Below are 144,179 nucleotides of genomic sequence, written 5' to 3'. Positions count from 1 at the left end.
TCGGCCGAGAAGACGCATGGAAAACAGCATCTTATTGGCCAAGCCGTCGGTGCTGCAGTTGGCCACCACCACCAGCAGCAGCAGCCGGTGAACACGGTTACCGGAACCGCAGCAGCTGCTCTGGGAGGACATCTACTTCATGGACATAAACATCACTAGCTAGCTAGATTTCTTCATTTCTAATTTTCTTGTTTTCGTGTCTTCTTCTTCTTGTGATGTACGTTTGTAACTTCATTTTCTATGGAGGAATGAAACTTAAATAAATTTTGTATTAGTGATAAATTATTATTTTTTATATACTGGTTAACCGTAATTCCGTATAGATAAGTAGATAACAGAATACCTATAAAGTACTATTCTTATATTCAAATTATACATTTAAATGAAAATAGATAAGAGATCAACTAATGATAAATAGTTGATTATTAGAAATTGGCATGGCAGCGCTTTATTGCCGTAAACACTGTGCCGAGGCTGCATGGATGGACCAGCAATGAGAAGTTTTAACGGGCAACGGGGTTAGGAGCTTTAACAAGGATTTTTGTTATATTTTCATTATAATTTTTGTTATTGGTGGCTTATTAATGTTTTATTATCATACACCGTTTATGTACGCAGTGAATAATGTGGGTTCGGTTAATTAATATAAAAAAATTTAAATTGTTTAAAACAACATTCATTCTATCTGTAAAACCTTTATCTTAGGTGGTAAAAAACGAGTCTTACGACTCCGATATTGGTTACGTTCGTTATATTAGTTTAACTCGGGTAAAACCCAAGCATCAAAACCTAAAAAAGAAAATTTGTCAAAACTTAAATACAAAAAGACTTAACACATAAACAAATAAAATGTTTAAAACGATATTTATTCGGTCAGTATAACAAGAGCATTAGTAAACCCGAGTGTTGTAGATCTGGGGCGTTGCAGCGGCGAGTCAACACGAATTCATTTGGTTCAGTTAAGATACCATATAAATATTGATAAAATCAATTCGTTAAACCCCAAAAATTAAAATAATCAACTAAAATGTAAAAAAAATATATATTTAAAACGACGAATCAGTTGATTCGGTCAGTAAAACATGTACAATGATAAAACCCGAGCATTGTCGATCCCGACGTTACGGTGGTGAGTCGGTAAAACTCGGGCGTTGGTAAACCTGAGCGTTGTCGGTCCAGGCATTGTGGCGGTGAGTCGCACTAATTCGGTTGGTTTTGCTTACGTTTGTTACGATACTTGAAGTAAAACAAATTGTTGGTAAAACTTGGACGCTAATAAAATCAAGCGTTGTTGGTCCCGGGTTGCAACTATGAGTCAACCCCTATAACACTTTAATTAATAAATTTAAAAAATGGATCGTTAAGGCGCCACCACCTGGCTCTATAAGGCTTAGGGTGTGTTTGTTTTGGGTCTGAATGGCCCCATTCAGATCTGAAGTCTGATTCGGCCAGATCTCATACTGTTTGGTTCGTTTGAAAAGTCCATCTGAATGGCTAGATAGACATCTGATTCGGTCAGATTATATTTGGAGCTGAATGATAAAGAGGACAATAATACCCTGACCTAATGCAACTATTCCTTCCTCTCCTTGTCTTTTGGCGACCAGCACACCACCACCATCCATTCCTCGCTCGATTCCAAGCACAAACAGGTATGATTTTTTTACCTATTCGATTTCTACTCTTATGGTTCCCCATCCTCTTCGATTTTTGTTTCACGACCTCTAGGGTTCGAACGGCTAGGTTAATCAGTTTATGGTTCGAATGGCTAATTGATGTTTTAACTATTTTATAATATGACAAGGTATTTTGGGTTTATTGTCAGTTATAGTGATACAAATGGTTGTGACCTAAACAAAATCGTGGTTGGGTGTTCTTGGGGTATGAGTTTTTGGTGCACATTTCATTGTAGTTTTTTTTGTTTTGAGTTGGTGGCAGTTGGTGACTTTGGTGTGAGTTTTGGGCTTTCATGTGAAAATATAGGTCTAAATGGTAATAACCTATGATGAAGTGGTTCTAATTCATGTTTTCACTTTGTTCGTGGGTGTTCTTTCCTTTGTGGGTGGATTCATGTCTTATCTGTTTTTTAGGAATTATTTTGTGACCGGAAGCGGCCAATTGACAAGTGTATTGACTGGTTTATTGTTGGCGTTATTGGCAAAAGAATGAGAACTTCACTGATTTGGTGCTGCCCGGTGACGGTGTTAAGCGGTGAACTTGGTTAAAACTTTGGAACATAACAGACAAGCAACTCAATCATGGTGTAGGATTGAAAAGAAATGTGGAGTTGGAGAAGAACAAATTGATCGGATGGATGTATATGATACATAAAATATGGCAGACTTATAAAAGAATAGTATGAAAGAATATAAGATAGACAAAGACTATTGGTGAACATGGCTTTGTGATTTCAAATGAAGCAAAGGGATAAATTAAAATACAAGATGGATGAGGATTTGTGGCTGATGACTGACTGGATGGCTCAACCTAAATAGAAGGCTCCTTTAAATGGTGGTGTGAACATGAATATTGTAACTCACCATCTTCAAGCTTGTATTATTTCTAGAGATTTTGATTTGGTGTTTGTAGGTTTTCATGTGGTTTATGTTTACTTCAGCTCCTTGCTAACTTTCTGTTATACTATAGTTATCATGTTTCGTTTTTTGGTTATCAAATAGTATTTGTGCTGTAAATAGTTTTCATGTATCGTTTTCTGGTTATCAAATGCTTAGACGGGCCATTGGCATAATTGTGATTTACCCTTTGTTTTTTACCACTATATCCTTGTCACAACTCCAACTTAGGCCTAGGAGTGCGACCAATAGTTGGTACCACATTTGTAAATAAATCAGAGTTATTGGTTATTAGCGGAAGTCTTTATAAAACATGTGGATATAAGTTATAAATATTTACATTAAAAAAGATAAGACAAAAGTCTCATTTTAAGTTTACTTGTTTATAAGTTTACAAAACCACCATTTAATTATATTTAAGTTTAAAAATTATCCGAGCCATCGGATTCTTGAGCCCTTCGTCTTCACAAGCTCTATTCTTGATTACCTGCAAAATGTTATAAAATACGTCAGCAACAATTGCTGGTGAACACGCTGACGCAAAAATATTTTCTTTTACTTTATTACTCCTCGAAACTACGCCTGTCTCGGACCATCGTGGCTTAGGAATAACAAAGTTAAAACAATATCATTATAAATTCGAGTCTCTACACTAGGTCACCCTAGCAAAACACCGCAGCGTTTCGACGTACTTAGGTACCATAAATATACACATGGTCAGTCTCACTCGAATGTACTTAGGTTCGGCCCATCGTGGCTGGAGGTCGTGACCAAGCGTGGTGCGATGTGCCCACCGCATTTTACCACATATGTAAGGATCCAGACAAACGTATACTACAGCCTGAGGGCTAGGTTTATACTCTTATTTACAATGTTTTTAGATATACTAAATCTCATGTAAAGTTTTACACATAACACGTCGAATTTGTTTGAAAATAAGCTTTATAAAGTTGGGGGCGTATTCACCTTTTCGCTTTGGGATCGGCTTCAAACACCGTCCGAGGGTCTTTCCCTTGCTTATCTCGCACCAATAGTACGAGTATAACCATTTATTAGTCGGATATACAATCCGGCTTAAGACCTTTAGTCTTTATTTTACCTCGACGAACCTTTAGTTCAATTCTCGTTTACTTGAAAACCTTTAGTTCAAAAGTAATATTTTTAAACCTTTAGTTTATTATAAAAACCCTACGTTTCTTCTTCTTTAAGAAACATATTCTTTTCTTTATTATTTAAGAATACTCATTATACTTAAATAATATTTATAACAAATAATTTATATCACACACACACACAAACATATATATATACATTTATTTTCTTTGTTATTTCTTTTATTCTCGAGGTATTGAATATAATCTCGACTTAGGGTATTAGGCCTTTTATGATAATATTTTATTATATTCATTTATCATTACGCCTAACCTTGTTGGCGTTTTGGAAACCCTATGAGCTTGAGCAGCACTCCAACGCCGCTTGAATACTACACTTGGCACGCACAACGAGACACACCAATCTTCTTTCACGTCGACACGCTTTATGAGGTAGCTTGTCGGGACGTTACTCCAATAATATCTTCTTGATTATGACATCGTCAGGTGGTGGCACGATTATCGGGGTATGGCACGGAAAACGAGGAATCAAGTACGTTTATCAAGGTGGATTGAGGGCACGAACTTCGAGGTGTAGAGAGATGTTAGAGAGAGAGTAATAGGTGTGATTTTGGTGTGAGAATGTGAAAGCCCGGACCTGCTATTTATAGACCTGATTTTGGGTCCCATCGCGTACGCCCGTCGCGTAGCGCGACGTAGGCTTGATGAATCACACACTAGACCTGCCACGTGGCAGGCGTTGTGCCGCGTGGCGACACGTGTTGCCATGTGGTGACACGTGGCGGCAGTCGGTGCCACCGTGTGCCACGTGGCACACGTGTCACAACGTGTCAGGCCACGTCATCGCGATACGCAATGACGTTAGGTTCAACAGCAATCGCGTATCGCTGTTGACTTCTTCCAGAAGCTTTGACCAAGCCCCATCGCGATACGCGATGGGCTCGTCTTTTGTCCCGTCACGTAGCGCGAGAGGACAAGAACGTAGAATTTTCATTTTCAACCTTGGAGTTTGGAATTTGACAGAATTGATCCCTAGACTTTGAAAAGTTGACATTTTTGGCTCGAAATTTCCGTGATGTTACATCCTCCCCACCTTGAAATAAATCTTGTCCTCGAGATTGCTTCATAAGAATAAGTGGGGGTATTTCTTTCTCATTTCCGACTCGAGTTCCCAAGTATACTTGGGTCCTCTTCGCGAGTCCCATTTCACTTTCACGATTTTCAAGGTTCGTCTTTTGAGTTTCTTTAATTTTGAATCTTCTATTTGAATTGGTTTTTCAATAAATTTTAAATTTTCATTTATTTCCACATCTTTTAAGGGCATCGAAAGAGATTCATTGGCTAAACATTTACGCAAATTCGAGATATGGAACACGTCGTGTATCCCTTGCATTTCCTTGGGTAATCGCAAACGATATGCGACGGTACCAATTCGTTCGAGTACCTCAAAGGGTCCAACGAGTCAAGGACTTAACTTTCCTTTTTTGCCGATGCGAACTACGCCTTTCCATGGCGAGACTTTCAAAAGAACTTTATCACCAACATTGAACTCTAACGGCTTATGACGGACATCGGCGTAACTCTTTTGGCGATCCCGTGCCGTCTTAAGTGGTTCACGGATTTGAATAACTATGTCGGTGGTTTCTTGGAATATTTCGGGTCCGGAAAATTGATTCTCTCCAGTTTCAGACCAACAGACGGGAGTTCTACATTTTCGACCATATAACGCCTCGAATAGTGCGGCTTGAATACTTGTATGATAACTATTGTCATACGAAAATTCCATTAGGGGTAAGTGGTCGCCCCAACTTCCACCTAAGTCTATCACACAAGCGCGAAGCATATCTTCCAACGTTTGAATGTCCTTTCGCTTTGCCTATTAGTTTGTGGGTGATAGGCGGTGCTAAGGTGTAATTTGTACCAAGCGCTTGTTGAAAGCTATTCCAAAAATGAGACGTAAAACGACTGTCTCGATCAAAGATTATAGACAGCGGTACTCCATGCAAAGAAACAAAGTTGTTCATATTAATACGTGCTAGTCTATCCATTGAGTACGATTCATTGATGGGTATGAAGTGTGTGGATTTCGTCAATCGATCCACAATAACCCAAATTGCATTATGTTGAGGAGTCGGAGTCGTTTTAGGGAGTTTGGTAATAAAATCCATAGTGATTAACTCCCACTTCCATACGGAAGTTCGGGTTGCTGAAGCAATCCCGAAGGCTTTTGGTGTTCAGCCTTGACTTTCAAACATGTCAAACATTTCGCCACATGCGAAGCGACATCCCTTTTCACCCCATTCCACCAATAGTTTGCTTTTAGGTTATGGTACATTTTGTCACTCCCGGGATGCATCATATACTTGAATTTGTGAGCTTCATTAAAAATTTTCTCACGCAAGCCTCCAACGATTGGTACCCAAATCCTATTACCAAGTCTAAGGATACCATCGTCACCCTTGACTAGCGAGTCAACGGTGCCGTTACGTTTTTCGTCGGAGATTTAGTTTTCATTGATCGCTTGAGTTTGGGCAGATTTGATTTGCTCGAGGAGGTCGATTTGGAGTTCTAGCCTCAACGCTCGAACTCTTTTTAGCTTTTCGTGCTCTTTGCGACTTAAGGCGTCAGCCACGACGTTGGCTTTGCCTTCATGATAAACAATTTCACAATCATAGTCATTGAGGGTCTCCGTCCAGCGTCGTTGGCGCATGTTGAGCTCTTTATGATTAAAGATGTGTTTTAAGCTCTTATGATCATTGTACACGGTAAATCTTACTCCATAGAGATAGTGCCTCTATATCTTAAGTGCAAAGATTATGGCGCCTAACTCTAGATCGTGAGTCGTGTAGTTCTTTTCGTGTAATTTGAGTTGATGAGAGGCGTAAGCAATTACTTTCTTACGTTGCATTAGTACACATCCCAAACCAGAATGGGATGCGTCACTAAAGACAACAAAATCCTCAGTACCTTCTGGCAAGGCCAGTATAGGTACTCGGGTGAGTTTTTGTTTAAGTATATCGAACGCCTCTTGTTGCTTTGTTCCCCATTCATACTTGATATTTTTACGAGTCAAAGAGGTTAGGGGAAAAGCGATTCGTTTTCAATGAATCGACGATAATAGCCGGCCAAACCCAAGAAACTTCGGATCTCGGTTGGCGACTTTGGAGTCTCCCACTTAGATATAGCTTCAATCTTAGCGGGGTCCACTTGAATACCGTTAACGTTGATGATATGCCCAAAAAATTGTACTTCGTGCAACCAAAACTCGCATTTTGAGAATTTAGCGTACAATTTCTCGGTTCTAAGAATTTCGAGCAGAGTTTTAAGATGGACTTCATGATCAGCCTTGGACTTAGAATAAATAAGTATATCTTCGATAAATACAATAACGAATTTATCCAAGTAAGGCTTGAAAATTCGATTCATCATGTCCATGAACGCGGATGGCTCATTAGTAAGTCCGAATGGCATAACAGTGAACTCATAATGTCCATACCTTGTTCGAAAAGCGGTCTTTGGGATATCTTCGGATTGGACCTTGAGTTGGTGATAGCCGGAACGAAGATCGATTTTAGAAAAGAAGCTAGCACCTTGGAGTTGGTAAAAAAGATCATCGATTCGAGGGGGTGGATATCGGTTCTTGATTGTAACTTTGTTTAACGCACGATAATCGATACACATACGCATGGAACCATCCTTCTTTTTGACGAATAGTATCGGCGTTCCCCATGGTGATGAACTTGGTCGTATGAATCCTTTCTCGAGAAGCTCGTCAAGTTGTTTCTTTAATTCTTTCATCTCGGTTAGCGCGAGGCGATACGGAGCTTTGGCGATCGGAGCAGTACCGGGAATAAGATCGATTCTAAACTCTACTTCACGATCGGGAGGAATTCCGGGAAGTTCGTCGGGAAAGACATCGGCATAGTCAGAAACAACATGAACATTATTGATTTCTTTGGGTTTTGATTCTTCGGTGACGTAGGCCATGAATGCTAAGCATCCTTGATTTAAACATTTGTTAGCCCTTATCATAGAGATTAGGCTAACTTGGCCAGCGTCTTTATCCCCTTCAATTCGAATAGTTCGTTTATCCGGGGATTGAAGTTCAATGGTCTTACTGTTGCAGAGGATATGAGCATGGTTGTCGGATAGCCAATCCATACCCAATATAACATCAAAACCCGCAAGAGTCATAGGTAACAATTGAATAGGCAAAACGTAACCGGCTAATAAGATTTTTCCGTTTTCTAAGGCTTCGGAGATTTTAACGATTTCGCCATTAGCGGTCTCGACGCTTAGATTTTTATTAAGTTTGATTAAAGGTTCGTTTAATAGACTACAAAATTTATAATCTATAAAACTTAAATTGACTCCTGAATCAAACAAGACTCTAGCATAGACATTGTTAACAATGAACGTACCGGTAATGGTTTCCGGCATGTCGGCCGCTTTCTTTGTATCCAAGACAAAGACTCTTGCATTTCCCTTCTTGGGCTCATTCTTTTGACCGCTACCTCCCGCACCACCAGTCGCGGGCTTGTTCTTGAGGCATTCAAAGCTAAGATGTCTTATTTCCTTGCAACTGTAGCAAGTCATCTTCTTCTTCCAACAATCGGTCGTGGCGTGGCCGGGTTTGTGACATGATCCACAGAGTCGTGGAGTTAGATGGTATCTACCCCTATGGTATTTCTTACAAATTTTGCATTGTAGGATGCCGGGGTTGAAACCAGACCTTCGTTGGTCAACTCCTTTACCCTTGAAACGGGTATATTCGCCCTTCTTCGGGTCTTGTGTTGTCACGACTCTCTTGTCTTCTTCTTTGTTGCGGATCATTCCGCCCATCAAGTACCCAGCCAACTCCATCACGGAGTCAGCGGTTTGTGCCAAGTGTGACCTCACCATATCACGAATCTCTCGTGGTAGTCCCCAAATATAGCGTGTAACTTTGCTGGATTCAAGAGTAACCAGCTGGGGAACCTGTAACATCCCCAAAAGTTCGATCCAAAAATGGAAAGTTAGTAAAACTAAAGGGGTTTAAAAATAAAAATAAAAATCCCGATTTATCGACCCATCGTGATACGCGATGGGTATAGCCAAAGAGGCCATCGCGATACGCGATGGTCCTTGATGACACATCAACACGTGTCACTCGGAGGTGACACGTGGTAGACGACGCGACACTTGCAGGCCACGTGTCAACATGTGGCAAAGGGTGGTTAAGACGGTGACACGTGTCCGCCACGTGGAGACACGTGACACTCTCTGAGTAACACATGTCATCGCGATACGCGATGACCAAAAAGAAAGGTTCCATCGCGTATTGCGATGGGACCACTTTTCAGCTATAAATAGGAAGGCCATGACACCTTCATTTGCACACCAAAATCTCTCTCTCTCTAGAAACTTTCTCTCTCCACCTTGTTATCCGTGCCACCGACACGACAAATAATAACCTCGTAATCCGCACTGTATACCGACGACACATCGAAGTTCGTAACGACAATCCCGACGACCGGCGCACCTCGTTTTGCGTGCCGACCTCCAAACGCGGAACGACCTCGTAAACCGTGTCAACCCGAGACGACCCAACATTCTTCCTCGAAATACGTGCACGACCCGAAGACACCCGAACGTTGCCTCGATTTGCGTGCTGAGGAGTTGTTGATCAAGATTCTCAAAGTACGTGTAAGCGTCGAAGTGCTGCCCGAGAATCTAGAAAATAATACCCTAAGCAAGGTATGGATTCTGCCCAAATAAAATATTATTATTCCAAAGGATTAGACCCTAGTCGGGGGTATAGCCTAGACCTTGATCAAAGTATAACAACTAAATAAAATTTCCTTATAATTAAGAAATACAAAATAGTCTAAACAAAGATTATAGTAAATATATAGTTTCTTTATGATTGAGAAACTTAAGGTTATAGTTAAGATAGTGTTTCTTTATTTTTAAGAAACACAAGACTTAACAAACAAAGGTTATAGATAAATGACGTTTCTTCTTAAAGAAGAAACATATCATAGACATTTCTTCTTGAAGAAGAAATGTAGCACATGGTTAGCAAATAAAGAGAAGGAATTCATATCAAACATATTTTATTCAAACAAAAGATCAATCAATGTTTAAGCTGTCAAAACCAGACTAAAGGTCTGTAGCCAGATTAAGAGACGATCCGGGTATTTACATAAACCTATTTTATTATAAGTCAATCATACAATCAGTCAATCATTCATTCATTCACAAAGGTTTTCCAACGAGATCACCACATAATTCAGAACAGACAATCACAGGTGAATACGTTAAACCTTTTTCAGTCAAGATAAACGGGTTGTTTTTCTTAAACAAAGACAGTCAAATAAAGATTTATGGGATTACGTGATCCCTATTTTATACAAGATAGAAAATAAAAACAACTCAGACCTAGTACACATGTGTCTGGATCCAAACATAATCAATCTAGTCTATCAGTCAAGGCTACGTGGCCGCAGACTAGAGGTCATAGTAAAAGTTCTCCAATGGGTGTCAACTCCCGGAGAACCGTAATTGTGTGTGTATGGCAGTGGTACAAATCCCAGAAATAATAAACGTTTCTTCTGAGATTGTTTCATTAAAACTATCTTGTCAGTCAAAGAGATTTATATAATATTTTTAGAGTCAACGATTCACCAGCATATCGCTGACGTATTCCCCCCCCCCCCCCCAAATATTACAGGAAATAAAGTTAGCACATGTAGCATGGAATTATAGTCAACTCATGGAGATAGATGCTCGCAAGGTAGAGATGGCTCAATATTTTATTATTAAAATATTGCAAACAATATTTAAACAAAGTTTTTTAAATAAAACAAAGGTTTGAAAATCAAACTCTTGAATATTTATTATTCAAGAAGCTTTATATTAAATTAAATATTTTGTTATATTTTACAAATAAACTAATGTTTTAAAAACATAAATTAATATTTTATTATAAACTAAAGACTTCCGCTAAAACTCTGATATATTTTCAAAGCAGGTACCAACTATTGGTCACACGCCTAGGCCCTAAGTGCGGGTGTAACAGGTTGGTATCAGAGCCATCGATCTTAGCGAATTAGGTATTTAATCATACCTAGGCTTCGATCAGAAATAAGTTTATAATAAACATTAGTATCCAAGTAAGAATATCAAAGAAATAATTGAATGATTAAAAATTTAATACCAATAAAATATAACAAGTACGGATAAGATAGGAGAAACGCGCTCCTATCCCTAATATAACCTCGTACAGATGTCCGATCGTCAATCTAGCGAAGAATCTGTTAAGCTTCGATCCGGAAAAGGGAAAGGCTATATGGGAACATCTTTTCTCCCAATTCCTATATCTAGTGATGACAATTCATACCGAACGGCAATGGCGGAAGATTCAGATTTGTTTGATTCTAATATCCCGCTAGCCCATATTATTCCAAATCGGCACACGTATGGAGACGTATCAAGTAGATCCAAGAAACCAATGGTGGCCAAAGGAAAAGAAATAATAACTTATCCAAAAGAAAATCCTCAGGGACAGGAATATTATTCAACAATGCAAGATCCTTACTTTGCTCATACTAAAGAAATGGATGCTGAGGAAAGGCGAAAAGAAAAAGAGGAAGGAGAAAACATGAAGGGCAACAAGATCAAGAAGCTGATTATTCGATGGAAGAAACAAGGATCGTAGTAGTTGTAAACAAATGTAATTGTAATAAATGTCGTGCAATCTTGTAACAACATAAATAAGAGATATATATTTCCTCGATGTTGATAATATATCTTTTAAAAAGAATTATGTCAAGAAAAGATTGCACAAACTCTCAAGATAATTCTTCCAAGTACAACTGGAAGTAAGAGAGTAATAGCTAGAAAATAAAGGAAAGGTCCAGGTGGACAAAGTCTAAAAGGTGACTAACCTGAAGACAACGTTTGAATAAAACATGACCTAGAAAAAGAGAAGTATAGAAATTCTCATGGTCTATTTGTACACAAGGTATGTACTAACCATTTCAAGAATATACAACGAGAAAATATCGATGTCTCTCAAGAACCCCGGCGACTTTCGTCATTAAAATACTTGGAAATAATATAATTATCATTTCAAACGATTATTTCAAAGCAAAGAATAATTAATTAGATTGTGTCATTACGAGATGAACAATATCAAGAAAGATTAGAAAGAATCCCCTCGAAATGCGATAAGCTTAATTAAACATTTCATAAACGAATCAATCTTTTGCACTAACATCAAATGTCACACATCCGTTGTAAACATTCAATCATTAGTATATAAATAAAGAATTTCTATTCTGTTTACAGAATGTCGAACCAAAACAATCAAGGGAATAATAATGAAGCTTCAACTCATAGAAGCAACAAGGATACGACAAAACCTGCACAGGAGATTCCTGAGTAGTATCTAGTCAAAATCCAAGACATGATTCATAATGCAATGACTCCCTTCATCGATGCAATGAAAGAAGGGTCACACAAACATAAAATAGAACATTCAAATAAATCATCAAGAACTCATCCGTATAAGAAACATTCTCATCATGAAGAAAGTGTTCATAGCTCCAACGCTGAGAGCAAACTCAATCGCAAATTCAAACAACTAGTAATTCAAGGCAGTAGTTTTAAGAACGACAAGGAATTTGGACCAAAAGAATTCTATGGCGATAAAGGTGCCATATCAGCTGTACGATGGCTTGAAGAAATCGAGTCCATTGTTATCATCAGCAATTGTACTGATATTTAAAAGATTCAATACTCCTCACAATTCTTCAAAGGTGAGGCTTTGGAGTGGTGGAATACCCTGATCATGTCAAAGGGTAGAGAAACTATGTACCAACTGAATTGGGAAGAATTCAGAGAACTGGTGTTACGAAAGTTCTCTCCCATGCATGAACTCGATCTTATTCAAACTAAGTTTTTGAACCTCAAGGTGGAAGACACTAATCTCAGAGAATACAATACTAAGTTTCATGAGTATTGTAGATTAGTACCACATTTGGTAATACCCGAATCCAACAAAGTGACCCGCTACATTTGGGGTTTACCTCGGGAAATTAGAGATATGGTAAGATCTCATTTTCCTCAAACCGCTGAATTAGCCATGGAATTAGCCGGTTATCTAATGAATGGTCTTATCAGAAATCAAGAAGAGGATAAGAATGACAAAGGAAAGAGAGAAGAAATCGAGGAAAGGAAAACAAAGAAAGGCAAAGAAAAGGAGGAATGGTCTTTTAAATATACAAGACCAATCTGCCAAAGCTGTGGCAAGAGGTATCACGGGAAATGTTTAAGACCAACAAACTTCCCCAAAGATATTCCATTAATCACATGCAACTTTTGCAATAAACTCGGTCATTCGGAAGACGATTGCAAAAGGAAAACAGTTGTATGTTTTAGTTGGGGAGAAAACAGACACTACAGCTCTGAATGTCCGAATAAGATAAACAACGTTATTGGAAGTGGTGCTAAGAAAGGAAAGGCTAATATGTTAAACATACAAGATGCACCCAACCAAGAATAGAAGTAGACAAGAGTATGCCAACGAAAGTCAAGATCTAAAGGCATTAGAAATAACTAATAGTTTAGTTAGCTCTTGTAAAGTGTTTGTAATCTCGTTTAAATGATCATATAAGGGTATTTAAATCCTTAATGTATATAAAGAAAGATATTAGCATATAAATCGTGTCTTACACAAGAATGCTAATACCTATGAAAAGAGATAGTTAAATTTAGACTATATCATACTTCATCATCTATAGAAAGATGAGTTAAAAACGAAATGGATAAATTAAACTAAGACATAAGAACATGTCTATCATTACTCAAGTATGAATATCTTGAAAGGTATTAAGATGAGTAAGCTAAAAGGATTCGATAGACTGAATCCAAGAAGCAATCTTGTTAACATCAGTAAATGTTAAGAATACAAAAGGTAATGTAAATAGTTAAACACAACTGGCCACTGATTTACAATTACTGATGATATTCTGAACTATTGACTGAATGATATGAGTTAACTACAAATCATAGTTTGCAACTATTCAAATAGTTCAAGTTAAACCCAAACGGCGGATTAGAAAAAGTCTGGTGATAAATCGATAAGCAAGAAATCACTCACCACGAATCTCGAGGACGAGATTCATTCCAATGTGGGGAGGATGTAACATTCCCAAAAGTTCGATCCAAAAATGGCAAGTTAGTAAAACTAAAGGGGTTTTAAAATAAAAATAAAAATCCTGATTTATCGACCCATCGCGATACGCGATGGGTATAGCCAAAGAGGCCATCGCGATACGCGATGGTCCTTGATGACACATCAACACGTGTCACTCGGAGGTGACACGTGGTAGATGACGCGACACGTGGCAGGCCACGTGTCAACACGTGGCAGAGGGTGGTTAAGACGGTAACACGTGTCCGCCACGTGGAAACACATGGCACTCTCTGAGTAACACATGTCATCGCGATACGCGATGACCAAAAAGAAAGGTTCCATCGCGTATCGCGATGGGACCACTTTTCAGCTATAAATAGGAAGGCCATGACACCTTCATTTGCACACCAAAATCTCTCTCTCTCTCTAGAAACTTTGTCTCTCTACCTTGTTTTCCGTGCCACCGACCCGACAAATAATAACCTCGTAATCCGCACCGTATACCGACGACACCTAGAAGTTCGTAACGACAATCCCGACGACCAGCGCACCTCGTTTTGCGTGCCGACCTCGAAACGCGGAACGACCTCGTAAACCGTGTCGACCCGAGACGACCCAACATTCTTCTCGAAGAACCTGCACGACCCGGCGACTCCCGAACGTTGCCTCGATTTGCGTGCTGAGGAATTGTTGATCAAGATTCTCAAAGTACGTGCAAGCGTCGAAGTGCTGCCCGAGAATCTAGAAAATAATAACCTAAGCATGGTATGGATTCTGCCCAAATAAAATATTATTATTCCAAAGGATTAGACCCTAGTTGGGGGTATAGCCTAGACCTTGATCAAAGTATAACAACTAAATAAAATTTCCTTATAATTAAGAAATACAAAATGGTCTAAACAAAGATTATTGTAAATATATAGTTTCTTTATGATTGAGAAACTTAAGGTTATAGTTAAGATAGTGTTTCTTTATTTTTAAGAAACACAAGACTTAACAAACAAAGGTTATAGATAAATAACGTTTCTTCTTAAAGAAGAAACATATCATAGACATTTCTTCTTGAAGAAGAAACGTAGCACATGGTTAGCAAATAAAGAGAAGGAATTCATATCAAACATATTTTATTCAAACAAAAGATCAATCAAGGTTTAAGCTGTCAAAACCAGACTAAAGGTCTGTAGCCGGATTAAGAGACGATCCGGGTATTTACATAAACCTATTTTATTATAGGTCAATCATACAATCAGTCAATCATTCATTCATTCATTCACAAAAGTTTTCAAACAAGATCACCACATCATTCAGAACAAACAATCACAGGTGAATACGTTAAACCTTTTTCAGTCAAGATAAACGGGTTGTTTATCTTAAACAAAGACAGTCAAATAAAGATTTATGGGATTACGTGATCCCTATTTTATACAAGATAGAAAATAAAAACAACTCAGACAGAGTACACATGTGTCTGGATCTAAACATAATCAATCTAGTCTATCAGTCAAGGCTACGTGGCCGCAGACTAGAGGTCATAGTAAAAGTTCTCCAATGGGTGTCAACTCCCGGAGAACCGTAACTGTGTGTGTATGGCAGTGGTACAAATCCCAGAAATAATAGATGTTTCTGCTGAGATTGTTTCATGAAAACTATCTTGTCAGTCAAAGAAAGATTAATAAAATATTTTTAGAGTCAACGATTCACCAGCATATCGCTGACGTATTTTCCCCCCAAATATTACAGGAAATAAAGTTAGCACAGGTAGCATGGAATTATAGCCAACTCATGGAGATAGATGCTCGCAAGGTAGAGATGGCTCAATATTTTATTATTAAAATATTGCAAACAATATTTAAACAAAGTTTTATAAATAAAACAAAGGTTTGAAAATCAAACTCTTAAATATTTATTATTCAAGAAGCTTTATATTAAATTAAATATTTTGTTATATTTTACAAATAAACTAATGTTTTAAAAACATAGGTTAATATTTTATTATAAACTAAAGACTTCCGCTAAAACTCTGATATATTTTCAAAGCATGTAACAACTATTGGTCACACATTTCAATTTGATAAGGATGCGTCTAACCCTTGACAAGGGTTAACTTATAGCCATTCAATTCCATATACTTAGTTCGATCTACCCTCTACGAACCTTTTATGAACCCCGCTTTTTATCAATTATCCTTTCCATTCCCCTTCATTTATCATTTTTATCATTATCCTGCAACCTAAATTGATATGATAATCAATGGATAAATTGGTTGGGCCGAATCGTTGCATAGAAATTGATTTGATTGATCTAAGTTCATACAATTTATTATTTTGATCTAATTTCATACAATTTATTATTTTGATCTAAGTTCATACAATTTATTATTTATTAATATTTTCCTTTGGTCAATCGGCGAATAAAATGAACTGAAAAGGGAAATCATTCTATAGAACATCCTTTTTTTTAATGACATTTAATAATACGTGGTAATACCACAAGATCTTCGTCAAATTACGACTCCGAATAGTGAATATTCGGATTCGATGACCAATCTAAACCGAATATTCAATTTCCCCTTCATGTATGGTTACCTGATGCAATGGAAGGGCCGACTCCTATTTCGGCTCTTATACATGCTGCTACTATGGTAGCTGCGAGAATTTTTCTTTTAGCTCGACTTATGCCTCTTTTCATAGTCATACCCCACATAATGAATTTTATCTCTTTGATAGGGATAATAACAGTTTTTTTCGGAGCTACTTTAGCTCTTGCTCAAAAAGACATTAAGAGGGGTTTAGCATATTCCACAATGTCTCAATTAACTAGAAAAAAATAGAAAGTCATCAACGGAAAGAGAGGGATTCGAACCCTCGGTACGAATAACTCGTACAACGGATTAGCAATCCGCCGCTTTCGTCCACTCAGCCATCTCTCCCAATTGACAAAGATAATTACTATGTTACATTACACATCAAGTAAGGATTAAATTAAGTATTTCTTTCACATTCTTTATCGTTATTATAGATTTAGCAATTCCATTTAGATGCTCAAAAGATCAAAATAGAAAGATAAAAAAAGAAGACCTTCTTGCTTTTATTTTATTCGAAGTGCCTTTTTGGCCTGGCCCGATCAATACCCATTCGGGCCTTTTTTTGTTACAAAAAATTCCCTTCATTTTTTTATTTATAGGCAACATACTCTAAATAGCCAATTTAGTATCCGTGTAACAATTTCCGTTCTGGGGTTTACATATAAGTCTTTTTTTACAGTGAAAGAAGTTGGGAAGAAGTTGTTAATAATAGATTACCTAGAGAAATAGGTAAACGAAATTTTCATCCAAGATTTAATAATTGATCCATTCTCAGCCGCGGTAGAGTCCATCTTGTTGCGATAGGAATGAACAAGAACAAATAAGTTTTAGCTAATGTAATAAAGATACCAATTATTGTTCCAAAAACTCCCCAAGTATGTACGGAATAGAAAGATTCCAACCCCCCATGTAAAGAACTGTTACAAATAATGAAGAAACTAGTAAATTTAAATATGAAGCAACATAAAATAAACCAAATTTGATACCGGAATATTCGGTAGGTCCTAAGTGCGGGTGTGACAGAACCAAACGGCAGTATTCGTGGAATTTTGTGTTGTACTCACGAAGGTTCGTTCCAACAAACTTGTGAGTCAAGAATTTGGTTTGAATTTGGTCCGTCTCGTGCATCAGACAGAATTTTGACATCAACAACTCTTTGAACTCGTTCCAAGTCATGTTGTACATCACCTCCCTTCCTCTACTCAAGAGCAATGTGTTCCACCACTCTAGGGCTTCGCCCTAAAACATGAGGGCAGAATACTAAATCTTTTCTTCATCGGAACACTTGCTCGTAATCACAATCTTCTCCATCTCTTCAAGCCACCTCACGGTTGTGATGGCTCCCTTGTCTCCGTGGAACTCTTTTGGTCCATAATACTTAAAGTCTTTGAACGAACACCCACCAATTTTATGTCTCTTGAATTCTTGACGAACCCCACCATCAGCGTTCTATTCATGCACACTTTCATCCACACGTGAAGGTCTAGAAAGGGGTTTAGAAACGGATTTTGGAGAAGGATTTGCAGAATGTGAATGTTTCGTTTGTCTAGATTGGGATCTAAATTTAGTTTCAACCCTTACACCATCTTTTACGATTCTTTGGATTTGTTTCATGTATTTATCGGGGATTGGTTCTTCTTGTTCTCTCTCGGGGCCTTTCCCCTTTTCTTTCATTTCTTTTTCTTTTTCTTTTCTAGCATTTTCGCTGTTTAAACATATAATTTTATTATACATTCATATATATATATCACAAAGAATATATATATTTATTTCACACATTACATACACACACACACACACACATATATATATATATATATATATATATATATATATATATATATATATATCGATCAAACGATATATATATTGATTATCCTATCTTTATTTCAAGAACGTTTCCACGTCTTGCTACATACATATATCACATAGCATACGTGACTATCTTACACACGACTTCTTCTTCACATCCCTCGTCACCCTTGCCTTAGTCCTTCAAAAATTTTCTCACAACCTTCGTCAACTTGTTGCACCTGTGAAGAAGCCTTTCTCCCATCTTCTTCTTTTTCCTTCCTTCCTCGGCCACCTTCTTCCTCCAATCATCAGTTTCGTGCAGAGCGCGGTCCAAGTGTTCTTCATACGACAGTGGGACTTCGTTTGGGTATCCATATTGTGGAGGTGGGTCACGGTAACCCAATGTCACCATTTCATAGTGATTCCTTGATTCTGGATACGGAACGTCGGTCATGTCAGATGAAAGGTAGAAGAAAGCTTTAGCAGCTCTGTTCTGTTCTCGGATCTCACCAACTTGCTCTTTTTCAGTTGGAATCACACCTTGGAACGATGGAAAGCTTGACGAAGCTTGGTTCTTGAGTTTCTCAAGATATTGAATATACGGATCGACAGAACCGTAGCTCGGGTTTTGGGAAGTGAGTGATCCATCCATTTATGTTGATATCTCATTGGGATTATCGGGATTTTGAAACTTTCATAGGGCATCATTACCCTCATTCTAGGTTTGCGGGTTGACCCTTCACCATTAGTGGGTTGAGAGTTGACTTCATTAACGGTGGAGTTTCCGGTATGCCACCTTCGTTGATCTGAGTGGCACTGCATCCAATCGGAAGACGGGGATCTTGGTTCTTCCTTTATTGTTCGATTTGAGAGTAAGGCATAGGACGGGTGTGGATTTGGTAGGTATCCAGTTGGGTAGTACTGCGGTATTTCTGATGGTTGGTATGTGGGGATATCTGATGGGTGGTACATGGGTACTTTAGAGGGATGGTACATGGGTATTGTTGGTGGATGGTAACTCGAGTGCCTTGGCGGTTCGACACTTTGTTTGGGTGGACTTTCGGGTAAGTTAATTGGACAATGCTCAGTTCCAGGAAAGTATATTGGTTTGGGTCGTTCAACGTATTGGTCTCGGTTGAAGAAAGCCTCGAAATAATCTTCACTCATGACGTCTTTTGGGAATTTGTAGTATTTTCTTGCTCTTCTTGCTTCATGATCGTAATACTCCATTAATTTTTCATAAGACATCTTTGATGGGTGGTTTAGAATGTAGAGAGGGAAAGAAAGGGTTACCAGCCAATCTTATCCCTATTCATATAAACAAGTAAAATATTTTCCTATGCTTGGATCAAAGCTTGGGTATTGTTTTATGATACCCAATTCGCTAAGATCGATGGCTCTGATACCAACCTGTCACACTCCCAACTTAGGCCTAGGAGTGCGACCAATAGTTGGTACCACATTTGCAAATAAATCAGAGTTACGGGTTATTAGCGGAAGTCTTTATAAAACATGTGGATATAAGTTATAAATATTTACATTACAAAAGATGAGACAAAAGTCTCATTTTAAGTTTACTTCTTTATAAGTTTACAAAACCACCATTTAATTATATTTAAGTTTAAAAATTATCTGAGCCATCGGATTCTTAAGCCCTTCGTCTTCACAAGCTCTATTCTTGATTACCTGCAAAATGTTATAAAATACGTCAGCAACAAATGCTGGTGAACACGCTGACGCAAAAATATTTTCTTTTACTTTATTACTCCTCGAGACTACGCCTGCCTCGGCCCATCGTGGCTTAGGAATAACAAAGTTAAAACAATATCATTATAAATTTGAGTCTCTACACTAGGTCACCCCATCAAAACACCGCAGCGTTTCGACGTACTTAGGTACCATAAATATACACATGGTCAGTCTCACTCGAATGTACTTAGGTGCGGCCCATCTTGGCTGGAGGTCATGACCAAGCGTGGTGCGATGTGCCCACCGCATTTTACCACATATGTAAGGATCCAGACAAACGTATACTACAGCCTGAGGGCTAGGTTTATACTCTTATTTACAATGTTTTTAGAGATACTAAATCTCATGTAAAGTTTACACATAACACGTCGAATTTGTTTGAAAATAAGTTTTGTAAAAGTTAGGGGCGTATTCACCTTTTCGCTTTGGGATCGGCTTCAAACACCGTCTGAGGGTCTTTCCCTTGCTTTCCCGCACCTATAGTACGAGTATAACCATTTATTAGTCGGATATAAAATCCGGCTTAAGACCTTTAGTCTTTATTTTACCTCGATGAACCTTTAGTTCAATTCTCGTTTACTTGAAAACCTTTAGTTTAAAAGTAATATTTATAAACCTTTAGTTTATTATAAAAACCATACATTTCTTCTTCTTTAAGAAACGTATTCTTTTCTTTATTATTTAAGAATACTCATTATACTTAAATAATATTTATAACAAAGAATTTATATAACACATATATATATATATACATTTCTTTTCTTTGATATTTCTTTTATTCTCGAGGTATTGAATATAATCTCGACTTAGGGTATTAAGCCTTTTATGATAATATTTTATTATAGTCATTTATCAATACGCCTAACCTTGTTGGCTTTTTGGAAACCCTAAGAGCTTGAGCAGCACTCCAACGCCGCTTGAATACTTCACTTGGCACGCACAACGAGACACACCAATCTTCTTTCACGTCGACACGCTTTACGAGATAACTTGTCAGGACGTCACTCCAATAATATCTTCTTGATTATAACATCGTCGGGTGGTGGCACGATTATCGGGGTATGGCACAGAAAACGAGGAATCGAGTACGTTTATCGAGGTGGATCGAGGGCACGAACTTCGAGGTGTAGAGAGATGTTAGAGAGAGAGTAATAGGTGTGATTTTGGTGTGAGAATGTGAAAGCCAGACCTGCTATTTATAGACCTGATTTTGGGTCCCATCACGCGATGGGTGCCTTGGCTAGCCTGTCGCGTAGCGCGACGTAGGCTTGATGAATCGCACACTAGACCTGCCACGTTACGACACGTGGCAAGCGTTGTGCCGCGTGGCGACACGCGGCAGACGGTGCCACATGGTGACACGTGGCGGCAGACGGTGGCACACGTGTTACAACGTGTCAGGCCACGTCATCGCGATACGCGATGACGTTAGGTTCAACAGCGATCGCGTATCGCTGTTGACTTCTTCCAGAAGCTTTGACCAAGCCCCATCGCGATACGCGATGGGCTCGTCTTTTGTCCCGTCGCGTAGCGCGATAGGACAAGAAAGCAGAATTTTTATTTTCAACCTTGGAGTTTGGAATTTGGCAGAATTGATCCCTAGACTTTTAAAAATTGACATTTTTGGCTCGAAATTTCCGTGATGTTACAATCTTTGAATGAAAACCATATTAAAGTTATGGAAATGTTTTTTTTCCTTTAAGTCTTATGTATCAGGTTGGTGAAGAAGTAGTAAGAAAGCAATTTAGACATACATGTAAAGCAGTTCAAGAAAGGAGTAAAAGCGTGTACATTGATGTTTGAGGCCCGGACTTGAGCTCTGTAAAAGCATCTCAAGGTTAGCTCAAATTCAACCATTCAATGTTTATTTATATCTAACGGGCCAACTAAAAACTCGCTTATATACGAGTATGTAGTATAAATATATGTATACATATTTGTATGTTGTATAAAAAATATATAATAATGCATATATATATATATATATATAAGGGAGATTTCAATTAAGAACCCCTTTGAGTTTTAAGAACTCGAAAGAACTCAGTGTAACGATATTTTTTTTCGAATTGTTTTTTTACACATGCGTAATATATGTAAGTTACATACACGTAAAAAAATTACAGAATTTTTTACGCACCGAGTCGACTTTTTACACATGTGTAACGCACTTAAAAGTTAGTGTAACCACTTACATATTTATTCTCTCTCCTACTTTGACTTTTTGTCAGACTTAATCTCAACAACATAATTCAATCCATTTAATTAAATGTGTGGCCTAGAATTGAGTTCTTAAGTTCATAAAACTCAACATGGTTCTCAAAATATTCCTCCCCTATATATATATATATATATATATATATATATATAAGCGGACTAGACCGGAAACTTAAAAGGGAAAATGTCGTACCTGTAAATCGGACCGTTTATTAAGGGCCGGTTCTGGCTCTACACGGGTTTGGAACATTATATCACGGGTTTACGGGTTTTAGATATAGTTTTTAAGCTTCATTTTATTAATGTAACTATGTTTCTCGGGACGGTTTCACGGATGGGGTTCATGGGTTTCGCGGGACGATTTCATGGGTCATACCCATTTATTAATGTAACTGTGTTTTGTTAGCAAATTTCTACGGTTCGGGTGAAGACCTCGGTTCGGGTTGCATGTATGAAGACATTAGTTCAGAATGAAGACGTTGGTTTAGTTGTATATAACTTTCATTTTTAAACATATATATTTGTGGTACTGTGATTTTTTTTTTGTATATTTGAAACATTTTTGTATATTGTTTTCATTTTTAGGTATATATTTTTGCGTATACTGGGTTTTGTATATTGGGTTTCAATAAATAGAAACAAAAAAAATCTGATAGTTCATTTTGCACAAAATAGTTCAGAGGGGTATAATAGTCATTCTGCATAGCCATTCAAACGTCCAACCAAACAACACTTACTGGTTCAGCACTTACTGGCTCAGAGTCTCTTAATAATTCAGACCTCTTAATCATTCAGCACTTAATGGTTCAGCACTTGCCAAATAACCCCTTAGAGACACCAAATGCATGGGTCACATAGTACTTGATTGATAGTTCAACTATCTATTCTTGTTGGCGTATATAAGAGGAAGAAGTTGATCTGTCACCACCGCCATCACCATTATTCTCTCGTTTCTCATTTGGGTCTCATCTTTGTCAGCTAGGATTAATCCGCTAATTCACTTTGTTCATATAGTTTGACTTTTAAGTAAAGAAGTTGTATCATATCATGACAATGATGATATAATACGAGCTTTTTATTTTATTTTATCTTGTATTGATTATATCGTTTTTCTTTCGTCTTATTTTGAGATTGAAGTTTTGTTTCATCATTTGTGGGTTTAGGATTAATGTTTAGATTCAGTCAAATCATGCGATTCAACGCGAAATCATGCTAAAAACCTTTAGGGCGCGTTCGTTTCACGGAATTTTTTTAAGGAAATTTGCATTGGAATTGGAATTTGAATTGGAATTAGAATGGAATGGTATGTTTGAAAATCTCAATCATGTGTTTGGTTGGTTGATATGTTATTGGAATTGGAATCTTCTCCACTCTATTCACCTCCCTTCAATCTACTAACATATAAATAATAAAATAACAAAAAAATGATAATTTTTAAAAATCTAAAAATATAAATATCAAAAAATTAATTAAAAAACCAAAAATTTATTTAAAAATAAAATAAAAAAAAACTAAAAAATATATTAAATATGTATAAAAATTAAAAATAATTTTAAAAAAGTGAAACTAATATAAAAATTCTAGAACTACTAAAAAAATTGAGAAAATAATAAAAAACAAATATATATGTTTTATGCTTGTCACACAATAACACATCATAACACCACCATAAACAAACATTTGATTCGGTTAAGTTCAAAAACACTTATCACCCATCTTCATTATACATCTCTAGACCAATAATAAATTTAACATATTGTTGCATATACTAATTAGAACATATCATACTAAGACCAATGTTCAAACATACGATTAGAAAGTTTTCAAAACGCGAATAAAAGTCGTTCCAACATATGACGACAAGTTTTAAACACCACTAATAAAAGTACCAAAATACGAACATATGACATAGCCAAACTTTTACTTAGACAACAAATACCTTACCCAGTCCTCTCTTTCTTCTTCACCCAAATCCCAAAAGGTCGACACCCTATTATATTCACTTTTGATTTCTTCAATAGCTCTAAACTTTTCCAATTGAGACAAAGATGTCATTTTTTTAATCTCGGAAGTGATCATCGTTGTTTTCTTTTCTTTCTCAAGTTCATACTTTATCCCTTCACTCAATTCGGCCGACGTTTCCTTAAGACGATCACCAACAAAACAACCACATCATTGAAATTTTGAAACAAAGAATTAACTTGGCCTGAACGTTTCTTCTTCTTACCTCGACCACTTGAAGTTTCTTCCACTTGAACACTTGCATTAGTGCCTTCATTATGACTAAAGTCATCAAATTCATTATCCATTTGGTCCTCTAGTTCCTCCCTATTCGCCTTTTCTTCTATCTCGGCCACATTTTTGGCGCTATTACCTTGAGCTCGATCACTTCCAAAGATAACACACTTTCTTCATAATGAGGAAGACTTTTACGTTTCCATTTATCTGCCGATGGATGTTTCTATTGACAAGATAAGATTATAATAAAATAACATCAATACATTTTATGATTAACGAAATAAAAATGTTAATAACATAAAAATCTAACACATACCTCAACATAAGCTTCCCACACGGGAACTTCAGCGGTCACACAATTATGTTCTTTATCATAACCAAATCCACTAGTGTTTAACATTTCATGAACGATTACCCAATCTTTCTTCATTGTTTTGACTCTTGATTCGATGTGCGGTCTAGCCCGAAGGTCCGTTCCGGGAAGTGATTCTTTCAATGATGATTCAAGATGTTTCAAGTACCCGGTTCTAAAGCCATTATCAGATTTAAATGCCTTCGTGTTAACCATCTCTACAAAGGCCTCAATAAGTTTTGCATCTTCTTCGGCATTCCACCCTCAATAATTTCTATTGCTCTTCATTTCTATAGAAAAAGCATGAACTAAAACATCAATATATATATATAAAGCAATATAGTGTTTAAAATTAGCATAAACAATACAAGAACACAATAACATAAGAATCACCTAAAATTCATAATAAACAAAAGCAAACAAACAAAAAACATCACAAAAAAGTATTTAATCATCCAACACCACCAAAATAGCATAATCAACACCAAAATCATAAGCAAGTATTTAATAATTCAACATCACCAAATAACATACTCAACACAAAAAATAGCATAATCAATTAGTTTCTAAGACATTCTTAATCAATTGGTAGCACTCCAAGAGTCAAACTGCTTTGGGCAAGATTGTTTCTAAATGTTGTCCACTCATTTGAAGTTCCGATATAAGTTATATTATCTTTGTCTTCCTCATCGTCTTCATTCGCAATCACGTTGTCGACCTCGGTCTCTTCCTTGCCCTCGTCATCATCCTCGTCCTCGTCTTCATTACCAAATGGATCTATTGGCATTTCTCTTCTTATAAAGTTATGAAGCAAACAACATGCCATTATGATCCTATTTTTTTGGGGTAATGGGATAGTATGAGTGATCTCTCAAAATTGCCCACATTGCCTTTAAAATACCAAAACATCTTTCTATAACATTTCTTGCAGACGAATGTTTCATGTTAAACAGTTCTTTTGGATTAGTGGGTTGGTGTCCATCACGCCAATCATTTAAATAATATCTTTGACCTCTATAAGGGGCAAGGAATCCTACTCCATTTGTGTATCCCGCATCTATCAAATAATAACCTAAAAATACATTATAGTTAATAAACACCAAAACTTCCTCAATTTTACTATATTTATTCTATACACCTAAATGATATATATATTATTACATACCCGGCCTTAAGACTTTCAATCCATGTGGCCTATCAAGAGCATCTCGAAGGACTCTACCATCCGCCGTCGACCCTTCCCAACCGGGTAACATATATATATAAATTGCATATCTTGTGAACACACACCTAACACATTCGTAGCAATTTCTCCTTTTCTTGTTCTATATTTAGGATTTTCTTCACTAGGCACTAAACATTTTATATATGTTCCATCCAAAGCCCCTAAACAATTCTAAAATCAAAAAGTACAAAAAAAGTGTTACTATACATGTCTAATCCCTAATGCAAGTTAACAAAAAAAGTATAATGATTATATAATACCTTGAACCATTTCCACTTATGATCAGTAGAATTCTCGGGAACAAGTTCAAGCTTCTTAATCAAACGTGAATGAAATCTAATCAATGCATTACAAACTCGAGAAACACATCTACTAATTGTGTCTCCCGAACGATCAAAATGACATATCATGACCCAATTCTTAACATTATGAGCTATGATGTGAAGAAAGATGGCTACTTGTTCATCAATATCCATATTCCTATTTGCTTTTAATCCTCCAAATGTTTTAAGCATGTCACACAAGTTGATAAAATATGCTCGATTCATCCTAATTTAAGATATAGACATGATGTCACTCTCATAAACATACCTATACAATATTGAATATCGATCTAGTTTTGCTGAAGAGTGTCGAATCTGTGGTTTATCTATTTTGTATTTGACTACCAACTTGTAAAGTGAAAGCATAAGCAAAGAAACAATTGTAATAAGTTGGTTCCACCATGCCAAAATCAATGTCGTGTTCCTTTGGTTACGTTTGCGAGTTTGTAAACTAGAGCCATTTCCTATTTACACATTACCAACACACAACGAGTTAAAATTTGTTGAAACAACTATATTATGATAATTATTATCTAACAAATTATATCAAAGTATTTCGTCAAGCACAAATTTGGTTGAAGCATTTCATCAAACAGTTGGTGTGCAATGGACATATGTTAAAAATAGTTTAAAATTTAAAAACTTTTGATAATCCTTTGAAAAGTATCCAAGATTAAACAAGAACTTAAACAAAAACAGAAATTAAAGTATAATAATAATAATAATAATAATAATAATAATAATAAACATTATTATTATTATTAGCTCAGTGAAAATCATGTAGAATCAAGCAGAAGAAGATATTTGGCAAGCTGTAGTACTAGTAGACTGAATATATATGTAATAACAATAATAATAATAATAATAATAATAATAATAATAATAATATGTATTAAACAAATACAAAAGCCTAACATGTGAAGAAAAAACGATGCTGTTAGGTGTGACGAGCAAGACAGTGGAGGAGAACGATGATGGTTCACGGTGGAGGAGAACGATGATGGTTCACGGTGGTAGAGAACGGCGGTGGAGCATGGTGGTGGAGAGAGGCAGTGGAGCAGAGTTGGTGAAGTGATAATATGAAAGAGGGCTGTGTTAGGGTTTATAAAAATCCTTGACATTCCTTACAGTTTTGGTGGGATTTTAAAATCCCATGAAAATGGGAATTCATGGGATTCTCTTTCCATTCTGGTTCCAGTTAATAGTGAAATGAACACAGGAATCTATGGGATTTAAAATTTCATTCCGCCCAATTCCATTGAATTCCGCGAAACGAACACCCCTTAAAAACAGGCATTTTCTGTAAGCCCTGGTGTCTTAATTTCTTGTCCAATATGTCTTTTCTTTTGTCAAACCCCATGTAGGTTGCATATAATATTTTCAAGCAAATTAATTAATTAATGAGTTAACATCTTTTGATTACCGAACTTACAATTCATTGATTAATTTTAAAATTCTCAAGATAGTCATTTCTCATAAAGAGAAACTCAAAATAGCCCGCAGTTTTTTAAAAATCCGGAAATAACCTCCAAATCTCGTATGGGGCGTCACATTGAGAGTCGATCCGACGAGATTCAAAATGATTCGAATCTTGTCGGCTTTGTCCAAATTTTAAGTAATTCCGTCTTCTCGTTCAAATTTTAGAAAATCTCGTCTGCTTCCCAATTTATTATCATCATCTACCATCTTCCTTTATCTTCCTAAAAATAACTCCAACCATGTAAACCGGACTGGACTCGGGTGACATTTGAACCGTTTCCGGTGAGCACAAATCAAAGCCCGATATATTTGTCCATTGGCTTCGATTTGTGCCCGCTGGAAACAGTTAAAGGTCGCCGGAGCCAATCCGGTTTACATGGTTCGAGGTTTTTTTAAGGGAAAATGATTGAGAAAAATTGGGAAGAGAGGGACATAGTTTTAAAGAAACGACAAAAGAATTTTCTCCAAAATATGGACTAAGGAGACGAGATTTCTTAAAATTTGGCCGTGGAAGACGGAATTATTTAAAATTTAGATGGTGCCAACGAGATTCAAATCATTTTGAATCTCGTCGGATTGATTCCCAATATAACGCCCTAGACGAGATTTAAAGGGTTTTCTCCAAATTAAAAAAAAAAAGATTTTTTTTTTTTTTTTTTAAAAACAAGTGTTAATAATTTAGGTTTCTCCCTCTCTAAAAAAAGAAAAACAAAAAAAAAGTCTTCTTGAAGTTTAAACAAGAAAGCAACTGCTTAAACAAATTCTTAAACAATACATGATTGGAGCAGGTTCACCTCTTTAATAGATTGGCTTTGGGAGACATCCATACGACATACAAGAAGTGGCGTTCAAACGGGATACCACGTGTTACTTGCATGCTAGACACGTGGATCACACGTGTCACCATCCCATAAACACCGCCGCATATCACCCTCTTTAAAATCCATAATAATCGAGACAAAGAAGAGAAAGAATTAAAGAGAGCAAAAAAATGCATTCAGTAAAAGAAAAGGTTAGCAATGCAGCCAGTGCTGCTAAGGCACACGTTGAATCCTACAAAGCCAATGTTCAAGAAAAGGTTATCACCGATCGATATATATATAGTTTTACACATTCTTATTGGTATACGTTAAGTCGTTAATATTAATTTTATAGATGATGTTAATTTATTTTTAAATATTGTATAATGACTGCAGGCAGAGAAAGCAACTGCAAGAACCCATGAGGAGAAGGAGATAGCACATCAAACAAGGAAAGCCAAAGAAGCCGAGGCCAACATGAATCTACATGATGAAAAAGCTCAACATGCGGCCGAGAAGATGCATGGAAAACATCATCTTCTTGGCCATGCAGTTGGCCAGCACCACCAGCAGCCGCCGCTTGGCACGGTGAACCCGGTTACAGGAACCGCAGCTCCGACGTATCCTCTTGGTGGACATCTTCATGGACATAAACATCACTAGATTTCTTTCTAATTTGTTGTTTTCGTGTCTTCTTGTTATGTTTATATAAACTTCTATATTTTATTAAATTAAATCTATGAATAATATTTTATATATCGGATGTCATGTTAAAAGAAGAAAATGATCATAGAAGTTATATTCAGGACATTTATACCCCCATATAACTAGTAAAAGTAGAAAGAAGACCTTTATCTCGTGTATACCCATATATGAGAAGACATGAACATGAAACAATATATTTATACATGCCATGATTACATGTCGTGTATCTGTATATCACTTAAACTCGAACACGAACCTGTTTGATATCATTTATATAGAGTTAATGGCCACTTTCGTTCCTGTGGTTTGCTACTTTCGCCACTTCAGTCCAAAATTTGTATTTTTGTCAATTTAGTCCTCATAGTTTTAAATATTAGCCAATTACATCCTATCCGTCTAACGGCATCCAACTATGCCGTTAGTTTAAGGGTATTTTTGTCTTTCTCCTTTTTATTTTGAGTTATTGGTCATTTTCGTCCCTGTGGTTTGATACTTTTGCCAATTCAGTCCAAAGTTTGAAATTTTGTCAATTTAAGTTAGTTTTTTTCTATAACCCTAGAGAGCATTATCCAAGCCAAAAACAAGTCTGCATTTACTCTGTCGACAGCAGTAATCATACCCCCTCCTCTCGTATTTAGTTTCTAGACGATTCCTAAACTCTCCCCCATGGTGGAATTCAATGGTAAAGTGGTCAAAGCAATTCCGTGAAACCGAATTGTACGGCAAAAACTAAAAATCGTTTCTTTGATGAATGCATAATATTTAGGGTTTAGAGATTAACATATCATAACGAAAATCTGGGTCGTAATCAACTATTATACATTAATCAACAAAACAATTTTTAGTTTTTTGTGTATAATTCGATTTCAGGAAATTACCTTGACCACTTTACCATTGAATTCCACCATGGAGAAGATTTTAGGAAATGTCTAGAAACTAAATATAAGGGGGGGGGGTATGATTACTGTTGTTAACAGAGTAAATGCATACCAGTTTTTGAGGTTGCTCGATGGTTTTGGGCTTGAATTATGCTCTTTAGGGTTATAAACAAAAAACATAAAAAATAAAAAAAACTGAATTAAACTGAACATTAAATTGACAAATTTTCAAACTTTGGACTGAATTGGCAAAGATATCAAACCACATGGACTAAAATGACCATTAACTCAAAATTAAAAGGAGAAAGACAAAAATACCCTTAAACTAACGGCATAGCTGGATGCCGTTAAACGGATGGGACGTAATTGGCTAAAATTTAAAACTATGAGGACTAAATTGACAAAATTAAAAATTTTGGACTGAAGTGGCGTAAGTAGCAAACCACAGGGACGAAAATGGCCATTAACTCATTTATATATGATAAAGCTGTTTAGAAACACACATTTAACCATCTGTTTAGCTACTATGAGGAGGCTGGTCTCAGAGAATCGAAGATGTGGAGATGTGAAGAGAAACCATCAAACTGCACTACTGTAGATACACTACAGTAGATACGAAGATGGAGAATCGTTAAAATGGTTTGTATGTTGTCTGTTTGATGTTGGATTGAAATGATTTGTTCAATTTAATTGTTTGGTTTAGGAGCTACAAAGAGGGAAGAGGGAGAATCGTAGAAAGGTTTATGGGTCGTATGCTTGATATTGGATTGAAATAATGTGTCATGTTCAATTATTTATTATATTAAAAAAAATCTAATCAGGTGCTAAGGAATACTTAACAGGTAAACAAATATGTTATTTATTTAGACACGAAAATTGACAGGTTGATTCGTGTCTAGTTATTTGGTACATGAAACCTGTTAATGTCATATCCGATGCCTGTTAAAACCGTGTAGGTTTGCATCATGTATTCGTATATCTTATGTAAATTGTTCGCCCTGACCTTTATATGGAGATCATCCTAAGATTTACAATAAACTTAACAAAAAAAATGACAAAACTAGCAAATGATTAATCAAAGATTAACAATAAAATAAACTTAACAGAAAAATGATAAAAATAACAAATGATTAATTAATAAAGTAATAGTATAATAAATAGATTAACGACCCCCCCACCCCACTCTCTTTCTTCTAACTACCTCCAAAAATTCTGTTCAAGTTAGTAGCCTGGGTTAGAAGTTAGAACCTAACAAGTGATACATAAGTTAATAGAACAGCGATCAAGTTAGTAGAACAGTGATTATGGTTCTGTCATGGGCGGAAATTTCAGCGTTAATGGATATAAAAAGTTTTTGTACATGGGGCATAATACGGATCGACTAAAAATAGGTAAAATAGAAAAGAGTCGGGCAACAACTCAGATAGTTAGCGATGATGAGCGTACTTAAATTTAGGTTTAGTGGTTACGGGCTTGAACCTATAAGAAAACATAGTGAGCACTCGGTTTAATGATGAAAATAAGTGGAAATTCGGGCTATAAACTTTGCTTGAATCTATATAAAACTAGTATGATGACCCGTCGTGTTGCGGCAGGAGTCAGAAGACCGTAAAAATGACCATTATAAATATTATTTCTTATGTTTTGTAGGAAAGCCACACGTATTCTATTTCTAGATTGTTATACCATATGGCCATAACACAACATTTAATATATAGAATGTTAATATTTGAAGCCGCAACTATCATAACATGTGCAACAAAATTCAACTCCTTAGGTTAACATGAAATGTTAAACAGTAGAAAAAATACATCGAAACGTTATGCTATCCAGCTAATTCTATATCAAACAGAATGAGAGATACAGATGGAAGAACCTTGTAAGCTGCCTTAAGTTGGCATTTGACCGGGTCTCTTTTTATCGTTTCTTACACTATGGGATCTCCACTAATTTCAGAGAACTTCAATTCATTGCGCACATCATCCATGGTTTCGCCAATGTTTTGACCAATCACCATTTGCGCAGCCCAGTTCAGGTATCGTGATCCGTCCTCATAAAACGCTGCTTCAATGTTTTGGTACTCATTATCTATCATATATCATGCATAAAAGATATTTAGTGCATCTCAGTCAATATGTCCGGGCCCGGTCTGGTCTAGTTAGGTTGGTGTATACTTGCAAATGGATTGGATTAACATGATAAAATTCATAAGCGAATATTTTCACTCGTTTTATTAATCTTTTAGTTTAATCCATTTTGACATGCTATATATAAATAGACAGTGGGCTGAACTAACATCTAGAAAGCAATAAACTTGCAAACCTGTGATAGAATAACTGGTCCTCCTTGTGAAGCAAATAGGTTCTCAAGCTTCATCTTGTCCAAAATTTTAGTTGTAAAATTTTGCATGTAAAGCTATAAACATGAATAGAAGAGTGTCAACAATTTTTATGAAAAGAAAACAACTTTTAAAATTGGGATAACTCACATTACAAAAGAAAGTTACCTGATACAACAATATCTTTTGGATCATCATCGCATCCATCTGTTTTGACTTTCAACCATTTAAAACTCATAACACGACAAAAGGCTCAGTCGAGCATCATAGTCGTCAATTCTCATCTACGCATCATCGCATTAATATGGAAGTGGGTACAACGAACTAAACGTAACAGTACAACCTCCTCATGCGGTATATTTGATGTGGATGTAATCAAAAAAGCAATTGTACCAATAATCAATCTTCCCACCTCAACATAATTAACAAACATCTAAATAAACCATGACATGGTTACATGTTTAAAAGTGTTAGCGCAAAAGAACATCACCCACTTACCAGAGCAAGCGGTCTAAGATAAGTCACGTTTGCAGCCTGTTTCATGTTCAAATCCAAAGTTAATAATGTCCCGTTAGTTTTTTCTCACGCATTTTATTGAACACCTTGTAGTCACAAACAGAAAGTCAAATAAAAATAACAAATTACAGGCACAAAATCTCCAAGTTCAACATCCCATTGCTCACCATAAGCCAATGGATCGTTTCTCATTAAACCCTATAAACAATTTCATAATAGTGACCAATAATTACGTAAAGAAGTGTAAAAAATCAAATTGGGTGTTGTATGATACTTACATTCATGTTACGCAATGAAGTTCTTCACCTCTTAAACCATGCATACCACCACCATGGAATCTATCCATAACTGTAGATATTATGAGCATCATAGGAAAATGTAACAACTTATCAGATCTCAAAATCAAACAAAACAATGCAATGTCGTACACGAAAGCCCTAAAAACATTACCTAAAGATGAACCAAACGAAACGAACACTTCATAGCCATACATCTGACATGCGAAATTCAAAGAACAACCTAAATCTAAGGAAGACAAAGGTATAATTGACTGACAAACAACAACGACAGTCAACCAACATCGTCACAGTCAAAGCACATGGTTACAAAACGAAATCCAGCAAAATCAAATAACCCCGCCAGATCACCACCGCCGTGAATGCCAACTTCACCCGAAAATGTATATACAGTGAACAATGATAAAAATAAGTGGAAATATGGGCTATCGACTTAAATTTAGGTTTAGTGGTTGCGGGCTTGAAACTATCAAAAAAACATAGTGAGTGTTCGGTTTAATGATGCTTGAACCTATACATACAAAAAAGCATGAGTGCTTGGGTTTAATAAATTCTTGAACCTATAAAAAAATACATGCATTTAAGTGGAATTTTGGACTACAGGTGTATTAAGGAGGTGAATAAGGATTTGTTTTTTTAAAGGGTATGAGTTAAATCTCATGCTTGTCAATAGCAAAAGTTTAGTTTAATAATATAACTAATTAGAGTCTCTTAAAAAAGAATAGCGGCATCTTTTATTTAGCAATGAAAATTTTAATATTAAAAAGAAAAAGAATAAACTAATTTTTCATGATAAGTTGCGGAGAGATTTTAAGTTAGAATCAAGAAGTTAGAAAGATGTTCGGAATAGCAAGTCTACAAAAACACCAATCTAGAAAAATCCAAAGAAAAGCACTCTAGCATCTTAAATTTGGTTTCACCTTTTATCTAAAAGCATTTTTGACATTCAAAAATTTTTGTGACGGGTATAACTTTGCTGTTAAAAGCTTTGTTATTACGATCTCTTTAAGTGCACCAACACGTTACTTGAAACTATTTAACTTAGTAGTTAAATAGTCCGTTGTTACGAGCTCTCCAAATACACCTACAAGTTACTCAAAAATTTGCTTGAATAAATGTTCTTGATGAAACCTGGCAAGTGATCTTGATACTCAATGATCTCTTTAAAATAAAGCATGTAAATACCAATGTACTTCTACACATTCTGATTCTGCCATTTCTGTGCTTCACCAAAGAAGATGCAAAGATTCTATAGTTTAATTAATTTTTATTTGTTAACGCTTTTAAAGTATATTCTCTGCATGTCCACTCTTCAACGATAAATGAAATGATATATAACTATAAATAAAACTTAACTTAAAGTAAGTACAAGGCAAATGAAAAAAAAAATCAAATAAAACTTAATAATCGCGAGATAAATCTAAAGAAAGCTTGTAAAACATAATAATAACTACACAATCATCCTAAAAGAGATGTGAAAGTTTTTGGATTTTAGAATGATATACTCCATAAAAAAAGTTTGTAAAAGATTTTGGATTTTAAAATGAAATATACCATAATAACCTTAAATATCTTGAAACACAAGTTTCATTATCTTGTACCACAATTACATGTTCAAACAATCCATCAGAAAGAAGCTTTCATCCAACCAGCTGCAGGCGTCCATGGTATTTGACAGTGTGTTGAACCGTTCCTTCTCGGGACAAACATGGGTTTCTTGCTTTTGCAGGTTTAGCAGTTAGTTTGACCTCAAAGGATGACCATGTCTTCACCTCATTCTCTGCTGTTTCAGAGAAAACCTCTTCAAGAAACTCGTCTGCAACATCTCCATCTTCGTCTATCTTCAGACCACGTGTGTACCATTGAAGACCCTAAAAAAGGAAATCCATTATCAATCTATTCATAATCACATAAGAGCCTGCAGTGTGCTCATGACAGCAAATGGAAAGAAGCTTTTTGTAATCATGTAATGTTCAAAAAACAGAATCTTGATCACTTAGTATTCAAAGTTCAAACTGCAAATTTCATCCATTATAAACTTATAAATGCACCTAGGATCCCACAAATAATTCGGAATAATACAACTGTAGCATGTGACATATCTACCAACCAATACTATCAACTTTCTTACAAAAAGCTTCAAGATTCGTTTTTGGTTGTTCCGGGCGGAAACTTCCCGTGAGTTCATTCATCCTATGTTCTCATGCTAAAAAACATTGAAGTGTAAAGTTCTCATGAGGCGCAAAACGCGCCAATGATATTTTAGGCATAACACTTGGTATCTCCCGTGTGAACAGAACAAAACAAAACCGAATTTGTCTATGATAAGACTGTTCTCACTCAAACACGCTCAAGTGTTGATTCCTGGATTCTTAGTTGCACGATGCGTTTTGATCCAAAAAACCGATGCGCAATGCCTAATGCGTGGCGCGCACACATCACGTGTACGAGAAGTTAGTTATTATAAAATACTACAGAATTATTTACAGATAGTATTTTAACTTGTAAACTCTAAGTAGTCATAAATGCGCGCATTATGCAATTTAAAGCACATTGTCCTCGGCCTCGCATCAGGGAATCACAGCGTATTGCTCATTACGCGCTCCTGATGTGTGTATTTTATAACCATAGGCTTGAATACGCCCAAAATATCACTTACTGTAATGTTGACCATCCAATCCATTAATATAATTATAATCGAAAACTAAACCCTAAAAAGCATCCTACTGGTTCCGTTCGTCAAATTTGTAACTCCCACAACACAATCTTAAAGATACAAACAATAATCGATTATTAAAAGTCACCAATTATAGAATAATTAATCTTCAAAATCATAACTTAAAGAGAGATCGACGGAATTACCTGAACGCCGCCGTCGCCGGCGGGGCAGGGGATCAAAATGGGGCCGATTTGATGGGACTTATCGACGGGAACTGGAACGGAGACTTTGAATCCACTCCGAGGGAGATGACTGTGATCTTGGTCTACCGAATTGGGATGATGATTGTGGGCGTTTACATTATTATTATTATTATTATTATTATTATTATTATTATTATTATTATTATTATTATCGTCGTCTTTGTTGACCTCGTGATTCCCGAATCCTAAAAATCCCACTATCCGCTTGAAGAATCGCATTATGTTCGATTGGATTGGATGGAATTAGGGTTTTGATTGCAGAGTGTATAAATTGGGGCTGCCAATACGGGATTTGGGGAGTAGAAGCGTCACCGGTACTAGATTTTTTTCATTGATTGCGTGCCGAGATATTAACATTTATATAACACACTTTGTTTTTTTTATCAACACAATTAGGAAAAACCATATAATAGTTTTATTTTTTAACCTAACTATGTATGTTTGTATCCTACTATCCTTTTACAACTTGTAAACTGTTTTATTTCAAGTGGGTCATCTAGCATGTGGACAAATAAACTGGTTAACCGAATCGATTTGAAAATCGAATTAAAGTTGAACCGGTTTGAAACTGATTATGTAGAAACCGGTTTGTAATTTTCTTCTTTAAAACTGGTTCCAAACATGAATCGAAACCGATCATAACCTGGTCAAGAAACCGGGTTAAACCCGAACCAAAAACAATCATAAACCGATTTTGACTTTTGTTAACAAAACCGGTTTGTACACCTCTATCCGGCACTAACAAAGAGTTAGGGGGTTGAGATATGAAGATTTTGATGATGGAGTCGAGATGATGGTATCGCTATGGGGAAGCAACAAAGGTATATAAGGAAACATCTTTCACCTTATGATATTTATGTATGCTCAAAACCTTCATGTAACATCCTACTTTTGATATAATAAATAAAAGAATTTTGTTTATTTAATGGTGTGTTATTATTTTGTTGTAAGTTAAAATTAATAGAGTGTGAGCATGGACAATAAAAGATATAATAACAGGTGGTAATGGATCTTAGGTCCTTGGGCTTGGGGGTATTTAAATACCTTTAAACCTCCCTAAAACTCTCATTTCTTTCATCCAGCCTCCCTGCACACACTCAAAAACACACACAAACACTCACTTTCATCCCGGATCCAGATCTGAGCAAGAAAGAGGGTGATTTGTAGCTGATTTCCATATACAAATAAGAAACACGTCTAGATTCACGTCTTGAATCCAACCTGAAGCAAGAAACACGTCTATATCTACATCTAGACTCGAACCCGAAACGAAAAAGGTATGTTTCTTATATAAAGGTTAGGTTTTAGACGTAGGTTTGCTTAAGATTTGATACGAAGAAAAATCGATCCTTATGGTGTTAGAAAAACATAAACTTTATAGTAAAAGACTTAACGGGTGCGATACGGGAAGAACGGGTACCGTTTGGTTCGCATTAAAACAAGAAAAAGAAAGTTTTTATGAATCGGAACCCGTTATATCGATAAAACGGTCACATAAGATTGGAAGAGAACGTTTATAGCTGAAAGGTATGGAAAACCATATTTGAATTGAGTTCTTGAGAAAACCCGATTCGTTGAAAGATAAAACGAATCAAATCGAATTGAAACGAATCGAATTGAAATGATTTGAATCGAATCGAAACTCGATTCAATTAGAATGAAAACTAGATTCGATTAGAATGAAAACTCGATTAGAATGAAACTCGATTCGTTTAAAAATGCAATTGTTGATGAATTTTTAATGAAGCCTTATTGACGAAAATAATTTTTTTCTTAGCTTAACCCCAGCCAGAGGCTCTACCCCTAAGACCCCGCTAGGGGCTTCCACTCCTAGAACCCTTGTCTGGGGCGTTGCCCCCGGACCCCCGTTAGTTACGGTTTTCACTAACTTAGAAGTATGATATAGTTAAAAGTAGTTAATTATTACTTATAATTATTACACAGTTAGCAATGCACACAGTAAACTCAAAGAGAAACATGACACATGTGAATTTCTAGCCCCATTTGCTTGTTATGTTTTCGGATCGTGTGCATACTCGATGTGCTTAGTTAACACTCTTACATCAAGTGGCAAATGTATGATATGTGAATGATATAGAAATTGTTAAGAATGTGTATGAAAGTGTGTATATATATATATATATATATAGGGTAAGGATCCTAAGAGAACCCTTTATAAATTGAGAACTCTAAGAACCATTTTGGACCACTAAAAACACATTTTAAAAAAATATTTAAAAAAATCATAAAACAAAAAATAACAAAAATTTTAAAAAAGTAAAAAAACCAAAATTCTTATATTTCATTCCGGTTTCATTAAAAAAATAATAATAAAACGTCGTATTATACATACATGTATAATTTTATTTAATCTTTAGTTACGTAATATACACATATGTACAGTGTCATTTATCTTAAATTATACACATGTGTATAAAAAAATCATGTAAATGTACATATATGTATATATTATACATATGTGTATATAATTTGGCTAAACCGAGTTTTTTTTTATGAAACCGGGATGTTAAAAATAAGAATTTTGGTTTTTTACTTTTTTCATTTTTGTGTTTTTTTTATTTTATGATTTTTTTTATTTTTGAGTTTTTTGTGGTCCAAAATGGTTCTCATGGTTCTCAATTTAAAAAAAGTTCTCTCATGATCCTGATCCTATATATATATATATATATATATATATATATATATATATATATATATAAAGAAATGTATATATTGTTGTAAGGTTATGAGAGTTGCAGACCCTAATAAAATCTGTGAAAGGAAGGGTGACATACCCTAATAATATTTGTGAATGGAGGGTGGCATACCCTAATAATATCTACGAAAAGAGGGTAACAGACCATAATAATATATGTGAGGTTATAAAGCGAAAGACTCTTTAAAACGTATAAGTATGTATGTAAAGATAAGATAAAATATGAAAGAATGAATGAATGAAAACATGAAAGTAAGAATGAAGGTATGTACTTATGTATGTACAAAAGTAGTAAAGTAGGTTAAGTATGTAGTATGTGAACGTAATGTATGTTGTCTGATTAACTAGAACTCACTCAGCATAACTGACTTTAGTATGCACACATGTAAATAGGTTAAAGAAGCTGGCTTGAGAATGACACATGGTATGGACTGAGCGGCTGGCAACCAGAGAAGGAAGACATGATGTTTTATTTCTAATGTTTTTAAGTTAAGACAAATTGAATGTTTTAATTAAGAATGTTATGTTTTGTAACTTATGGTTGAAGTTTTAATATCTCCACGAAAGTTTTAATTCACTTTGATATTTAAATTGTGTTTATGAGTAAATTCAACAAAAGTCAAAGTAGGACATCGAGCTTAGGCCCTTACACTTCATGTTACCTAAAACCTCTCACGTTTGCTCCCTTTTGTTTAGCATTAAATTATTTGTTTGATTTATGCTTAAAAAGGAGTGAATAAACATGCAGATAAAGATATAAAATAATTTACATGTAAGATAGTTATATTTTTAGTAAATATAATTATTACAACATAAGTTAAATATGTTATAAATATATATTATGGTGGTTATCAGTACCTAATATAGATTAGGTTTATTGTCCAAGTTATCTTCTCTATATCCATCTTATTATACCTCATTGTAATATATACACCTATCAATGAAATCTCTCCCTTTCTCCCTACAACTCCTTCTCTTATGTGTTAGCTATTAGGCTTGTTTCACAACACGTTATCAGCACGACCATGCTCGGTCAAAAACACTAATTCCCTACTATGGCGGCAAAACCAGAAAACCAATTATCCTTGTAACGATGTTCATGAATCAGGGTTATTGGACAGATCTAATATCAACAACAGAACTCGCAAAACGAAATCAAGGTGAATTCTATGCTTTTAAATTTTTTTATTATATTGATGTTTGTAGTTTAGCACAATCAAAGCCAAGACACGTTAAACCGTCAGAAGTCCGAACACCATCGAGAATACACTATAATGTAGTCGAACCCCATGTTCTTGAAATTCTCCTCTTCAAAGCATCACTCGGCCGACACTGTCGACGCCATCGCAATCGATCAGTGTTGTTGGATTCGTCAATAGCCATGCCAAAGAAAGATCATTGTTGATCATCTGCATCATGAAGGTAATTACTCACACCCCCAAATATGTGTAATGATTTATGAAACTTTGGTTTTTTTGATATTAGGGATGGGATTACGGCAGGGTAAAACAAAGGCCTAATATTAGAGAAGATACAGCTTGATGGTGAATAACCAATATAATATGAATATCTCTTTTCATTATACGGAGTATTATTTAAAGAATTATTAACCTATATAAATCTATTTGAATTTAACATTACGGTAGTGGTAGTAGTTTGAAAACCAAAACACCAATATTATATTAAGTTTATGAAAAGGAACCAGCAGTACCCATACTACTAAATTGTTAAATTTCTCTCTACTTGCAACTCACAAATTTTCTATTACCTATCTATTACTGAAACACTTTATTACTATAAAAAAGGGATATTCAATCATAGATTATTGAAACATTGTAAGGACTTTATAGTTATACGATTATTTGTTAATATGTATGTTTGCTGATTAGTCATGAATTGGTAAATCATGTTTATATGTTATGTGTTTTAATATGCATAGATAACTAATTAATATATAAACTACTGATACTTTATAAGCTTTAAACATGTCACTTATAAATTTTACATGAACTGTTTTACATTTAAAGGTTTGCTTGTTTACATGTTTGATATAATTTTATGTGGTGATTAAGATATAATACATCATACGCATATGTTAGTTAAACCATATATATTGTTATTTGTTATATAACCAAAGATGTGTTACTTGGTGTGTTTTCTGGGTTCATATTCTTTGAACAATTTATATGCATTGTTCTTGTCATACATAAAGACAATTTATACATAGGTCTTCTTAACGTTGTTTATCATACCATACATCATGGAACAATTTTCGTTTGTTTATTTGACATATTGAATGTTGTGTTAAATTTCACCTTGGAGGCTTTATTAAAAAGATGGAGATATTTATATCGCGATATGTTAATACGTAAGTTATATGTAATTACATGCAAATGATGAAAATAATATCTCACAAAGGTTGAAATTACTCGTTTTATATGATGACATGTTATAACATTATGTCTTTATATATATCTTGTATTTTGTATGCTATAATTTTTAGCATTTAATAGAATTAACTATATGTGAGTTGTGTTTTATTTTCATTCTAATAAAAGAGAATAAAATAAATGTGTTTTGATGTCATTCTCTAAAAATCTCATTATCGATTTATAAAAGGTCATAAGTTTTTTGACCAATATTTATGATATGAATAAAACAACCTGCATTTGCCATATCTCAAGTATTTTCTTGAAATTTAAATATTATTGAAATAGTATGAAAGTTTTGAAATAGCTTCATATCCATGTGTTCGAGAAAATAAAAGGCATGAAACTTGTTTCTACTCTACTCCCTTAAGTGAATTTGAGTATTTAATGATCATTGTATATATCATGATCATTGACATAATTGAGCAAGTCGTAACGACGGCCATGATAAAATTGAGATCGACCACCACAAGTGGCAAATGGATTGATCATATATGAGAACAAAATGTGAAAATACAAGTGAAACCTTATGATCGCTTGAAACGATAATAAAAGTTCTCTTATATTTAAGTAATTGTATTAAAGAAGCATATAATACATATACGACCATAAACATGAAGTTTATGGATCATGATTATATAATGGCATGACCGACTAGACCACACCGAGTAAATGATGTGAAATTTATTAAAGAACCAAAAGATTTTTCATAATAATTATACATGTAATATTGCTCTCAAGGGAAATCATTAGGAGGGGTGTGAATCCCTAGATGTTATGGAATTGAGAAAATGATACACATATCCTAACATGATACCATTTAGTGTTTTGAAAATCGATGCATCGTCTAAATGGTTATCGAGGCAACTTGATGTTTGCATGATTTATGGCTTAGCTAATAAGATAGCAAGCATATTATTCCATATTGGTATATTTACATTATGTTATAATAATGAATTTGATGCCCAAGTTAATATTGATCATTGGAATAAGTGTTGAACTTGATTCCCAAGTTAGTATTGATCATTGGAATAAGTGTTGAACTTCTAACATATTGTTAAAGACGATTACTCATCGTCTATAATTGGTTACAAAGGCAACTACACGAGAGCAAAGGTTCATGTTTGTATTTGAGTACATATATTTTACATGTTTAAAAATTAATTCACATCAAGCCAACAAGTTATGATACTTTCTCTCCATTGTAATTGGTTTTTGGTCAGTAGCCAAGTATTTCTCATCTAATATTATATATTGAAATTAATCCACCACAAGACATAAAGATGAGGCCACAAAGGAAGTTGGGAATGTATGCTGGTATTAAATATTATCTATGATTATATGCTTAGAGCTATTAATGAGATTTTGTTTATGGCTCATTAGTTTTCACTTTAGTGAATCAACATTCCCAACATTAGAGGGGAGATATAAAGCAGTTAGAAAATGAATTTAATTGGAATGAATTATCGCTGATCCTCAAACTTATATGAACTAGAAGTTCAAAGGATAATTCATGTATGAAGATTAACGAATCAATTACCAGACGATTCACTGACTGAAAGAGGGTGTCTAGTTAAGACACTCATACGAACTGCTAATACTCCAATTAATAAATGTCCCAAAAGGACAAACACATATTGATAATAAGTCTAACACGCGCGTGTAGCGTGGTAGACTGATCGGTTCCAAAGGTAAAATTTCCTCGAAAATTGGAGCAAATAATGAAGATGGTCAAGTCGAGGTGTAGTAAAAGGTCTCTTGAAAGAGATTCGACATGATGGTTCTTAAAGAACCTTAGGTACCCGAAAACAAAGAGCTCTCAATAAATTATTGTACCATGTCTATAAAGATATATGGAATCGAAATAAAGTCGACGTCGTTATACTTTCATTTATATATATAATTAGCGCTTGAAATGATGATGAGGATCAAGATTCTAAATCTGCCTATGAAAAATGATTGGCCAAAGCGGAAAGACGCAAACAGGGCAGAGTTTAATTCTCTAAATAACGGAAAGTTTTGGACCTGCAGTCCGTATAACTAAAGTTGTAAACGGGTCTTGTATATGAGTTATGAAAATTCATCAAGTGATATAAGGCATAAATGATGGCACAAGGATTTTGCAAAGACCCATGATTAATAATGAAGAGACATATTCTCCAATGGTGGAAGCAATGACTTTTCGATAACTAAACAGTCTGGTAATATAAAAAGAGAATTTATATGCGTCTAATAAATATTGTTATTCAATTGATACTGAAAGTTCACAAGAAAATCTATGAAGGATTTGAATTATCAAATCATGTAAAGTAAGTTCTCGAGAACATAATGATTGTTGTGTATAGAGTCGTATTTGAATACTTTACGATTATTGAATATGTTGAACATAAATGAAACTCTTGAAGAGTTTCCTAAGGTAATTGAATACTTGAAAGATTAATTGATAAATCTTAATGATGTAATTATGTGCATCAATAAGCATACACATAAAATAAAATGTACATGATGAGTACAATATCTCAATAAACAAAGAAATTGTACAATATGGATTTTTGATATGTGATACAAAATGATGTGTTAATGAGCAAGTTTATGCAACAAAAATCCTGGAAAAGTGAATGGGTATACATAATTTGTCAAGTTGAAAAGAAGTTCATGATGGATTTATGCTTATTGCGTATGGACTAAACTATTTGAATTGAAGGGAGATAAGTTGGATATAAGTAGCCATACTTTTATCAAAATTTCACTCTTAAAGGGTCATTATAATCACATTTTACAATGATGATGAACATATCATCTAGAGAAAGTTAATGAGCTTTTAAAGAGAAAATTCTTTTTGAAAGACCTTGGCACAGTGAGATTATTGTTCGACTTATAGTTCGAGTATATGTATAATTATATGTTTATAAATCTATCAAAGTGCATCTAGAAAATGTTGAGACATTTTACCATGGATAAATTGAATCCTTTTAGCATGTTAAAGGATGTCTAACAATGACTCTATATCATTGTCTTTCTAAATATGAATTTTATTGGTTCGAAAATACCATAATTAAATGCATTTGTGCATTATGTTGTACAGTTAGCTATATATGATTATTATTTTCTTTATTTATATTTATTGGCATGTGTTTTACTAGGAGACATCACAACGGGTTAAAACATATATTTCAGGTATGAAAATATGTGTTTATATTTTACTAACCCATCAAAACAAGTTTGGTTAGTCTTGTTGATGCAGAGAAACACAACAGGATCATAACTAGATGAAGCAATAGAAGTTTTCACGTGAAGATCATACAACATCATTCAACTTAAGGATTCAAATGTCAACGAACGAAGACGCAAATGATTGACTACAAAGTTTTGGGCAACTTTCACAGAAGATCGATATCTACCATTTTAATGGGCATATAAATCAGGGGGAGACAATAAGCGCTGCACTCTTTTTCCCTTAGCTATGGTTTTGTCCCAATGGGTTTTCCTAGCAAGGTTTTTAATGAGGCAGCATCTCCAAGCTTATTAAGTTGATAACCAAGGGGGAGTGTTATAAATATATATTATGGTGGTTATCAATACCTAATATAGATTAGGCTTATTGTCCAATTTATCTTCTCTTTATATACATCTTATTATACCTCATTGTAATATATACACCTATCAATAAAATCTCTCCCTTTCTCCCTATAACTCATTCTCTTATGTGTTAGCTATTAGGCTTGTTTCACAACAAAATACTTAAATGAAAATTATATTAGCTATTCCCACTTTGGTGGGGTGATAAGGTGGTTTGGATGTAAATTCGGTGATCAGTGATGCAATCCCCATAATATACAATAACTAGGTTTTAGACCCGCGTTTCGCGACGGGACCGTTATATCGAACAAAATACATAAGTAAAAACATTAAACCATAAACTCGTTGCAAGTCGATGCGAAGTCAGTCTGTATCAAGTTACGACGTCGAAACTAAACAAAAGAAATAAACCTGTCAATGCCAAAATACAACAAATTATCATATGTGGAACTAAAAAGACCGGCATGTTACTATTGCGAACCAACACGAATTCGGTTCGTATCGGCGGTACCAACACAAACGTTGAAACGCGAATATAAACCATGCGATAATGAGATATTTTTAAATCATGAAAAAAAATTGGTCATTGTAAAGACGAACTATAAAAAAAATATGAAACTAAAGTTTAAGAAAATCGTTTAATCAACAAATAAAATATATAAAACCGACACTTTCCCAAATTTAATGTTTAAAAATACAGTTGGTTAAATATTTTAATTAGTTGACAAAAAAAAATTATGAAGGAAGTAAAAACTATATTTTTTTTATTTATGGAGTTAACTAATGAATTAGTGGTTACAATAATTAATAAAATATTAAAAAATAAATAGTAAAATGAATAGTAAATTTGTGAGGGGGATTTAATCCCCTTTTTAATATATATATATATTAATATTTAGTTGTTCAAAGAAAAATGAACCATAATATTATACTGTAACTACTTTAGTCATGTTCAATACAAGTAGTTAAAAACGAATTTAATGTCATTCAACAATTACAACTTTTACTTTGTATTTATTAAGCTTTGTAATAGGAGTGGATCCGTTGGAGTAGGCAGTTGGTCAAAACTACGTCAAGTTAAACTAAGTTCAACCCATAACAGGTTTGTATAAATGTGGTTCGGGTCAAAAGATTTCCGATAAAAAATTTAATTTGAGCCAAAAACTAGTCATTAAAAAAATAAAAAATAAAACATAATGCTTTGATTCAAGTTAAAAAGCATGTATGGGTTCTTTATGAAATTGGTCGTTTTAAAGGAAAATGTACCAAAGTGGTTTAAACGGTGTATTCGCTTTTGATGGTGCATATGCAGCATCCAAAGTTTTTATATATTAAGTTAAATGTTTTTCCTTTATAAATTGGTCTCTTTATTTATACTGTGAAATGATGGGTTACATTGGGTAGTAAAAGCTAAACTTTAGGGTGAAATATGCAAATATAAGTTTGGTGACAATTGTGTCTTTAACAAAAAGATGGGCACCTAGCAACAAAAAGTATGACTCGGTTAAAACTTAAAACTGGGTTTTTGAGTCTTAAGAAATACAAGCAAGGGCAGAACATACATGGGAGGGGTTGTGGCCCCTCCCAAAGTTTGGGTTTAGAAATGGGTTTTAAAGCTTCAGTTGTTTTATTAATTTGGAAGTTTCTGGGTTTTTTCTTTTACTGTTAGATGAAAAGATGGATAGGAAAAAAAGTGACTTATTTTATTCTTGAAAATGATAAAATGAATGAGTGTAAATTGAAAACACTTTTATTATTGTTTATTCATTTACTTGATTAATAAGTATTTCATTAGTTGAGTATATCGGCTAGTTTAATAAATAAGTCTTAATGTGGGGAAGTATTATCCCGTAATAAAATATCATATGATTTTTTTGTCGTTATTTGTAGAAACTGTTTTTTTCTTGGACATATGATCTTTATATAGTGTAAAAAAGTTGTTTTTTTTATTTTATTTTGTTATGTGTTTGAGCTTATGATTAATCTAAGATTTTCGGCCCCCGCAATGAATATGTTCAAATTCCGTCACTGAATAGAAGAAAAGAAGCTTTGTGAACCATGAAATTGGGATGCTATGTATTAAACTTCATCAGTTATTCTTTAACATTATCAAAAGCATCGTGTTTTTGTCTATAATATTTCCGTTCTTTGACATGAAGCTTGTATGTGGATTATGATTATTTTTAGAAAGTTCGATTTTGATTATTTTTAGAAACTTGTGATTTATATGATGTTAACATGTGTTACAAATAAGCACTACAACCTACCAACTTCTCACTATACTATCAAAATTGTTCGCTAAACCATTATAGACAAAATAAAATAGAGTAACGTGTAGATGTTAAACGATATCATAGTGCTGACTGTAACACCCTATCACATGGGCCTTAAACACATGTCATATACGTGTTGTATTGCATCAAGATTAATCTAAACTTTTAGTTCAACATGATACCTAACTAACTTAAATTTAAGGGGCTAAATGCACAAGAATAAAACTTGGGAGACCATTATTGTTAAAAATTAAAGTTGAAGAGGCAAATTGTAAATACCCAAAATTCCCTTACATAACATTTTCTAATGCATCTAGGTGTAAAAGAAGGAAAATCTAAAGAGAAATGAGTAGCCGGTAGTGGCTTGGCAGTTTTGGTGGTTGGAGGTGGTGTTCCATTAACCAAACCGGTACCTATACATACTGAATGCCTATCGCAAAACATGAGGAATCCCACCAGTTTTGATCAATTAGGATTGTCAAAACATCATTTTGTTTTGTTGTTGCTAACATGGTCTAAAACACTACTTTCTCTAAAGTAATCCTTCTAACTTTTTAACCTCATACTTGATTTAGACACCTTTTAAAATTTCTTCTAGTTAATTTGCATCCATAGTTGGTGATCGCTACACTCCTTGCTTAAAGTTCTATTATGTGTCAGATTTTGTTTAGATTGCAAAAAACATTCAAAGCTAAATATATTTATTTGTGATTCGACTTTTAGGTCATAGTTCATCTAAATCCCTCAAATACGTTCCTTCTTAAACTCATCCCTATAGTTGATAATCAAAGACTTCTAATGTCTTTTAATCATCACTCCTGATTATTCTTAACCATTAGATATTTTTATTTTAACAAGTTTCGAAATTCATATAGACTCAAATAAAGATCATGTTCACAATGTATATGGTTTTATGATAGAATGAGCTTGCCAATAAGGAATAAAGGTTTTAAACACCTTCAATTGTTATTTAGCCCTTAGAGACTAGAAATTTTACTTCGGTGAAATTAACCAAATGATTCTCCTTGGTTCTTCTCAACACCGCCAACACTTGAACGAGCTTGCCAAAATGATTCAGCATTAGGCTAAGGGTGGTGGGACTTGATCCAAGCCCAAGTGATCCAATATATTTGCGTCACGTAGGCGCTGACGTGACACATGATCAAGCCCCTGGATCAAGCCCAGAGGGTGTAGTGGTCTAGGTGATCCGGGGCTTGATTGATTTTTTTTTGTTATACACACAAATATAAATTAAAATACTTCATTAAAACATAAATAAAAAGAAAAATAAAAACATAAATTTAAAATACATAAAAATATCGTTTTTATTTTTTGTCGGCAATTCCTTCCAAATACGATCTTTTTCTTCCTCCATTATCGCCTGGTCGGATGGCGGTAGGTGGCTAAAGTCTTTGGCTAGAAATGCCAAACTCTTGAACCGACTTTTTGTATGTCGAGCTTCACCAATCGAGAGGAGGCTACTTGACAATTCGTTAAATTGTATCTCGAGTTTCACCAATCCCGCTTCTCCGGTTTCTTCTCCTTACCTTTGTGTGATTGTTCTGCGAGTTTAGCCGGCTCCGGCTGTGTGTTGATATTACCGTAACCCGAGCCCGACATGGTTTTAAACTTGAGAAACTTAGAGAGGTTTTTAAATTATTAGAGAGAAAGGGAGTGACAATGGTGTGTTATTTTTATAAAATGGGGTTGTTATTTATACTGAGAATGGTAGGGTTTGTAATTAAAAAAAAACCTTTTTTTTTAAATATATAGCCAACGGCTATTTTTTTGGATTATCCTCACTAGCCAACGGCTAGTTTCTTTTTATTGCCCTGCGGTCTCGTCCACCCCCTCCGTCCGCGCCCCCATCCACAGCAAGATGTAGTGGTGTGCGCGACGGCCACGTCATCCACGCCAGGCCAGTCGCACCCCACTACCCTCGGTCTTAGAAACATTAAGCTCCTCAGCATATGTTATTGGCTTTATTGGCTTTTTTGAGTTAACGATTTTTATTAATTACACTTTTAACCATAGGAATTAAATTGTTCAACTATAAATCCAAGTCAGGGGATAAGAACGCACAAATATTGACACATAATAACAGAATTGAAGAGGTAGGTCCCAGCAGAGCCCAGTTGGACCCGCAGGACTCACCTCAAACAGGGACGTCTGCGCGGAAACCAACTGGATCCGCAGGACCAACCATGCTCAGAGACGTGACGTCCTTACGCGCAGTACGCAAGCTGGTCCCGCAGGAAATGCCTCCCAATGGTGAAGGACTCCGCCTGTCCCCGCAGCCTCGGATACAAGCCATTGGGGAAGGCCACCCGCGCAGCAAGGCTACACGCACAAGGCACTTAGCTCTCAATCGCAGTGTCACCTGAAGGAATGAGCGAAGCCGGGAACAATCCCGCACAAGGGCGGGAGGGGGAATACTCCCGCCCAAATAAGCCAGTCCGTACGATACAGGAAGATCTTCTGTACTGTACCTGACGAGGTATGGGAAAAAGATCTGACTAAAGATACGACAGCTTATAGACAACAGTATGGCGAGCAGCATGCTCCTACACTGTATGCCACTGTTAGCCGCTGCCTACTCACCAACTCTTGTCATACCACGTGCGTAGCTGACAGTTGGTGGAAAAGGAATAGTATACAGCAGGCCTGGTCGCTATCAGCCGCTACCTACCCACCAACTACCAGCAGGGCACGTGCGTAGGCTACTGTTGGTGAACAGGAACACTGTTGCAGCCGGCCATACCTCCTTGGAAACCTACCTTCGGCTATAAATACCACAAATGGTATGACCATCTCATCTTATCTTGTATGATCATATCATATCACATTATCATCATATTATACCTGATATCTGCTCTAGCAATCTCTTAATATACTTTTATATTTAAAGAGCAATCTAGTCTGATTCTCACGCCGGAGGGTGGTCACAAGGAGGAACCCCCCTTCTCAGTGACGAGCTCACGGTGTCTGTTTTGCAGGTTATCAGAAGAACCATCTTCAAAGGGTCTAACCCCTCGTGGGAAACATCTATCTAACCCCCAGGTTACCAGTAATCTGTCTGGGGTCCGGTTAGTGTTTCTTCATTGGCGCCATCCGTGCATAAAGCTAGAACTTCATTTTTCTCCAGTTTTTTCAAACTTATACAAAGATGGTTAGAGAAATTCCGGTAACCACAACCCCAGCTACTATGGGAAATACCGGTAACACAGTTTTTACAAACACTACCCCGGTTATCCAAGCCGGGGCAAGTGAAGTAAATTTTACGAACACTACCCCAGTTACTCATGCTGGGGCAAGTGCAGTAAATGATCGCCTACTGGGATCCACTGATACCCAGGTTGAGAAACGAAGACTCCCCCGCCAAACTCTCGATGAAGTCAAGGCATGGGCGGAGGCACGACAAAAGGAATTCCAGGCCGAGTTGAACGAACGCTTGCGTTCCATACAACAGGCCGACGAATTCGAATACTGGGAGGATGACTCGGAGGAATCCGACTCCGACGCGAACCCTCGCCATAGGGCAAAAGGGAAGCGTAAGGAAATGGAATCCCAACCGAAAAGGCATTTTGGACAAGTCTTCAAACCAAGAAGCACAGGAAGTCCACGAGACTTTTCCAAAACGTTCAGACCAAACATTGCAAATGCAGGAACGTCCAAGTTTGCAAGGGACATTGCGGAAGCAATCGCCCCAAAGAGTGCCAAACAAATGCCTAACATAGGCACATATGACGGTATATCTGATCCAGGCGATCATTTGAACAGGTTCATAGCAGGGGCAACCGTCAGCAATTGGACGGAACCCACGTGGTGCTACATGTTCCAAATGACGCTTGTTGGGGCTGCTAGAGCTTGGTTTGATCGTCTACCGGTCAACCACATCTACGACTGGGCAGACTTCCAGCAGAAGTTTAGCCAACACTTCAGCCAGCAACGGAAGTATACCGAGGAGCAATGGACAATCCTCAAATGCATACGAGAAGAAGATGAATCTCTGCCAAACTTCATCACTCGCTTCAACTCAAAGAAGCTAAGTTTGGGCAATATCAGCGAAGATCTTGTTCGCGCAGCCTTCATCCAGGGCGCGCATGACCCAGAGCTCATCCGCACCCTAACGGGTAAAGATGGTATGCCATCCACATGGGATGCCATCATGACAGCAGCAAAACGCTATGCGGAAACGGAGAAGCAACTGGGTAGAGATCTCCCACAGAGCACAAACCTCTACACTCAGAAGACGAGAGAAGACAATGTCCTCACCGCCCGATTAAATAAAAAGCGGAAGCTAGGGATTTGGCAGTCAAGGGTAAACTTTGACACCTCATCCGGCTTGCAACATCGATTGGGCGGAAAGGATAATGTACAGCCGCACCGAAACTCCAGATGGACGCCACTCACCAAAAGCGTCACTGAGATATTCGCCACTGAAGAGCTCCCGTGGCCAAAGCCTCCAATAATCCGACATCGTCACGATGCTGATCGGAGCAAATACTGTGACTTTCACAAGACAAAAGGCCACAACACTGAAGAATGCATAGACGTAAAAGACATGGTTGAAGCATTTGTCAGAGATGGGACGCTCGCGCACCTCGTGGCGCAATAAAAGCTGAGCAGGCGGGTGCGTGTAGAACCCCAGCTGGGGAAAACACGAATAAAAATTCCAGCTTCAATATCGAGACTACATGCTGCGTAAAGAACGAGATCCCGAACCAGGTGCGTATCGGCTCGATGGCACTCCCATCCCAACAACATGGAAGGGAGCTCATTTACACAGTTTGCATGTAAATCAATTCCAATTTGTAAAGAAGGCCAAGAGCCATTTCTAATGGAAATGATTCTCTTTAGAACATCGAAGCTGATGATTTTACTTTTCTGCACTAATATAACGATATTCACATTATACGAAGTCGTTACGTGGTAAGGCGGTTCTACCCGCACAAACCCAATAATGTGAAAAAACCTTCACGCAGGTCAGTTGAAGGGGAAAGGTTCAGCACGAATCGTAATGAGGAAACTGAACAATAACCTATCAACAACCGCGCGTCGAACGGTTAAACTATGCAACACTGGTGACGGCATTCACATTACGTGAAGTCGTTGCGTGGGAAGGCGGTCCTACCCGCACAAACCCAATAACAGGAAAAAACCTTCACGCAGGTCAGTTAAAGGGGAAGAGTTCAATTATTCCATTAAATGAAAGTGCCGGTCTATCCGCATGAATCATGAAAGGAAACTGAACACTAACCTATTAACAACCGCGCGTCGAACGGTTCAAAACAAAATTCTCAAAAGGATGAGGAAAACCTACACGCAGGTCAGATAAGGGTAAAGTTTTGCCATCCTACTAAGTGCAAGTGACGGTTCCACCCGCACAATCACGAAAGAGGAAGCAAAACTTCACATTATCAACCACGTTCAAAAGTTAACTTATCCTCAAAAGATGAGGAAAACCTACACGCAGGTCAGATAAGGGTAAAGTTTTGCCATCCTACTAAGTGCAAGTGACGGTTCCACCTGCACAATCACGAAAGAGGAAGCAAAACTTCACATTATCAACCACGTTCAAAGGTTAACTTATCCTCAAAAGATGAGGAAAACCTACACGCAGGTCAGATAAGGGTAAAGTTTTGCCATCCTACTATGTGCAAGTGACGGTTCCACCCGCACAATCACGAAAGAGGAAGCAAAACTTCACACCTATTATCAACCACGTTCAACAGGTTAACTTATTCTACGCTTGGAAAATTGCTAATTTAAACTAAGTATGCAAGTCATAAGTTTATAAAGCAAGAAACCCAAAGAAGGAAATAACAATCTTATACGAAAAAAGATTAATATTTCACAAATGAATTATTACAAGAATGGCCGGGTAACTACCCGCCTACGAAAAGAAGAAAATAAATCTATACAAGCTAAAACTATCCTAGCAGTGGGAAGGGATCTTCAGGATCAGGCTTCAGGGCCACTTCCACTTGGACCAGCCCCATCGGTAGAGCGTGGCAGTTCAAGGAAAGCTTTGAGGATAGCTAGCCCATCATCAGCAGCAGCTACTTGGTTCACCTTCTCCACCACTGGATGCGGGAAGGCGGCGTATTGATTTACTGCTTGGTCGTATATGGCTTCAGTATCAACATTGTACAAAGGGAAGTTGGAAGGCGGGAAGCCTTTCTCAACGAACCCTAGACCAAGCAGGAAGCCGGCCCGTTCCCCATCCTCGCGAGAAGCGTTGAGGGCTGCGCTCATGGCATCATCGTAAGTAGTCTCTGAGAAGACCCGATGCACAACCTACAAAGAAAATATACAAGTGAAACACCTTTTCTATGTACAAAGGAAAGCGTGAAGACGTAAAGCTAAACATACCTAAGGCAACGCCTCTCGAAGAAGCCATTCCTTGGCAACCAGAGCTTCTTGGAGGGCGGCTTGAGCTTGGGTGCAGGCGCGTTCGGCTGCGCTTTTGTTAAGGTTGGCAAGTAGCACTTCCTTCGCAGCAGCCTCTTCAACGCCCTTAAGCTTCCGCTCGGTGTGATCAAGCACGCCCCTCTGGTCCAGGATTTCTTGAAGCTTCTTGGCATCCTCCATCGCCAAGGCATCATGAGCACGTTGGAGAGCCTCCAATTTGGCCTTGAGTTCCTCGTTCTCCACGCGTAAAGGCTCAGCAACGGCTTCAGCCTTGGTGGCCCTCTCGGTTGCGTTCCTCGCAGTCTCCTTAGCCAGCCGAAGCTGTTCGTTAACAGCTTGGGCAGCCTTGGAGCGGGCCTCGAGTTGCGCTTGAACCTCAACCTCGAGGGCCTTGAAGGCCTTCTCCTTCTCCGCAGCAGCTGCGGCCAACTTTTGGTTCTCCTCCCGAAGAGCCCGCGCTTGAGATACGTCTTTGGCGCGAGCTGCTTTTAACTTATCGTTTTCACGACAAAGCAGCTCGACGCGTGGCTGCATCCGGGCCTGGAGAACCCGAAGCTCATTGGTTAGCCTACCCTCCTGGTAGCTAGCCATGGCTTCCCCCAACGCACCATGGGGAGCAGCGTGGCGAGCCCATTCCACGCACTCCACAGGGGTACGAAGGGTTGTTCCTCGGCGTATGTTCCATCGCGGAACATACACTTCATTGGAATCCGACACTGCAAAAACAAAAAAGCAGTTAGGAAAAGATAAAAAATAAAAACGAAAAAGGGCCAAATGAACCCTACGCACCTGTAGGGTCTATAACAGGCCGATAGCCGCCGAACCCATCACCTGAACCCAAAGGAAATCCATCCAAAAGGTCAGGCAGATGGGAAGGTGGCATAGATCGGCGAGTACTCCCATGCGTACCTGATGGGCCGGCCGTTGGTGCCGGTGGCGGGGGCATGGTGGCAGCCGCCGCAGTCGCTGCCGCAGAATCCGCAGCAATCGTAACCGCCGGCTCGGTGAAAGATGCAGTAAAAATCGCACTTACCACCGGCGGTGACGTCATCTCGGCTGGAACAGTCGGCTCAGACTGAGCAACTGAACCAGCGGGAGCAGGCGCAGGCGCCTGGGTCGACGCCTCAGGAAGGCTGACCAAGCCTTCCGTCATCGGCGGAGAGGTACTACTCGGCACTCCACCCGGGAATGCGTCAACATCCACGCCTGCACAAGAAGATAAGTGTTAAAACAATAAATTTATGAAGTATGTTAAATCTACAAAAACAAGGATGTTTGTACTTACGGGTTTTCTTGAGCCTGAACGTACGGACAGGCGGGGACAAACCCGATGGAGCCGGTCTCTTGATGCCGGTCACCGTCGTCGTCGTCGGTTCTCCGGAGGTAACAGTCGCCGCCTCCGGAACAGTGGTCTTCTCACCACCGGGGCTCCCCGCCACCTCTTCACTATCTGACTCGGTGTCAGATAGGAGCACCGGATCAGCTGTGGAGGCCACCTTCTCCTTCCCTTTCCCACCGGCAGCCTTCCTCTTCCGCACCAGCGGAGGACCATCTGCGGATTCCTCAGAAGAGGACAGGATGTCAGGAATTCCAGCAGCGGGTACAGCATTGAGGGGTTGAGGATAGAGTATCGCCTTACCTGGTCGCCGTTGGCTCAGGATCTCGTGGCCCAGCAGATAGACCTCCACAAACCGATCCGCCGTTTGCTCCAGGATGGGCAACTCGTTCTCGTCCAGAGCACGAGTGCCCACCCGCACAGGACCGTCAGCTTCCCGCGGGTACAGGAGCGACTCCAAATCGTTCCCCTCTGAAAGAAAAGAAACAGTTAGAAGACAGACTCATATCAGCAAAAAAGACAAGACATACCATAAGGAATAGAGTTCAAACCGTATTCGAGAAGGATGGGAAACCGGGACGCATCCTTCCATACCCGGCTCATCCCCAGCATCACCATCCCGGACTCCGCAAACCGGTAAACCGGAGATTGGACCCGGGATATCTTCGCGAACCATTCCGCCTCCTGGTAGCTGGAAGCATGAAGGCTCGGAAGCGCTTGCCCCTTCTTAAACTTCATGGCAATGGGGATGGCACGGGCAGAAACGTAGAAGAACTCCCGCTTCCACGATCGGAGACTGCGCTCGGTCACACAGATCTTCAAACCCTTAATATGGGTTGTCAGGGTGTACCACCCCTGGATGCACCTCCAGGTATAGAAGGTCATCAGGCGGTCCACATAGGGCTCATTGCCCAGAATCCGGCACACCCACTCGAAGTGCCGGATCTTGGCAATCGCCATCGGATGCAACTCGGTTAGGTGCACGCCGTGCCTCTCCAGGACACGGTACACAAACTTTGTCAATGGGAACCTAAGGTTCCCATAAACAAAGAATGCAGCATATACCCCGATCTTGCCACTGGGGGCATCGTACACAGTCTGGTGGGGTTCAGGAAACTCAGGCTCGAGAGACTCAAGCATGAATTTCCTGACGACGTACTGGTACTGATCGACAGGTAGAGCACACTGGCACTCGCCAGCAGTACTCCTATCGTCGGCTACAGCTTCAGCATCATGGGAAGACATATTGCAGAGGAAGAAGAAAACGATTTCGGGAAAATGCTTGCCTGAAAAGGGGAGTATTTGCCGGAAATCGCTAAGAAGAAGAAAAGAAGGGTGAAAGTGTGGATTACAAAGAACCCTCTCCCCCTTTATATAGTAATCGCAATTAATGCGGTGAATTTAATGCGGAGGAGAGAGAAATCGAAGGTGCAATGAAACTATGACACGTGGCAAAGAGCAGGCTGGCAACAGCTGTTGACAGGACGTGTGCCAGCAATTTCGCGGCCACGCGCCCGAAAAATCGCGCCCACGCGCCTGAAAAGCGTCTGGAATGACCATGTACTGTCACGTCACCATAACTTCCTGCACGTCCTGACACAGTCAGAAGAAACCGTCGCACGACGTTTCAGAGGTTTGGACTGTTCCTATCTTTCCACCAACCCTTCGAATTTCAAAATTCAAATTTTGAAAATATTAAAAAGTAAGCGGGAAAATACCCCTTACCTTGGCAAACAAGTAACCGTAAGACGGATGCGGGTACAGTGTAAAGGCAAAACCCTTCACATACCTAGCACCCGCAGGGAATTGAAGCCAAGTAAAACCTTGGCAAACAAGTAACCGTAAGACGGATGCGGGTACAGTGTAAAGGCAAAACCCTTCACATACCAAGCACCCGCAGGGAATTGAAGCTAAGTAAACTTTGGCAAACAAGTAACCGTAAGACGGATGCGGGTACAGTGTAAAGGCAAAACCCTTCACATACCTAGCACCCGCAGGGAATTGAAGCCAAATATTCCTCGGCAACCAAGTAACTATAAGACGGGTGCGGGTACAGTGTAAAGGCAAAACCCTTCGCATACCTAGCACCCGCAGGGAATTGACGCCAGGAATACCTTGGAAGTAAAGTAACCGTAAGACGAGCGTTGGTACAGTGTTAAGGCAAAACCCTTCACATACCTAGCGCTCCGCTGGGAATTGAAACCAAGAAGGATCTTCTGGGCAATGCTTGCGGAAAAGGAAATAACATCCCCGCATAGCGGGAACGTCGAGAACTACGTTGTTTGAAGCTCCAGGATGGAATTGGTGGTTTTAACATAATTGATCACTATGTTCAAAACTACCAAAACCTCATGGAGTCCACACAAGTGGGACTCAACGCTCCTGACTTGCAAGGAGGTTACAGACCTACCCGCATCATACCCAAAGACCAAGCAGGAAACTCGGGAATTTCTGCAAGTGACAAGGACTTCCGCGGGAGGAATCCCCATGGAAAACCTTAAAAAACCCTTTTCAAAACCCCTTGCTTAAGTCCAAAAGTTCACCTCACTTTATTAAACACGCATGAGAAGAACATTGGACTGGGGGGACTTGAAGAGGTAGGTCCCAGCAGAGCCCAGTTGGACCCGCAGGACTCACCTCAAACAGGGACGTCTGCGCGGAAACCAACTGGATCCGCAGGACCAACCATGCTCAGAGACGTGACGTCCTTACGCGCAGTACGCAAGCTGGTCCCGCAGGAAATGCCTCCCAATGGTGAAGGACTCCGCCTGTCCCCGCAGCCTCGGATACAAGCCATTGGGGAAGGCCACCCGCGCAGCAAGGCTACACGCACAAGGCACTTAGCTCTCAATCGCAGTGTCACCTGAAGGAATGAGCGAAGCCGGGAACAATCCCGCACAAGGGCGGGAGGGGGAATACTCCCGCCCAAATAAGCCAGTCCGTACGATACAGGAAGATCTTCTGTACTGTACCTGACGAGGTATGGGAAAAAGATCTGACTAAAGATACGACAGCTTATAGACAACAGTATGGCGAGCAGCATGCTCCTACACTGTATGCCACTGTTAGCCGCTGCCTACTCACCAACTCTTGTCATACCACGTGCGTAGCTGACAGTTGGTGGAAAAGGAATAGTATACAGCAGGCCTGGTCGCTATCAGCCGCTACCTACCCACCAACTACCAGCAGGGCACGTGCGTAGGCTACTGTTGGTGAACAGGAACACTGTTGCAGCCGGCCATACCTCCTTGGAAACCTACCTTCGGCTATAAATACCACAAATGGTATGACCATCTCATCTTATCTTGTATGATCATATCATATCACATTATCATCATATTATACCTGATATCTGCTCTAGCAATCTCTTAATATACTTTTATATTTAAAGAGCAATCTAGTCTGATTCTCACGCCGGAGGGTGGTCACAAGGAGGAACCCCCCTTCTCAGTGACGAGCTCACGGTGTCTGTTTTGCAGGTTATCAGAAGAACCATCTTCAAAGGGTCTAACCCCTCGTGGGAAACATCTATCTAACCCCCAGGTTACCAGTAATCTGTCTGGGGTCCGGTTAGTGTTTCTTCATTGGCGCCATCCGTGCATAAAGCTAGAACTTCATTTTTCTCCAGTTTTTTCAAACTTATACAAAGATGGTTAGAGAAATTCCGGTAACCACAACCCCAGCTACTATGGGAAATACCGGTAACACAGTTTTTACAAACACTACCCCGGTTATCCAAGCCGGGGCAAGTGAAGTAAATTTTACGAACACTACCCCAGTTACTCATGCTGGGGCAAGTGCAGTAAATGATCGCCTACTGGGATCCACTGATACCCAGGTTGAGAAACGAAGACTCCCCCGCCAAACTCTCGATGAAGTCAAGGCATGGGCGGAGGCACGACAAAAGGAATTCCAGGCCGAGTTGAACGAACGCTTGCGTTCCATACAACAGGCCGACGAATTCGAATACTGGGAGGATGACTCGGAGGAATCCGACTCCGACGCGAACCCTCGCCATAGGGCAAAAGGGAAGCGTAAGGAAATGGAATCCCAACCGAAAAGGCATTTTGGACAAGTCTTCAAACCAAGAAGCACAGGAAGTCCACGAGACTTTTCCAAAACGTTCAGACCAAACATTGCAAATGCAGGAACGTCCAAGTTTGCAAGGGACATTGCGGAAGCAATCGCCCCAAAGAGTGCCAAACAAATGCCTAACATAGGCACATATGACGGTATATCTGATCCAGACGATCATTTGAACAGGTTCATAGCAGGGGCAACCGTCAGCAATTGGACGGAACCCACGTGGTGCTACATGTTCTAAATGACGCTTGTTGGGGCTGCTAGAGCTTGGTTTGATCGTCTACCGGTCAACCACATCTACGACTGGGCAGACTTCCAGCAGAAGTTTAGCCAACACTTCAGCCAGCAACGGAAGTATACCGAGGAGCAATGGACAATCCTCAAATGCATACGAGAAGAAGATGAATCTCTGCCAAACTTCATCACTCGCTTCAACTCAAAGAAGCTAAGTTTGGGCAATATCAGCGAAGATCTTGTTCGCGCAGCCTTCATCCAGGGCGCGCATGACCCAGAGCTCATCCGCACCCTAACGGGTAAAGATGGTATGCCATCCACATGGGATGCCATCATGACAGCAGCAAAACGCTATGCGGAAACGGAGAAGCAACTGGGTAGAGATCTCCCACAGAGCACAAACCTCTACACTCAGAAGACGAGAGAAGACAATGTCCTCACCGCCCGATTAAATAAAAAGCGGAAGCTAGGGATTTGGCAGTCAAGGGTAAACTTTGACACCTCATCCGGCTTGCAACATCGATTGGGCGGAAAGGATAATGTACAGCCGCACCGAAACTCCAGATGGACGCCACTCACCAAAAGCGTCACTGAGATATTCGCCACTGAAGAGCTCCCGTGGCCAAAGCCTCCAATAATCCGACATCGTCACGATGCTGATCGGAGCAAATACTGTGACTTTCACAAGACAAAAGGCCACAACACTGAAGAATGCATAGACGTAAAAGACATGGTTGAAGCATTTGTCAGAGATGGGATGCTCGCGCACCTCGTGGCGCAATAAAAGCTGAGCAGGCGGGTGCGTGTAGAACCCCAGCTGGGGAAAACACGAATAAAAATTCCAGCTTCAATATCGAGACTACATGCTGCGTAAAGAACGAGATCCCGAACCAGGTGCGTATCGGCTCGATGGCACTCCCATCCCAACAACATGGAAGGGAGCTCATTTACACAGTTTGCATGTAAATCAATTCCAATTTGTAAAGAAGGCCAAGAGCCACTTCTAATGGAAATGATTCTCTTTAGAACATCGAAGCTGATGATTTTACTTTTCTGCACTAATATAACGATATTCACATTATACGAAGTCGTTACGTGGTAAGGCGGTTCTACCCGCACAAACCCAATAATGTGAAAAAACCTTCACGCAGGTCAGTTGAAGGGGAAAGGTTCAGCACGAATCGTAATGAGGAAACTGAACAATAACCTATCAACAACAGCGCGTCGAACGGTTAAACTATGCAACACTGGTGACGGCATTCACATTACGTGAAGTCGTTGCGTGGGAAGGCGGTCCTACCCGCACAAACCCAATAACAGGAAAAAACCTTCACGCAGGTCAGTTAAAGGGAAAGAGTTCAATTATTCCATTAAATGAAAGTGCCGGTCTATCCGCATGAATCATGAAAGGAAACTGAACACTAACCTATTAACAACCGCGCGTCGAACGGTTCAAAACAAAATTCTCAAAAGGATGAGGAAAACCTACACGCAGGTCAGATAAGGGTAAAGTTTTGCCATCCTACTAAGTGCAAGTGACGGTTCCACCCGCACAATCACGAAAGAGGAAGCAAAACTTCACATTATCAACCACGTTCAAAAGTTAACTTATCCTCAAAAGATGAGGAAAACCTACACGCAGGTCAGATAAGGGTAAAGTTTTGCCATCCTACTAAGTGCAAGTGACGGTTCCACCTGCACAATCACGAAAGAGGAAGCAAAACTTCACATTATCAACCACGTTCAAAGGTTAACTTATCCTCAAAAGATGAGGAAAACCTACACGCAGGTCAGATAAGGGTAAAGTTTTGCCATCCTACTATGTGCAAGTGACGGTTCCACCCGCACAATCACGAAAGAGGAAGCAAAACTTCACACCTATTATCAACCACGTTCAACAGGTTAACTTATTCTACGCTTGGAAAATTGCTAATTTAAACTAAGTATGCAAGTCATAAGTTTATAAAGCAAGAAACCCAAAGAAGGAAATAACAATCTTATACGAAAAAAGATTAATATTTCACAAATGAATTATTACAAGAATGGCCGGGTAACTACCCGCCTACGAAAAGAAGAAAATAAATCTATACAAGCTAAAACTATCCTAGCAGTGGGAAGGGATCTTCAGGATCAGGCTTCAGGGCCACTTCCACTTGGACCAGCCCCATCGGTAGAGCGTGGCAGTTCAAGGAAAGCTTTGAGGATAGCTAGCCCATCATCAGCAGCAGCTACTTGGTTCACCTTCTCCACCACTGGATGCGGGAAGGCGGCGTATTGATTTACTGCTTGGTCGTATATGGCTTCAGTATCAATATTGTACAAAGGGAAGTTGGAAGGCGGGAAGCCTTTCTCAACGAACCCTAGACCAAGCAGGAAGCCGGCCCGTTCCCCATCCTCGCGAGAAGCGTTGAGGGCTGCGCTCATGGCATCATCGTAAGTAGTCTCTGAGAAGACCCGATGCACAACCTACAAAGAAAATATACAAGTGAAACACCTTTTCTATGTACAAAGGAAAGCGTGAAGACGTAAAGCTAAACATACCTAAGGCAACGCCTCTCGAAGAAGCCATTCCTTGGCAACCAGAGCTTCTTGGAGGGCGGCTTGAGCTTGGGTGCAGGCGCGTTCGGCTGCGCTTTTGTTAAGGTTGGCAAGTAGCACTTCCTTCGCAGCAGCCTCTTCAACGCCCTTAAGCTTCCGCTCGGTGTGATCAAGCACGCCCCTCTGGTCCAGGATTTCTTGAAGCTTCTTGGCATCCTCCATCGCCAAGGCATCATGAGCACGTTGGAGAGCCTCCAATTTGGCCTTGAGTTCCTCGTTCTCCACGCGTAAAGGCTCAGCAACGGCTTCAGCCTTGGTGGCCCTCTCGGTTGCGTTCCTCGCAGTCTCCTTAGCCAGCCGAAGCTGTTCGTTAACAGCTTGGGCAGCCTTGGAGCGGGCCTCGAGTTGCGCTTGAACCTCAACCTCGAGGGCCTTGAAGGCCTTCTCCTTCTCCGCAGCAGCTGCGGCCAACTTTTGGTTCTCCTCCCGAAGAGCCCGCGCTTGAGATACGTCTTTGGCGCGAGCTGCTTTTAACTTATCGTTTTCACGACAAAGCAGCTCGACGCGTGGCTGCATCCGGGCCTGGAGAACCCGAAGCTCATTGGTTAGCCTACCCTCCTGGTAGCTAGCCATGGCTTCCCCCAACGCACCATGGGGAGCAGCGTGGCGAGCCCATTCCACGCACTCCACAGGGGTACGAAGGGTTGTTCCTCGGCGTATGTTCCATCGCGGAACATACACTTCATTGGAATCCGACACTGCAAAAACAAAAAAGCAGTTAGGAAAAGATAAAAAATAAAAACGAAAAAGGGCCAAATGAACCCTACGCACCTGTAGGGTCTATAACAGGCCGATAGCCGCCGAACCCATCACCTGAACCCAAAGGAAATCCATCCAAAAGGTCAGGCAGATGGGAAGGTGGCATAGATCGGCGAGTACTCCCATGCGTACCTGATGGGCCGGCCGTTGGTGCCGGTGGCGGGGGCATGGTGGCAGCCGCCGCAGTCGCTGCCGCAGAATCCGCAGCAATCGTAACCGCCGGCTCGGTGAAAGATGCAGTAAAAATCGCACTTACCACCGGCGGTGACGTCATCTCGGCTGGAACAGTCGGCTCAGACTGAGCAACTGAACCAGCGGGAGCAGGCGCAGGCGCCTGGGTCGACGCCTCAGGAAGGCTGACCAAGCCTTCCGTCATCGGCGGAGAGGTACTACTCGGCACTCCACCCGGGAATGCGTCAACATCCACGCCTGCACAAGAAGATAAGTGTTAAAACAATAAATTTATGAAGTATGTTAAATCTACAAAAACAAGGATGTTTGTACTTACGGGTTTTCTTGAGCCTGAACGTACGGACAGGCGGGGACAAACCCGATGGAGCCGGTCTCTTGATGCCGGTCACCGTCGTCGTCGTCGGTTCTCCGGAGGTAACAGTCGCCGCCTCCGGAACAGTGGTCTTCTCACCACCGGGGCTCCCCGCCACCTCTTCACTATCTGACTCGGTGTCAGATAGGAGCACCGGATCAGCTGTGGAGGCCACCTTCTCCTTCCCTTTCCCACCGGCAGCCTTCCTCTTCCGCACCAGCGGAGGACCATCTGCGGATTCCTCAGAAGAGGACAGGATGTCAGGAATTCCAGCAGCGGGTACAGCATTGAGGGGTTGAGGATAGAGTATCGCCTTACCTGGTCGCCGTTGGCTCAGGATCTCGTGGCCCAGCAGATAGACCTCCACAAACCGATCCGCCGTTTGCTCCAGGATGGGCAACTCGTTCTCGTCCAGAGCACGAGTGCCCACCCGCACAGGACCGTCAGCTTCCCGCGGGTACAGGAGCGACTCCAAATCGTTCCCCTCTGAAAGAAAAGAAACAGTTAGAAGACAGACTCATATCAGCAAAAAAGACAAGACATACCATAAGGAATAGAGTTCAAACCGTATTCGAGAAGGATGGGAAACCGGGACGCATCCTTCCATACCCGGCTCATCCCCAGCATCACCATCCCGGACTCCGCAAACCGGTAAACCGGAGATTGGACCCGGGATATCTTCGCGAACCATTCCGCCTCCTGGTAGCTGGAAGCATGAAGGCTCGGAAGCGCTTGCCCCTTCTTAAACTTCATGGCAATGGGGATGGCACGGGCAGAAACGTAGAAGAACTCCCGCTTCCACGATCGGAGACTGCGCTCGGTCACACAGATCTTCAAACCCTTAATATGGGTTGTCAGGGTGTACCACCCCTGGATGCACCTCCAGGTATAGAAGGTCATCAGGCGGTCCACATAGGGCTCAATGCCCAGAATCCGGCACACCCACTCGAAGTGCCGGATCTTGGCAATCGCCATCGGATGCAACTCGGTTAGGTGCACGCCGTGCCTCTCCAGGACACGGTACACAAACTTTGTCAATGGGAACCTAAGGTTCCCATAAACAAAGAATGCAGCATATACCCCGATCTTGCCACTGGGGGCATCGTACACAGTCTGGTGGGGTTCAGGAAACTCAGGCTCGAGAGACTCAAGCATGAATTTCCTGACGACGTACTGGTACTGATCGACAGGTAGAGCACACTGGCACTCGCCAGCAGTACTCCTATCGTCGGCTACAGCTTCAGCATCATGGGAAGACATATTGCAGAGGAAGAAGAAAACGATTTCGGGAAAATGCTTGCCTGAAAAGGGGAGTATTTGCCGGAAATCGCTAAGAAGAAGAAAAGAAGGGTGAAAGTGTGGATTACAAAGAACCCTCTCCCCCTTTATATAGTAATCGCAATTAATGCGGTGAATTTAATGCGGAGGAGAGAGAAATCGAAGGTGCAATGAAACTATGACACGTGGCAAAGAGCAGGCTGGCAACAGCTGTTGACAGGACGTGTGCCAGCAATTTCGCGGCCACGCGCCCGAAAAATCGCGCCCACGCGCCTGAAAAGCGTCTGGAATGACCATGTACTGTCACGTCACCATAACTTCCTGCACGTCCTGACACAGTCAGAAGAAACCGTCGCACGACGTTTCAGAGGTTTGGACTGTTCCTATCTTTCCACCAACCCTTCGAATTTCAAAATTCAAATTTTGAAAATATTAAAAAGTAAGCGGGAAAATACCCCTTACCTTGGCAAACAAGTAACCGTAAGACGGATGCGGGTACAGTGTAAAGGCAAAACCCTTCACATACCTAGCACCCGCAGGGAATTGAAGCCAAGTAAAACCTTGGCAAACAAGTAACCGTAAGACGGATGCGGGTACAGTGTAAAGGCAAAACCCTTCACATACCAAGCACCCGCAGGGAATTGAAGCTAAGTAAACTTTGGCAAACAAGTAACCGTAAGACGGATGCGGGTACAGTGTAAAGGCAAAACCCTTCACATACCTAGCACCCGCAGGGAATTGAAGCCAAATATTCCTCGGCAACCAAGTAACTATAAGACGGGTGCGGGTACAGTGTAAAGGCAAAACCCTTCGCATACCTAGCACCCGCAGGGAATTGACGCCAGGAATACCTTGGAAGTAAAGTAACCGTAAGACGAGCGTTGGTACAGTGTTAAGGCAAAACCCTTCACATACCTAGCGCTCCGCTGGGAATTGAAACCAAGAAGGATCTTCTGGGCAATGCTTGCGGAAAAGGAAATAACATCCCCGCATAGCGGGAACGTCGAGAACTACGTTGTTTGAAGCTCCAGGATGGAATTGGTGGTTTTAACATAATTGATCACTATGTTCAAAACTACCAAAACCTCATGGAGTCCACACAAGTGGGACTCAACGCTCCTGACTTGCAAGGAGGTTACAGACCTACCCGCATCATACCCAAAGACCAAGCAGGAAACTCGGGAATTTCTGCAAGTGACAAGGACTTCCGCGGGAGGAATCCCCATGGAAAACCTTAAAAAACCCTTTTCAAAACCCCTTGCTTAAGTCCAAAAGTTCACCTCACTTTATTAAACACGCATGAGAAGAACATTGGACTGGGGGGACTTGAAGAGGTAGGTCCCAGCAGAGCCCAGTTGGACCCGCAGGACTCACCTCAAACAGGGACGTCTGCGCGGAAACCAACTGGATCCGCAGGACCAACCATGCTCAGAGACGTGACGTCCTTACGCGCAGTACGCAAGCTGGTCCCGCAGGAAATGCCTCCCAATGGTGAAGGACTCCGCCTGTCCCCGCAGCCTCGGATACAAGCCATTGGGGAAGGCCACCCGCGCAGCAAGGCTACACGCACAAGGCACTTAGCTCTCAATCGCAGTGTCACCTGAAGGAATGAGCGAAGCCGGGAACAATCCCGCACAAGGGCGGGAGGGGGAATACTCCCGCCCAAATAAGCCAGTCCGTACGATACAGGAAGATCTTCTGTACTGTACCTGACGAGGTATGGGAAAAAGATCTGACTAAAGATACGACAGCTTATAGACAACAGTATGGCGAGCAGCATGCTCCTACACTGTATGCCACTGTTAGCCGCTGCCTACTCACCAACTCTTGTCATACCACGTGCGTAGCTGACAGTTGGTGGAAAAGGAATAGTATACAGCAGGCCTGGTCGCTATCAGCCGCTACCTACCCACCAACTACCAGCAGGGCACGTGCGTAGGCTACTGTTGGTGAACAGGAACACTGTTGCAGCCGGCCATACCTCCTTGGAAACCTACCTTCGGCTATAAATACCACAAATGGTATGACCATCTCATCTTATCTTGTATGATCATATCATATCACATTATCATCATATTATACCTGATATCTGCTCTAGCAATCTCTTAATATACTTTTATATTTAAAGAGCAATCTAGTCTGATTCTCACGCCGGAGGGTGGTCACAAGGAGGAACCCCCCCCCCTTCTCAGTGACGAGCTCACGGTGTCTGTTTTGCAGGTTATCAGAAGAACCATCTTCAAAGGGTCTAACCCCTCGTGGGAAACATCTATCTAACCCCCAGGTTACCAGTAATCTGTCTGGGGTCCGGTTAGTGTTTCTTCAAGAATATTTAGTAACATAATGAAATATTCCAATTCATTGCTAAAAGGGCGTGAAATTACATGATTGTTGTGTTAACTTATTCCACACTTATTTTTCATCATCTCTGGGCAATGCTCATCTGAAGCTACTGCTAATTTGCCATTGACAATATATAGTGAAACACTTTTATCTTTAAATGCAACAACCCATAACAAAAAGTGAAGAAAATGAAAGAAGTGAATTTCATCCCACATTGGTGAAGGAAAGAAAATGGAACCCTTCCACTTTGGTATAAATAGAAAAGTGAATTCTTGTCCCACATCGCTAGATTATAAAACTAGTAAGCTTTTTATAAGAAGACTAGTTTATATGATAATGTTCTTATAGGATAAATCACACCCAGTAGTCCTAGCAGAAGGTGCGAAACACCCGATGCGCACAAGCATGGGCGCAATGTGGCACTTTGATGGCATGATACGCGAAGGAATGAACTCACGTCCCTTCGCGCTACACGAAGTCTTATAATTATACAGAAACTCTTTTGTCTTTTGCACTACGTGACGTGGTAGTCACGCAACAGTGACACGTAGCCTGCCACGTGGCATAGCTAGGGCTGCCTTGACAACCCTATAGTTGCTTCGCGCGACGCGAAGTGGTTGATGGTGTTGGTTTGCGCTACGCGAACTCACCCGGTTTCAACTATAAATAGGTTGGGATTCAGGCTTCAATTCCTCGTCCCACATTTTGCTTTCTCTCTCAAATTTTCTTATAAGTTGGTATAATACTCCCGATTAATCATAACGATACCCTCTCTGATCGATAAAAAATTTTATACACGTATCCGCGAGATATTATAGAGGTAGGGTAGTGAAAAGACCCAAATATCCATAACGGATCATCTGCGGGTCATTCAGGACTTCCTCAGAAGTCACCGCGGAACATTCCCATCACCCGCATACCTTAAGTCAGAGAAAGACTAAGGAATAATTCCAGAGACTATCCACGGGTCGCACAAGACTCCCTTAGAAGTCATACAAAAGACGTTTTCCTCATGCGCGAGATGACAAAAGAGTGATGTCAGCAGATCAGTTGTAACCAACTTCTTTCTAGAAGATTTACGCGGTGATTTTTTCTTGGAAAGCACGTGATGTAACAACCAATCAGGGAAAGACAGCTGACAAGGTTGTTATAATCGTGCACATGGCCAGTTGTCTCGTCCTATCATGTGCGGACGCGTGTCCCGTTTGTTACAAAAACATCTTCTAGAAGTGGACAACTGTACCAATAATATTTCCCCTAACCACCGGCTATAAATATCATCTTCATCGTCATGAGGTATTCATTCACACTTCACATATTTCATCAATTACTTAAAGTATTTCTCTCTCTAAGACTTGTACTTATTCTCACGCTGGAGGGTGGTTACGGGAAGACCCCTCTTGTCCTTCCCGTAACGAGCTCACGATGTTCTATTTTGCAGGTTTCCGTCACCAGACCTTTTGAGTTTTGCTTATATCGTTGTTGTAACACTCGGAAAAAATTATCGCTAATGTAATCATGGTTAGCATTATAATACCATTTTATTAATAAAATCTTTCTTTATTGAGATTCTATATCTTGCAAAGTCAATAAAAGGTCCAAATTTCGGCTTATAACGAGCATTACGTGTAAAGACCTCGGGCAGCGAGCCAAAAAGTAAATAAATCACTAGAAAGATTAAATGACCCCAAAATTCAAAATATATGTTAAAACATTGGAGACAATGTATAAACATAATTTAGGAAAGCTCGAATCGTGAAAACTGAAATATAAGTAAGCAAAAGACAGTACAAGACCCTGAAAGGACCCAACACAAACTATTTTCAGAAAAATAATTTGTATAGTCCATATTGTCAGGAATTTGATTTCGTTCAAAGTCTGACAATAATTATTAAAAATGGGATCCATTTCAATATCTAAAACTCGTAATACGTTAAAAGATTAACCAAAATTAACTAGTTTATGATCAACTCTTCACCTCCTTAACCCCCCCCCCCCCCCTTAACACATCACCAAGTCACCTCCCCTTTCATTCAATAAAACCCCACCAAATCACCCCTCCTAATCATTGGACCCTCTAGAATAATGGTGTGTTGGATCAATTAGAAGAGATCAACATTAACACTCTAAACAACACTCATCAAGGCTACCCATCTCTCTTTCTCTCCTTAAATCTCATGGCCAAACACACACACACACACAAATTCAAATAAACACACACATTCAATCAATAATCAAGAACCATGGAGGTTTGATCAATAACAAATAAGAACAAGCATCTAGAAAGAAGATTAAGAGGGAAAAACCATCACATTAACACCCACCACACCTTTATCCTTATCTTCAAATCCTCAAGAACACAAGTAAGTGTTGTTATAGATTGATTTCTAGGATTATATACAATAGATTAGATGTTCTTGAGTAAGATTTGAGCTTGAAAGTTTGAAATTATGGATGATGATGTATGTATGTATGACCCGTATGTATGTGTGTGTGTGTGTAAGAGGAAGGATTAAACCCACTTACACATGCATACACTCATCTTGAAGATCATACATTGATTGTTAAGTTTGATTATAAGCATTGTTGGATTACTTGATAATTTGGTTTAATCTTGGATGAACATGATGTTAGGGTTTGATGATAGAACGGAATTTTTGGTTAATTAGTGATCATTAGTTTGATGATATGGACTTGAATATTTGAATGATTGATGTTAAAGATGAACATGATAAGAACTTGTTCATAATTGAAAATTTTGGGATTTTTGGATTCTTGGATTAATTAGAGATTTTGGATGAATTAATGGGTCAAGAAAGTGATATGAAATAATATAATTGGAAATGAAATAGGATATATACTAGTAAATTCATAAAACCATTTGAAGATTGTTAAGAATTGTTAAAGTTGCCAATTAAGGAAACTTTATTTATTGAATAGTTAAATTGTGGATTTTGATATGAATACTTGGTATGAATGTATTGAATGTGTGATGGATTGAATATTTGAATTAAGATAGGGTTCATGGTTGAAGTATATATTAGTTTAGCATATTGATTAAATTAGCAACTACTTACTAGAAATGAAAACTTTGTTAATTGATGAATTGAAAGAGTAAAACTTGAATAGAACCATAGGAAGCATGAAACCCTATCAAACTAGTTGAATGATATAAACTTAGATTCATACTTAATCAAATTTGAAAGATTTAATTAGATAAAATTACCAAAAAGTAAAATTTATTATAATAGGAAACTTTGTTAGATTAACATTTAGGAAATTCATAAGAATACATGATCTTACGCCCTGCTTGAGGTGCGCGCATATTATGTATATATGTGTAAACCCTCGGGTGGGCAAAAGTGAAATTGCACTAATTTTGTCGTTATTTTACTAATCTCGTGAAAATAACGTTAAAAGTGGCGGAAGGTTAATCAGGCATCATGTGGTGGCGTTGATAGCCGAAAGACGAGGGTACATGCACCAAATCAGCCGGTATCCCGATGATTAAGTGCTATGTGCTTTATGTCCAAGGCTTGATGCAAAACTACTATCGAGCCGGGGGTCTCACCGGAAGCAGCCTCTCTATCTCTATGGAGTAGATACATCTTACCCTCCTCAGACCCTACCATAACTTTGCTATTGGTGGGATATACTGAGTACGATGATGATGATGATGATGATGATGATGATAAGAATACATGATCTATTGATTTGAATGACTTGTTTAAATGATTTGATTATGATGTGAATTATTTGAATTGATTGATAATAATAAGAATAAACAAAAAAGTTAAAGTACTTGATCTTTGAAAAAGACTTACATGATCACACAAGTTAAAACCTTCCAAAATAGAATAAAAGGAATATAGTTGTAAAGTGATACTTTGGCTTGATATGGAACCTATAATAAAAGATTTAAATATGGATTTTTAGTGTATATTATAACATTTATTCATATAAGAAATGATAAGCTTAAAAGTAACATTACTAATAAAGTTAAGATATGAACTAGAAACTTGAAAATTTGTTTAAGTGTGTTATGTGAAAATATGTGATCAAATCTGGAAGTTTGGATGAAATATGTATATTTAGTTCATAGGATAATTAGTGTAGACCTGTTTGACTTAATTGACTTGTCGGTAAATTTAACGGTAAAAAAATCGGCTTTTAAACATGAACCGACACAATGGTTAAGGACTGTTTTAGAACAGCCCCTAAAGTTATGAAATACTCATATATAACATAAGTTAATATATGAGAAAAGTCCAAGATGAAAAAACTTGATCCTAGACGGTTCGTGTCATGAAAACGGACATGAAAACGTTAATAAGTTGCTATTTTAAGAAAATATTAACAAAAATAAAAATAACATATCTTTGTAAAATAATTTATAAAACTTGAATATATATATTTAACAAGTATTTTTTCAAGATTTAAAAATTACATTTTATACGAAGATCGAATGGTTCATTTTTAAACGCGAAACTGACAAAACCGATAAGATTCATTAAAAATAACAAATTCATATTTTCTTAAAACTTTCCAGCAACTGAAACTTTAATATTTTATTATATTTATGTATTTTATTTATTAATTTATTTAGCTATTTAAACAATAGTTAACGAAAACCGAACCATTCATTAACTTAATAGGAACTTACTTGCTTATGTGCTTGTGTGGACATTAGATTAGGATTAATAAACTTAAAAGATTTTTATAAACTAAAACCAAGTTTATTAACAAAACGTGTAGTAATATAGGACACAAGATTTTTGCAAAAAAAAGCTTCTACCGTGAGTTTCTCTATCGACCCCTCGTTTTCGAATCATTATTATTGTGTTTCAGGAGAAAAGCATATTCTTTATCGATTTTTATTATTGAAGGTTTTATAAAGCATTTTATTTTACAAACCGTGTAGAAAGTGGTATGATTCAACAATTGGTTAAATAACTGTTAACCTAATTAATAAGGGTACAAAAATATTGGTAGATCTATCGGGGTAACGCCCCCCATTTCCGATCGCGTTGGGTTAAAAATGGGAATATTTTGAGTATGGTATGCATCGAGTTATCAATTTTTATAGTCATACACTTGTTGTTTTCCTTGCTAGTCTACAACAGTACGATTTGTTTAAAAGATAAAATGCTTCGTTTTTATGGTAAGTTCGATTGTTGAGAAGTTTTGAAAGATACACTTACCATGTTAAAAGAAAGGTAGGAAATGCCACCACCGTTGCTTTTGGTAATGGATTATGATAAAATGGTTGTTAAACCATGGTATATGAAGAATTGATATGGATTCGTTTAAGTTACTGTGTTACTCGATAAATTGATATAGTGTTGTTTATTATGATTTTTATGATGAATAATATGGAAGTTTTTTATTGCCTTATTTTCATTATATATATATATATACACACACACGTAAATATATATGTAAGTATATATATGTTACTTTTCAATAAAGAGAACTCACCAACATTCGTGTTGACGTTTGTTTTTAATATGCTTTAAGGTAAGTGATTGCATCAAGGAGACAAGGAAAAGAGAGCGGTTCGTGTGTTTGAATAATGTAGAAACTGGGATTTTAAAAAACCGTGCGGTAGCACGTGTATGACTTTGTTATTGTAATGAATATTTTATTAAATAAAAATTAATCTTTGATTATTAAATATTCTTGTTCTATTATTATTGGCTATCAGCATCTGTCACGACCCTAACGACTTAAGTTAAAGTCTTCCGCTGTCTTAATTAAGATTTTCGGGATGTGACAGTTGTGTTGTTCATTATTTTTCCCGTATTCTGTAGAATCATCGTTCTAGCCTATCCAGGTTTAGATTCCTGCTTCTTCATTGGCGCCATCTGTGCTTTTGCTAGAACTTCATTGTTTTCAGTTAATTGGGTGGCATGAGTCAGTCTCGGCAGGTTCCGATGGAAACGCCGGTGGTACAAAGCGTCCTACCAGATTTGTGGCACCTACAGGTCCAACTCCTGGAGATTTGGGGCGTGTGACAATGGAGACTCGTAGGATCCACCAGAATCCAGATATGGACGACAGATCTGGAAATTTTCCTCCAGCGAGATCTCATCATCCAAACTTTAGATATGAGCATTACCAGTCTCCAGAAGATGGTTATAGTAGCAACAAGAAAAAGTTATTGCTGAGTATGAACGTATGTTGCGGGAGGAAAGGGTCTGTGAAAGGACTCTAACTTATGAAGATGCTCCATCAAGATCTCCATCTCCTCCTGCAACAGTACGTCGGAGTCAGACGTAGGAGAGTGTTAGGATCGAGGTGTATTCTGAGTAAGAAATTGGAGGAGGAAGTCGTGACAGAGGTCGCAGAACTAAGTATGATCAGAGTCATGCTTCTAGAAGTAGAAGAGATCCTACATACCATCGTGATGAGGCCAACTACTTTAGTGATGACAGTCAGGTTCATGGAAGGGACGAAACCAGTCGCCCGCGTGCGATGGTCAGGCATACTGAATATTGTAGCGATGCGAAAGTAGACTATACCAAGCCTTGTCGTCCCGCAGCATTTGCGGAAAAGTCAAAATTTGTCCTGCGTATTGCTACAACTCCATTTCCCGTTAATGTAAAAATTCCTACCAACTTAGGAAAGTATAATGGAATGACGGACCCGAGTGATCATCTACTCAATTTCGTTGCAGTAGGAGGGGTTAGTGGTTGGACTCTACCCTACTGGTTTCACATGTTTTCCTTAACTTTGACAGGAGCTACCCGCGAGTGGTTCGAGAAATTACCAGATGGTCAGATTAAGAATTGGGATGATTTGGTAGCCAAGTTCTCACAACATTTCCGTCAACAGAAAAAATACACGTGGGATCCATACGGAATGTTGGATGTCATTAGACGGGATAATGAATCTGTTGAATATTTCATCACTCGATTTAATGATGAGAGTTTGAACATTTGTGGATTTAGTGAAGATATGATACGTGGTGGTTTTCGCAAGAACGTGTGGAGCGGCGCCTTAACCAGGTGTTTAATAGGAAAAGATGGTATGCCCAAAACTTGGGATGAGATCATGTCTGCAACAAAACTTTTTGATAGAACATAGAAAACTTTAGGATCTGAAATTCCTAAATAGACAACAAAGTTGAAATTCAAGAATACGCGGGTGAATAGACCAGTGCGGGTTTCAATCTAGTCTAGACTCCAAGCATCTGCAGAATCTTCGAAACGGTCAGATGCGAGGACATTGATTGGAAACAAGAATGAAGATCGTAATATAGGACAAGACAGTAACAGATGGACCCCGTTAACAAAAACTCCTCTAGAGATTTTAACTGCATATAATGTGACTTTTAAGAAACCACAACCACTTATGAAGAGAACACATTTGAATCCCAATAAGTAGTGTATGTTTCATATCGACATTGGTCATCACACCGATGATTTTGTCAGTTTAAGAAATGAGATCGAACAAGCAATTAAGCCAGGGAAGTTAGAACATTTGTTGAAGAATGTAAGACAAGAGGTTAAGGATTTAAATGTCCACATGATCCAAGATGGAAATATTTGTGGATACAAAAGACAAGAAATTGATTATGAGGAGTGGAAGAGTGAACCAGTTGTGTTCCCGTGGGTCAAAGGGGGTCCATGTATGAAGTACCCACTAGTTATCACTGCCTTGATTGAACATTATAGGTCTAAGTATGTTTTCTTTGATACATGGAGTACATCAGATATCACGCACGGACAATGTTTTGAATAGTTGGATGAAGAAGACAAGGCGAGGTTGAAACCTATTCACACACCGGTGTTTGGTTTTGGGTATGAGGTTATGCATCCACGAGGGGTCATTTCTTTTCCGGTTACCCTTAGTGATGGCATTCATTCGCGGGCTGAGGATGTAGGATTTTTCGTCTTGCCAGCCAAGTCAAACATGATATAATTTTGGGAAGAGAGGCAATTGGTGACTTCAATGCTAGTCCATCTACAGCTCATGGTGCGGTAGGAGTTTCAACCCGCACAGGCATGGCAATCATCCATGTCAACAAACATTGATTTACGACAGAAAGTTCAAAATCGAGTAAGACTCCAAAACAGGTGGAAAGAACTGAGACGGAGAAATGGACGATGAATACAAAGTTTCCGGAACAGACAATTACAATTGGTCCCACTAATTCTGAAATAGTGAGGACATTTTTGAAGCAACTTTTAGTGAAGATGATATGGGCTAAATTATATATAAATATTATAACTATTTCTCACATTTTTTAGTGGCTTTAAAGTTGTTTTTTTATGAAAAAATCGTTTAATTGGTTCATATTTAGAGTTTAAAAGTTTAAAGAGACAACTAGCTAAAATCAAGTATTTTTACTAAATTTGAGATCAACGAGTAAATAATAATAATAATAATAATAATAATAATAATAATAATAATAATAATAATAATAATCAACGTGATGAATGAAACATTGAATTATTTGTTAATCTGTATGTATTATTAAATGAGTTTCAAATTAAGAAATTATAAGACATTTGAAATCAATACACTTTAAATTACTATATAAGATTTCTTGTTTATTGTTTATTTTATTCATGGGCAGGAGACACATGAATGTGACGTTGGATAACAAAGAAGAAAAGAGTAAAAAATAAATATACAACATCTTGGGCTTTACATTTTGTTATGGCCCGGGCGTTGTCACAGAAAATAAAAAGGCAAGTGTTGAACTAGGTCAGAGGGAGACGCCAATTGAAGGGAACGCCTCGTTTTTGGAGGCTACTGTTCAGAGGAAATCAAAGAAAGAAAGAAACAAGCATCCTACCACGTCTCTAAAATTCCACGGCCAAGAATTAAAAAAAGCAAGCAAGCACCTAGGTGAATTAATTTAACTAGGCACACAGCTCAATTATTTTTATTTCTTTTTACGATGAACCGCAATAAATATATTATCTTTATTTCATTCGTAATTATAATTGGCTAAACTATTATACTGTCTGGGTTTGGATGAATACTTTGTAGACTTGTTTTATTTTCCGTGTTGGATTATTATTGATTGGTTCATACTTTGGTAAAGTTTTTATTTTATTTGGTTGTAATGCTTATACGTATTTGGTATTAATTTATAATCAGTTTTTGTTCCATATGCGTCTTTGTGAATGTCTTTCATGTATGGATGCATATTAGGTTACTTACTGTGTGTTTGTAAGTAGTTTATGGTTTATTGTTAACGTATTCCATAGGAACGGTAATTGAGAATTTAGAGATACCTAGTATTCTGCTACTTGAGAGACCAGGAGGTAATTAAGTGTCGTTTGTTTTGGTCTTTTGCGGTTTGAGTAGTGATTGCACGGGCGTGAGTTACCCTAGACTTTTTTAGATTCTTATAGATCCGAATTATAAACCGAATTCAATAGAATATCCCTTTACGCCTTAGGGTGTTTTGTGATTTGAGAGACCGAGGGGTGATTTAATCTTTGGGTACCTTAGCATAGTTAGGTAAGGTGAGAACGGGAGGTGAACCAAACCATTAAATCGTTGAGCTTTACATGATATTTAGGGTTCTTAGGTATTGTTGGTGAGATCGGGAGGTGATCTAGCGTACTTTAGTTATTAAGTTTCATATTTATAGAATCTGGTTACCAATCATAAATCCAATTCTGAGAGTTTACGAGTTGACTAGTATGATTCCTTGCCTAGGTAGTTGTTTCACCCTATTTGAGTTCCAGTCCGATTTGTCCGTGTCTTGTTTTAGTGTCAGTTTTAGTTTAAGTATTACTTAGTTTATAGTTAATAATAACAAAAAGACAAAAATCAATTAAATTTATTTATTAAGTTATTAGTCAGAGTCTAGTTTAGGTGTCGCTAGTGTCCTTTGGGTTCGATATCCGGACTTCATTAGGCTTTACTACAGTCGATAGGTACACTTGCCTGTCTAGTGGTCTAGCATTAGGAGAGTCCAGGTTTATAAATTTAAAACTAGAGTGTCTAGGTTAGATTTATATTTTTATATACCGCGTTTTGCACATCAGAAGAACTTGGAAGTTTTCGATTGTCAACCGGCAGACATGATTGGTGTTCTAAGAGAAATTGCGGAACATAAATTGCGGGTCAATCCAACATTCACTCCAATCGTCCAAAAGAAGCGGAAGATGGGTCCGGAACAAACAAAGGCAATGAATGAACATGTTCAAGACTTGTTGCATGCCAGGATCATCAGAGAAATACATTATCAAACATGGGTAGCAAATCCAGTTATTGTTCCCAAAAGTAATGGGACATGGAGGATGTGTATTGATTTTAAGGATTTAAACAAGGCATGCCCAAATGATTGTTATCCATTACCAGAAATTGATCTGAAAGTCAACGCGGTTGCACCATTTAGATTTAAATATTCCCTCGATGCTTACAAGGGATATCATCAGATCCACATGGCAGCTGGCGATAAAGATAAAACCGCATTCCGGATGATGCCTTTTGGGTTGAAAAATGCGGGTGCACCATACCAGCGGCTGATGGATAATGCCTTCAAAGAGCAAATTGGGCACAACTTGGAGGTATATATGGATGATCTAGTAATAAAAAGTGTTGAGGAAGATCAAATGTTACGAGATATTGAAGAGACATTCAACACTTTGAGAAAGATCAACATGAAACTCAATCATAGCAAATGTTCTTTTGGGATGATAAAGGGCAAATTTTTGGGCGTAATAGTCACAAGTGCGGGTTTCAAAGCTAACCCAGATAAAGTCCAAGTAATCGCCCGGATGCCTTCACCCTCTTCCCTTAAGGAGGTACAAAGGCTAATGGAAGATTAGTGGCTCTAAACTAATTTTTAGCCAATCATGATGCTAAATCTTTTCCTTTTGTATCAACGTTAAGAAACTGTTTAAAGAAAGCGCATTTTAAGCGGACCGCAGAAGCTGAGCAATCATTTATGGAGGTTAAAAAATGTTTAATGGAATTGCCTACATTGTCCACACCGCAAGCAGGAGAACCGTTAACCTTGTACCTTTCAGCGTCTGATATAGCCATTGGAGCAGTGTTGCTAACCGATAGAAAAACTGTCCAAACGCCAATATATTATGTCAGTAGAAAACTGACATATGCTGAGATAAGATATTCAATGCTGGAAAAATTGGTTTTAGCCTTGGTTTATGCAGCCAGACGCGTCCGCAGATACTTTCAGGGAAACCCGATTAATTTTTTGACAGGGTATAAATTGAAGAGTGTTTTAAGCAAACCTGAATTATCTGGAAGGTTGGCAAAACGGTCCATCGAGTTAGGAGAATATACAATTGAATACAAGCCAAGTCCCGCAATCAAGGGATAAGTATTAGCAGATTTCGTCACGGAGGTCCCGCGGAACAAAGATAAAGAGTGTTAGATTGAACCACAAATCCCTACACAACTAGAACAGGATCAGGTGTGGTCACTGTTCACGGATGGTGCGTCAAGTGGTGAAGGTTCTGGAGCGGATCTTAGGTTGGTCAATCCAGAGGGCCACAAATTCACTTATGCTATCAAGTTGGATTTCAAAAGTACTAATAACGAAGCAGAATACGAAGCACTCCTGGCAGGATTGCGGATTTCCAAGAAGCTCGGGGTACAACATTTGGAAGCGCGTGTTGATTCAATGTTAATTGCAGGACAAATTAACGGGTCTTATGAGGCTAAAAATGAAGTGATGGCATCATACTTGTCTCAATCAAAGGAACTTATACTCCAGTTCACACATTGTAAAGTCATTCACATCAAAAGATGTGAAAAAAAAATCTGCTAATGCTCTAAGAAAGTTGGCTTATACAAATTTGGAACACTTTGCTAAAGACATCCGCATCGAAGTTTTAGACCGCCCGTCAGTCCCGAAACATTAGATGTTAGTTATACAGATGGGAGTTGAGTCATGGATGACTCCAATTATTGCATATTTGTGATCATGGATACTTCCGGAAGGAAAGTCAGTAGCTCAAAAGATTCGACACAAGGCATTAAACTATTAATTGCAAGATGGGGTACTTTACGATCGATCATTCTTAGGCCCGCTTCTTAGATGTGTTGGTGCGGAAGACGCCAACTATATGATAAGAGAAATTCACGAAGGAATATGTGGCTTACACGCGGGCCTCAGAATGGTGGTGGCTAAGTTGATGAACGCGGGGTATTATTGGCCTGGGATGCATGTGGACGCTGTAAAAGAGATCAGAAAATGTGACTCATGTCAACGACATGCACCAAACACATTGAGGCCTAAGAATGAATTGGTGCCAGTATCATCCGCTTGGTCGTTCCAAAAGTGGGCAATCGATATTATGGGACCATTCCCAAAAGCCCCAGGACGCGTCAAAATTTTAATAGTGGCAATCGATTATTTCACCAAATGGGTTGAGGCTAAGCTGGATGCATCTATCACTGCTGCGAGTATGAAAACGTTCCTATGGGGGTTTATTATTTGCCGCTCTGGCCTCCTGCAAACATTTGTTAGCGACAATGGGAATCAATTTTCGGATGGCGGGATCAAGTTGAAAGAGCCAATAGGAGCATCAAAGATGGGATCAAGTCAAGACTTGGAACCAAACGGACAGAGTGGATTGATGAATTGCCTCATGTACTACGGGCTTTCAAAACCCAAAAGAAATCGAGAAACTCAAAAACACCTTTTAGTTTGACATATGGTACTGAAGCCATGATTCCAGCGGAGATCGAAATTCCAACAGCAAGAATGTTGTCTGTCATCAACAATGAGGAAGAACTGCGTCTGAATCTTAATCTCCTTGAAGAACGACGTGAGTTAGCACTCATTCGGGAACATAATTATAAACGACAGCTTCAAAAGTAGTATGATTCAAAAGTCAAAATCTGCAAGTTCCATGCGGGAGATTTTGTCTTCCGTAATAACGAAGCGTCATGGCAAGAGCCTTTGGGCAAACTGGCTCCAACTTGGGAAGGATCATATCGAATTAAAGACGTTCTAAACAAGGGTGCTTACAAGTTAAAAAAGCTCGATGGAACCGAGATTCCAAGAACATGGAACATCGCCCAGTTAAAGAAATGCTACATCTGATGGTTCACGTGTCATTATGGCAAATTGACTGATCTATTTTTCATTGTCTGGCATGCGTGCCACTATTAGTTAAAAGGCGATCTGCGTATTGTTTCAAGCTAAATTTTATATTTGTAAGCAGGCTTACATACCATCTCTTTTATGAAATTGTTTACCTATGATATGTTGTTGTTATACCTAGCCTGCATGCCAGAAGTGAGACGCGTGTCATTTAACTTATATCTAAGCCTGCATGCCAGAAGTTACCCGCGTGTCATTAAACTTATACCTTGCCTGCGCATCAAAATTGACCTGCGTGTCATTAAACCTATACCTGACATGCGTGCCAGAAGTGACCCGCGTGCCATAATATTCTTATTTGGCACAATATTATCTAAGACATCCTTTATTGACATCTATGAAGATCCTATATAACACTTATATTATTTATAACAATAAAACAAAGTGAGAAGGAAAATCACTTCATATGCAATTACAAAAAGTTCCCTAAGTTATCAAAACATGAAGCAATATTCTACTTTTTCTTGAGCTTAAGGTCCTTCTTTATCTTGAGCTTGGGAAGTTTCTGGATTTGGAGAAGTATGAGGAGTTAGTGGTTTATCATCCGAAGACACGCCTAAATATTCTTTGAGAAATTGAGCACCACTTACATCCGCGGCGAATTCGGGGATTACATCTTGGAGAGAAAATGATGATTGTCAAATTCTTTCAGCCTCCTACTGTTTCCGCTCCTACGTTACGATCATGCAGTGGGTGTTCTTTGAGCGGGCGTTGGGATTTCATATACTCAACACCTTCCTCAAAACTGACCTTGCGGCCAACCTGAGAAGAAATGTTGAGTAACAAAGCAAGACAATCACCCAACTCTTGCACATCTTTTATGTGGTCAATCACCTATTACACGGCGACCGTATTAAGTACTTATGACAAATGTAACATTCGTTACTTTTCAAACCCGAAAATCCGACCCGTTTCAAATTTTCGGTTTTATTTATGAATACATGTATAAATATAAATGTATATTTCAGGTTTTCGTTTTAGGCGTGTTCGTCAACCGACTCATTTTGATGTTTCGATGTATTCATATAATTTTTTTATATATAATTATTGTTTATTTATTTAATAATTACGACGTGTTATAGTCACTATTCGTTTTTTTTTCTATTTTGTATTATTCAATAATGAAACTCCAAGTTCAACATGCATACTTAAACGAGTCCCGTACTATACGAATATAATATGAAAATAAACCAAAGTATATAAGTTTAATTAAGTATATATAACATTCCAAAGTCCAAGGTTCATTTTGTACATTATACTTTAACTTTTATTTTAATATAACATGAAAGATGAAGGACTGAAAGTGTAACGTTGAATTAAATAATAATAATAATAATGAAGACACAGTAGCAGCCCGTCTCCCTCCCTATACCTACGGTTTTCCGGCGAGACCTCCGGCGGCCGGAAATCGGCGCCGGAGTAAACCAAACACTACATTTAAATCTCGTTTGATTCGTTGATGCATCCAAACGACTTCTTCATTAACTCTAATCAATAATACGCGAGTTATTTCGTCATTAACAACCTATTAAACATCCATTAATCGTTCGACCGATCGGATTATAATCAAAACTTAATAACACGAATTAGTTACTAATAGATCAAATTGAAACTATAAATAGGATCCTAACATTCAACTAAACGTTTTCCAAACATGATTATACAAGCACATACCCTCTGCAATCAGTTGTTTGCCCGTCCATGTCCGATTCCGGCCAACCCATGGTGCTCCGTCAAATTCGTAGCGATACAAGGTAAGTTTCATATCAATCGTTATAGTTTTACCCGATTAATAAAACCCCTAACAAATATTGAACGAACAAAGTGCGGATTTGGAGAATTGAGATCTAGGGTTTCATAATGAAGAAGATGAACTTGCATTATAGTATATGTATATTTTTTTATGGTATTATATCAACACGAACTAACTGGTGCAGTGGTTGCATCTGTGTATCTGAACGTAGGGACCCGGGTTCGAGCCCGGGTCAGTGCGTTTTGTATATATATTTATTTTTAAAACCTTTTAGTTATTACTTAAGAATCAAATAAAATTTATAGAAACTAAATTAAATCAAATAAAATTATTTTAAGATAAATAAAAATTGTTATAAGTTGTTTTTAACATTTCACCTGAAAAAAACCAATCTTCCAAATAAAATATTTCGTTAACGCCAATATTTTCCATAACCTTTATCATATCCAAACTTAACATTTATCTCGTAATATAAATTAATAGTCAATCATTAAAAATTCCGTCAAAGTTTAAACTAATATTATAATATCAAATGCTATAAAACAATAAAATATATATTAAAATAGTGCAAAATATCTAATACCAAGTTAATTAACTTTATAATACCAGTAGCTAGTCCTTGATTATGTACCTTCGTTATTGTTTATAGTTTCGTGAGATGCAATCGCTTTGGTTTCATTTACGCGCTTTTGGTTTTTATTTCAAGTTTGTCTTCAACTTCAAGGTGAGTTTCTCACACCCCATTTTTTACGCTTTTACATATTTTGGGGGTAGCATATATATCCTATCAACAATTCAATTTCGTTTATTTATTATTTACAAACTACAATTCGTTACATGGACTTGTGTGTTTACTTGTTACTTGCTACAAATTACTTGCTCATGGATTACTTCAAGATAGTATGATCATACGCCCCACTTTGCGCTCAATACATTTGTTGTTATGAGTGGAAAAGGGCCTCATTATCCGAGTACGTTGGTGCATAATCCCAACTGGAAAGGACCTTACTTGCGCTTATCTGAGTACGCTGGTGCACAATCCTAGTTGGAAATGACATTACTTGTTCATTTACACTTGTTCATGGAATTGTAGATTTTTATGTACTTATATCAAAACTTGTGTGAACTCACCAACTATTCATATAGTTGACCTTTATTTTATATATATGCTACATGTACCTTATTTAGAAGATGTTGCCGTGACAAAGACATTAGTACTTAGGTTATATTAATAAATGGTCAAGATGTTAAATGTTCTTGTATTTCCTTGTATTTCTTGTTACAAACTTGTGTACTTGATATTTGAATTAATTAATGATAATATTGTCACTTAATAGTGTCACATGTGTTTCACTCGGGCGTATTCCGCTTTAGCCGGGGTGTTACAACAAAGTAGTAAAAGAATTTTAATAAGGAAGATAACATACCTGAGGAAGACCCTCATAAATCAACTATTGTTTTTCCTCCTCAATGAACTTGGCTTTCTTCTCGAATTCCTTATACCCCTCTGCAAGCTTGACATTATCAGCCTTCATGTAACATTTGTCATTTTCAGATTAACTTGTATTTGTATTGTATCAAAAACCCGACCCCTTTTTCTCTTTTGGGATCCGTCATTCTTAATGAAATAATGGGTTTTTATGTTACATAATCACCTCACACTTGTCGAATTTCAAAAACACCTTTTACGGCTTTTGAAACGCATCGAAAACGAACGTTGGGGGCCTAAATCGTCAATTATCAAAAGCTGGAACAACCCCCCACCCCTATAGGCGCCACGCCATGCAACCATCCCCTCTTTTGATGCCGCGCGGCGCCTAGCTACGCCTACAGTCACAGTTCGTTTTTGTTTATTGTTTGGTGCATTGTTTGACCATTTTAACCTATCACATGCAAATTTACTTCTTATTAATAAACCATACTTCTACCACTATAAAAGCAATGTCCCATGCACCATTTTGGTTGCTCTTTCTTCTCCAAAATCCCTCTCTCTCAAATCCAAATGTTCATCTTCAACCTATTGTTAGTTTGATACTTAAGGTCAAACTAATGCTAACCTTGTTTCTAACTAATTCTAATTACATAAAGCTTGATGTTGCAACATATATATAATATACACCCCTTGTTTCCTTCGGCTTTCACTTCTACAGTCACGGTCGGTTGAAGTGTTGTGCTACAAGGCACGGTTACATGGAGGACAATTACAGTCCTTGATTTATGCTTTAATTCATACTTTAGTTTATGCTTTAATTTTGTTTATGCTTATAACTATTTTTAGTCATTACTTACTCATAGTTTCCAAATCATTAATAGTTCAATGGTATTGGGTATGTGGCCACCATTTTCGGTTTCATCCCGAGGCAAGAGTCGAACCAAAACCGAACTTTTGTTTAATACTTTATTGTTAACATATTGTATGAAATATTTGAGTATTATTATTTTTAAGTTTATTTTAATGAGTTCTATGTAATTGGATATGTGGCAACCATCCTCGGTTTCATTCCGAGTCAAGGACCGAACCGAAACCGAACTCTTGTTTAAACACTTTATTATAGCATTTTGTATGTAAACTTGAGTATTATCATTTCTAAGTTATTTTAATAAAGTTCCATGGTATTGGGTATGTGGTAACCATCCTTGGTTTTATTCCGAGTCAAGGACCGAACCAAGACCGAACTAAACCGAGTTCATTCGCTTAAGACACACTAGTGTGTTTTGAGCCACCGAATCTCATATTTTCTCTAAAACTATTTTATAAACTAATTTTATATTGTTTTCTCAAAACACTTGGTATGTTGGATCTAACTTGATCTTATAACAAGTTTGGAACGAGAAAACCAAAAACTCGCTTAACGGACATCGAGGTTCTTCTTAATAGAACTACACACTTGGTTAAGCTTCTTTTGATTGCATTGAGTTATCTCATAACATTTTGGAACCTCGGCTTCAAGCTTGATCAGTTATCAAGACTCGAACCGACAAATCCGAACACTCGTAAAATCTCGCTTTGGTATCTATTTAACTTTGCAATATTGTAATTATACCAAAATATTTACTTAACAAAGGTCAAGTAAAAAACTTAAATAGAATACCGAGACCTGACTTCGAGTAAACTTACTTTTTAAAAATCATTACTTTAATTCCTTATGTGTTTACATTTTAGTCTTCAAACTATAATTATTAATGTTACTTGTCAAGTTGTTTTACTTTAAAGCTTTTAAAAACCATCTACTAACTCAAGACCTTTTTCAATCTAGGTCTTGCCCGTTGAACTTACCCTTCCCCTCGTCTTATCGCAAACTATCCTTTAAGTTACTTATTTCATGTGAGTACATTTCATCCCCCGTTTTCACTTTTATACTTTGGGTGTAACATGCATACTTATCCAAAACAAGAACGATTTATAATACTCTATCTTCAAACCACAAACTCTAGGGTGTATGATACTTAGAATACTTGCTCTATTGTGTGTTATATGTTTCATATGATTTACGTGCATGGGTGTTTATTGTATGTTGTTGTGGAACGCAATAAGTATGATCATACACACCCCTAACTACTTAGCCTTGTGCAAGTAGCATAAGGCATCATTATCTGAGTATGTCGGTTGCTACCGATTAGAAAGGATCCTCATTTACATATGTTTTATATACCACGATTGATGCTTTTATTTATAGTCTCATATTTGTTTGTGGATTTTCCCTCATATTATATATACTCAAAACTATAAAATTCCTCACCAACATATGTGTTGACAAATATTATTTTATGCATTTTTACAGGTTTGATAATTGGTTGATTGGAGTTCGAGGATGCTATTTTATTTTGAGACCGTTTAAGTTATTAGAAGAATGAAATTTTTTTTTCTTATGCTTGATGTTATTTTTTGTGTACAAGTTGTGTTATATGGTTGATTGAATGAAATGAATGAGTTGTTTAAATATTGTCACTTTAATAGTTTCTTGTGCTCTTGGGCAATCCATTGCACCCCGGCATGTTCCGCCACCTTTGGTCAGGGTGTGAAACTTCAGCTCTTCTGCATGCTTCTCCATCTCATCCGCCTGCTTTTTCCGCAGCTTCACCTCTTCGTCATAGGACTTGATCAGATCACCCTGCACAGCAACCTGACTTTCCAATGCAATGTTGTCTTCCAAAGCCTTTGCCAGGTCAGCCTATTTGCATTTGGTTTCTTCACGGGAAGAGGAAGAATGACGTTTTGCATTTTACATGCCTCTTCCCATGAACGGGAAGTAGCAGCTTGCCGGTCCTTCTCTGCTCGAAGGGCGATCTCAGCGTCTTTCAGCTTCCACTTAGTAGTGTTAGCCTCTAATCGCTGGTCCTCGACAGCCTTTTTCGGTTCCTCTACCTGCCTTGTCATCTCACCCCATTTCTCTCCCATGGAGAGCCACTCCCTGAAAATATCTTGCCCGCTAGCCACTAGGGATGAGCAAAATCGGTACTGGTACCGGTACCAATTTGGTACCGTCGGTACCAATTTTTTGAGTTTCGGTACCGGTACAGGACGGGACCGGTATTTCCCAAATTTTTACCTTCAATCCTGGTACTGTCCCGGTCTCGTACCGATACCGGTATCGAACCGAATATTTCGGTACCGGTACCAAGAATTCGCAATTTTCGGGATCGGGATTTTCATGACCGGGACCGGTCGATACCGGTACGGTTCCGATCTCATCTCTACTAGCCACAATGTTGGCCATGATAAAGTTAAAACTGCAGGCAAGATCATGGCGGGAATGACCACGCTGAAATGCACGCTCTGCAGACAAAATCCCGTGACTGAGAAATTCTGCACATACTTTCGCATTTGTGAAACGTGATCCTTGGACTGGTGTCTAACGCAGTATATGCAGATGGTCGTCCTCCCAAGGATTGGCCGTCCCATAATAGTCAGAATTAGAAGGCCGATGGAACTTCATGGATTCTGGAGACTGTTGGGTATAGGATGTACCTCCACCACTAGAATGATGAAGTGGAAATGAATGAGGAGAATGCGGAGGATCATATGGTGAGTTATGCGATTACTCCTCTGTCTCTGAAACGCTCGACGTCTTGTACAGGATCCTTCCCCTTGGAACCGGAAGCGTTGTCGGAAATAATAATTGTTTGCGTAGGAGATGTTGGTTCCTGGATCACTACACCTTGGTCTGGTGCAACTGTTGTCTCTGTGGGTAACATAATATGTCAAAATTCAAGATACAACAGAAAATAATTATTGAAAGCACATGCGGAAATAAAACTTACTTGATGGTAACCGCATGGCTATCTCCTTGATTCGGTCCTCAAGACGGACCTTCTTCCCTCTCTTGGGACCCATTGCGTGTTTTTTCTTCGCCGGGCCATCATCAGTCTCGCTCGTGTCGCCATACATAGAAGCCCACTGCTTCCTCTTGCGCTCAAGCTCTGCCAAAGCACGCATAGTTTTTCGACAGTTCAGATGTATCGGTAATAAGTTCCTCTTCCTTGCGGGGTGATGATTTGTCACTCGAAGATAACAAAAATATCACCCCATCAGAAGTAAGTGCATTCAAAGGAAGAGGGTTGAGAAAGAACTCACCTAACTCAAAATTTCCTCTGACACCACGGGCTCAGAGCGCAATTTTTTTGGGAACAAAAAATGGTTATGCGTCCTGTCTAGGTTAGGCAAGGCTTTTGGCTCACGCGGACGCCTTTGCACGCATCCCGCCGTCTTGTCAAATAGGGCGTTAAGAATGGGCCCCTCGCCTAGAAAAATACGAAGATGAGCCAAAGACACAAAATTAAAAGCAGAAATATATAAAACTTACTTTCGTCCCCATTCTAGAAGAAATGTTCCAAATCAAGATATGGCCACAAACGACTCATACCAGCCTAAACTTGGGCTTCCTCAACAATAGCCCACATGGGCGTTGGCGTCTGGATCAACGTTTTGAACCAAGCATGATCCTCAAAATTTGTGATCTGGATGTCCGCAAGCTTCTCGTTAGGAGGATGGCGAACCATGGTTATCGTAACCACGTCTTCTCGCACCCAGAAAAAATTGGTTCTCCAGTCATAGGCACTGCATGGGGGCTCAGTCCCTATAATCCTCTAGGCCACAATGGCACAATTGAATCACCCACCACGACCGTGCATCTTGTAAAACACAAAAAATTATCAACTTTGGGCACAATATTCCTGCGAACGAATTCAAAGTGGCGAATTCGCATCAAGTCGAAGGGATGGATTTGAGAAAGATGGATCCCGTGGCCGGTAATGACGTTGCCTAGGAACTTGGTTATCGGAAACCGAACATTCCTTTCATAACAAATTCAGCGTACACGTCCATCTTGCCAGCTGGAGGCTTGTCGGCGGTAGATCCGGCAGCCGGGTACTCCGGTTCCCACTCTGGTGCTATGCCGTATGTAGAAACAAGTTTCTCAAACTCCGATTGCTTCCAATTAATCTCGATAGATTCTACAGACGATGAGGTCGAAGCCTTCTTTTTACCTGCCATTATTTCAGAGGATAGTGGAAAACATCGAGCAATGGTGAATAGTTGAGAATAGTTTCTGATTTGAGAGAAATAAAGAAGAAGATGAATATACAAAGGCGATAAAAATTTCACAATGAACCCAAAAGTCTTATTTATACCCATCACAGTTAATGCGATGGGAAGGTTATAGTGGAGAGAGAAAACTAGGGGTCCGGTAAGAATACGTCACGTCATGCGGGAAAACTGAAAAAGCGAAAAATGAGGTACATTTGACAGCCGGCATAGACGTCACATCACCATGGGGCGTCTACAAATCATCCGCAGGTCATTCAAGACTTCCTTAGAAGTAACCCGCTAAACATTCTCAGCACCCACATAACTCAAATAAGAGGAAGACTAAGGAATAATTCCAGAGACTATATGCGGGTCGCATAGGACTCCTTCAGATGTCATCCACAAGACGTTTCCTCATGCGCGAGATGACAAAAGAGTGATGTCAGAATCAGTTGTACCAACTTCTTTATAAAAGATTTACGCGAAGATTCTTTCTTGGAAAGCACGTGATGTAACAACCAATCAGGGAAAGACAGTTGTTATAACCGTGTACATGGCCATTTGTCTCATCCTATCATGTGCGAACATGTGTCCAGTTTTTTACAAAGAGCATCTTTAAAAAGGAGACAACTGTACCAATAATATTCCCCTTAACCACTGGTTATAAATACCCTCTCCATCATCATGAGGTATTCATTCACACTTCACATATTAAATCAATTACTTAAATTACTTTCTCTCTCTAAAACTTGTACTTATTCTCACGTTGGAGGGTGGTTACGGGAAGACCCCCTTCGTGTCCTTCCCGTAACGAGCTCACGGTGTTCTGTTTTGCAGGATTTCGTCACCAGACTTGTTGAGTTTTGCTTGTATCGTTGTGTTATTCATTGTTTGACCCGTATTTTGTAGAATCATCGGTCTAACCTATCCAGGTTTATATCCGTGCTTCTTAAGATACCCTCTTTGATCGATAAAAAAAATTTATATACGTATCCAAAAGCTCTGCCTGTACAAAATAAGACATTGTGTCATCGTGTAATCTCGTGATTTTCGTTATAATTATTGGACCTATACTGATTTAAATATGCTACATTGTGTTTAACCTAGGTGTTTAATACCAGGAAGCACTCATTTATTATAAACTTACAAGGTGAGACATTCAAGTTTTTGTATAATTCACATTTGTGTGAGATAACTGTTTTTCCAATGCTGTTATAATAATTTTTAAACCTATTAAACTCATGAAGGATAATATAAATGCTTTCAAAATATTTTTAAAATGTTTTAAAGTACATTATAGTGATTAAGTCTCTGTAGACTTACGGGATGATTATTACTGGTATTGTGGGGTTTTATATGTATGTTTGCCTACTGGGCTATTACACGTTACTTATTGGACAAGTGTTAGCCAATAAGTAATATGACCGCAACCATAGATACGGTCGAGTGACAAGTGCCTCTCGGTAATTTGTAAGCAGACGGATGTAAAAATATATTAATGCTGTAACTGTAAAATGTGTCATTTATAAATGAATGTACTCACTAGTATTTCTTGTTGATCAAATATTTTTAAACATGTTTTAGGTGACTTGTTAGAGACAAAGGAATGATGCATGCGGGCTTCCAGCTTAAATAAGTGGCTTGTCACCAGAATAAAGAAACGTACTTTGTAAATTAGGGTTTATCCTTATGAAACTTATGTTTGTATAAAAATGGGTTTATCCCCAGTTTATGACATAAGAATCATTGTGTTTTTATAACTCTGATAATTTTTTCCTAACTACGTTCCTGATGAAATATTCCGTTGAAATTTTTTTGTTAATAAACACCGATACCACCACTCAATGTCCACGGATCCCCTCCCGGGGTATAAGGATCAGGGGCTGGGACATTAAAACTTATGTTTGAAAACAATTTTTAGAGACGAGCCGATATGTCTTATGGTCATGTAGCAAACAACTTACATATACTTTGCCGATACATAACTACAAACAATAACAACTTTTACTATTTTAAGTTTTACTTCAATCGACTAATCTAACCAGATACGTGGTTACCCACTTGGACGTTTTAATTTATTGATTTGCTTCTCATCACATATATCACAAAAAAAAATTCAGTTAACTAATTACTCTAGTTACAACTCTTGTCTCAAAAGAGATTAATATATTCCAAACGACTGTTCAAGTCTCTCCACGAATTTATCAAATGTAACTACATTAGAAGTCCAATGATTAGTGAAAATTGAGATACTCATAAGTTGGTGCGATGATTTTAGTTCATATTAGTATTTTTATCAAATAGGTCATAGACAACCTATCAACCAATCATTTTGACACATCAATACACATCAGCGTTAAATATTATCAGGTTAATATTATAAGAATCGTAAATATTAAAACATCTTACTACAAGTGATGATTGATACATACCGACGAACTTACTAGTCCATACCTTATATAAAACATTGAAAATGCTAGTGCATACCTTGTTACACGATTATGTTTGAGGTTTAGCGTGTCAACAACCCAACAATGATGGGGTTATAGTTTGTACGCAATTGCTATATAGTGTGGGTTTACTTGTTTCATGATTTTAATACCCTTATTGTAATCAATAACATAACTTTTGAAGTTTTTGTTAAACCATTATAACCTTATGTTTGTAAGCTAACAGTCCCATTAGAACTTTAGGACTTTTACTACTTGAATTGGATGATATGTTAATTAGTTTTTATTATTAAACCACAGTTTTATAATTTAATATCTCCTTGCCATATGTTTTGAAAATCTAGGTGTTGTGTAGACATATTAGGACTTAAAATTCATGGTAATGCTCAATATCAAAAACTCAAGTTTAGTTCACATGGATTTAGGAGATGGTTTCTTATTTGTTTTCATTTCTAATTGTTTTGCATTTTTGATACCCCTTATTGATCGTGAATTGAATACTATACTCCATTGTGTTGATTAATAATAAAGCTTATTTTGAATTCCCGTAACCAGGATATATGTGATTCCTAAGCTAACAACTAGCTAAAAATTCTCTATATAACCTTAAAAAAAACAGTTACAATTGTAAACATGATTATTTAAGAGAGATATAACTTCAAATAAACATATTCGTCATAAAATCTCTATTTAATATCCATTAGAGTAGTTGCTTTTCCTTGAAGAGTAAGTTATTATGAATAGTAACTTGATCTACATCGACAATAACAAATTTATCCACATGAATTTGTTCTTCAACGGATACAATCAATATCAAGTTACTTATTAGAAATTCTAGGTCTATCACATTGTTCCTATTAATCGGATATCTTTACCGACACTAAAGTGATTATCATCGGCACCAACTTATTATTAGTAGTAACTTTGTTATTAACCCAACTAAATCATCATTAACTCTTATCAATATTAAAATACTTTTCAACATCTTCTTTTAGACTTTCAACATCAACTTGTTAGCACCAAGAACTTCTCATTAGTTGGAGCTTCACTTTTACTTCAGTAGTTTTGTAACATTAATTCTTAAGATAATTTCGATGTAACAAAACATAAGTCCAAATCTCTAGCTAACTTCTTAAAAGCATGCATCAAATCTATAATGTAAACGCACCATATAACAACCCATATAATTAGGACAAAATTCTATATATTTTATTATATTTTCAGAATCCTCGATCAAAATACATAACTCTGCATATACAAGGTGTTGCTTAAAAAGATTGAGAAAACATATTAGAGTTTTTGAGCCTTGAATACAATCTTAAAAGATTTCTTTGAATGCCAAATGTTTGAATGCATTTTTTATAAGGTTTGTTAAATTTGTATAAAAAGTTGACAATGAACTACATACAAAACCCATCATTCTAGGTTATAAATTGATGTTTGTTTTAACCTAAGTGTTAGTTATACTCAAGCCTTAAAATTACCATTTGATACAAATTTATATATAAGGGTTATTTACATTTATTAGAAACTTTTTTTAATATAATTCACCAACTTAAGCAATTGAGTTTGATGATTATCAATTAAAAAAGTTTACAATACTAATATATTGTATATAAGGCAATGTGTAGTGGAGGGGCTACAATTGGGGGCGAATTGTGACACGTGGCGCCCAATCAGTATAGAGTGGAAATTTGTTTTTGGGGTGTAATGGTGTAGGAGCTACAAGTTAGGCCCACAGTGTCTTTTTTTATTATTTTCTTTTTATAATTAAACTAATTAAATAAAAACCAATTTATTTAAATAATTAAATAAAAATGTATTAAAATTAAAAAATAAATACAAAAAAATACATAAACTAAAAAAATACACGAATAATAAAAATAAATTATAATAAAAAAACACACCAAAATAAAAATACACATAAAAATTTCTATAAAACTAATCTATTCGTCTTCATCTTCGTCCCTGTCCTCGTTATCGTCCTCCTCCTCGTCTTCGTCCTCGTACTCGTCTTCGTCCTCCTCCTCAACGGGACGATTATCCCACACGTGTTGAACCAAATCCGCCTTCAGTTGGTTATGTATATCACTTGATGTGAGCTGGTGAATATTATACGTTCGTTGGTCTTGGGTTGGTTCAGGGAATTGTTCTGGAACGCTTCCTGGTATATAGTGTTGACATATTGTTTTTCCCTCGTCTTCTAAAATCATATTATGCAATATGATACACGTATACATGGCATCGCTCATTTTTGCCAACGTCCATACACGACAAGGGTTTTTCACATAATGCCAACGTTTTTTTAGAACCCCGAAACACCTCTCGATATCCTTTCTCGCGGACTCTTGCTTATTCTTAAAATAATCTCTTTTTTCTTCGATAGGGTCTTGAAACGTCTTGACGATGATCGAGTACTCTGGATATATCCCATCTCCCAAATAGTATCCGTGACGATAGAAGGTATCGTTGGCATAAAACGGTAAGACCGGTATGCTACGGCTGATGTAATACTCTAACACGGGTGACGCGTTGAGAACGTTTATGTCGTTGTTGGACCCGACTGAGCCGAAGTAGGCTGATCAAATCCAGAGGTCGTGTGAACAAATGGCTTGAAGACTAACCGTTGGCACTCCATGGTCACCACGAGTGTATTGACCTCGCCATGCGGATGGACAGTTGGCCCATTCCCAATGCATGCAATCTATACTCCCGATCATGCTTGGAAAAGAATGTTTGCTTTCGTGTACATCATATATGCGAGTCAGGTCGTTCGAAGTAGGAATCCTCAGATAACGACGAGAGTATAATTGTATTATCCCTATACAAATAAATTATTAAACAATATTTATATTAAAAACAATAGTTAATACAAACAATTTAAATAATACCGATGCAAAAATTCTCCAACGCATCTCTCGTTGTTTCCTCAGCCATCTTTAAATACTCGTCATTGATATCGGTCGTGTTGCCGCATGCGAGGATGCGTATAGCCGAAGTACACTTTTGGATGGTGGAGAATCCTAAATATCCTCTTGCATCGGGGTTCTGTTGAAAATACTCATACTCCCGCTCCATATCTCCAACGATGCGCAAAAATAAACGCTTGGACATCCGAAAACAACGTCGAAACATAGCGTCGTTAAATGTAGGTGTGTCGTCGAAGTAGTCCTTCATCAAACGAGCGTTCACTTGCGTACGATCCCGAATGATATATGACCGTCTACGTGGTGCCGTAGATGGAGCAGAGCCGGACACCATGTTATTGGCGACGACCCGAACAGCGTTCGTGACCTCTAAATGCTCTTCCGCCACTTGTCGGTGAATCTGATGAATTCTTCGACTCTAGTTTATTAATTGATCCAAAATCTCGGCAGAGTTCATGGATCCGGAGAACTCATTGAGTTTGAAGAAGTATGAAAATAATAAAAATGATTGGTATTTTTATGTTTGTGTATGATAGGGTGAAAATGGTTAGATAAAGTTTGATATATATATTAAGTTTTTAAATTATTATTATTATTTTTTTATATTTAGTCGTTACCCAACGGCATTATTATTATTATATTATTATTTCTCCATCTCGCAGGCGATAAACTAATCCGCCCCCGCCCCATTTCGCCCAAATTTCGGCCAGGGGGCGGTGTTCCACCCTAAAATCGCCCCAATATCGCTCTTTTTCTCGCCCACTACGTTTGGCCTAAGTCTCGGGTCACATTTAATATAGAAATGACTTTAAGTAGATGACTGTGAGAATCACAATTGCAAACATTAATTCAGGCTACGTGTTGGTTTTTATGGAGTACTGAAAATGACCATACTTTCAACAATAAGGTCTAATCGACATCAACTCGGAAGGAGGTCAAAACAAATACGTTCCTATAATTAAAGTGCAAAGTCAAAAACGTTTCTATTGAATGAGCTTCTTGGTGTAATGAGTTTCACGTGTAAAATTTATGTTGTACTAAGAGCATTCATAACTACTCCCGTGTAATATGTGAGGTGGTTCTCTATATTATATAGAGTGGTGGTTGTGAGTGGATGATAGAAAAAATGTTACTGTTTATAAATCTAGAGAAACATTGTTCACATTTTATAATTTTTTAATATTTGTTGAAAGTGGTTATGAGTGGATGGTAGAGAAAGTGTTTAATTATTAGACCAAGTGGTCGTTTCAGGGCCTTTAGCTATTGTTCTTGAGAAATGACCCGGTGTAGCCCATTCCTCGAATGAAGTTTATATGTGATCCCTATTTACCAAAATTTTTACTTCTGGTTCTGGCAAACGAATAATCATTGAGTCCTCCTCTTTCTGACAACACATACAAAGAGACTCGCCAACAGTAAAATAATTAGTGAATCTCGAAGATATATTTCTATTATATAATTGATAAAAATAATAAAAGCCATTATTAAGTAATATTTTAGTAAAATTTGCCATAAAAAACAATGATTCATATTAATGAGAGTTAAGTTTAGAGTAAAACAAACGATATAAATGCATACATGATTCTCGAAGTTAAAAGATTGTTTTCTATTGATCTAGAACAAACTTAAAATCATGAGGTATGCATTCATGTCTCTTAACTCCACATAAACATTACATCCCCATCTCACATTCTCACGTAAAGAAAACGACTTAATCTCGCTTAACACTCTCAGTTTCTTTTAAAAACAATTCTTAAATTTTTGTGTGTGAGTTAAAATATTTTAAAGGTCGTTACTATCTTAACCTACCCATCTTGCTTTTAACGTCCCTTAACATATGAAAGAAATAATATCTCATTCCTTAACCTTTGCCAAATCAGCTTTAATATCCTGAACGTTAAGATATACACCAAATACCACAAGGCCTAATACTTTTAGATTTAAATTCGTTAATGTTGGACATATAACATATCCTTAATTTAAGACGGACATTAATTAACCAAAAAGATCTAACCTAACGTATTTGGAAGCAAGATTTATTAGTTTAGTTAAAGTATTAAAAAGGTCAAAATAAAAGAATATATTATTATAATTTATAAAAGAATTTAGAGGAAGATTCAAAATTGCCGATCACAGCAGGTTTGACCATGATCACAGCACCAGGTGTCAAATCAACTTTACAACTATACCCAACCCAACACAACTTGATCTAGTAATGTAATCACCGTCTCATTTCGTGCTTATACGGCGGCCACCAATTTCAATTCTAAAACCCTAATCCCCAAAATGCCAATTTCAATTCCAATTCCAATTCCAATTCCAATTCCAGTTTCATCTCTCTAGAGACTTTATTCATTATTATTATTCAACTAAAATTAGATCCACCTACATTTCACCATCACAACCCTAACAATTCATGGACTCACTAGCACAACAACAACCACCGTCACTCCAACGTCACCAACAACAACCACCACCACCACACCACCACCAGTTGCCTCCAGGAAGGATGATGCCACCTGGGTCTTACTCCACCCACCACCACCACCACCTGCCCAACAACTCCACCGCTCCTCCGCCCACCAACAACACCATCATAACCCATGAAACCCTTCAGCAAAGGTTCGCCTTTGACGGCTCTGACCAGTACGCCGACGGATCCTCGCCGCCGGGCGGGTTTAGGCCAGGTGGGTTTAACATTGAGCCGGCCAGGAAGAAACGAGGCCGCCCGAGGAAGTATTCGCCCTCGCCCGATGGCAACATTGCGTTAGGGTTAGCTCCTGCTCCGGTTCCGGTTACTACCGGGTCTGCCGGTGGGCATTTAGAGAGTGCAAATGACGGTGGTAGTGCCGGTGGTACTCCGGGGACTGACCCGGCTGCTAAGAAACACCGAGGGAGGCCACCGGGTTCTGGGAAGAAACAAATGGATGCTTTAGGTAGTATTTATGTGCAAGATCTGATTTTTATTATTAATAAATTAAGTAATTAATTAGTTTTGGGTAGTATGATCTTGACTTTACAACTATTAAATTAACTGGTCTATGTGGTTAGAAATTATTTTTAATTTTTGTTAAATATGGCAATTATTAGGTGTTAATAAGTTGGGTTTGTTGACAGGGGCGCCTGGTGTCGGTTTCACGCCTCATGTCATCACCGTTAAAGCAGGAGAGGTACTGCTCCTCAACTTTCTTTATAATCTTGTTTATTAATCTTTATTCTTTACAGTTATAGAATTGGCTTATAATTTTCTTGAAACTGGAAGGTATTATTTAATGTTTTCTTGTAGGGTAGCTGGTGTTTTGACTAGTCATTAACATGTATAATTAATGAATATTTAGTAAGCATATCCAAGTTTTTGAAACTACTTAAGTAAGAATGAGAATACAATAAATACATTGCTATTGATGTCCAAAATGCATAAATGGAAATGTGAAATGAGTCTTGAGTTTTACCTGTTATTGGAAAGAAAAACTCATACGGTAGATTCTATTTTTAAATTGTTACTAAAATTAGTAGATAATATGTGGTTAAACAGGATAATTAGTGACAAATTTGTACAAGAAACAGTGAAACACATGATATTTTCTTAACCATTTTTACTTATTCTTCTTTCTTTAAATAGTTTTTACATTATTTGCCCTTTTGTCTCTTGAAAATTACCAAAATTTATTATTTTTGAGTTGTTTTTAACCTTTGATCTTGTTGCAAGCCTTTCTTTTACCTACTTGTGTTTTAAATGAGTCACTCTTAACTCTTATGTTCGTTTCCGTCATTCAATGAAGCTCTATCTACAATATTTAGTTTAGCTCAATTTGGTTAAACCAACACACGTCCCTTTATATGATACAATGCATATCCTATATCGGATTGGTGGGTTATGTACGTGGTGTGTTTTTGTTAACCTTGGAATTGTTGGTTAAAAAGGGAATATAAAAGAGGGAAAACTCATTTATTGTAAAACTAAGGATTAAAGGTAAAGTTTTGAAGCAATGAGGGAACTTAATAAACGTGTAAATGTGTAATCTTTTTCTTGATGCTAGCCAATTCTTTTCTTTACCCTTTTTTTGTTGGTACTTCTAAAGTTTCCCCTTATTGGCTACCCTATTGTATATGTGTGTTATGTATTGCGTCATCCCAACATCATGGTTCGTTTATACTTTTAAACGCCATATGTACTAACCATGACAGATAAACTATCCTTTTATTATGTATGTGTTTATACGTATGTATCTATGTAGTCAGAGGCGATACCCTATGAAGTGAGTTTTGGGCTTTCTTTGTTTCTTTTTCTTGTCTTGACTTTTTGTTTATTTACTTGACTTTTTTTTCTTGTTTGGAATTTTTTTCACATGAGTGTTTAATAGGTAGAATTATTTTAGCATATAAGTAGTTATTTATATTTCTTTTTTTGATCGGATGTTTTTTAAAGATTTTATCTTTCAAAATTTTAATACTAGTTGCCTAGTTGGATGATTTTATTTGCTAATATATTAGGTTTTTAAATATGTTTTGGGAGCAACGTTAATTTTAAAAACCATGTGTGTGTGTCCGCGGGGGGGGGGGGGGGGGGGGGGTACCTATTATAGTTGCGTTCCTTTTTTTGTATTGGGTGTGCGGTTTTTTGCGCTTGCTTTTACTCGACTCGCCATTTCTTTTGAGCGCGCCTTGTACCTTTATATCTCTAGGTTAGTGTGTGTAACTGTATATATATATTACATAATTCATTGTATATATATATTACATAATTCATAATCTCATATTAAATATGAAAAAAACACTCAATTAATGCAATGCTTGTGTTTAATAAATAATGATTTTAATTAATTTGGCTCAGAATAAGGCCATTTGTAGGTCATAAAAGAGAAGCTGGGTTTGTTACTTGCACTTGAACCCATCTGTAGCTTGTAAGATTTTGCAGTAAACATATTAAAAGATATCACATCCTCATGTACAAGCAAATGTGGATCCTATTCCTAATTGTGCATGTTCTTATTGGAAAATAGCTTTGGCTTTTATACAATGCCTTGCATTTTGATAGCAAAGATAATATGATTGCTTGATTAGTGACTTTGGCAAGTGGATATTGCTCAGTACAGGCTTTACAGTTTTATTTTTTTTTTTAAATTTTTTAAAATTTTTATTTGAACATCTTGTTTAACGATTTATATCTATAAAATATTGCTGATTGGTTGTTTTGGTGGGGATTACAGGATATAGCCTCAAAGATGACTGCATTCTCGCAGCAAGGTCCTCGCACTGTTTGTATTCTATCAGCAAATGGTGCCATCAGCAATGTAACTCTTCGTCAACCCGCAATGTCTGGCGGCACTGTAACATATGAGGTTTATATCACCTTCCTTCTAATATATTATTTATATACACACATATACGCCTGTGTATATATGTATCTTTGTGAATATAGAAACGATTAATGAGAACCATTACATAATTAGGAACAAAAGGAACCACTTTTTGGCCCTTGGATCATATTTCAATGGATGGTGAGATCTGAGACAGTTATGTCTCTTCCACTTTATGAATCACATGCCCATCTCCAAAAGTGGTCAGTTTGGTTCCTAATTTAAATGGTTCTCGTTTGAACCCACACATATATACATAAGTATATGCATTTAAATACTAGTAATGTATTCCCTTTTTTATCTTTTGTTTATGGGTGTATCTGGGCCATCCAACAACTTTTAGTGTTTTGAGTTATGTTTTTATCTTTCATAGTAGTTGAAATGAGCTATGAATGAAATGGGTTTACATTCAACGTGTAGTTTTATTCATGCAACCTCCTATATTGCTTCATTCAGTAACTTAAATCATTAATGTAAATATTATAGATTTTGTAATCATAAGTATTCTTTTAAAAATTGGCAATTCAGTATTTAAGTGAAATAAATACCCATTTTGACATGTTACACAACCCACCAAATCTGACCTCTAAGTTTTTCTTATGCTGAACTGAGAAATCTTATTTGGCTGCTGCTGATGTCATCTTTTAGGGTCGGTTCGAGATAATATCTTTATCGGGTTCGTTCCTGCTGACAGACAGCGATGGTAACCAAAGCAGCAGGTCAAGTGGGTTGAGTGTTTCCCTTGCAGGTTCAGATGGTAGGGTCTTGGGCGGTGGAGTTGCCGGGTCCCTTGTTGCAGCAACGCCCGTTCAGGTCACCCCCCCCTTCTCTCTCACACACACACACAAAAACAAGCATATCTATGCCATCAGTTAACATTGTGTTGATTGTTTTGTTTCTATCAGGTGGTTGTCGGTAGCTTCATTACAGATGTCAAAAAGCCTAAATCAAGCAGCAGCCCAGCGGTGGCACCGCCTACAAACATGTTGACTTTTGGTGGTGGTGGGTCTGTGCCGGGTGCTAGTCCAGCATCTGATGGACCATCAAGCGAGTCGTCTGGCGGTGATAGTGGTAGTAGCCCTCTTCATAGGCACCCGTACAGCAATGCTAGCCAACAACATCAACAACAACAGCAGCCACCACCTCAGATGCCCATGTATTCCAACATGGGCTGGCCAAACTCGACCATGAACATGCTTCGTAATTGATAACGGCTAATTTGAGTGGGGTTTGTTTGGTTGGATGGTATGGTGTTCTTGTAACATAGGATCTTGAACCAAGTGTGATGTGATTATGCTATTTCGAATCAATATGTAGTTGTAATGTAGGAATAAGATTGGATGTGCTTGTTGTAGTGGTATCGGTCTAGGATTAATCTTGATGTCTTTTATTTTGATATCTATCTGAGTTATGTCTTTTTATTTTTTATATAAATTTGAATTATAGGCGTGATTGGGTTGCCAAATTGGGTTGCCAAGATTCGAGCGTGTCCTGAATCTTTCCAGTCGTCGTGATATTCTTGGATCTTGTCCTTTGTATAAGTCAAATTAGTATGCGAGGATGATGATTGGAGGGTAAATGTGAGAATAAAGGTGAGTTCTTTCAGGTATATCTTCGGGAGGAGCGAAGAAGCAACTACAAATCGATCTGCCAAACAAAACTCATACGCCAGCGGAACCTAAAATTTGGGTAAAGAACTCTCTTTCATCATCATGACTTGTTCAGGCATTGACATGACTCCTCCAACGCAAATCCTTGTAGGTTTGTTAGTGATTGGGCCTTGAACCTTCTCGTGGAGTCGTGGGTCCCTCTTAAATATCTCCAAGCCCAACACAGGGGATTGGGTCACTTTATAGTCCTTATACTTAGAGATGCACATCGTAACCGGTTAGAACCCGGTCCACTAACCGGTTAGGAAACGGTCCAACGCAAACCGGTTAGTAACCGTTTCTAACCGTCAGTTAGAAACCGGTTTTTCTTTTCCCCACAGAACCAGGTTATTAACCGGTTTTTAAAAACCGGTTTTAAAAACCGGTTAATACGCAAACCAAAAAAAAGAGCCGTTATATGGCCGTTGTATGACCGTTGGACTTGTTTTTTTTGACCGTTTGGACTTATTTTTAACCTCCTTATTGGTATAAATAGGTATTGGGTGTGTGGGTTGATTGCACCACTTCCCGAGCTCTCAAAAACGCAAAAAAACCGTCAAAACCGCCAAACCGAACTAAAAAACCACTTCTAAAACGCAAAAAAATGGCTACACTTGAACAACTTGGTTTAACCGTCACGAGAATTGTCTCTAACAAACCGAGACAAAACCCTTTGGTGTAATTTCGACAAGTGCGTAATGTCGAACAGGACGTTTAAGGCTTGGTGCAAAAAATGTGGAAAAGTTTACGCACAAGAGTCGAACTCCACTTTAAGGCTTCACCTAGAAAAACATTGTCAAACCATGAAAAATAATCCGGCCACGGACCAAGCGCATCATTCAACCACATCTTTCAACCGATGGAGCCGACATTGGGTTTTTAACCTCGAAACCGTTCGTGAAAGGATGGAAAAATTTGCCATTTAAGAGGGCTTACCTGATCACTGTGCCAAAGTAGATACATATTCAACTGGAAACAGTAGTAGCGACTATATAATTTTCAGTCGGGCCAATTTTCTTGGCCATAATCGCTAGTTTTGTGACAATTTTCAGTTGGTCACAAATCAGTCGCTAATAGTAGAATTTTAATCTCTCTTTTACAGTACGTTCAATGAACTGATTTAGCCAGCTCATAACAAAATGTGATGTATACGGAAGACTCAACATTTGTTGGTAATTTTAATGTCTTCAACGTATATCTTTGTATATTAGATTAACTAGCTTTTGAACCCGTGTATTACATGGGATTTGTCAATTGATAAATAAATAAGGTCATTATATCAATTGTGATTCTCAAAATACTTATGAATTAATTTAATGTAAATAGTAAAACTTATAAATTATATATTTTTTTCAGTTCATGACTTATGAAATGTATCTTTCCATATTTTACCCTGTGTATCACACATGATGGAAAAATTTGAACTTAATGTAATTTCTTGTGTAACAATATTTAAAAGATAATAATTAATGTGTATAGACAATAATCTAGATCATAATGTCATTAAACAATATAAAAACAGACCTAAATATATATTTTCTACAATGTTAAAAACCAACCACCAACCTAATAATTGATTCTATTTAGCATCAATTATTTTTATAGGTGATTATAAATGTGAATCTACAAATATTTAAATAAGGAAGAGTCAATTGCTATTCTTTGTTTATATTTTTATTACAAAAGTGGATTGGTTGGTTCATTTTTGCTTAAAAAAGTGGCTTGGTTCATTTATTTTTGTTAAAAAAAATGTTCGGTTTGTTTGTTTTTTTCAATTAGTTCGGTTCGTTTATTTTTGTTAAAAGAGGGGTTCAGTACGTTTATTCTTTTGTTAAAAAAGTGGTTCGGTTCGTTTCTTTTTGTTAAAATAGTGGTTCGGTTTGTTTTTTTTATCAAAGTAGTTTGGCTCATTTATTTTTGACCAAATGGTTAAGTAAAAGAGAGAAAAAAAACTATTTTATCCTCAATGGAAAAAACAAAAAGGTTAACAAAAAGTACTAAATTAGGATGAGTTTGGAAACGTCAGGTGTTTATTTGCATGAAATTTAAAAAATGTACTGAAGTTGTATAGTTGATCAAACCCCGAGTATGAAAAAGCACTTAACTCAATGATGAATACAATCCACACTATGTTATAACCCAATTGATAAAATGATTTTGACCCATGACGCATGGATATCTAGAATGAATGAGATGAGAGATTAGGAATTAGGAGAAATGTAGACTTGACACCTAAGCTTCAATGTTTTCTTTTATTAGTATTGTAAGATTTGTAGATCGAGATTAAATGTTGGTGATTTATCGAATTGGGTGACGTGGGAGTGCGAGCCCAGTTTGACACTAATATTATTTGGGCTTTGAAATAGACAATTGAGCTTTATTATTTGATTTGTTCTTGGTTATAGTCAAGTGAGTTTCAATAAATTTTGGGCGTAAATGTAAATTGGTTTCAATGACCAATCCCGTTGTGTACAAAAAAGCAATCAATCACAAATATATAGAAGGGGAGGAATACAGTTTTGACTTGGTTATTGACCGATAAACATAAAAAAAAAAAAAATACAAACACAAATTCATCATCAGAAATATCTGTCTAATCTAATAAATCATTGTGTGTAACACACAAATATATTTATCTAGATGGTGATTCACGATTGAAAGATTAATCCAGGGAAATTCGTTTTGTGAACCTTGAAATCAAGTTTCCAGGTTTGTTTGTCTGTTCTTTTTTTAATTCCATCATACTAGTACACAATACCTACAACATTTATGGCTCGAAAGATGGAATTTGATTTAGCGACCCATTTTTCATTTGCCACAAATACCTTTCAAAAGTACCTCTATAAGGATCCTCCTCTCGCTTTTTTAATAAATAAGCTATATTCTTCTCAACATCACATCTTATCTGCAAGTACAACTCTTGCATATAATCATCGTCATCTAACATATGTTCTTTCCCTTTTGTTCGTATAGGCTTCCCAGACTTCAAGTAGAGTCGACCGTGTAGCTTGGGCAAAAATACAGGTATATGAAATTGTTGCTCCGCAACCTCTCCTTGCACACCCTCCCTGCAGTCATCAAATAACATGGTCTTTATATCTAAAACGTGTCATATTTGTGACTTATTAATACCACCAATCGGTGTCGTTCCAAAAAATAGTGGACAAGTTTCATTTTTCTTAACTGCAACTGAAGTTTTGTCGCTATCCTTTGTAAGATATATATTTTCATGCAAAACCCGTTGCTAATTTTGCGACAAATTGACAAACTTTTCATTACAAATATATTTGTCACAAATTTCGCTGCAAATTTTTCAATATATTTCCCAACAAAGAAAATCCATTGAAAAATAGGGAAATTTCTTTTTGTCATGAATACTCAATTAGATGGTAGTGAATGGCCTAATGGTATTTGTGTGTATATAAGGCGGTTTTCAACCAAAGCGGTAGAGAGAGAGAGAGAGAGTTCACGTCATGTCAAATCCTAACGAGCAGAGTAGACGAGCATGCGAGTATGTCATCGTTCAAAAACAAAAACCGTAAGCATATAGCTATCATATAGGTACAACCTAAATAACAAGAGGTATGAACAAAGATCAAAGGCATCTCGAGAGGGTTGCATTCTTAGGTAGCTAAAAACTGTTTATAATCTCATGACCAAAATAAATCATAAAATGTGAAGTTCACCTCAAGTTTATTCTCCCTTGGTTACTTTCATTCACCATATGATTGAGAAGAGGGTTTCTCTTCATTTCATTATAATCAATGATTAGCTGAAAAAAAGCAGATTATCAACATGTAATTAACTAGTTATATCTACTTTAAATTATGTTAAAGTTGGTAAAGAGAATAAGTACTATATATGTTAGATCTTACTTCTAATAATTCATCTTCCCCAACCCCTCCAAATGGTATAATGGTGGCCCCAAACCTCACTGCCATTCTTACAAACTCTTGTTTATCAGGCCAAAATAACTTGCCAGCTTCACCCTGTTATTAACAACAAAAGAAAGTGATGGAAAAACTTAATTCAATTAGTGAGACATTTATATGTAATGAAATTGTGCACCAAGCCAATGTTTGTAATTGAAGGTTAATCTTGAATTATTGTTAAAGTTAAGGGTTTATTCTGTTATGTTTTATTTTACTTAATTGAATAGTAGTAGGTTTAGGAAAGGTTTGCCCTGGAGGAACTTTTAGTAATTGTTCTGTAAGCAAGTTTAGTTGATATATAAATAAGGGTCTAGGTTATTGTTTTTTTATGTGTGTTAAGAAGTCTCTTTATTTGTATGTTTGTGAAGTTCGTTTGATTATATGAATAGAGTCGAGTGTTGTCACCCCAATATCTCATGTTCGTTTGTTTGATCCATATGAGCCAACAAATGGTATCAAAGCCTAGGTTCGTTGAACACACGATTATTAGCATGCATATACGATTAGTAAGAGTTAGGAGGTTTTACGTTTTGAACCCTTGCCTAGCGCCTGGATTTACAAAAGGATTGGGTTTTGCTTTGGAAATCGTGTGATATATATTTGTGATTGTTCCATCAAAGTGAAAACCATTAATTTGTTTTGTTATTGTTTCGATACAAGTGAAGTAAACAATTAATTTATTTTTCTTTATTGCTGTTGAGGATGAAGTACCAAAGTAGGTAGGTAGCGTTTGTTATGCGACAGAAATTGTGTTGTAATAAGAATCTTCTGTAAGAATAAATATATATTATATATTTGTTAATATGGCCATCATTTTCATTTATATTATATTAGATCAAAATATTAATTATACCTTATTATATATTAGTTTGGTAATTGTTGATGGACCATATTACCTATAATTAACTAATAAAGGGTTTCCCATTGGATGTATATAAAGAGAGATAAATATTAACATCATAACCTAATCACACACACATAACAATTTTGTGTGCCTCTTCTCTCATAAAACCCGGTTTCTCTCAAGAACCCTAACCATCCTTAACTATACATCCTAAAGGGGAACTCGATCAAGATGACAAGCATGTCGGCTACATCATACCCTGCTGCGGTTACTACTCTTCATGCTGTAACAGGTTCATAGGTTATAAATTTATCATGCTTTCTATTACTTACATGAAGAACTGATCAACATGTGGTATCAGAGTGATGTTGATTAATCAGTTCTTCATGTTTTCCCTAAATCTGGAATTGTATCAGAAGATATGGACTAAAACTTGATAAACCCTAATTTTTTTCTGTTTATTTTTCATGTCTATTACGAAAACAATATATGAAATTGTTTAAAATCGCTAAAATTCATATTTAGTAAACCCTAATATTTTCGAAATCTGTTAAATTCATGTTTAAAGATTTCGATTCCAGGTTTTTTGTATGTTTAATTGTTAAAATTTTCGATGATGTTCTTTGTGTCCATCATTATTATCGAAAATTATACATATGTTGGTTCAAAATCTAGATTAAAATTTGTTAATGATTATTTAGGGATTAGTGTTTCAAATCTTGGATAGTTTAGAAGTTTTAATATTTTTTAAAAAGATTTGAATCCCCTAAAATAGGAAACAAATATAATTGTTAATCATTAAAAAGATTTGAACCAAATCTTATCATTATTAATTTAGTTTAAAAATATCATGAGTTATGGGCTTAAACCAGTTTATGGGTTCACGGGTTATTTAAAAAAAAATCATGTATTATGAGCTTAAAATAGCTTATGTGTTCTAAGAGTTTATGAGTTCCTAAAAAGGTTTGGGTTCATAACCCATAAACCCGAAAACTCACTAATACCGGAATCAACATTTTTTTCTAAAAACTCCATAAAATCATGTAAACAACCAAATACTGAAAAACCCGCTAAAAGCCGGAAACTGGCAATTCTCGGGAACCCAAAATTTCCAAGAACTAATTCCGAAAAATAAGGTTTTACCGGAAACTTAAAAATCCTTACTCTAAACATTTTTTCTGCTATTAATTAATTAAATATTTTGTAAACCTTAAATATTATAAAATTTTACAAAACATAAAGGCTTAACTTGAATGAACTTTTGATGTAACATTTCTGCCCAAAGGTGATGAGTTACATTTACCATATCATTCAAGTCTAACTGAAAGCTTTTTTTAGTTTTTTGCCTAACATGATATAAATGTCTCACTTCTGCCCAAAGGTGATGTGTTACATTTTATCAAGCAAAACTAGCATGTGCATAATTAAAATAATTGTATCACTTCTGCCCAAAGGTGATGGGATACAAGTGTTTTGCACACATACTTAAATAAATTTTAATTCTGCCCAAAGGTGATTTATTTTTTGTTTAAGTAGAACTTTTAATTATAGTCTATTAGTTTGATGTTAATAATAGACATATCACATCTTCAATAAAATATAATGATCCTCACATTAATGATCCTTCATTAATCTAATGATCATAAATTTTAATATGTATTATCTTAATATCCCATATCATTACTCACTATAATTTTCTTCTATAAATAACTATCCCATCCAAATCATCCACTCTAATCTTAAAACACAATTGAATTTTGTCTCATAAAGAGTTTTAATAACATTAGCTCTTCTCAATTTTAAATATCTATTAAGACATGATATGACTATCCTACTGCTCTTTCTAATAACAATTATTCCATTGAAAACTAGAACCTAAGAAATGGAATGAGTCAATCATAATGTTATTACGATAATGATAATCAAGAACTTATATAAATAAATGCTATCATTGGATTTATTCTTGATTTAGTTTTTCCTAAGACTAATCAAAATAACTCCCAAGATTCATGCACTCCTTAAAAATTCTAACTATAAGGTTAATGGTATTATTGAATACATCATAATATACAATCATGACCCATAAATTAAGGGCTTACACATGATATTAAGTACAATATTCTAGTACATTTCATACTCAAATTTTCAATAGTACAATTTGGTGTCTTAGGAATCAACTATAACACTCTGAAGTACCAAAGGAAAATGAGTGTGTTGATTAGCAACATATGTACAAAAAAAGAAATGTCTGGTACTAGAAATAAGATGTTATTCAACTCACTACCACTAAAACCAAAAAGGTGATAATTCTAAGGTTCATAGACAAAATACAAGTATTACTTCTAGCTCTAAGTTCTCTAAGGAAAAGTCCCATTGCAAAAATATGTCATTAGATTAGGCATAAGCAACAAGACTATCCATAATTAAAAAGAATAATTGGCTAAAATTGATAGTTGTATATTAATGATATTTAAGTCTGTTAATCCTAATATTCCCATTAACACATGACTGGTTGAGTCTAGTTCTATATGTTTACCCGAAATCAACAAATAACTAACATGAGTGTTAGTGACAAATTTAAATGTTAAGGTTATTAGAACCATGATTAACTGTCTTCTAATTACGCTTTATGATACCTTAAATATTCTGGAGATTAATCCGAATTTAGTATCAATACTTAAGCTACATTATGACAGTTATGAGGTTTGCAGAGCCAACATAAAGTCACTCTTACCTTAAACTCTCATATTATTTGTTATCAATATCCGGATTGAAACATTAATAAAATAGAACAGGATGATACTATGTACTTCGTAACTTTTGTTATCATGCAAATAAAAATTTAACAAAAGACAAATGAGACCAATAAAATTCATCCATTAAAACCAAATTTCATGAGAAATCATGACATGGTTGATGAGGGTGATTTTTCATAATCTCATTCTTAGTGATTTAAATAATGTGTTAGATGTCCTAAACATTACTTGGTTTAAGAAATATATATGGGTCCACCAGAAGTTATATTTCACGTACATTCGTGGAACTTATTCAAACGGAATATTCAGACATAATTCTTTTATCATTTAAAAAGCTATTTACTTGTATCTAATATGACTTCTAAGGTCCATGGTTTTAAGAGATCCATTCATATATACATAATACGATTTCTTCTAAATATGTCCCTAAGTTTATTATGACATCTGGACATTAATGAAATCAAATCAAGTCTAACATATATATGAGAAATTACCACATCACGTACATCATTGAAACTCCTTATGTAGTTTTTTTAGAGATATTAAATATTAGTGGGAGCCTTAAGTGTCTCAATCATAACTTACAAGATTTGCAAGAGGGTGGGGGAGTGAAAACTTGATATTATCTCAATTGCACCTCTTGTACATGGCACTGCTCCATCACAACACTATTTTATCAAAACTTATCTCTTTAGAATTTAATAATACTACTCTTACAAAAGTTTCATTGTTGCTAAATGTGGGCATATTAAGATTTCTTAATAAACTAATCTTCACCAAGAGAAACTACAACTTATATTATTAACTTGTTTCTGTATTAGAATCTATTGGTCCTTAAATATTGACCATAAGCATGTAAATTTCCTAAAGGTTTCTAAGGCCAGTGGGAGCAGTAAAAATATTTATAATGACTTGTTAGAAGTACAAGAGGCGGGGGGAAGAGAGTTATTAAATTTACTCCACATTTAACTCCAATTACACCTCTTGTACACCATACTGCACCAACTCTTACACACTTAGAATCCTAAAAATGATAGCAACCTAACTAAGAGCTAATCCTTAAAACCGAGACTTCTAAAATTACCCAATAATCAACTCAGGAGGCCATCTAAGTTTTAAAGCCTACAAAAATTGATGATTATGTAACATCCCTAACTAAAGTTGAAATGGATGTTGGAAAGTATAATGATCATACCCCTTCTAATTAAATCATTAGCATCAATCTGAATGGAATAAGCTATTATTAGCAAATTAAACTACACTTCATAAGTCAGAATAACATTTTGATATTTGGTTGAATCACCTAAAGGTGTTCATAAGTAAACTAAATCCTAACACGAACGTTAAGACATAAAGAAGAATGATTGATTGTTAAAGGTTATATTCAAGAGGGAATAAGTTATCAAAGAATCATCTTACCTATATTACAAAAGATTTCTTTAATTATCATTATTGTTCTAGTAGCTTATAATAGTTAAGAGCTACATTAGATGAACATTAAAACAACTTTCCCTAACAATTGGCTTACATACTTATTTGTTCATAAAACAACCTAAAAGTTATAAACTGAAGGTCAAAGAAATTTTAATCTATAAGTCAATAAAATCCATATATGGGTTAATGCAAACATCAAAATTTGATGAAATCTTTATACAATTATTTTCATCAAATACCAAGTGGATTAATGTACCTATCTCAAGATGAGTGGGAGCAATTAAAAACAAACTTGTCCTTATATAGATGACATTCTTCTGACAAGTATATGTTACATATGTCAAAGCATTGTTCACACATACTTTGATATTATAGATCTCAAAGATATTCCTTACACGTGTAACATACAATACTGCTCTACTTTAGAGGATAATAGGATCACATAGATTATTTTCTTATGCTTCATTAAGTAGAAACCTTATATAAGTTCAAGTCTATACTCGTTTAGATATTACTCAAAATTGCAACACACTAGATATGTCTAGTTAATGTGAAGCATCTAAAAGAGTATGAAGATATCATTAAAGGAAACGAAAGACTATAATTTAAAAGAAGAAGTGAGAATTCAAACCGTTAGATTACTCTAAACTTTGTCATATTCAAAGATAAGAAAATGTAATTTTCGGGATATATTCTTATGTCAGTAGATAAAATTTTCTCATGGAGGAGTCATAATGAACTGATAACAACAATCTAAGTTATAATGACATAATGTGTTGATTAATACCAACGCAATTAGCAATAAATGTTGTTGAACATTTATCAGTGGACTCATAAGTTTATTAACTCCATATAAATTATATATTGAAGATTTACTGTGATAAAGTCAGCTACCATGTTTTCTCAAACAGTAACAGTTCGAGAAGTGCTGCATTAAAATTTCGATATGAAATTAATTATTCATTTATGAACGAATTGAGGAATCTAAATTTTCGTATCGAATACATTCATGATATGCTTAAGGATCCGATAACTAAAAGTCTCACCCATAAATATTACGAAAGCGCTTATAATAATGACGGGTTATTGATGACTATGCGCAACTGCATATCAAACTATGAATGATTAACTATTAAACTTCTTCATCAGTTTTGATTTGAATGTCTCTTAATATGTTCTGCATGCATAATGACATATAGACAATTATTATACAAATCAAATGTTTTAAGGGCTTACTTGAAAATTTTGATCATAACTACTTAGGTTTTAAATAAGAACTGCGGTATGATTAATGGGGGTCTTGAGCTGATGTTGAATTCAATGACTGTATTTGTCTGCACCAGTTTAAGTTTAAAGCTAAAATGAGTGTTAACTCCTGATCAGGCTTATCTAATACTCATAATAAATGATTACTCGGCCAAGTGGGAGAATGTAAGAATAAATATATATTATATATTTATTAATATGGCCATCATTATCATTTATATTATATTAGATCAAAATATTAATTATACCTTATTATATATTAGTTTGGTAATTGTTGATGGGCCATATTACCTATAATTAACTAATAAAGGGTTTCCCATTGGATGTATATAAAGAGAGATAATATTAACATCATAACCTAATCACACACACATAACAATTTTGTGTGCCTCCTCTCTCATAAAACCGGGTTTCTCTCAAGAACCCTAACCATCCTTAACTATACATCCTAAAGGGGAACTCGATCAAGATGACAAGCATGTCGGCTACATCATACCCTGCTGCGGTTACTACTCTTCATGCTGTAACAGGTTCATAGGTTATAAATTTATCATGCTTTCTATTACTTACATGAAGAACTGATCAACATCTGCCACTTGGAGTTACGATTAAAAAAAATACAAGGAGTCATGGCTAGTGATAAAGGATGAAATCCATGGAGATCAGGGACAATGAAAGAATTAATATGTGCTTTGTTTTGCAAGCACCGAAGTTAACTTCGACCAACTACGCATCATGGTCGGTTATAGTGAAAATTGTTTTGGGTGCAAAAATTTGCAAGATGCAATTGATATGGAAAATGGGATATAGATTGATGAAAGAAAGAAATTTATGGCCTTAGGTGTTATCTTCCAAACCTTACAGGAAGATGTGATGCTTTAGATGACCAAGTATTCATAACTGAAAGATGTTTGGGAAACATTAAGTGTTTGCTATCTTGGTGCAGAAAGAACTTAGAAAACTCAAGTTTAAATGCAAGAACCGAGTAAGATGGATTCAAGATGGGAAGACAGAAAGTATTGATGATTATGAAACTAAGTTGGGTGGAGTACAGTGAAAGTACAAGAGCTTGGGAGCAGTACTTGAAGAAGAGGTTTTGGTAAGAAAATTCTTGAACTCTTTGTCGGATAAGTATTTACCTACTGTTTCTTCGATGGAGCTACTCGCAGACATCAAAACTATGGCGTTTGAAGATGTGGTTGGACATTTAAAGGCAAATGAAGAAAGAAACAAGTTCAAGAATGTGAATGGAAGTTCATCCCAAAGCCAGTTGTTATTCACCAAACCAAAAATAAAGTTGGAAATTACCGAGGATGTGGTAGAGATCGTGGAAGATACAACGGATGAGGATGAGGGAATCCAAGATGGAATAGTGAACGCGAGAATGATGAACAAGGTGAAGACTGGAAAAAGAACCCTGAAGAATGGCAAGACAGAAGGAAGTATATAACATGCTACAACTGTGATAAGATTGAGGACTACTCGAACGAATGTGAAGAACCAAGAAAAGGGAAAACAAGAAGTGAATTTAATAAAGACAGAAGATGATATTGATCTTGTTTTGTTCATGACAATTTGTTCAATAAAGAAAGTAAGTTTGAATGAAGAAAGAGTTATCCCTGATGTGTTTGAAAAGAATGAAGGAACATAGTACTTAGATAATGGTGCAAGTCATCATATGTAAGGAAATAAAGAGTTTTTACTACCTTGAATGAACAAGTTTAGGGTCAAGTAAAGTTTGGTGATGGATCCGAGATTGAAATCAAAGGTAAATGTAATGTGACTGTGGTAAGTAAGAGTGGTGAAAAGAAAATGTTTTATGATGTTTTCTATATGTCTAAGTTGAAGATTAATCTTTTTAGCTTAGGTTAGTTGGATGGAGAATGATGTAAGACTAAAATAGCCAATGAGATAATATTGAGGCTATATGATCAGAAAGAGAGATTGTTGATGAAGATTCAAAGAAATCTAAATAGGATGTACAACATCAAGCTTCAGGTATGTTGTAATTTTGACAACTTTGAATATGAAAAGAAAGAAAGTTATGATGTGAAACCCATTATGAAAGTTAGAGAAATCCGGTTTGGAACGATCCCAAATGATTTGTTTGAAGTTTGTGAAAGTATTAATCAAGAGCGAGTTGATGAGATGAAACGATCGGAGAAAGAAAATAGCAATGTGGCTTCGAAGTTAAGTATTTAAGGAACAATTGCTAAGTTTGAAGAACGGTGAAGCAAGTATGCTATAGTTAGTTTAAAAGAAGGAACAAAAGTAGGAAGAAGAACAATTCAAGATTAAGAGGGTGACTGAAGGTTAATCCAGAATGATTATTAAAGATAAAGGTTTATTTTGTTATAATTTATTTTACGTAATTGAATTATAGTTGGTTTAGGAATGATTTGTTTTGAAGAGAAAGTTTAGTACGTGTCTTAAAGAGCAAGTTTAGTAGATATATAAATAAGGGTCTTGGTTATTGTTTTTTTGTGTGTTAAAAAAGTCTTTCTTTGTATGTTTGTGAAGTTCTTTTGATTATATGAAAATAGTCGAAAGTTATCACCCCAATATCTCGTGCTCGTTTGTTTGTTTGATTAACACTAATATCCACCACATATACTTTTTTCCAGATAAAAAGAACACTAATGTAACCTAATGTAACATGGTGGATTGACAATTGCAAGTGAAATATAATCATAAGCAACTCACCTTACGATGGAAAGCCTCCCGTATACCACCAGGGTAAAGTAATACGTGCGACTTTTTTGCTAACAATTTGAAGAAGTTTAATCCAGAAATCGGAATTGAACCACCTAGCTTCAGTAGATCGGCCATGGGAATCATATAGTATTCATGTTCAAGATTGATATTAATAAATTCCGGGTGAGTTAAACCATGAAGCGTGATTTTCTTTTCTCTCAAAAACTCCGTGACAAGTGAAAAAACATCAATACCCATTAGCATGTGATTACCAACCATTAATACAGGCCCTTCGTCTGGAATCCCTGCAAGACCTCTAACTATCTTTACATTCTCCATGGTTGAAAACATTACGGTATCCATATAAAGACGGTACCACCTGCACATATATCCTTCGTTTTTAAATGCGGAAAATGACAGTTTGATGACTTTGATCAATGAGCTTGACAAAATAGTTGTGTCTTCTAAAAGTTTTCAATCAACCAATGGTTGACAAGATGTGTCCTTGACGCAACAGATTTCCATTCTTCACCACTTTTCTGAAGTAGCATATCCATGCACGATTCAGGAGATCCATGCCTGGACGTGCAAGGAATCTATACTGGATACTATTGCACCGTGACACATGCATGGGGTGGAAGCTGAATTAAGTTTCTAATCAATAAGAAATAAAAGCCAAAAGATGTTTCTATAAAAGAAAAAGTCTATTTTCTCAAACTAACAAGTTAGCGATTTTGGTTATTTTCCTGTTTTAATCACGAACGACAAATTTAAATCCAATAATTTGCAAGTACAAACGATCGATCTACGAAATAGGGAAAGGAAAGTAAACATGTTAAAGATAACTGCTATACCAAGTCTCCATAGGTGAGGTTTTAAACTCTGTAATACTGATAGGCAAGAAGTCCTTCAAAATATCATGCTTTGAAGAATGGCGGTACATGGAAGTAGTTTTAATAGCAGTAAGCACGTTAACACCACTCTCCTGCATCAACAAAAAAGAAGCGATATCAGTGCCTTATGGTAGCTTATTTTTTCACAACTCTTTAATATTTTCCACGTGGTTAACTAAGAGCATCTACAACAACAAACATATACAAAACGCCATATCATAGTCACATCATATTTCAAACTTATCTCAAAAAAATCATTTTCTTCCACAACAACATGTTGGAGATTAATTGATTTTAGTAATCTTGAAATATTATATTATATTCTTAAATCGTAAGACGATAACGGAAGTTTAACGTCGGCTTGAATGGAGGGAATTTGGAAGTGGGTTTTAATATAACAATATTATATAACTTGTGGTATAATTTGATGTTGAGAAATTGGAAGAAAGCACAGAAAGGAATTTTTTGTTTAAACTGCAACTCTCTTTTTCTCTTATTATTATTATGAAAACAAAATCAACTATTTATAACCTAACAAACACAATTGGACTAGAACTAGGAAACTACTAAAAGATAAACCTAAACTTTCATTTAAATAAAAAAACTTAAATATAATATATTTGAATTTGATCTCCTCATTTTTTCTCCCCATGAGATCAACCTAGCCACCCATGGGTTTAACAAATCGGGATTAAAAAGATCATTCACACCTTTAATCTTGATTCGTTCCTTTCAGATCTTCAATCCCGAGCAATTTTCTCGTCTCTTCAAACTTTAACTTCGGTAGTGCTTTTGTAAGAATATCTGCCTTTTGTTTCTCTCCACTAATGTGCTCAACTTAGACTTCACCACGTTCAATACATTCACGAATGAAGTGAAATCTAATATTAATATGCTTACTTCTTCCATGAAACACGGGATTCTTCATCAAATCAATAGCCGATCTATTATCCACATGTAACGTCCCCACTTTTTCTTCATGCCTGGTCAACTCGCTTAACAATCCCCTTAACCATATAGGTTGACAAGCCACGGTTTTTGCCGCCATGTACTCAGATTCACATGACGACAAGGCTACGGTTTGTTGTTTTTGTGAGAGCCATTAGATCAATGCACCACCATAATAAAACGTCATTCCGATGGTACCTCGTCCATCCGATTGATCCATACCATAACTACTATCACAAAAACCAACCAACTCTCTACTACCACATCCATACGTTAAACCATATCCACTCGTGCCTTGTACGTATCTTAATATATACTTTAGAATCTGCATATGAGATTGTTTCAGTTCTTGCATGTACTAGCAAATCCAACCGAGTAACTCAAATCGGGTCTCGTGTGTGTTAAATACCTTAAGCTACCGATTATTCTTCGATATTCGGTTGCATCAACGAGTTCTCCTTCATCTTTCGTCACTTGCAACCGATGTTCCATAGGAAATCGAGTCGGGTAACACTCTCTTAAACCTGAACTCATTAAAATTTTATTAGCATAAGTTTCTTGTTTCAACTTTATCTCATGCTTCTTTTGGGTTACTTCAATGCCCAAATAGTAAGATAGCATTCCGAGATCTTGCATCTCGAACTCATTCTTCATTTGACTTTTGAATTTCTCAATTTCGGCTTGACTCGAACTAGTCACGATATGATCATCGACATATACACTAACAATCAGAATGTCGGTTCTCGTATTCCGCTTGTACACTGTCGGTTCTCTCGGACATTGAATAAAGTCCAAACCTTTCAATGTTTTGTCGAGTTTTTCGTTCCAAGCTCGTGAGGCTTAGCGAAGACTGTATAAAGCCTTTAGTAACTTATAAACCATACCGTGTTTCCCGGGAACTTCAAATCCACCAGGTTGCTTCATGTACACTTCTTCCTTTAACTCGCCATTTAAGAACGCCAATTTAAAGTCCAAATGGTAAAGGAACCAACCATAATTTCCTGCAACTGCAAAAATCAAACGTACAGTTTCCATTCTCGCCACCGGGCAAATACCTCATCAAATTCTATCCCGTTCTCTTGCACGTACCCCTTCGCGACTAATCATGCTTTGTACTTTGTAATTGACCCGTCTGCATCATGTTTGGTTTTAAACACCCATTTCAAACCGATCGCCTTGTGACCCACTGGTAGGTTACATAAGTCCCACGTATTGTTTTGTTTGATTGAGACTAACTCGGATCTCATTGCTTCTCGCCATATTTTAGAATTCTTTGCCTCTTCAAAGGTAGCCGACTCTTCATCTAGGAGAAGAGATTCTCCTTCACTCAACATTACGTAATCTTAAAATCTTTTCGGTGGGACCGATTGACGACCAGTTCTTCACAGCTCAGGTTCGGGATTTTTTCCGGTTGGTTTTCAAATTCAGGCACGTTAAGGTCTGTTGGTTCTTCGATTTCAGAACTTCTTGTTGAACTTCTTCTTGGATCGGCTCTATTATTAATTCAACCCATTCAGGTTCGGGCCCGACTTGAAAGGAGTCGGTATGTCAAGACCAGTCAAACTTTTGGCTTTCTTCGAAGCAGACATCTCGGCTCACATAAATACGATTTTGAGCTGGGTCGTACAATCTATAAGCTTTTGATCCCGGTTCAGTTCCGAGATGTACAACCTCCATACTCCGATCATCTAATTTTTAAAGGTTGATGTTTGGTATCTTCATGTGCATTAAGCACCCAAACACTCGTAAGTGTGTTATGTTGGGCTTCATAGGGGATTACCGTCTTCAATACTTTAGTTGGTACCTGATTCAACACGTAAACTGAGTGTCTCACCGTTTCTCTCCATAAATTTTGTGGAAGGTTCATAGCTTTCATCATACTTCTTGTTGCATTTAGGACCGTTCGGTTTCGCCTTTCGACTACACCATTTTGTTGAGGAGAGTAAGGAGCCGTAAACATTTTTTTTATTCCTTCTTGATCACAATATTCGGTGAAAAGTTTGTTGAGAAACTCGCCACCTCGATCACGTTTTAGAGCTTTAACTTTTAACGAATGCTCTAACTACACTTCCCGTTTAAACTTTTTGTAAATACCCAAAGCATCATTCTTATTTTTAATGGTATAAACCCACATGTACCTTGTATGATCATTTATAAGAATCATAAAATACCGGTTTCTTCCCAAAGTAGGATGTGAGATTGGTCCACACAAATCGGTATGAACTAACTCGAATGGTTTCATGGCACGAAACATGGTGGTTTTAGGAAACGGGTTTCTATTATGTTTCCCTAGCTTACATGCATTGCAAACATGCTCACCATGCAATGTTTGAATATCACCACGTACCATATTTTTAGACTTCATATTAGTTAATGTTTCAAAACTAACATGACCAAGTCTAGCGTGCCATAGCCATCCTTGGTCTTTTATTGAAGCTAAAAGACATACCGGGGTTCCAATTCTGAGCTCGATCTTATAAAGACGGTTTGGATTTCTAGGGACTCTCATTAACAAGCGATCTCCTTCCTCGTATAACCATAAGTGGTCGTTTGCTATCCAAACCTTACACCCTTCTTCGGTTAACTGACCGATGCTCAATATGTTGCTACATAAGTCGGGTATGTAATAAACGTCATTCATAACACGCTGCTCACCATTCTTGCAATCGAAAATAATGGAACCTCTCCCTTTAATATTCACTTTGGAACCGTCTCCAAATTTCACCAAACCGCTCACTCGATAATCAATTTGGGCAAAGTGGGCTTCACATCCGGTCATGTGATTAGACGCCCCATTATCTAAACACCAAATTGAATCGTTTACCGAGTCGTTTGCGTAACGGATTGGATGAACCTTTTCTTCGTTTAACATAACTTGTTCTTTGTCAACTTCAACCGATGCCATCATAAGAGTTGGCGGCTTAGCCTCGGCTTGGTTAAGATTCGCTTCTTGAGTCGGTGGACTCGGACATTCCCACGCAAAGTGGCCCAAAACATTGCAGTTATAACACCGAACACCGCTTTTATGTCTACCATGATTTTGATTATCATGATTATTACCTTGATTGCCATCTCTGTCTTGGTTGTTCGTGTTCGGTTGGTTACCGTCTCTTCGGTTATCATAGTTTTAAAGAGACCTCTTTGCCTTCCTTCCTTCCGTTTTTTAATTATTATACCATCACAACATATATCATTATTTGATAATATCCGCACTTGCAATTCACTTTTACCAAAACCTTATATTCCTTCCATTATCGATTATCATCATAGTTCCTATTCCAATATTAAACCTTTACATCACCTTATAATTGTTTTTTCTAGTTCCCACCAACCAAGCCATAACCCGTAAACAGACTTCGATTTTACGTATCCAAGTTTATAATTCAAGTTCATAGTTGAGGTTCTCTCCAATTAGTTTCTCCAACACAACAAACCTTTACAAATCCTATTAAAAAAATATTAAATGTGTATATATAATATATATGTGTGTGCATGTGAGAGGGAGTGCCACATCACTAGTTCTTTGCAAGTTTGTAGAAAAGGACTTCACACCCAAAACCTTCACTCCACAACAAGGAAGTTTGTGTTCTCAAAGTTTGTCAATTGCCATGTAGATTCAAACCTAGGGAAAATGAGATTGTTGTGGATGCTCTAATGATAAGTCAACATGAATTAATATTTGATTTTGTCCAATCATGGCCAGTTCGAGAAATCTAATCCTGATCAAATTGAGGTTTTTTAGGAGTTTGTCTCAAATTATGCATTATTAACATTTTTCCATGTTTAGGTTTATCTGCTTTTTTTCCTTGGCCTTTTATTTTGCAAACAAACGCCGTTCGTTACCTGATGAGAAACACATAATTTTCCCAAATACATTTACACTCCAGCAAATCATTTTTTTTTAATTTCTACTAGTGACAAGAAGGTGCAAGAATATAGATCTTAATACAATAATACCAGTAGAATTGTGTGTCCATTTTCCTCAAACACGCGCACATCACAGTGCTTCAATGATCTGAAAAGCCTTTGTGCCTCCTCTTTACTTGGCAAGAGATTATCCCTGCCACTGAAATTAAAAAAATGAAATATCATAGAAATATTAGATTCAAAAGCGCATACCAATCCTTAAAGGGAAAATTACCAAAATAGTCTAGTTTGACCAAGAAATTTCTGATATAGTCATTGAAATTTAGCCTACCGATTCAAAGTCATCAACCTTTTAAACCAATCATTTGTGACCCGTTATTTGTTTATGTTTTGTTTATTTCGTTTGTTGGGTATTAATACATTAAGCCTTAGCCTACACTTTTTGGCATGTAAAGGCATAAAAAGTATCGTGGCAAAAAAGCGTAGGCTAAATATGAAAGAGTAGGCTAAGCCAGCCTGTTATTTGGTAGGCTAAAATTTGTCTACGGGTGACACATGTCTCTACCTGATTGGTTAGAAGGTGGGTCCCATGGTACTTTTTATATCCTTTGGAGCTAAAAAGCGTAGGCTAAGGCTACGTCGCCTTCACCGACTTGGTTGACACGACTCTCGAATTGGTATAAAAGGTGGATGATTATAAATATGTAGGCTACATTTCAATGACTATTTTGAAAACTCTTTAGACAAAACTGGACTATTTTGGGAATCTTCCCTTGTACCCTAGAGAACAAAAATTTGAAATGAGGGTCTTGGCCATGTTAGTTATCAAATAATGTGCACATGAGAGTATAACTAAAAGATCAACTACTATTCACATAATTGAAAGAAACCTAGCAAGCACAAGTACTTGAGATGTAACAGCATGGAGACGAGAGTTAGCATAGGCCGCAATTGATTTAACAAGCTTCAACCTCCACGTGAGAGTGTCTTTGGGTAATATTTTGGCTATCACCTAGCACAAGAATCATAAAATATGGAAGTTGTTGGAAAAATAATGATATTAAATAGTCATCAAATAAGTGAAGTTAGCATACAAACACTAAATCAAACAAACAATATTAGATAATTGGGCTAAATATGGCTATTACTTTATAGGTAGACCATCTTTCCCCATGATTTTTTTTCTATTTCTATAGGTGTATCTTGAGTAATCCATGAAATCAAGGACAATAGAGATACAGATATAAGCACTCAACTAAAGAGATGGTTCTTACAGAAAGGTGTCGTAGATCTTTACTAAAACCAGCAAACAATTGCCACAGAGATTCCAAATAATCTCTACCATAACTTCTAACCATTGCGATCTTTATATAATCACCTAAAAGGAAAATTTTAGGAATAGTATTTAAGAGAAAGATAGCAAAAAATACCATAAGCATAGCTCAAATGTAAGTTTAATATGTAACCATTCAAATGCATATATATTATTCAAGGATTACACGCATTGAACATACCAACAAGGGGGCTCATGGCATAAGGAAGCATCCCATAATATTCTTCAGGCAAGTCCTCCAAAAGTGATGGTAAAAAGTGCAATGGTGATCTCTCATAAGAAGTTGCTAAAATGGTTACAATAGCAGTTACCATATGGCATGCATTCTTGAAATTTGCATTACCCTATAATTTCGGAAAAGCATATAAAAAGGTTAACCTGGATTTGCTAGTATAAGTACTAAGTCAACTTTAGGATTGCGAGCAGCCACTGCAAGTGCTAAGGCTCCGCCAAAAGATTCTCCAAGCAAATAAATTGGCTTATTTGGGGACAAAGTGTGCTCAATCATCACCATTTCTTCCACAATTTGAATCAAACCTTCATAAAACAAGGTCTTTATGAACATACAATAATACATAACATCACAACTTGCTAAAAGGATATTCAAAAGATGTAACTTGTAACTTGTGAGTTTATGAATTTATACCAAATACGATGTTTATGAATTTATACCAAATACGCTAGAGAAGATGATAACAATTAAAGTAGCCACAAACATTCATAACTTCATCCACATAACTTTGGAGATGGAGAACAACACTACACATGTGGGTTGAACTTTTTTAAGATACATCGTCGTGAATTCCAGGTGAATAATTGACCATATCATCCATTTGAAATCATCCACATCTTCCAAACCTGGAGACAATGACAAAGCCATGGCAGACAGTCTTCACGCCTATACCTAACGCCCTATAACCACCACTATCTCCCCTGCACCCGCCATCCATATCGGCTATATTAACCACACCACCACCTCCACCGCCGCCAGACCATGACCACCAAACTTGTGGTCGGTTTCTACAAACCAAAGCCCATGTTCAATCTACAAACAAACGTCACCACTGAACCCATTCCCCTAACCCAGCCAATGCCCTAACCAAACCAGTTTGGTACCATGCCATGATAGATGAGTTTAATGCTCTTATCGAAAATAGTACTTAGGAATTAGAGCCTCATCATTCAGATATTAAACCTAATTTGTCGTATGTGGATTTTTAAACAAAAAAACTAAATCTAATTGCTCATTTGAGCGCTACAAGGCGCGTGTAGTTTGTGATGGTATATATCAACCGGTGGGAGTGGACTGCCACAATACATTTAGTTCCGTAGTCAAACCAGCTACGATTCGTACACTTTTGAGCACCGCTTTACTACATGGGTGGGATATAAATCAACTTGACGCCAAAAATATGTTTCTATATGACACACTACCTGAAAAGGTTTATATGCATCAACCAATGAGTTTTCGTGATCCCTCTTATCCTTGTAATCTTTGGATCTTAAACAACATCTCTTGGTTAGTCTATCTTCCAAATTTTCCGTGAAGGATCTCCGCTCCCTAAGGTTATTTTCTTGGTATCTCGGTTACTCATGATCCAAATGGTCTGTTCTTGTCTCAACAACAATATCCTCAAGACACTTTGAATCGGGCAAAGATGGCTGACTTTGGTACATATACCTGTTGATATTGTCATTAAGTTGGGCACTAATGTAGGTGAGTTAATTCCTACAACTTACTGTAGCCTTGTAGGAACTCTTCAGTACTTAACCTTCACTCGCCCATAAATCTACAAGGTTCAACAAGATTGTATGTGTATGCAAACCTCTCATTTTGGCCATCTCAATGCACTTAAACGGACTCTAAGATATGTGAAGGGTGCCTTAACGATGGGTGTTTACATGTGACATAACTCTATTTCTTCTCTTATTTCGTATAACAATGCCGGTGTGCCTTTTCACTCATTGCTCCACCTCCGATTACCATGTCTTTTTGGATGACAATCTCATTTCTCGGTCAATATCCAAGAGACAAACCATGATTTCTCGGTATATTGTGGAAGCCGAATACCGGGGATGGCCAATGTTATAGCAGAATTATGTTGGATTCAGAATCTCCTTCTCGAATCGGGTCGTCCTACACAACGAGCACTACTAGAAAATGGTTGTTATTGCTACAAATGTTTCCTACAATTTTCCCACAATTAAAAATATGCTGCAGTGTTCCCACAAATTTTTGGCAAAAAATAAGAACAAAAAAAACCTTAAAATTTGACACAAGTTTACGGCAACATAGCCACATAAATATAATTTGCCACATAAATCCATTTCCGACAGTTTTAAATCCCCATAATACAAATAATTAAAAAAACAATTTTGTTTTAAAATTGTCACAAACCTTACAAATTTTGCATCATATTTCTGACAACTTTATAATAAATTGTTAAACACCATTCAATTAAGTGACAAATAGAATTTGCTACAAGTTTGCCACAGTTCAATTAAATCAAAACACCCATGTTATGACTATGTTGTCACAAAAGCTTGTAAAGTTTTCTAGTGCTCGAGTATTGCTAGTCTCCATGATAACGAGAGTGCTATTTATACGTCTAGAACTCCTTTTCAGCATCAACTTACCAAGCATATCGAGATCAACATTCATTTTGTTTGGGCAAAGTACAAGCCGACCAAATCTATGTGTTACACGTTCCTTCTCGTTATCAACTAGCCTATATTTTATAAGAAGGGCTTACCAATGTAATGTTCAATGACTTCAGATGCAGTATAAGCATCCGTGATCCTCCACCTTAGACCGAGGGGATACATTAGACTAGATTATTTATTTTGTGTATTGTATAGACTAGGGTAGTCAAGTGTTAATATCGTAATTGTAAATATGTTATGTTAATGAGAAGGAAACTACTCTTTGAGTCATAATCATTCTATTAATATAACCTTCCATTGGTGTTCGATCCCAAACTGGAATATGCAAGCACCGTACATTGAAAATCCTGTCATTCAAATTGAGAAAAATCATTGTAAGAGCAAGAGTAAAGTTTCCGCAGATGGTAACTTAGTATTATGAACTCTACCCAAGCACATAATATATATTGACTTGTGCTTAAGAGCAGCTTACTTTCCAAGAGCTTTCTCATGTATAACAAGGCCGACTCCAGTCCCATCTATCCCTAAACAAAGTATCACAGTACTGATAAGGACATACCGAACAATATTATAGGAGACCTAAACAGTTAGGCCGCAGATTGTTGTTAAGTGAGCAAAATTAAATTAGCACTAAATACCAGGTAAATACAAAAGGACTGGAGAATTTTTTATAGCTTGTGCACATGCAATGGGGCAGAACCACCTAGGAGGCCCTCCGTCACTCTTAACCAAATTCCTGACTATTTCAATCCCATCGTCCACGGTTTGTGTCCCGTAACCATCATCCCAAAATACTTTCAACTCTTCAGGAACATCCTTCCCGCTCTTATTTCCTCCGACATTAGAAGCAGCTACATAGGCATACTTCTTAGTATCAGAAGAAACACCACTGATCCTAATTGATTCCCATGAATAATTATCATTACCTACACTCCTAACGAGAACGCCGCCTATAGTTTTCATTTAGATTGATAGTGGGTAATGATGGAACCCCGGAATGCCTTAAAGTTAAGATCATTAGGGTTGTAGAATATTAGGGAAAGCAGTATGCTGCTATGATAAATTCGAAACTCACTATATCAACCTCACTAGCAAGAATTGCAAGGGAAAAGGTCCATGTTGCGTATTCAACACACATTGAAAACAGAATGAAATGTAGGTCTCATGCATCACTCCATATGCATGACATAGAGATATAAATCACTATTTGAAAATTGGAAATCTGCTCACGAACTCCAAACCGCACGTAAGAAGTTGGGTATAAACAAACAACAGCACAATCATGAATGAAAAATAAAAAAATTACTTGGTTGATCAAATTGTACATCTATTTACTTATTTAACTAAACCCTTATGTTTTTCAAAAGTTCATAAGTTTAAATGATGGTGTAACATTAAATATATAATTATATATATTTATATATGGCCGTTATAATCATTTATATTATAATAGATCAAAATATTAACTATACCTTTTTATATATTAGTTTGGTAGTTGTTGATGGACCATATTACCCTTACTAACTAATAAAGGGTTTCCCATTGGGTGTATATAAAGAGAGATAAATATTAACATCATAACCTAATCACACACACGTAACAATTTTGTATGCATCCTCTCTCCTAAACCAGGTTCCTCTCAAAAACCCTAACACCATCCTTAACTATACATCCTAAGGGAACTCGATGAAGATGACAAACATGTCGACTACATCATACCCTGCTGTGGTTACTACTCTCTCTGTTGTAACAGGTTTATATGGTTAATATTTATCATGTTTTCTATTACTTACATAAAGAACTGATCAACATGTGACATCAGAGCGATGTTGATTAATCAGTTCTTTTGTTTTTCTTATACTTGATGAAGATCATGAATTTGAAACCAAAATTGATTTTTGAGGACATTGTCATTATTTATTTATTTTTCTATCCGTGAGATTGAATTCATGCAAATAAGTTTTAATAAACAAATCAATTTTTTCAAGTCAGGTCTGTTACTTTTGATGATAGATCATAAGCGTAAATAACTAATATCGCAATAATATAATAATAACAATAATAATACTGATAAGAAATTGGATCGTTTAACAATAATATGAACACAATTGATATTGGAAACAATTTTATTATAAATTGAATATTGTTTGTGATGATTACAATTAACCGAGGAGGGGTATTTATACCCTCAGGTGACGGTTATTTCCGGCGACGGTTACTCCGACGGTTACTCCGGCAAGGGACACGATGTTTCATAAAACGTCGCATCGGTTCTATGTATCATATTTACATTTTGTACACAAACTATCACCTAGTTACAATTATTGCACTAAACTATACTAACGGTATTTTCTAACATAGTTTACTAAACATTAATAAACTTAACAGGGTCGATGATTAACTAACTATCACCCCCTTAATCTCGATCTTGTATTGCAAGGTCCTTGACACCTAGTAGTTTGCGCATCTCCATGAACTTGATTCTTGGTAATGCGTCGTTAGTATATCTGTCTTCTGTTATTCGCCACAATGTGCTCCACTTCGATTTGTTGCTTCTCCACGCATTCTCGTATGAAGTGGTATTTTGTACTTATATGTTTGCTTCGCCCGTGAAATACTGGATTTTTCATCAATGCAATTGATGACCTGTTATCCACAAACAGTGTCACTTTCTCTTGCTTCCAACTAATCAAGTCTTCTAACAATCCTTGTAACCATAAGGCTTGACATGCAGCTGAGGCGGCTGCCATGAATTTAGCTTCACAAGATGATAGAGCAACTGTAGATTGTTTCTGAGTATTCCATGCAATTGGAGCATCACAGAAATAAAATACAGTTCCAGTTGTGCTCTTTCCATCATCAACATCTATGTTATAGCTGCTATCACTATAACCCTTCAATACTTTCTGCCTCCTTTCTTGTACTGAATTCCATACTCAATTGTACCTCTTAAATATCGTAGTAAGTGTTTCACAGCTTTCATGTAAGCTACTTTTGGCAAGTGAATAAACCGACTTGCATATCCTTATGCAAAGTTTATGTTTGGTCTTGTATGAGTTAGATACCTTAGACATCCTATCAGCTTTTGGTATTCCGTTGAATTTGCTTCAGCTCATTCTTCATTCTTTGATAATTTTAGACCAGCTTCCATTGGGTATCGCGTAGTATTACATTCTAACATCCCAGTGTCCTTTAATAGCTTCTTCGCATAACCCGATTGCTTTAACGTCACATCTTCTTCATTTTGTAGTACTTCGATCCCTAGATAGTACTTTAGTTCTCGAAAATCACTCATTTCGAATGATTTCTTCATTTGCTGCTTGAATTTTGAGATATATTCTTTATCGTTTCCTGTTATGATTAAGTCATCAACATAGACGCCTACTATTAGCTTTCTTTTTCCCTTTTCACGTGTATACACTGCTTCTTCTCTTGGGCATTTCTTGAAACCAAGGTCCTTTAAAGTCTTATTTAATTTAATATTCCAAGCTCGTGGTGCTTGACGTAGTCCATATAATGCTTTTATTAGCTTGTGGACTTTGTTTTCAGTTCCTGATTTCGCGAAACCTTCAGGTTGTTCTACATATACTTCTTCTTTAAATTCATCATGCAAGAATGCTGTCTTGACGTCGAGGTGATGAATAGTCCATCCTTCATGTGCAGCAAGTGCGAGTAGTAGACGAACGGTTTCGATTCTAGCTACTGGTGCGAATACTTCTTCATAGTCAATACCATGTCTTTGTATGTATCCTTTTGCGACAAGGCGTGCTTTATATTTTGTTACTTCACCTTTCGCATCTTTCTTCAGCTTAAATACCCATTTCAAACCAATGAGCTTGTGTCCAGTAGGTAGGTTGGTCAGTGTCCATGTTTTATTCTTTTCTATCGAATCTAACTCGTCTTTCATTACCTTTTCCCGTGCATTATTTCTTGTCGCTTCTTTGTTATTCATTGGTTCTTCGTGCATCAACAGGAGTTCATTTCCATATATGTCAACTCCTTGAATTACAAAATCTCCATGCTCGTCCATGGCTGGAGCTTTTTCATATACTTCGGCCAAATTACGTAGACCTTGAATTGGTTTGTCATCTACGTTAGGGTCTAACTCTTCACTTTCAGTGTTTTCATTTACTGATTCATTTTGCGAAAACACAGGAGATTCATCTTGACCTGGACTGGATGAGTTAGAGTCTGTTGAGGGTGTACTTTGCCCCATCGACTGAGATCCTTGGCTTGGTGGGGGGGGGGGGGTACTTGGGGTTTCTGGTTCATCGGGATCTTCCCCATGGGTCTCATCTTGATTATCATCGGTCCTTCAACCACAAAGTCTACCCATTCGGGTCCTTCATCGGCTTTTGTGAGATGATTCTTCCAATCCCATGCCTTGTTTTCTTCAAATTCCACATCGCGGCTCACCATTACTTTATTTGTATTTGGGTTATATAACTGATATGCTTTACTTCCTAGTTCGGTTCCCAAATAAATGGTTCTTTCACTTCGATCATCAAGTTTCCTTAAATTTACTGCAGGAATATTTGTGTGAGCCAAACAGCTGAACACTATCAAGTGTTTTAAATTTTGCTTTCGCCCTGACATTGCTTCAAATGGTGTTATATTTTCAAGGGCCTTTGTTGGTGTGCGGTTTAACACATACACCGCATGTCTCACTCCTTCACCCCAAAAGTTTTGTGGGACATTCATACCTTTTAGTAGGCATCATGTAGTTCCGATCACGGTCCTTGTATCATCGTGAAAATTTTGGATCAAAGTTGCCAAGTTCAAAACTCAAGGGACCAAAAATGTCAAAATCTAAACCTTAGGGTTTAAAATGAAAATTTTGTTCTTCTGTCCCATAGCGATAAGCGATGGGACACGGGACAAGCCCATCGCGTATCACGAAGGGCTTGGTCAAAAATCAAGAGAAGATGGTCAACGGCGATACACGATCGCCAAAGAATCAACGTCATCGCGTATCGCGATGACGTGGTCTGACACCTCCAACACGTGTTCCGACACGTGTCCACACGTGGCACACCGTCCGCCACGTGTCAACACATGGCACAATGCCTGCCACGTGGCTCCACGTGGCAGACCTAGTTGTGACTGGCCATAGCTACGTCGTAATACGTGACGGGCTAGCCTAAAGCCATCGCGTATCGCGATGCCCCTCCTGGAAATGTCTATAAATAGCAAGCTCGGTCATCTCATTTTTCACACTCAAATTTGCATACCTATCTCTCTCAAGCTCGGCCAACACGTGTTCCAACACGTGGAACACCGTCCGCCACGTGTCAACACGTGGCACAACGCCTGCCACGTGGCTCCACGTGGCAGACCTAGTTGTGACTGGCCATAGCTACTTTGTGATACGTGACGGGCTAGCCTAAAGCCCTCGCGTATCGCGATGCCCCTCCTGGAAATGTCTATAAATAGCAAGCTTGGCCATCTCATTTTTCACACTCAAATCTGCATACCTATCTCTCTCTAGATCCCATAAAAGTGTACTCTCGATTACCTCGAAGTATGTGCCCAAATTCCTTGATTTCCGCACCTAAATACCGACGTTTCCTTGATATTCGTGCCACATCCTGACGACGTTCCAACAAAGAAGGTGTTGCCATCGCGACGTCCCGACGACCCGCCTCGTAAAGCGTGCCGACGTGGGAAGAAGTCTTGGTGCCTCGTGTTGCATGCAGAAGAAAAGGTGTCGAAAGGAAGCTGTATATAAGGAAGATAAAGAAGTCAAAGAGGCGTTAAGGTGCTGCATGATTGTGTAGGGTATTCATAAGCCGACCAAGGTAGGCATAATGCCCGAAAATAATGATAAAATATTATATAAGGCTTAAAGCCCTCGATCAAATAAATGAAAATATAAAAAAGAAAAGAAAAGAAAGAAATATGAATATATATATATATATATATATATATCAATGTGATTATATTATATGACTCTTTGTTATAGAATATTATTTAAGTAATAATGATTATTCTTAAATAATAAAAAAAAGAAAAGAATACGTTTCTTAGAGAAGAAGAAACGTAGGGTTATATAGAAAAGCAAAATAAAATTAAAACTAAAGGTTTATCATATAAAGAAAAGAAAAGAAAATAAGTTAAAAGAAAGACTTTTAATTTATAAAAAGAAAAGGATGCTTTTTAACCGAGGTTTGAAAGTAAAGAAAATAATCGAGGTAAAGATTATAAAGACTAAAGGTCTTAAGCCGGGTTGTATATCCGATTACAAAAAGTTATACTCATACTATAGGTACGAGATAGCAAAAGAAAGACCCTCGAACAGTGTATTGAAGCCGATCCAAATCAAAAAGGTGAAGACGCCCCAACTTTACAAACTTATTTAAAATGAGTCAAATGAGTTAAAAAGGTTTACATGGGGACTACGTGTCACTAAAACGTTATAAACAAAAGTATAAGCCTAGCCCTCAGGCTGTAGTATACGTTTGTCTAGATCTTTACATATGTGGTATACGCGGTAGACACATCGCACCACACCTGGTAATAGTGATGCTTTCCAGCGGGGAGTGTGACCATGTATACACAGGTACATAACTATGTCGAACGCTGCGGTGTTTGCTGAGGTATTTAGTATAGAGACTTGAGTTTATTATTGTGTTGTTATAATACTTGAATATTCCTAAGCCAATATGGGCCTAGCATAACTATGTTCGAGGGGTAATCAAGTAAAAGAAAATATTTTAGCTTCATCATATTCACCAGCATGTGTTGTTGACGTATTTTTTTAAACACGTTGCAGGTAATCAAGATTAGGGCTTGAGATGATGAAGTGCTCAAGATATCCGATGGCTCGAATCTTTTTGTTAAACTTTAATATAAAATGAATGGTGGTTTTGTAAATAAACAAGTAATCCTTTTGTTTAAACTTAAAACATGTATTTTATAAATCCCGTCTTTTATTAATGTAAATATTAAATTTTTAAATCCACATGTTATATAGACTTCCGCTTTTAATACGCCACTCAGATATATTTTCAAACGCGGTACCAACATGAGCGTCGCACGCCAAGGCCGTGGTATGGGGTGTGACAAGTGTTGGTATCAGAGCCATTGATCTTAGCGAATTAGGTATTACAAGATAATACCTAAGCTTCGATCCAAGAATAGGAAAAATATTTTTAATTTAATTGTTAAAATTAAATAAGGATAAGATAAAGATTGGTAAACCTTTTCTTTTCCCTCCCCAATCTAAACCACCCAACTTGTAGATGTCTTTCAAGAAGCTCATGGATGGATTTATGCGACATGCACGAAGAGCTGGAATCCCTAAACCCCTACCAAAAGATAACATGCGTGAGGACTACTATGAGTCTTTCTTCAACCAAGACCAATTCATTGACCGAACTGAACCAAACCAATATACTTCCCCGGAACCGAGAAATGTATGATTAACCGACCCAATAGTCCAGCAATGCCAAGGAACGATCCTTCGAGACATTAAAGCTACCACCCGTTAAGCATACCAATGTACCACCCATCCGAGATCCTAACATATCATCCTTTCGAGATTCCAACGTACCAACCATTCGAAATTCCAACATACCAACCACCAAATCCTCATCCATTGTATTCCTTCCTCTCCAATAAACAAATAAAGAAGGAACGTCAATCCGACTCGTCCGATTGGATGCAATGCCATTTTGACCAACGAAGATGGTACACCGGAACCTCTACTTTTGACTCTGTTGACTCTCACCTCAACACACATGAAGGACCTTCCCATAAGCCAAGAATGAGGGCCATGATGCCGTACGAGAATTTCCGCATGCTCCCGATAGTAAAGGAGATTGCCCAATTGATGGAGGAGGATGATACTGAAGAAGAGTAAGACCTAGAAGAAGAGGACCCTGAGGAAGAAAACCCTAACGAAATGACAACACCGATGGAAGAACCGTCCGACTGTGACTGCCCGCTTGAGCAAGGATGTTTACAACCACTCTTCCACAAGAACTTGAGTTATGGCTCCGTCGATCCCTATGTGCAATACCTCGAGGAACTCAAGAACAAAGCATCATCAAGTTTCCTGCCATACCAAGGCAAGATCCCGTCCATCGAGGAGTAAGAAGATGAAATACGCCAACAAAATGAAGCTGCTGAGGCATTTTTCAATTATCCATCAGATGTGACATCATCGCCATACCCAAACCCGAAGAACCATTACGATGTAGTGATGATGGGGTACCGTGATCCACCGCCAAGATATGGATACCTGAACGAGATCCCGCAGTCCCAAGAGGAACATCTCGACAAGGCTCTACATGAAACTGATGACTTAAGGAAGAAGGTAGCCATTGATGAGGTGAAAAAGAAGAAGATATGAGACAAGCTTCTTTGGAAATGTAACAAATTGACCAAGATCATGAAGAAATATATGAAGGACTGAGAGACCAAGTGAATCGAATAGGGGTGATGTTGTTGTATGTGTTTGTTTGATGTAATCATGAGTATGTAATAAAGGACGTTGAACCGTCCTAAGAATAAGTATAGGTACATATATATATATATATATATCGGATAACGATATATATATATATATATATATATATATATATATATATTTTTGTGTTGTAATGATATATATATCAATTTTGATATATATATATGTGTGTGTGTGTGTGTGTTTTAGTAATGAATAAAACGTGTATTTTAAGAAAAGAATATTGTTTAAAATTTCAGCTAAAAAAAAAAGTTGAAAAAGAAAAAGAAAATGTCGCAACAAAGTAATAATGTTGAAACTTCCCGAAAAGACGTCGACAAAAGAAAATAAAAAGGAAAAGAAAAAGAGATAGAACAAGAAAAGAACAACAAAAGAAAATACCGGACAAATATATGAAACAAATTCATCAAATGATCAAAGAAGCCGTTAGGGCTGAATCCGAAGCTAGGTCTCATTCTAGGCAATCTAAGCACTCTCAATCTGTTAAACCCTCTAGAAAATCGGTCAAATCTCGACCTAAACCGTCCCAAGTTGAAGAAAGTGTTCATGAGTCCAATGTCGATGGTGAGGTTAGACAAAAATTTAAGAAACTAAAGATCGAAGGTTGTTCATTTAAGGATTTCAAGTAGTTTGGACCCAAGGAGTTTTACGGCGACAAAGGCGCAGTTACGACCGTAAGGTGGCTCGAGATGGAATCAATTGTAATCATAAGTAAATGCTCCAATTAAGAAAAGATTCAATACTCTGCCCAAATGTTCAAGGGCGAAGCGTTAGAATGGTGGAACACACTGATTATGAGCAAGGGCCGACAAGAGTTGTACAATCTGTCTTGGGAAGAATACAAGGAAATGATGATGGAGAAATTCTGTCCGATGCATGAAACCGACCAGATCCAAAATAAGTTTCTTAACCATAAGGTCGTAGGTACAAACCTCTGTGGATATAATACCAAATTCCAAGAGTACTGCCGACTCGTTCCCCAACCGGTTAACCCCGAGTCCAGCAAAGTAACCCGATACATATGGGGATTGCCACGGAAAATCCGCGACATGGTTAGGTCACACCTCCCACAAACCGCCAACTCGGCGATGGAGTTAGCTGGTTAACTGATGAGCGACCTTGTACGTAACAAATAGGAAGATAAGAAGATTGTGTCAACCAATGACCAAAGAAGGACTAGGGGAAGCGCCCGATTCAAGGGCAAGGGCGTAAACCAACACTGAACTGGATTCAACTCTAATTCCCCACTATGTAAAACATGTAAAAGGCACCACAAAGGTCAATGCCGTTTTATTCTGTCTTCAACCGCAACTGTTTTTGAATCGTGTCACAAACCCGACCACGCAGCAGCCGATTGCTGGAAAAAGACAATGACTTGCTTTAAATGCAAGGAGATAGGTCATATAAGCTTTGAGTGCCCAAAGAACAAATCCGCGACTGGTGGTGCGGGTGGAAGTGGTCAAGCCAAGAAAGGCAATACAAGGGTCTTCATGCTCGACACTAAAAAAGCGGCCGACAAGCCGGAAACCATCACCGGTACGTTCTTAGTTAACGATACATATGCTAGGGTTTTATTTGATTCGGGTGTCAACTTAAATTTTATAGATTATAGCTTTGGTAGTCTATTAAACGAACCCTAACAAAACTTAACAAAACTCTAAGCGTCGAGACCGCTAGTAGCGAAATCGTTAAAATCTCCGAAGCTCTAGAAAACGGAAAAATTTTGTTGGATGGTTATATTCTGCCTATTCAATTGCTACCAATGACTCTTGCTGGTTTTGACATTGTACTTGGTATGGATTGGTTATCCGACAACCATGCTCGTATCATTTGCAATACCAAAACCGTCGAACTTCGAGCCCCTAATAAATGAACCATTCGAATTGAAGGGGACAAAGACACTGGCCAAGTTAGCATAATTTCAATGATTAGGGCTAACAAATGTTTGAATCAACGATGCATAGTATTCATGGCCTACGTCACCGAAGAATCCAAACCGAAGGAGATAAAGGACGTACCTATTGTCTCCGACTTTACCGATGTCTTTCCCGAAGAACTTCCCGGAATCCCTCCCGATCGTGAAGTAGAGTTTAGGATCGATCTTATTCCAACACTGCTCCAATCGCCAAAGCACCGTATCGATTAGCGCCAACCGAGATGAAGGAATTAAAGAAACAACTCGACGAGCTGCTCGAGAAAGGCTTCATTCGACCAAGTTCATCACTATGGAGAGCGCCAATCTTACTTGTCAAGAAGAAAGATGGATCTATGCGCATGTGTATCGACTACCCAGCTCTAAACAAAGTTACCATCAAGAATCGATATCCACTCCCTCGAATCGACGATCTGTTCGACCAACTCCAATGTGCAAGTTACTTCTCGAAAATCGATCTTCGTTCTGGTTATCACCAACTCAAAGTCCAATCCGAGCATATTCTGAAAACCGCGTTCCGAACAAGGTATGGTCATTATGAGTTCACTGTCATGCCATTTGGACTCAATAATGCGCCAGCCGCATTCATGAATATGATGAATCGAATTTGTAAGACTCAATTGGATAAATTTATTATCGTATTCATCGACGACATACTTATTTATTCAAAGTCTAAGGTTGATCATGAAAATCACATTCGAACCTTACTTGAAATACTAAGAATCGAGAAGTTGTACGGCAAATTCTCGAAATGCGATTTCTTGTTGCACGAAGTGTAATTTCTTGGTCACATCATAAACGTCCATGGTATTGAAGTGGACCCTGCTAAGATCGAAGCTATCTCTAAGTGGGAGATTCCAAAGTCGCCAATCGAGATCCGAAGTTTCTTAGGTTTGCCCGGCTACTATCGTAGGTTCATTGAAAACTTTTCTCGTATAGCCGTTCCCCTAACTTCTTTGACTCGTAAAAATATCAAGATGAATGGGGGACTAAACAACAAGAGGCGTTCGATATACTTAAACAAAAACTTACCCAAACACCTATACTGGCCTTGCCATAAGGTACTAAGTACTTTGTTATCTTTAGTGACGCGTCTCACTCCGGTTTGGGACGCGTACTGATGCAACGAAAGAAAGTGATTGCTTACGCCTCTCGACAACTCAAGGTACACGAAAAGAAATACACAACTCACGATCTAGAGTTAGGCGCCATAATCTTTGGTTTAAAGATATGGAGGCACTATTTCTACGGAGTAAGATTTATCGTGTATACTGATCACATATCACGAGGGTAAGGCCAACGTTGTGGCCAACCCCTTGACTCGTAAGGAACATGAAAAACCAAGAAGGGTCCGAGCGTTAAGGTTAGAACTTCAAGTAAATCTCATCGAACAAATCAAATCTACTCAAATCCAAGTGATCAATGAAAACAAGATCTCCCAAGAAAAACGTAACGGCGCCATTGATTCGCTAGTCAAGGGTGACGATGGTATACTTAGAATGGGAAACCGGATATCGGTACCAATCGTTGGGCACTTGCGTGAGAAAATTATGAATGAAGCTCACAAGTCCAAGTACATGATGCACCCCGGTAGTAACAGAATGTACCATAATCTCAAACCAAACTACTGGTGGAATGGGATGAAAAAGGACACCACTTCGCATGTTGAGAAATTTCTAACATGTTTGAAAGTCAAGGCTGAACACCAAAAGCCATCGGGATTTCTTCAGCAACCCGAAGTTCCTGTTTGGAAGTGGGAGTTAGTAACCATGGATTTCATCACTAAAATCCTGAAGACGACTCGACAACATAATGCAATTTGGGTTATAGTGGATAGACTAACAAAATCCGCTCACTTCATACCCATCAATGAATCATACTCAATGGATAGATTAGCGCGTATCTATGTGAACAACATCGTTGCTTTGCATGGGGTACCATTATCTATAATTTCTGACAGAGACAGTCGTTTTACTTCTCACTTCTAGAAAAGCTTCCAACAAGCACTAGGTACAAAGTTAAACCTTAGCACCGCCTATCATCCACAAACCGATGGGCAAAGCGAAAGGACAATTTAAACGTTGGATGATATGCTTCGTGCTTGTGTGATAGACTTAGGTGGAAGTTGGGACGACCACTTACCCCTAATGGAATTCTCGTATAACAATAGCTATCACATGAGTATTCAAGCCGCACTGTTCGAGGCGTTATATGGTTGAAAATGTAGAACGCCCGTGTGCTGGTATGAAACCGGAGATAATCAATTATCTGAACCCGAGATAGTCCAAGAAACAACCGAAAAAATCATACAAATCCAAGAACGACTTAAGACGGTCCGTGATCGCCAAAAGAGTTACGCCGATGTCCGTCGTAAGCCGTTAAAATTCAATGTCGGTGACAAAGTGTTATTAAAAGTCTTGCCATGGAAAGGCGTCGTTCGCTTCGGTAAGAAAGGAAAACGTATCCCACGATTCGTAGGACCATTTGAAATACTCGAGCGAACAAGGATGATGTGTGTCTAATGAGTGCAATTTCTTTGGAACTCACAAATAAGCTTTAAATTTAAAATGAAACTCCTAATGAATCCACACACAACCGGCAAGTGTACTGATCATAAGTAGTATAGACCTAAGAAGTCCGAGTATCGAACATAAGGATACGTGAGAACGCCTATGATAACTAAACCCTAGACAAGACCTTCCTAAGCATAATATTTTTAATTTGATTTTTAATAAATTAAACTTCTTGATCTAAATTACTTTAACTAAATTAACTAATTTAACTTAACGAAAACACTTAACGAAACACTTAATGAACTTAGAATCAATGGAGAAAACGTCTACCTAGGTAAGATTCATATTGAAGGTCTAACAAGCTAATGGATTGAATGATCTCATGACACCGGTATCTAAGGATGACACAACTAAGGTTTGCTCAAGAAAGATAGATAGATAACCTCTCGGTCTCACTAACAAACCCTAACTTATACTTAATTGATTTTAAGAACAGACCGGGAAACGAATGCTAAGGTGTTCTAATATCGACTCTCCTCTCGGTCTCACTGACACACGACCCTAATGGAAACGAATACTACGCAACCAAGGATAGAGGAACAATTTGGTTTAACTTAAACTAGACCAACTAACCGCTCATAAACCCAAACCCGACAAGAACCGAACCCGCTCTCGCGCAATCCTATTCCTAACAAGTAAAAGCAATGAGACGAATTTATTTCCTATCACCTCTCGGTCTCTAAGAAGGGGTTTACCCGCTGAATTATACCAATTAACAATCTCATCAAAACCCTACGGTTGATCCTACCGCAAACAAACTCTAAACACAAAGTAAAGAATTGAACATACAACCATATATCAATCAAAACCAATTCAATTAATCGAAGTATGAGATTATGAGATAAAATTAATAATATGGCAGCCACTAAACACAACCTAATTCATCATTAAACCAAACTTTCAATAGCAATTCAAGTCATATTAATCAAACAATCAATTTTGTTCATCAAAACCGAACAATAATCATCTAACCTAGGTAGAACTAAGAAGTTTAGCCAATCATAATCAATGAGCAGTAAATAAAATAGATATAAATGATAAACATGTTCATATAAATCTGATTACAAAAGGTTTGAATGATTAAAAACCAAAAACGAACTCACGAACGTTAAAATAGTCAAAAATGACAACCGAAGGATAAATGATAGAACTGTAAGCTTGTCCTCCTTGGTTTCTCCTCTAGAGCAGGTGTGGTGACTAGAAATATTATGATAAATTCGTTCATAGGGTATTAGCCCTTTATATATATGTTTAAACACCTCATTCCTAATATAAAATAGGTTAAAACAAGCCCACAAGGCCCACTAGAAGACAAAATAGATGGGGTAGCTGATTCCTGAACATTCTTGGCAGCCTTTGGGACATGTGGGACGTCTCATAGTACGGGCATGGATGCCTCACCTAGTCGTGTAGCACGGCCAGGTCGTGGGTGCTCGTTTCTTCATTTTCTGACTCGTTTATCTTCAAACGCGCATACCGGCTTCTCCGAATCCCGTTTGAGCTGATTCTTTCTTCATTAAACTCGTTTTTTCGCACTCTTCAACATTGGACCTATCATATACACAAAAATTTAGTTTCATGCAAGAACAAGTTATATTCGTTAAGGGTTTACGCACAAAACAACACAAAAATGAGATAAAACGCTATGTGTTTTGCAACACATCAAATATCCCAACACTTGAACCTTTTTTGTCCCGAAAAAGATTTATGCAATGGAATCATAATCGGAAAAAATGATCTTAAAAACATATAGATTATTTTAAAGTTTAGAGAAAAGCAAAAACCGCAATTGCCGATATTGTTGTCCACTTAAACCCATGGCTTGATCTTTACCGGGACAAATAAGATCCAACAATTTATATTACTCAGTGGTTTACACAATTAAGACCGCTTATTTTCACCTTTTACCGGACCAGACCACCCCAATTTGACTTAAACCCCAAAATCAGCAGATTTAAAATTTTTGTTGCTCTTTTTTTTCATGAACAGTTAAGACGATCAAGGGTATTGTTTATCCACCTAAGCTTAAGCATAAAAGTCTACCAAGCAGCCATTAGATATGATAAATGTATAATTAATTAATTAGCTAGTGTTCCCCACAACATGACATACCCCCGTTATCAAGCAATACCCCGAAGCATCACCATAGGTGAGCATGCAAAATTTTATCTGTAGGGTTTACATGTCGCGTGTCCCTTGTGGTCCGTTTCTTAATGGTAATGAGACACGAGCAAGAGGACCCCACATGGCTAACAATGTGGACGATCAAGTCAGTAGTGTATTTGTACTTTTAGTACGTAGTGATCATGTTTATTGACTTATGTCGCAGAAAACTGCGGGTTTGCTCTTTTTTAGCTTTATCTTAAATATTCACAATCCCACTTAGGAATTGTAAATACCCAGATGAATAGACTGCATACAGGCCCATGGTCTCTGGACCCGAAGCATCCCATCAATACAAGAATTAAGGTTATAAAACCATACGCCAATGAAGTGAAAAACACTAAAACTAAGCACTTTCAGATTTATATCATCGGCTACATGGCATACTGTAACATCATGTAATTTTCAGGCCAAAAATGTTAAGTTTCCAAAAATAAGGGACCAGTTTTGCCAAAATTCAAACTCCAGGGACTAAAGTGTAAATTATGTTTTCCTGACCCATCGCGATACGCTAGATCAGAAAGGACACCCATCGCGTACCGCGATAGGGTGTCTGGCACACAGTGACACGTGTGCCACGTGGCATACGGTGGCAACGTCTGCCGCCACGTGGCGCGGCGCCTGCCACGTGTCAACACGTGGCAGGTCTAGTGGTGACTGGCCAAGCCTATGTCGCGGTACGCGACAGGCTAAGCCAAGGGACCCATCGCGTACCGCGATGGGTTCCAAATCTGGCTATAAATAGAAGGGCCACGGGTTTGATCCACTCACATCAAAAATTTACACATACTACTCTCTCTCTAACTTCTCTCACTACCTCGAAATACGTGCCCTCGATCCACCTCGTTTTGCGTGCCCAATATCCGTACTATACCTCGATAAACGTGCTATTCCCTGACGATACTCCAAACAAGAAGGAGGTGCTGTCCCAACGTCCTGACGATCATCTCGAAGTACGTGCCAAGAAGTATTGGTGTCTCGAGAAACGTGCCAAGTGTGGAAAGAATAAGTATTCAAGCGGCATCGAAGTACTGCTCAAGTGTCTAGGGATTTTAAGCCAACAAAGGTAGGCATAATGCTTGACCAAAATAATAATAAAATATTATAAAGGCTTAATACCCCAAGTCGGAGTTATTCTCGATAAACGAAGAAACATATAACAAAGCAAATAAAGAAAAGAAAAATAAAAACATATATGTGAGTATATATATGTATATGATTAATCTTTGTTATAAAATATGTTATTTAAGAATAATGAGTATTCTAGAATAATAAAGAAAAGAATACGTTTCTTAAGAAAGAAGAAATGTAGGGTTTTATTAAATAAACTAAAGGTTTATAAATATTGCTTTTTAACTAAAGGTTTTAAAGTATAAAGAATATTGAACTAAAGGTTTATCAAGATAAATAAGACTAAAGGTTTTAAGCCGGATTGTATGTCCGACTAATAAAAGTTATACTCGTACTATAGGTGCGAGATAGCAAGAGAAAGACTCACGGACGGTGTTGGAAACCGATCTCATTTGAAAAGGTGAATACGCCCCACTTTTACAAACTTGTTTTCAAACAAAACAAATGTGTTATGTGTAAAACTTTACATGAGGCTACGTGTCTCTAAAAACATTTTGAATAAGAGTAAAAGCCTAGCCCTCAGGCTATAGTATACGTTTGTCTGGATCCTTACATATGTGGTTAAATGCGGTGGGCACATTGCACCACGCCTGGTCATGACCTCCATCCACGGTGGGCCGAACCAAAGTATGTTCGAGTGAGAATTACCTTGTGTATATTTATGGTACCTAAGTACGTCGAAACCCTGTGGTGTTTTGATGGGGTGACCTAGTGTAGAGACTCGAGTTTATAATGATATTTGCTGTAACTTGATTATTCCTAAGCCAAGATGGGCCGAGGCTTCCGTGGTCTCGAGGGGTAATTAAGTAAAGAAAATATTTTTGCGTCAGCATATTCACCAGCATTCATTGCTGACGTATTATATAACATTTTGCAGGTAACCAAGATTAGGACTTGAAAGACGAAGAAGCTCAAAGAATCTGATGGCTCGGATAATTTTGTTTAAATATTAAAATGTGATGTTTTTGTAAAACATATAAAGAAGTAAATACTAAACGAGACTTTAGTCTCGTCTTTTGTAATGTAAATATTTAAACTTTAAATCCCCATGTTTATTAAAGTATTCCGCATTAAACCGTAACTCTGATATATTTACAAATGTGGTACCAACTATGGATCATATTCCTAGGCCTAAGATAGGGGTGTGACACATACTCTAACGTTAAACCTACCCAAGAATCATATGATAACATATTCAACTTTAAAATTCATAATATTTTTAACATTCACATTTCATACCAAAAATTGAGGCTTGAGTATGGCCCGAACTTTCATTACTTATCTTCCACGAACAAAGTGCTTTACCCAAAAAAGATTTCCGTTTACCATTTTATCAAATTGCCCTTTCATTCCCAAGGCTAAGCCTACAGACACATCCCAAGTTAAGTGCGTTTTCGTTTATATTATCTTATATTATTAGTAGTTTGAAAAACCAATTTCTGATTTTACTATCATCTTCCATTATTTGCAAAAATATTCATTAAATTTTTGGGACATTCTTCTTTTAAGTTTTCAATCAATTCAGTTTTTCTATTTATTTATTTATTTTTTTTGCCGAAAACATCAATTTCTGATCCCTACACTTAAATTTCACATTGTCCTCAATGAGAGACAAGGAAAAGACAAAACTAAACATAAAGAAAAATAAAGTGGAACAGAGTCCCTGGTATATGTGATCATGCAAGTGTGCGGTGAATCTTTTGTGGGTAAAGCGTTTTGTCCCCAAACTGACTTAAACCTCAAAATTAGCAGAATTAAAATTTTTGTTGCCATATTTTTGTCATGAATAGTTAAGACGATCAAGGGTATTGTTTATCCACCTAATCTTAAGCATCAAAGTCTACCAAGCAGCCATTAGATACGATTAAGGTTCAATTAATTAATAGCTAGTGTTCCCCACAACATGACATACCCCCGTTATCAAGCAATACCCCGAAACCATCACCATAGGTGAGTATGCAAAATTTCATCTGTAGGGCTTACATGTAGCGTGTCCCTTGTGGTCCGTTTCTTAATGGTAATGAGACGCAAGCAAGGGGACCCCACATGGCTAATATCGTGGATGATCAAGTCTATAGTGTATTTCTACTTTTGTGATCATGTTTAAAGACTTATAAGGGTTTGCTCTTCGGATTAATTTTAAATATCCACAACCCCACTTAGGATTTGTGAATACCCAGATAAATAGATTGCATACAGACCCATGGTCTCCGGCCCCGAAGCATCCCATCAATACAAGATTTAAGGTTATAAAACCATACACCAATGAGGTGTAAAACACTAAACTAGCAGTTTAAGATTTATATCACAGGCTACACAGCATACTCTAACGTTAAACCTACCCAAGCATCATATGATAATGTATTCAAATTTTTAAAACTAATGATATTTTCACTTTTTCATACCAAAATTTGAGGCTTGAGTATGGCCCGACCTTTCATTACTTATTTTCCACGGACAAAACGCTTTACCCACAAAAGATTTCCGTTTTAACCATTTTATCAAATTTGCCCTTTCATTTTCAAGGCTGAGCCTACCGACACATCTCAAGTTAAGTGCGTTTTCTTTTATTTATCTCATATTATTAGTAGTTTGGAAAATCAATTTCCGAATAAAATCATCATATCCCACTTTAACGCAAACAAAACTAACTTCAAGGGACATTTTTTTTTAAACTTTTTTTCTTTTTTTTTAGAAAATGAAAACGTCAATTCCCCATCCCCACACTTAAATTTCACATTGTCCTCAATGTGAGACAAGGAAAAGACAAAACTAAACATAAAGAAAAATAAAGTGGAACAGACTCCCCTGGCATATGTGATCATGCAAGTGTGCGGTGAATCATGTTCCTCGTCCTCCTATTCGAACGCAAGCTTAAAACTCCAGTGCTCTCTATCAAGCTATCACTAACGAACGAAAGTGGCAATCCTTAAGCAAATTGCATCCCCACACTTGTTTAACACTCCAACTCATAAACCGTCATCAACCAGCCAAGGAATAACCTGCAAGTAAGAGAAGAGACACCCGGCAAAATTCGGAAAAAAAATAAAATGAAAATAATAAGAAAAGATATTACCGGTTTGCCTCCCGTGAAGCGCTAAGTTTATTGAATAGTCTTCAGCCGAACTCGCTCCCGAAACCTCAATCAGGAGGCTTCTCCTTTATCCTCTTCCCATCGATGCTCCTCAATACTCTCCTCTTACAATTGGTCGGTTAGAAACCAATTGCACAACTCTTATGGGCCCGACCATATGAATTAAACTCGGTCCACCTACTCTTAGACTGCCAAAAAATGATCCCCTAAAGTGAAACGGGAGTGACAGACTCTTCTGCACACCATGATCTCTGAGCCTAGATATCCTTCTTATACTTTTAGACAACTTTTTAAACCTTCAATACGTCCCGAATGGAGATTGAGTACGTTTCATGTTTTGGTTTTTCACATTCAAAGTGCAATGGTGGAAAGACTGATTCACCAACCACCTCATGGCTCTCCTCACAAGACTCATTCTTGATCCCCGAACTTGGCTCGTTATACAATAGATCCTCAAGAAACTTCAAATTGCCAAGTGGGTCAAACTCTCCTTCATCTGTCATGGTGAAATCCGTAGACTCTTCGCCAAACTCACCCATGAACTCATCCTTCGTAGAGGGAACATACTCCTCTACTCTCTGCTCCTCCATTCCGGTATCTTCAATCTCACTCGGGTTTCAAAGAAAGGTGGACTCAAAGGTAGAATATATTCCAAATCCTTTCTAATGGCAAATAATACATCGTCCATTATTGATTTCAAATCTGGGGTTGGCTCTAATATATTTCCCGATAAGTCTTTATACCCTAAGAAGTTCCCCATTTGATCATATGCAAATTGGTATGGAGGGGGCTTTGCCACAAGTGATTCCTATGGAGCTTTCCGTGCCTTGACTTCTATCCTCCTTCGCTCATAAGCATCATGTACCCAGTGATCTCTGCCACACACTTTGCACCATGGCGTTCCAACTTGTCGTCTGAACATATTTCCTTTAAAGAACACTCAAAAGAAAAGGATCACGGGCACTAGATAAAAATAAAATAGAATACTTTAAATAAAATTAAACTAAAACTAAACTAATTAAAATAACTAATCTAATCTAATATACAAAAATACAATAGGTAAATCCTAACTCGGGTCGTTCTCAATACGCCTTTAACCGTGTCCCTGGCAACGGCGCCAAAAACTTGATGTGTGTATAATGATGCTCTCACAACTAAGCATTAAATTTATTAAACAAAAATCCTAAAGAATCCACACAAAACCGGAAGTGTACCGATCACTAATAGTATAGCACCAAGGAAGTCCGAGTATCGAACACAAGGACACGTGAAAACGTTCTTAATACTTAACCCTAATTAAGACTCACCTAAGAATATTTAAATGATTTTTAATAATTAACTACCTGACCTAACTTACTTTAACTAAATTAACTAACTAAACTTAACTTAACTAAACACTTGAAGAAACTTAAAGACTTAACTGCTATCGGAGAAAACGTCTACCTAGGTAAGAATCATATTGAAGGTATAATAAGGTAATGGATTGAAGACTCTCACGACACCGGTTTCTAAGAATGACACAACTAAGGTTCACTCAAGGAAGCTAGATCACC

General features: G+C 37.4%; 3 protein-coding genes, 1 long non-coding RNA gene, 1 other non-coding gene and 1 pseudogene across 6 annotated transcripts; 2 read left to right on the top strand and 4 right to left on the bottom strand.

The window, feature by feature from the left end:
- Positions 1–16,706: 16,706 nt before the first annotated feature.
- TRNAS-GCU (transfer RNA serine (anticodon GCU)) lies at positions 16,707–16,794 on the bottom strand. The gene has a single exon. It is a non-coding gene; the product is annotated as a tRNA-Ser (tRNA).
- An 11,983-nt stretch (positions 16,795–28,777) lies between these two features.
- LOC143623974 (late embryogenesis abundant protein 18-like) lies at positions 28,778–29,348 on the top strand. Its single transcript, XM_077094749.1, has 2 exons — positions 28,778–28,901; positions 29,020–29,348. The coding sequence occupies exons 1-2, from the start codon at positions 28,815–28,817 to the stop codon at positions 29,284–29,286; spliced, it is 354 nt and encodes a 117-aa protein (XP_076950864.1). The 5' UTR covers positions 28,778–28,814; the 3' UTR covers positions 29,287–29,348.
- A 2,542-nt stretch (positions 29,349–31,890) lies between these two features.
- Positions 31,891–33,203, bottom strand: LOC143623928 (uncharacterized). Its single transcript, XR_013151994.1, has 3 exons — positions 33,043–33,203; positions 32,713–32,977; positions 31,891–32,621 (listed from the first exon to the last, which is right to left on the bottom strand). It is a non-coding gene; the product is annotated as an uncharacterized LOC143623928 (long non-coding RNA).
- Positions 33,204–34,809: 1,606 nt separating this feature from the next.
- Positions 34,810–36,570, bottom strand: LOC143623920 (uncharacterized). Its single transcript, XM_077094714.1, has 2 exons — positions 36,219–36,570; positions 34,810–35,227 (listed from the first exon to the last, which is right to left on the bottom strand). Exons 1-2 carry the CDS (start codon positions 36,495–36,497, stop codon positions 34,997–34,999), a joined length of 510 nt encoding a protein of 169 aa, XP_076950829.1. The 5' UTR covers positions 36,498–36,570; the 3' UTR covers positions 34,810–34,996.
- Positions 36,571–96,038: 59,468 nt separating this feature from the next.
- Positions 96,039–100,371, top strand: LOC143624403 (AT-hook motif nuclear-localized protein 10-like). Its single transcript, XM_077095074.1, has 5 exons — positions 96,039–96,558; positions 96,740–96,792; positions 98,833–98,964; positions 99,631–99,795; positions 99,888–100,371. The coding sequence occupies exons 1-5, from the start codon at positions 96,039–96,041 to the stop codon at positions 100,188–100,190; spliced, it is 1,173 nt and encodes a 390-aa protein (XP_076951189.1). The 3' UTR covers positions 100,191–100,371.
- Positions 100,372–103,359: 2,988 nt separating this feature from the next.
- On the bottom strand, positions 103,360–124,389 carry LOC143624380 (phytyl ester synthase 1, chloroplastic-like; annotated as a pseudogene). Its single transcript, XR_013152099.1, has 13 exons — positions 123,901–124,389; positions 123,735–123,786; positions 123,554–123,609; positions 120,977–121,135; positions 120,780–120,884; positions 120,540–120,643; positions 120,156–120,277; positions 119,356–119,464; positions 114,412–114,542; positions 113,567–113,936; positions 104,507–104,620; positions 104,318–104,403; positions 103,360–103,699 (listed from the first exon to the last, which is right to left on the bottom strand). The product of XR_013152099.1 is annotated as a phytyl ester synthase 1, chloroplastic-like (transcript).
- Positions 124,390–144,179: the final 19,790 nt, after the last annotated feature.

This window comes from Bidens hawaiensis, unplaced genomic scaffold (genome assembly GCF_021521415.1).
Source record: "Bidens hawaiensis isolate Kalapana, Puna unplaced genomic scaffold, B.hawaiensis_p1.1 tig00000369_1, whole genome shotgun sequence".
NCBI classification, from domain to species: domain Eukaryota; kingdom Viridiplantae; phylum Streptophyta; class Magnoliopsida; order Asterales; family Asteraceae; genus Bidens; species Bidens hawaiensis.
The sequence above is the reverse complement of the archived record's forward strand: the minus strand, read 5'-3'. Positions and strand labels throughout refer to the sequence as shown.

What these genes read in the sequence shown, in the direction of transcription:
- LOC143623974 (XM_077094749.1), top strand. Translation starts at nt 28,815, where the DNA reads ATGCATTCAGTAAAAGAAAAGGTTAGCAATGCAGCCAGTGCTGCTAAG. An exon ending in AAGCCAATGTTCAAGAAAAG is followed by an intron (nt 28,902 to 29,019) that starts GTTATCACCGAT and finishes TAATGACTGCAG; the next exon opens with GCAGAGAAAGCAACTGCAAG.
- LOC143623920 (XM_077094714.1), bottom strand. Translation starts at nt 36,497, where the DNA reads ATGCGATTCTTCAAGCGGATAGTGGGATTTTTAGGATTCGGGAATCAC. An exon ending in CCGGCGACGGCGGCGTTCAG is followed by an intron (nt 35,228 to 36,218) that starts GTAATTCCGTCG and finishes TTCCTTTTTTAG; the next exon opens with GGTCTTCAATGGTACACACG.
- LOC143624403 (XM_077095074.1), top strand. Translation starts at nt 96,039, where the DNA reads ATGGACTCACTAGCACAACAACAACCACCGTCACTCCAACGTCACCAA. An exon ending in GCGGCACTGTAACATATGAG is followed by an intron (nt 98,965 to 99,630) that starts GTTTATATCACC and finishes GTCATCTTTTAG; the next exon opens with GGTCGGTTCGAGATAATATC. An exon ending in TTGCAGCAACGCCCGTTCAG is followed by an intron (nt 99,796 to 99,887) that starts GTCACCCCCCCC and finishes TGTTTCTATCAG; the next exon opens with GTGGTTGTCGGTAGCTTCAT.